General features: G+C 38.8%; 1 protein-coding gene across 1 annotated transcript; it reads left to right on the top strand.

The window, feature by feature from the left end:
* Positions 1–36,721: 36,721 nt before the first annotated feature.
* Positions 36,722–128,891, top strand: LOC100656502 (mono-ADP ribosylhydrolase 2). Its single transcript, XM_064276464.1, has 6 exons — positions 36,722–36,851; positions 64,860–64,928; positions 70,638–70,651; positions 110,802–110,865; positions 128,391–128,465; positions 128,719–128,891. Exons 1-6 carry the CDS (start codon positions 36,722–36,724, stop codon positions 128,850–128,852), a joined length of 486 nt encoding a protein of 161 aa, XP_064132534.1. The 3' UTR covers positions 128,853–128,891.
* The last annotated feature ends 15,288 nt before the right edge of the window (positions 128,892–144,179 follow it).

Below are 144,179 nucleotides of genomic sequence, written 5' to 3'. Positions count from 1 at the left end.
GGGAGCAAAGTCATGCTTGTGGAAAAGCTTTAGGTTTCTACCCACTGCCAGAAAGCAGTGGCTACCTATAAGGCATGAGACACTGTCAAGGAGAAACAGAAGGTACATTTGAAGAATGTTCCGTGGCTCCCCCAGGCCAAAGGGACAGTTGTTTCTACTTCCCCAAAAGTGCAGAGATCTTGGTACAGAGCTGTGTGAATCAGGGGCTTTCATTTGTGTGCCCCAAAACACCTTACCTACGGCTGTTATGAAATGATATTATACTTATATCAAGCTGACTATTCATAATATGCCTCAGTGTCTTACTAGCTACCCAAGAAGCACCTTACAAGTTTTTCAAAAATTAATTACTAGTACTTTTTGGGTACTTAAATATCTCAAAAAACAGACAAGGAAATTTCTTTTTAAATCTCATCTATTCCCCCAAGAATCCCCATTTAGGTGGAAAATCAAAAATTAGGAATCTAATCCTCAAATACTCACTTTCAAGAAATGCTGGTTGGAGTTGAATTTCCATCAATTCCAAACTCTCCCCTTGGTCCCAGGTACAAGTGATGCACTTCAAGGGCATGAAAGGGTTAGAGTCTTCTCCCAGTTAGACTGCAAATGAAGCTTTGCCTACCTTATGAATCCCTTTGAGTCTGGCATCTGTGCTCAGTGAGCCGTTCCAAGCATCTCATTTCTGTTTCTGCTGAACCCATTCCAAAGGGTCACCGTCCATCTCTCACCTGGTGACAGAAGTTTGGGGGAGTTGCTGGTGTAGTCAGTGGCAAAATTTTTCACCCTGGCTGTGGTAATGACCTTAGATGTGACTTACTTGCAACCACGGAAAACCTAGTCTTGTGCCCAAAAAAGTCTGTAGTCCGTAATGCTGGAGTTTGTAATACCACATCTATCAAATGCTTTTTGTTGTTTTTCTGTTCCTTTTTTTTTAATAAATGGGAAAAGAGAAATGAGTTGTCATAGCTCTGCAGTATAAGTTTAGAATCCTGACATAAGGCAATAGTTGCTGAAAGAGTGAGAGTTTGCCATGGGCCTCATTATATCTTGGACTTAAAGGCCTGGGTGAAGGGGTAATAAAATATGATACTGAAAATTTTCAAGGCACTTCTAGACACCAGGGACAAAGAGAGATTAGGAAGTGCAAGTACCTTTTTCTCAGTGACTTACATTCTGGGGGGAGATGTGCAATAATTTCAGATACAACAGGTAGGTGTGTTTGAGATTTCCTTTTTGGGGGTCCATCTAGATTAGGTGGTTGAGGAGACATTTTTTGGCAGATTCAAAGAGTGAGAAGGAGATGGCCATGTAAATATCAAAACATATTACCCATGGTTGGAGTGCCCCAAAATGCCTTACCCATGATTGTTACAGGGTGCAGAGGGAGGAAGAGAGCAGTTTTTTCAAAGGTCCTGAGGCAGGAACCAGCCTGGTAATGATTGAAGAACACAAATATATGTGAAGCAAATGAGCAAGTGGGAGAGGAATGCAGAGGGGTAGGTGGGACCTCAGTGACATGTAGGTCCTAGGCCATGGAACTGCATTTGAATCTTATGCTAAGTGCAATGGTTTTTGAGCAGGTGAACATTATCTGATTTGTTTTAAAAGATCACTCTCACTACCGCATGGAGAATGGATTGTAGTGTGTCAGGAGTAGAAGCAGAGAGTTTAGATTAGAAGCTGGAAGGTTATTACAGTAGCCCAAGCAAGAGATGCTGCTGGTTTGAATTAAGATGATGATGGCAAAGGAAGAGCCCAATAGTTGAATATGAGGCATATTTTGGGGTACAGTTGATAGGACTTACCATGGCTTGGGCTGTAAAAGTAAATGAAGAAAAGTCTCAAAAATGACATCTTGGGTTTTGGTTTAAGTTCCTGGGTAGATAATAATACCATTCCTTGAGATATGGACTACTGTAGAGAGAACAGTTTTGTAGACATCAGGTGTATTGTTCTTGCCCTATTAAGTTTCAAATGCCTAATAGAATTATTTGCATAATTTTGAAATGCCTAATGGGAGTTGAATGCAGGATAACTACTAGCGATAGTGTAATACCCAAAGGCTAAAGAAGCAATGTGGAGGGGTGACTACTGATAGACACTGTTACCTTAGATTGAGGGACACAACCATCCTAAGAATACTGCTAGCATCGGGGGAAGGGTGCAGAGGGCTTAGGAAGTAAATATTCTGGGCTCCCCATTGGCTGAATCCAACATTCTTGCCAGAGAGCAAGAGAGTCCATCAGTACAGTCCATCGAGGCCAGCCTCCCAGAGTTCAGAGGGTGTTGCAAAGGGTGGGGATTGCATCTGGAGGGCAAACAGAAGACATCTAGTCCCAAATCCAAAACAAGATGCCTCATAGGCAGTTTTAGATATAAACTTTGGACTCAGTAGAGAAACCAGGGCTAGAGATACAAATTAATGCCTAACAAAGTACCTAATACCAGAATGGATGGATTTAGGGGTACTTTTCCTAAAACTGCCTTCAGAATTTAATTTATTAGGCCCCTTAGAGAGACTTGGTGGGAGGCACTGGGAAAAACGGGAAGCATACTCGTTTAATTGGAGCCACAAGGAGGTTATTTAGAATCTGGATTACTAAAGAAGTCTGTTAAATACAAGCAGGATTTGAGGCCAAATCTTGCACCCCCAAAATGAGATGACATTCCAGCTCAGTTGGTCCTATTTGGACAAACTCTTCTGGAGGAAAAAAAAAAAAAATGGGTTGGCTTAGAGAGAAATTTTTCATTTAAAAAAATGAAGAATTTTTGTAAGATTTACATTTTTGTGTGTAATTAATGATGGCTTAAAAAACAGTTTAAGCTTAAACCTTGAGCTCTAAGTCTATGCTCATCAGAGAATTATAGGTTTCTGCCAAAATTTAGCTCAGCCGTGAAGACAGGTGAATCTGTAATTAAGCTGCACTCTGTGTGGGGTTTACTAAGGAGAAAACCTCTTTAAACTTCAACATCATTTCGGACTGTAATGGAAAATTTTTAAATAGAATATATTGAATCTTTGTACTTCCAGAGGGTTTAGAACCAAAAGGCCTCTCTCCACCCAACAAGAAGACCAAAGCGAAGAAGCCAGAATGCTCCAAGGACTCTAGTGAAGGTAAGCCCAATCCCTCCTTTCTTAAAAAAAAAAAAAAAAAATTCTGTGAGAAGAACCTTCTATTTATTTTTTAAATTATCTGATATACCCTCATGTTGAGATATTCCTAAGGGTCCGAAAATCACAGAACAATTGTTTTATCTTTCCATAATATGTTTGTTAAGGATCCTGCATGGTGCAGTGGTTTCACATTTGGCTGGTGACCAAAAGTTCGGTGGTTTGAATCCCCCAGCCAATTTTCAGGATAAAGATGTGACAGTCTGCTCCAGTAAAAATTACAGCCTCGGAACTCCTATGGGGCAGTTCTACTTCATCCTATTGGGTTGCTATGAGTGGGAATTGACTCAACAGCAGTGGGTTTGGTTTTGGAATATGTTTTTATCCCATAAAATGTGAGGAGGAAAAAGCAGGTTCAGATTTAGTTTTTTTTTATCATGGTAAAAAACAAAACAAACTTAAAAACTATTTTCTTAGTATGATGTATTTTCCATTTTTACAAAGTGAAAAATTGTGGGTAGTGCTTACAAGTGAGGTGTTCTGGAACCATGAGAGTGAAGGTCAAGATCAATGCACAATGAATGGCACCTGAGCTATTGGCTTATTGAGATAATTTGTTTTTCTCAGGAAAACATTCCAAGTCTTCCCAGAATCAAACCTCAACAATGGATGCTGGGAATGTTTCCTATCTTTAATTTTCTCTTCCATTTTTCTTCAGAAGTCAATACACCTTTGCATTTATTCATTGAATGGGCAAGTCCAAGTTGGCTAAGTATTATGAAGAAATAGTGCTATCTCTCTTTTGCAATGCTAGTATCACAGGTCATTCAAATTTTCTTGTAAAATGTAAATGAAATTGTTTTGTTTTTTCCTTCAAGTTAGCCTCTAACCTAAGTATCCATAACCTTCTAAAAGGGGAAGATATTTATTCCATCTACTTCTATACCTGGCGCCCCACTTTCCACCACTGTCTTTTTTAAACTATGGAGAATAATAATAATGGTGACAGTGTCAGTTTGGGTCCTCCAGGAAGAAGATGCCATGATGGGTGTAGAAGTCCAAGAGATTTGTTTAGGGAAATATGAAGGGTGAAGGGTAAAGGGTAGAGCAGCAAGAGTAGGTGAAAGGAGAGAAGGAAAGAAGGAGGATTGGAGGAGTAGATGGGAAGATTCTTAGTTCTCAGCACAGTCTGAGAAAGGCCAATGGGAAGGCTGAGAGCAAGGGTTGACCAGTAGAGTCATCCTGATTGGGCAGAAGTGGCTGGGCCCTACTACCCCCCGCCCCCATGCTCAGTCACTGGCTGTTAGCTGCTTAGGGAGAGTGTGGCCTCAGCATGAACACAGCATTGCTGTCAATCCTAAAAGTGTGGTTGTGGGATGCTGTCAGCTAACCACAACCATAGAGTTGGTTCTCTTTTAAAGGAAAGCTGTGAACAGCACACCTCCATGTCTATACTGCAGCCTTGAGAGTACTGGGTTTCTGGGTGATGAGTAGTGACATTGCCTTTGCCCTCCTCCTGGTTCAGAACAAATTAAAAAGGCAAAGCTGTAAGGAAGTTTGAAATCAAAGCATTAGCCTTATTACCAAGATTAGACCAGGGCAGCTAGTTACCTGTCCCCAACTTCCTAATGCTGGATTTCACTCCTGAATGTGAAGGACTTAACTCCTGTCCCCTCAGGAGCAAGAGTCTGGACAGAGGCTGTTCTAGTAAGTTTATGAGATGGAGGGCAGACCAGAACATGCCCCCTTTATAGGCAGGTGGATCTGAGAGAGACTCAGGCTGGAACTCTTCCTTCTCCCAGGCTCACTATAAGCAAGGGGATGGGGAGAAGGACATAGCAGGAGGCGTTCCTCATCCTTCTTGGGAAGGGGTGAGGGATAACCATTTTCTACTAACAGGAAAGAATAGAAGCAGCATGGCTAAAGTGCCTAGAACAGGTCTGGCATCCCGTTAGTGATGGCTATGGTTGCTGATAATTTCCATCCAGCCATCTCTGACTCATGGCAACCTTATACATAATGGAATAAAATGTTGCCCAATCCTGCACTACCCTCATGATCAATGGTATGTTTGAGCCATTGTTTCTGCTATTGTGTCAATAATCTCATTGAGGGTTTTCTTCATTTTATTTGGTCCTCTACTTTAGCAAACGTGAAGTCTTTTTCTAGCAATTTGTCTTTCCTGATTAGGACTAACATAATAAGGACGATGATATGCTATGTTCTTATTAGTAGCTGCAGAGTTGATTCTGACTTGTGGCTTCCCCATATGTTACAGGTAGAACTGCTTCATAGGGTTTTCAAGGCTGGGACCTTTCAGAAGCAAATTGCAAGCCCCGTCTTCTGAGGTGCCTTTGGGTGGATTTGAACTGCCAGCCTTTCAGCTAATAGTCAAGTGCTTAACCAGTTATGCTATCTGGTGACTTCTGACAGGATACACACTGTCCTAATTCATTGGAATGTGCTTGAAAGTTTAGCACCGTTTTGAAATAACCACACTTACAACCATGGAGAAGCCCAGCAGCACTGAGTTAAGGTCCAAAATGGTAAACTTGGTTAATATCTGATTATAGCCAGAGCTTCCATCTCCTACTGATTGGGAAATGAATTAGAGACCAAATAACCACTGCCTTTACCCTGCAGAGGCTCTTCCTTATTTAGTGGTTCCCTACAAACATCTGACCTATGTCAAAGTTGTTTTCCAGAGCCTGAGTCTGTTGTCATTTCTGAATATCACATGGTGGGTGATAAGCTGTCGCAGTTCTGAAAACCTTTAATTAACAAGGGAATTCCTCTGAGTTGCCCTTTCCAATATGGGAATGCCCTTCTTACTTCCTAAATAAGTTTCTTTCTTCAGTAACATCATTCCATAATCCTAGAATGACTCAGTAACATGACTATAAACCCAGTTGCCATTGAGTCGATTCCAACTCACAGCGAACCCCACTGTGTGTCAGAGTAGAACTGTACTCCGTAAGGTTTTCAATAACTATTATTTGGAAGTGGATCAACAGGCCTTTCTTCTGTGGTGCCTCTGGGTGGTCGGGAACCTCCAACCTTTCAGTTAGCAGCTAAGTGAGTTAACTGTATCACCCAGGGAGCCAGTTATGGCTTTAATTTCCCCAAATTATGGTCTGAGAATTTACTGTGAGTCATAAAGAGTAAGTCAAAATGTAATCACTGTAGATTTGTTACCAGGGTCATTCTGTTTGAGACATCAAGGCAAAATGTAGATATTACTCTACTGAAACATGAGAATTATACATTTCTTCCTAGAATGGCTTCAAAAACAAACAAAAATGTAAAAATTGTTGGGGAAGGATAGATCAAGGGAGTACAACCTGACATGCTAGTGGTAGAAGACTCCATGATATACCAAAACCAAACCCGTTGCCATCAAGTAGCAACCCTGTATGACAGAGCAGAACTGCTCCATGTGGTTCTCCATGATATGGTGCTTATTATTTATCACTCTTTCTATTTTGACAAAAAAATTTTATATACCTGAATTCGCGTGCTGTAATGTTGCATTTATTTCCTTTCCTCCCATTTTTTGGAGAATTAAAATCAGTCTTTCCAACTGGATATACATATAGACTATTCTCTAATGGTGCAGTGGTTAAGAGCTATGGCTGCTAACCAAAACGTCGGTGGTTCTAATCCACCAGCCACTCCTTGGAAACCCTATGGGGCAGTTCTACTCTGTCCTAGAGGGTTGCTGTGAGTTGGAATCAACTCAATGGCAATGGGTTAGGTTAGGTTAGGGTGGAGGGGTACATTTTAATACGTATCATGAGCCTTCTCTTGAGATCTTCCCCTCATTTTAGAGTTATCAATTCTTTTTTAGCTTGGTCATGTCTTGTTTCTAAAGGGCATTTTCTGATATCTTTATTTATAGATCAGTCCTCTTAACTCCTCATCTCTTGGCCTAATTTGAGGATTCCTGCCCTCAAAGTACTACTGATTACCTTGCATGCCTTATAACATACATTCTCAGAAAAGATCATACAGAGTGCAGCTAGATCACAGACTGTCCTAGATTTTATAGCATGTTGTTGTTAGGTACCACTGAGTTGGCTCCAACTCAGAGTGATCCTATGTATAACAGAACAAAACTTTGACTGACCCTGCACCATTCTCACAATAGTGGTTATATGTAAGCCTGCTGTTGAAGCCAATGTGTTAATCCATCTTTTTTGCTGACCCTCCACTTTACAGTGCGTGATGTCCTTCTCCAGGGGTTGGTCCCTCCTGATAACATTTTCAAAGTAAACAAGATGAAGTCTCACCATCCTTATTTCTAAGGAGCATTCTGGCTGTACTTCTTCCAGGACAGTTCTGTTCCTTATTCTTGCTGTCCATGGTATACTCAATATTCTTCACCAACACCATAATTCAAATATGTCAATTCTTCTTTGGTCCTTCTTTTTCATTGTCTAGCTTTCACATGCATATGAAGTGATTGAAAATACCATGGCTTGAGTCAGCCACACCTTAGTCCTCAAAGTGGTATCTTTGCTTTTTAACACTTTAAAGAGGTCTTTTGCACCAGATTTGCCCAATGCAATACATCCTTTGATTTTTTTTTAATTGTGCTTTAGACAAAAGTTTATAGAGCAAATTAGTTTCTTATTAAACAGTTAATAAACAAATTATTTTGTGACATTAGTTACCAGCCCTGCTGTATGTCAACACTCTCCCCTTCTCCGCCCCAGTTTCCCTTTTTCCATTTGTCCAGTTTTCCTGGCCCTTCCTGGCTTCACATCTTTGCTTTTGGGCTAGTGTGCACGTTAGGCTCTTATACATGATTGAACTACTAAGCATGTTCCTTGCGTGTAGACCTGTTTAATCTTTGGCTGAAAAAGTACTGAGTTAAAAGGTGTCCAGGAGCCATATTCTTGGGGCTTCCCCAGTCTCTGTCAGACCAGCAATTCTGGTCTTTTTGTGTATGTATGTGAATTTGAAGTTTTCTCTTGCTCTTTCAGGACCCTCTATTGTGATCTCTGCCAGAGCAGTCAATGGTGGTATCCGGGTACCATCTACATCCTTTGATTTTTTGACTGCTGCTTCCATGGGCTTGACTGTGAATTCAAGTAAAATGAAATCCTTGACAACTTCAATATTTTCTCTGTGTATCATGATGTTGCTTATTGGTGCAGTTGTGATTATTTTTGTTTTCTTTAGGTTGAAGTGTAATCTATACTGAAGTATATAGTCTTTGATCTTCATCAGTAAGTTCTTCAAGTTGTTTTCGCTTTTGACAAGCAAGGTTATGTCATCTGCACATCTCAGGTGTTACTGAGTCTTCCCCCAGTCCTGACGCCAAGTTTTTTTTCATATAGTCCATCTTCTTAGATTATTTGTTCATCATACATGTTGAATATGCATAGAAAACCATAATACAGTATTTAGACCCATAAGAATTTTGAAAGCATACAGTCAAACTTCCTCACTCTACAGATTTTTTTTTTAAGTACAGACTGCAAGCGATTCTTTAACTTGCCCAAGGCCATGCAATTTGTTAATGTCAAAATCTCTTTTTTTTTTTTCCTACAAACTACACAACTTCTCCAATTCTTTCTCTTTGAAAATTAGGATTAATTTTTTTGAAGGAGGAAATGTTGCCAGCATTATAGTATTGACTGAAGCATTATTACTTTGTAAGTATTTTTTAAGTAAATATTTTACTAAAGTATTATACATCAAAAATAAAAGTCAAACAGTTTATAGATATATTTATTTGCATGTATTTACACTGTGGACTTTTGGATCTAGGCTTTTGTTTTTATGATTTGGATTAAATTTTCATCTACGACAGTATAATTTCCAGTGACATACTGCAACATTATTTATTGTTGTTGTGTGCCGTCAAGATGATTCCCACTCATAGAAACCCTATAGTACAGAGTAGAACTGTCTCATAGTGTTTCCAAGGCTGTAAATATTTGTTTTTTTTATTGTTCTTTAGATGAAGGTTTACAGAGCAAGTTAGTTTCTCATTTAACAATTAATACACATATTGTCTTATGACACTGGTTGTCAACCCCAAGACATGTCAACACTCTCCCCTTCTCAACCTTGGGTTCACTGTTACCAGCTTTCCTGTCCCCTCCTGCCTTCTAGTCTTTGCCCCTGAGCTGGTATGTCCATTTAGTCTCATTTTGGTTTATGGCTGAAGAGAGTAAACCTCAGGAGTGACTTCAGTACTGAGGTAAAAGTGTGTCCAGGGGCCATACACTCAGGGTTTCTCCAGTCTCTGTCAGACCGGTAAGTCTGGTCTTTTTTTTATGGTTTAGAATTCTGTTCTATATTTTTCTCCAGCTCTGTCCAGGACCCTCTGTTGTGATCCCTGTCAGAGCAGTTGGTGGTGGTAGCTGGGCACCATTTAGTTGTACTGGACTCAGTCTGGTAGAGGCTATGGTACTTGTGGTCCATTAGCCCTTTGGACTAATCTTTCCCTTGTGTCTTTTGTTTTCTTCATTCTCACTTACTCCAGATGGGGAGAAACCAGTAGAGTATCTTAGATGACTGCTCACAAGCCTTTAAGACCTCAGATGCTACTCACCAAAGTAGGATATACAACATTTTCTTTATAAACTATATTATGCAAATTGAGCTAGGTGTCCACCAAGACCATAGACTCCAGCCATCAGCCCAGTAACTCAGTCCCTCAGGGAGTCTGAATATGTCTATGCGGCTTCCATGACCTTTCAAGGCTGTAAATCTTTATGGAAGCAGATTTCCACATCTTGCTCCTGTGGAGCAGCTGGTGGTTTCAATCCGCCACCCTTTTGGTTAGCAACTGAACACTTAACCACTGCACCACCAGGGCTCTGCAATACCATACCAATAATGAAGTACCTGATATAAGTGATATTACCTATGAATCAGAATGTCATCAACAGAATTGTTTGAAGAGAAAAATTAAAAGTCTAATAAATTCCAGTTCCATTAATTCAAATTTCCTATAATTTAGACCAGTTTTAATTTTGTTTAAAAAAAATTGAAAGGATAACATTATACAAAACTTGCTGCTGTTGTTGATAGCTGCCATCTAGTCGATTCTGACTCATGGCTACCCCACATGTTGCAGAGTATAACAGTTCCATAGGGTTTTCAAGGCTGTGGCCTCGTAGAAGCCCATCTTCTGAGGCACCTATGGGTGGGTTTGAGCTGCCAAAATTTCAGCTGGTCGTCAAGTGTTTAACCGCTTGGGGCATCAGCTACTTTCATCAGAAAACTTAGTATCCTTAAAACACACCTGCTTTTCTAGCACCGTTTCTTCCATCTTCCAGAAGTAAATTTACCCAGGAATTCCTTTAGTGAGGGACTCTCATATTTTATTTGTGTGAAAATGTTATTATTTTGTGAGTATTTTAAAAAAGCACTTTTGCTGGGTAAAAATGTGAAGACTCTATAATGATTCTATAATTGTTGAGGAGTATTCTCTCAGTCTAATTGTTTTGTTTTATCTTTCTTTTTAAGTTATATGTCTTTTCTTTCTGGCTGTTTTGGCAATCCACTCTTGTCTTTTTTCTGACACTTTGGTAAAAGAAATGGTTTCACCATGATGTGTCTAGATGTGGATTTCTTGTTATTTATCCTTCTTAGTATTTGTTGTGCTTCTTGGGTCTGGGAATGTGTATCTTTTATTAGCTCTGAAAAGCACTCACCTATTACTTCACTAAATATTACTTATCAACTTCATTTTTTCTCTCTGTCTTCCATATTCTTAGCCTATTTTACATTTTTTGTGAGTTTTTTCTCTCTCTGATGCCTTCTAGTTAATCTTTTTCAAGTCTATCATTCAATTTGATGCTTTTCTATTCAACTATATTTAACCTACTGTTTCTCTCCCCTGAATTTCTATTCTCTATTATTGTACTTTTCAATTTTTACAAGCTTTTTTTTTTTTATTATTTAGTTCTTTTTCAAATATTCCAAATAGTTGATCTATAAACCTGTAAACCCATTGCCCTCAAGTCGATTCCGACTCATAGAGACCCTACAGGACAGAGTAGAACCGCCCCATAATGTTTCCAAGCAGCAGCTGGTGGATTCGAATTGCCAATCTTTGGGAATAGCAGCTGAGCTCTTAACCACTGCAGCATATCTTTTTTTAATAATATGTACCTGAAATTTCAATATCTATAGTCCTTGTAAGTCTAATCCTGCAGTTTATTGTCTCTGCAGACTCATGCTTATGGTTTTTTCCTGTGTGTTTTATGTTTTTGATTGCCATGTTCCTTAAATTTTTATTTGCAGCAATTCTTTGAACTGGGATAAAGAGCTCGTTTATTTACATTTCTGAGATGCCTGAAGGCATTACCAATTTAGGACTATGAATATTTGACTTAGAGTTTTCTTTTTCTTTTTTGTTTGCTACTGGTCCTTAAAACTATGCTAGTACATGCATAAGGTTAAGAAATCTCTATAGAGACTGTTTTTCTTCCTTTTCTTCCCCCTCCACTCAAAGCCAAATGTGAGTCAGGCGAATTTCCCAGCATATTCTCGACCCAAACACTGGCCTATTTCTGCCTCACATGTGTGGTTCCTTTGAACCCAAGTACTAGCTGGTGGTTTTCAGTGTGTGTTCATGTGTTTACATCATCAACATCACCTGGGAACCTGTTAAAAATTCACATTCTAGGACCCCATTCCAGACCTACCAAATCAGAAACTCTGGAGATGTTGTTGTTGTTCTTAGATGCCGTCGAGTCGGTTCTGACTCATAGCGACCCTATGCACAACAGAAAGAAACACTGCCCCGTCCTGAGCCATCCTTACAATCGTTGTTATGCTTGAGCTCATTGTTGCAGCCACTGTGTCAATCCACCTCATTGAGGGTCTTCCTCTTTTCTGCTGACCCTGTACTCTGTCAAGCATGACGTCCTTCTCCAGGGACTGGTCCCTCCTGACAACATGTCCAAAGTATGTAAGAAGCAGTCTCGCCATCTTTACCTCTAAGGAACGTTCTGGCCACACTACTTCCAAGACAGATTTGTTCGTTCTTTTGGCAGTCCATGGTATATTCAATATTCTTCACCAACACCAGAATTCAAAGGCGTCAGCTCTTTTTCGGTCTTCCTTATTCATTGTCCAGCTTTCACATGCATATGATGTGATTGAAAATACCATGGCTTCGGTCATTCGCACCTTAGTCTTCAGGGTGACATCTTTGCTCTTCAACACTTTGAAGAGGTCCTTTGGAGCAGATTTACCCAATGCAATGTGTCTTTTGATTTCTTGACTGCTTCTTCCATGGCTGTTGATTGTGGATCCAAGTAAAATGAAATCCTTAACAACTTCAATCTTTTCTCCGTTTATCATGATGTTACTCATTGGTCCAGTTGTGAGGATTTTTGTTTTCTTTATGTTCAGTTGTAATCCATACTGAAGGCTGTGGTCTTTGATCTTCATTAGTAAGTGCTTCAAGTCCTCTTCACTTTCAGCAAGCGAGGTTATGTCATCTGTATAACGCAGGTTATTAAATGAGTTTTCCTCCAATCCTGATGCCCCCGTTCTTCTTCATATAGTCCAGCTTCTCGGATTATTTGTTCAGCATACAGATTAAATAGGTATGGTGAAAGAATACAACCCTGACGCACACCTTTCCTGTCTTTAAACCAATCAGTATCCCCTTGTTCTGTCTGAACAACTGCCTCTTGATCTATGTAAAGGTTCCTCATGAGCACAATTAAGTGTTCTGGAATTCCCATTCTTCACAGTGTTATCCATAGTTTGTTATGATCCACACAGTCGAATGCCTTTGCATAGTCAATAAAACACAGGTAAACATCCTTCTGGTATTCTCTGCTTTCAGCCAGGATCCATCTGACATCAGCAATGATATCCCTGGTTCCATGTCCTCTTCTGAAACCGGCCTGATTTTCTAGCAGCCCCCTGTTGATATACTGCTGCAGCCATTTTTGAATGATCTTCAGCAGAATTTTGCTTGCGTGTGATATTAATGATATTGTTCTATAATTTCCACATTCAGTTGGATCACCTTTCTTGGGAATAGGCATAAATATGGATCTCTTCCAATCAGTTGGCCAGGAAGCTGTCTTCCATATTTCTTGGCATTGATGAGTGAGCACCTCCAGTGCTGCATCTGTTTGTTGAAACATCTCAATTGATATTCCATCAGTTCCTGCAGCCTTGTTTTTCACCAATGCCTTCAGATCAGCTTGGACTTCTTCCTTCAGTACCATCAGTTCCTGATCCTATGCCACCTCTTGAAATGGTTGAATATCAACTAATTCTTTTTGGTATAATGACTCTGTATTCCTTCCATCTTCTTTTGATGCTTCCTGCGTCGTTTAATATTTTCCCCATAGAATCCTTCACTATTGCAACTCGAGGCTTGAATTTTTTCTTCAGTTCTTTCAGCTTGAGAAACGCCAAGAGTGTTCTTCCCTTTTGGTTTTCCATCTCCAGCTCTTTGCATATGTCATTATAATTCTTTACTTTGTCTTCTCCAGAGGCCCTTTGAAATCTTCTGTTCAGTTCTTTTATTCATCAGTTCTTCCTTTTGCTTTAGCTGCTCGACACTCAAGAGCAAGTTTCAGAGTCTCCTCTGACATCCATCTTGGCCTTTTCTTTCCTTCCTGTCTTTTCAGTGACCTCTTGCTTTCTTCATGGATGATGTCCCTGATGTCATTCCACAACTCGTCTGGTCTTCAGTCACTAGTGTTCAGTGCATCAAATCTATTCTTGAGATGGTCTCTAACTTCTGGTGGGATATACTCAAGGTCATATTTTGGCTCTCGTGGACTTGCTCTGACTTTCTTCAGTTTCAGCTTGAACTTGCATATGAGCAATTGATGGTCTGTTCCACAGTCGGCCCCTGGCCTTGTTCTGACTGATGATATTGAGCTTTTCCATCATCTCTTTCCACAGATGTAGTCAATTTGATTTCTGTGTGTTCCATTTGGCGAGGTCCATTTTTTATGTGTATAGTCACTGTTTATGTTGCTGAAAGAAGGTATTTGCAATGAAGAAATCATTGGTCTCGCAAAATTCTATCTCCAGTTCTTTGCACGTTTCATTAAAGTACTTTACTTTGTCTTTGAAATCTTCTGTTCAGCTCTTTTACTTCATCATTTTTTGCTTGCGCTTTAGCTACTTGGTGTTCAAAAGCAAGTTTCAGAGTCTCTTCTGTCATTAATTTTGTTCTTTTCTTTTTTTCCTGTCTTTTTAATGATCTCTTGCTTTCTTGATTTATGATGTCCTTGATGTTATTCCACAACTTGTCTGGTGTTCAGTTTTTAGTGTTCAATGAGTCAAACCTATTCTGTAGATGGTCTCTAAATTCAGGTGGGATATACTCAAGGTTGTACACTGGTTCTCATGGAGTTGTTCTAATTTTTTTTAAGTTTCTACTTGAGCTTGCGTATGTGCAATTGATGATCAGATTCTCAGTTGGTCCCTGCCCTTGTTCTGACTGTTGATATTGAGCTTTTCCATTGTCTTTCTCAACATATGTGGTTGACTCGATTCTGGTGTATTTCATAAAGTGAGGTCCATGTGTATAGTCGCTGTTTATGTTGTTGACAAAAAGTAATTGCAGTGAAGAAATCCTTGATCTTTCAAATTTCTATCATGGGATCTCCAGCTTCATTTCTATTTCCAAGATCATATTTTCCAACCACCAATCCTTCTTCTTCATTCCCAACTTGCACTTTACAATTGCCAGTAATTATCAATGCATCTTGATTGCATCTTCCATCAGTTTTAGACTGCAGAAGTTGGTAAAAGTCTTCAGTTTCTTCATCTTTGACCTTAGCGTTTGGTGCATAAATTTGAATAATAGTTGTATTAACTGGTCCTCCTTGTAGGCATATGGGTATTATTCTGTCAGTGACAGAGTTATACTTCAGGATAGATCTTGAAATGTTCTTTTCAACAATGAAAGCAACACCATTCCTCTTCAATTTGTCATTGCTGGCATTGTAGACCATGTGATTGTCTGATTCAAAATGGTGAATACGAGTACATTTCAACTGACTAATGCCTAGGATGATGCTCTGATGGTGCAGTGGTTAAGAGCTTGGCTGCTAACCAAAATGTTGGCCATTTGAATCCGCCAGCCTCTCCTTGGAAACCGTATGGGGCAGTTCTACTCTGTCCTAAAGAGTCACTATGTGACTCGATGGCAATGGGGCTTCTGTTTTTTTAATGCCTAGGATATCAATGTTTATGCCTTCCATTTCATTTTTGATGATTTCCAATTTTCCTAGATTCATACTTTGTACATTCCACATTCCTATCATTAATGGATGTTTTCAGCTGTTTCTTCTCATTTTGAGTCATTACACATCAGCAAATGAAGGTCTGAAAGTTTGACTGTTCATGTCATTCAGATTAACTCTACTTTAAGGAGGCAGTTCTTCCCTAGTCATCTTTTGAATGCGTTCCAAGCTGAGGGACTCATCTTCTGGCACTATATCTGCTACTATTCATAAGGTTTTCACTGGATAATTTTTTCAGAAGTAGACCACCAAGTCATTCTTCCTAGCCTGTCTTAGTCTTAAAGCTCTGCAAAACCCTGTCTACCATGGGTAAACCTGCTGGTATTTGAAACACCGGTGGCACAGCTTCCAGCATCACAGCTTTATGCAAGCCACAACAGTACAACAAACTGACAGAAGTGTGATGTTTGTATATATATATAATATACATGTTTTATGCTTTTTATATTTATAAAACAATAATATAAATATTTTCACTTAAAAAATAGACAGACTTTGTCATGTTCAGTTGCATGTTTAGAACAATAATTTTCTTCATACATACATCTCTAAAGCCTTCAGTGGTTTTTGGTAATGAATGGCATTTTTTCATCATACTTTCATAGAAAGCGCTAACACTTTGATATTTGCTTTACAATGGCCTTTTATAGAATATTCAACAAGCATACGTGGAACACTCATTCTACAGGGAACTGAACCCTTAAGATGGTAAATCAAGCAGCCCTATACTGCACCTTAACATATTAATGATCTCTTTTGTCAAATGAAATCATACATGTGGAAACATTTTGAAAACTAGAAAGCAATATGCATGTGTGAAAGATCTAATGTTAATATTAGAATTATTTTTTTCTTCTAAAATTAAATTTCCTGAGTACATGAACCATTGGTGGAATGCACTTTGTATTTCCTAAGAGGCAGAAATTTCTCTCTATCCCTGTTATTTTCCCTGCATATTGAAGTATCGTGTGACATGCTGTTTCGTGAGTGGCTGGACAGAAAGGACATTCTATCTTTCAGAATGCCAGGCAGCAGTTCACGCATTATATTCATAAGCATGATCTTTAATTTAATTTTTTTGACAAGTGCAGTGAAGGGTAAAATCAGGCAGTCATAATTTTGACTCTGCCATCACTCAAATGAGCTTAGTGATTGACCAGCTTAAAAAAAAAAAAAAAACAGGTTTGAGGAAAAGCAGCTTTCTCATGAAGAAAAGGTATCTTAAACTCTCAACATTAAAACACTAAGAATTTAAGCAAAATGCATATTTCCGTGGTGAAAATCAGGATACAGTAAAAACCCATGCCACCATCATACTTGAATTACTAATATACTCTTTAATATCATCTTTATATTGTGTGTGATTCAGGTCCATTCTGAGCTATCCCCTTTCTACAAATGAGTACGATGACCCAACAATCTATTTCATTTATGCCTGTGCTCCTTTAGCATTTAATTGTAAGAACACTCTTCACATTTATCCACTAAACAGAGCTATGGTTTGGAATCACAGAGTCCTGTTTCAGAGTCAGTCATGGGATTTTAAGTAGGCTTTAGAAAGTGAGTATTGATGCATCTTCCACTGTGACAAGGGCTGAGCCTACCTGGGCAGAATAGCCATAGGCCCTATTTGACCTAGAAGGATCTGAGGATTCAAGTTTATGCCTTTTGTCATTAGCTCATTCTTAACAATGTCTCTTTTCACCCTTGGAGGTGTCCCAGGTTGGGCGATAACTTATACGGTCCCCCAACTCATAGAGAAACAGGTCAGCATGAGTGTGAACGGAGCTTGCAATTGTCTGAATTCTGCTTCTTATTTGGATTTTTTTTTCTTACCTGCCACTCAGTTTCCTAATATATTAAATGAGGGAGAAAAAAAAAAAAAAAAAACCTGCCTCCTGGGACTGTAGGGAGATTTAACCAAGATGATATATGGAAACCATTCTGGCACAATAGCTGGACAGAAGAGCTATCAATAAAAGTTTATTGAATTTGAAATAAGAAGACTTCCCTCCCACCAAAATAACTTACCTACTTTGCTTACTAATGCTTAAATTGTATTTGAACACAAACAAAATAATTTTGCATATATATAAATAAGATTTAAAATGCCTTGACTAAATCTCGTTATCTCTCTAGGCTTTTTCTCTTCTTGCTCCCCTGGGTACACTCAACACACTCTCCTCCCCAACTGGATTAATTCCGGTCCCAAATAGACCTTCTCCCAGTCTATCATCTTCTCCCTCTTGGTCACAATTATCTTGTCTTTAAGTCAAGCATCCCAAGAATTTAGTCTATTTCCAATGTTTATGCAAGCTCACAGCTCGATCATTCCACGACATCCACTCACTGCCTCTAAAACTCCGTGAGTAGCTAAGTTAAGCTAGCAGGAAGAGAGAAGGGGTAGGCTGTGGTTATTGGCCATCAGTTCAGTCTTTGCCACTGAGACATTCATTGTTCAGCTCCCATGACCCGTTAAGATCTGGTGACTCTGCTACATCTATAAAATGTTGGGAACAAGGATCTTTCTTCTGAGTTTGAGTGTTTTTCAGACTACTTGGCCTTTTGTTTCCTGGATGAGTGTTTCTAAAAGAGTGCCCAAAGGAACCGTGTAGAGAAGGGGTCCTTAAAACCCTCTCAGGGTATATATAAGGTAAAAACATTTCACATGGAGCTGTGCTCAGAAATTCTCATTCACTTGGAATATAGTGTGAATCATTCCCCTTAAATTTGTGCGAAGTTGTGGTGTCACAGAGCTACCCCACAGCATCCTTCCTCCAACCACATCAGCATAACTCCCTGCCACCCAGATACAGTTTCATTCATTCCACATGTTTTCGTTGAACATCTCCCATCTGCCAATGTGCCAATCTAGGCACTGTTCTAGGAACTGGGGGTGGGGGGGGAGCTGAATCTAGAATAAAAATTCTACCCTGGTTACACTTAATTTCAACTTTGTGGAAAAAATAATTCTCCACCATTCTTATCCTCTATAAAATTTGTTTTGGTGCTTCTTGCTCTCTCCACCCTAGGAAGGCCATATTAGCCCACCCTGAGGCCAAATTCCAATTAAGCAAAAGCAAACTTTTCAGGCATAACATAACAACAAAAAGAGTAGCCCAAAGGAGGAGGATATTGATATATATGCATTTGCTTTAGCTATATTATGTGCTGTGTTAGTTATTTATTGCAACCTAACAAATTACCCCAAAACTTAACAGCTTAAAAGAATAATAAGTATCTATTATCTCAGAATATTTGTGGGTTAAGAATTCAGGAGTGGCTTATCTTGGTGGTTCCGGGTCAGGATGTTACATGAGAGTGTATAACATTCTGTGTCATAAAAGCCTAGATCATAAAAGACAGCGTGGCTTCCACCTTGCTGTCTCTTGGATCACTCACTCTGGGGAAGACACCCACCATGTCCGAAGGACACTCTAGCAGCCCTATGGAGAGGTTCATATGGCAAGAAGCTGAGGTATCATGCTTATAGCCAGCATCAACTTACAAGTTGTTTGCATAGGTCATTTTGGAATCAGATTCTCTAGCCCCAGTCAAGTCTTCAGATGACTGTAGACCTGGCTGTAACTCCCTGACAGACCACAAACTAAGTACTATGAGTAAAGACCAAACAAAGAAGAGGTGATAAGGAATGCCCATGTGTGTATGAGTGTATGTGGGTAGGGGAGGGGTTAAAATTTCAAAGTTGGTCAGTCTCGCTGATTAAGTTGATATTTGAAAGGAAACCTGAAGAACATAAAGGAGTAAACAAAGCACCTATCTGGAAGTGTTCCAGGTAGAGTAAGGAGCAAGTGTTGAAGTCCTAATGAAAGAAGAGGTCCGACTTATTCTAAGAAAGCAAGAAGGTGGATGTGACAGAAACATACCAAGTAAAGGAAAACCTAACTGGGATTGCAGCCCTCTGCCCCTACCCAGAGTCTCTGATTCTGGAGGTCAAGTATATGCCTGGGAATTTGCCCTTGGCTGGTTGCCACACTTTGAGAGTCTGCCTAGGATATTGTAGACCACTGCAAGAACTTTGGCTTTTTCTTTGAGTGAAGTGGAAGTAGAATTAGTTAAGCAGAGAAGGGACATGATCTAACTTTCTTTGAAAATGAATCATCTGTCTGGTGTGTTGAGAATAGACAATAGGATGCCAAGATTAGAAATGAGAATACAATTTATTGCAGTAACCCAGGCAAGAGATGCTGGTGGCTTGACCTGAGTAGTGGGGAAGGGAGAGAATGAGAATTGGTCTGATTCTGGACATATTTTAAAGGTAAAGCCAACAGAATTCACTGATACGTTGGATGTGGTATCTTAGAGAGAAGAGTCAAGAATGAGTCATTTTACCCTTCCACAGTTACTGAATCTAGAATGGAAGTTGTATCCTGGTTACACTTAGTTCCAACTTTGTGGGAAAAATAATTCTTCACCATTTCCATTCTCTATAAAATCTGTTTTGGTGCTTCTTGCTCACTCTACCCTAGGAAGGCCATATTAACCCACCCTGAGGCCAAATTCCAATTAAGCAAAAGCAAAATTTTCAAGCACAATATAACAAAAAAAGTAAATGTGAGAACACAAGAGTATTAACAAAGAAGACAACTGAGTGAAAAAAAGATTGTTTTAGATGATTGTGATCTATGGGTTCAATATTGTTCTCCTCTGCAAGAAAGACTTTTAGTTTTTTTGTTTTGTTTTTAACCAGAAATTTCCCATTTAAGGAATAGCTATGGAATTGCTGCCATTTATGATGGCCAAGCTAAGAGAGGGAGGGGAGGGAGGGAGGAAGAGAGAGAGAGAGGGAGGAAGAAAAGAAAGAAAGTTGCAGTCAACAGAAAGAGCCCCAAACTAGGGATCGGGACACCTGAATTCTATATTCATCTCATAGGTACATGACCAAGTTCTTCACCTAATATCCCTGAGGTTCCTTCTAGATCTGAAATTCTATAATTCTACTTTACCATCAAATTCATGATAATTGATTCTTTATAAGTTCTCCTCTTCATGCCCAGTAAATATTTCCATCCTTAATTCAAAAGCTCTAAACCACAGGCTTTAATAGCCAATTAGGCCTCTGAGAATATCTGGGGCAAACTTTTGTTTCACAGATGGGGAAACTTTCTTTTAAAATTCCTCCAAAATTGTCTAGAGGACTCATGTGAAAGGTGATACTAAGTTTTTATTAAAAAATTCAAAGGAATAAAAAGGAAAAGCTTAGCTGGGCATATACTGAAGGTCTTTTAGTAGTTTTTTTAAGGGTCTGTCTTTCAATCTTAATGCATATCTGTGAATAATTCAGACTGTATGTGTTTAGCCATTTGTCTAGTTTTTTCCCTAAAGCCAAGGATAAATTATCTATCAATCAGATACATTCTTTTTGTTTTGTTGGCAACTCAGCCCTGGGTTTATAGAGCTAAAGCAGTAAAGTGATTTAATCCTTTGATGTTGGTGTCATGCCAATATGATATTTGAGGGCTTATAATATTATATGCTAATTTTTCAACCAAGAAAGGTTTTGTTTTATTTTGTCTTTAAGGAAAATGGATTGCTATTTGAGCGATATTGGATTTTAACATTAGGATTTTGCTGTCGTATTTCAAAATTTCTGTTTTCCAGTGTGACAAAGTTGTGCTTTCCTACTATACCAAAGAGAGCTTTATAACTGTCCAACCACACTAGAATTACCTGAACGCTAGCCGCACTCCCCGGTGCCCTGCTCAAGTATGCCCACTGTCTCCTAGCTCTTGTCACTCTGGAGCCATCAGAGCCAGTCTTAGGAAACGACTTCACCTCTAGGGACCACCTTGCTTGAGGAATGATACACAGGAAACCAGGGTTCTGTATTCTTCTTAGACTAATACACGGCAGATCCATTGGAATCATGTCTCAATTCTCCATCTTGAGAATTTCCCATTGGACCGTAACAATCTTTGCTGCCAGCAGAAGGCAAGTAGATACAAGGTTTGGTAGGAAAGAGGCAGAGGGCTAGGGAGGCTGGCTCTTGAATGTGAGGTGAAAATGGGGCAGTTTCACTGAGTGCTTGGAGGGAGAATGGTTGTAAACTGTTACTCTCGTGAGGGACTTCTTATTCCCTCACCTGTGGAAAATGTTAAAAATGCAGATTCCTGGGCTTAGTCCCAGTACTCTACTGAATCAGAAGCTGCATTTTTAAGCACACTTTTTTATATAACTGCCTTTTTTTTAAACAATCTCAAATTTATAACAAATTTGCAAGTATAGGGAAAAGAATCCTCCTTTTTTTCTGAACCATATGAGAGTAAATTGGTGATCTAATGTCTTCAACCTTCAAATATTTTAGTGTACATTTTCCACAGACATGCACTTTCTTCCTACGTGAGCACAATAAAAAGATCAAAACTGGAAAACTAGCATCAATAGACTACAAAAAACCCCACTGACATTAAGTCGATTCCAACTCGTAGCGACCCTGTAGAGCAGAGTAGAACTCCCCTATAGTGTGGACTCAAACTCCCAACCTTTCAGTTAGCAGCCAATCACTGAACCACTGCACCCCTAGGGCTCCCAACATTGATACCTTGCTATCATCTAATTTTAATCGTACCAGTTTTCCCTTGAATGTCCTTTGTAGCAAAAATATCCAGTTCAAAATCACATGCTGCATTTTGTCCTGTCCCTTAAATCTCCTCCAGTCTGGAAGAGCTCCTCAGCCTAAATTTGGTCTTAATGTCCTTGGCACTTTTGAAGATTGCAGGCCACTTATACTGCAGAATGCTTTCAGGTTGGGCTTGGTGTCTCTTCATGATTGAATCCAAGTTATACACCTTTGCAGAAATTTCACAGGGACAATGTTGTGTTTTCTAATGGCAGTCTATGAGATGCCTATGATTTCCATTTGTCTCATTTCTGTTAAAGTTCACTTTATTTATTATTATGGTGTCTAAGAGGCATTTCAACTATACAACTACTTTTTTCTCCCTTTAAAATTAATGAGTATCTTGGGGAGATATTTTGAAAGAATGTAAATATCCCATTCCTCATCAAACCTTCAGTTTATTCATCTATTTACTCATTATATCATTATGGACTCATGGCTTCCCATTCTGTTTAATGGGTTATAATTCATTACTGTCAGGAACCTCCTCAAGGTGGCTCGTGTTCTTTTAATGTGTCCCCATCATCCTTTCTGTCCAGCTAGATATTCAAGCTCATCTCATACTTTCCCTCCCCAGCCATGGAGTCAGCCATTTCTCCAAAGAATTTTGGTTCCTTTAGTGGAAAATAGTATTTAGAAACCAATATTTGAGAGCTAGGTGTGTGGGGCACACTTTAAGGAACATAACCTAAAATATAATGACCAGATTATCTTGATAGATTAAATGTGGAGAACCAGTTTGCAAGATCAAGCCTTCTCAATGACTTCCTCCAATTGCCAGAGTGGTCTTCCCATAGCCACCATTATATCTGTGGCCGAGAAGATAAGGTGCCCAGCTTTGGTTAAGTCTTCTAGAGTAGAGCCCAGTACGGTTACAGATAGTGGCTAATTAGCTAGTAATCAGCATCTCAAAAAGCACAAGGTGATTATGATCCTACAGATGATCATACTATTTCAGGTTGTTCATCAACTGGCTCCTTGCTACTAGTTAGAAACAGCTGTGTTTCTCATCCAATGCCACAACACCTGCCAGGTGGCTCTCTCCATGGCTAACTATTGCTTGGGTCAGTTAACCACCCCCTCAGTTCCTCTCAGGCCTAGGAGTGGTAATAAATAGCTCCCCTTCACTGCTAGCCCTGGAAGCTTACCACCCTTTCTTGGTTCCCTTGACTCTGCCCACATCTTTTTAAATAGTCCCTTCATTAAACTCTTTACACATTTTTGAATTTTTGAGTGTATGCTCTGCTTCCTGCTGGAACCATGACTGGTTCCCTCCAGTTAGAATCCGTGTCATATCTGTGACCTAGCTTCCAACATCCCGTAGTGTCACTTCAACCTCATTCTATCTTTACTCCCTACTTTTCTCTTTCTTTGATCTCCTCCTTCTTTTATTCCTTACTCAGCAGCAACTTTATCCTTTAAACTGTGCCTTTATGATTGTTATTTGCTTTTTGTCATCTCTTACTTCATCCCGTCCTACTGCGTTTTCACTGGTGTTGCAGAGGGATTCGTATTTGGATCTTAAACCACAGCGTGTAAATTCTTTCATGCTTGATATTTCTTTTGGTTTACAAACACTCAAATCACCTTTATGGGCAGACTCTGGAACACTTTCTCCCCACAGTTTAGTGATCTTCACTAGGAAGAGGGAACTATGTACATTTCAGTTATCATGGCTATTTAACAAATTACCCTAAAACTTGTTGGTTTAAAACAATGACAACATTTATTTTACTCATGAATCTGCAAACTGGACAAGGATCAGCAAGGACATCTTGTCTCTGCTTTACTCGCCATCAGCTGGTGCAGCTCAAAATTGGGATTTCGAATCATCTGAAGGCTTGCTTACTCACACATCTCAGCTCTGCTCTGGGAAGACTCAAGCAAGGGAAGGCTAGAACAACTGGGTCTCCTTAGACATTGGTCTCGGGATTGCTGTAATCTCTCCATGTGATCTCAGCAGCAAATGGGCTTCATGGAAGCCTGACCTCTTACACGTTGACTCAGTACTTCTGAGGTGCATGGCTCAAGAGTATGAACTATTTGGAATCCATATCATCTTTTGTGGCCTGCCTTGAAAGTCACACAGTGTCACAATTTACCACATTCTATCAGTTGAGGCAGTCAACAGGGCTTCCCAGGTTTACGGGGAGAGGATACAGGCACTACCTCTGGATAAAAAAAAAAAAAATGTTGCCATCAAGTCCATTCTGATTCATAGTGACCCTGTAAGACAGAGTTAGAGTTGCCCAAAGGGTTTCCAAAGCTGTAATCTTTATGGAAACAGACTGCCACATTTTTCTCCCATGGAGTGGCTGGTGGGTTTTAACCACTGACTTTCAGTTAGCAGCAAGGCACTTTAACAAATATGCCACCAGGGCTCTGCAACCTCTTGCTGGACAGCATGAACTTCACATTGTAAGAAGACATGTGGAATGGATTATGTTTAGGCGGAGTCATCTCTGGAAAATACAATCTGTCCCAGTACCCATTATAAGTAAATAAAGAACTTATGTATTGAATCTTTGTGGAATGGGTTTCAGAAGAAAGTACTGGAGACTTCTAACAAGCAAGCAGTGACAGAAAGACATAAGTATAGAAACTATATATATATTTTTATAATCATAAGGCTTAGTAATCAAGAGTGGAGAGATTAATACAGTGAGGAAAATGGAAATTTTGGAATCCTGTTTATGTTCATTGACCTAGCAAGTCCCTCTGGTCTCTGCCAAATGAAAGATTGAATCTACATAATCTTGATGGTCTTTTCTAAAATTCAGTCTCTAAAAGGTTGAATTTCAGTTACACCATCATGTACTCACCATTTCTGTGGCCTGTTTAAAGTTATTCTCCTACAAAATTTGCTGACTCTAAATTCTATGGCTTTTGCCAAGACAGGACAGCCACACTCTGTTGTCAATGCAGCCCTACTAAATCAAATGTGAGCTTCAAGTCCTCAATAGCACCACACATCATTTCAAGAGTTATTCTTCCTTCGTGTATAAAAATTTGCATTTTGAATGCGTACCATCAAAGGAATAAGAGGAAATTGGGGATTGTACTGCAGCCAAGTCAAAAAGATATATATGGCACTGTTCTTTTTTTCTAAAAGCTGCTTTTGATGTTAGATGAGGGAATAAGAGCAATCGATTCAAAGGGTGGGGAATATGAAAGAAATGGTAAATGGACTTAAAGACACATGAGTGATTTAAGATTTTTCCTAGAACCTGACCTTGGGAGTTTCCAGGATTGTCTATGATACTGTTTGTAAAGGGGTCTTCATATGCATGATACACTCAATGTATTAGTTATCTAGTGCTGCTATAACAGAATAAATACCACACTGGGTGACTCTATGGAACAAAAATTTATTTTCTCACAGTTTAGGAGGCTAGTAGTACAAGTTCAGGGTGCTGGCTCTAAGGGAAAACTCTCTCTGTCTACTCTGGGGGAAAGTCCTTGTTTCTTTTCAGGTTCTATTCTTAGGTTTCTTAAAATCACGTGGCTTGTGTCTTCCCCTGCATTTGTGCTTGCTTGCTTACTTAATCTGCTCTTTTATATCTCAAAAAAGATTGACTTAAAACACACATTACATTAATACTGCCTCATTACCATAACAAAGAAAATCCATTCCCTTATGAGATTATAACCACAGGTATAGGAGTTAAGATTTACAACACATATTTGGGGGGGACACAATTGAATCCATAATATTCCACACTTTGTCCCCCCAAAATTCACGTTCTTCCCACATGCAAAACACATTCACCCCATCATCATTCCCAGAGTCTTAAATCAACCGCAAGTCCAAGATTATATCTCCTGAATCATCTAGATCAAATGTGGGTGAGGCTTTAGGCATATTCCATCCTGGGGCAAAACTTTTCTTCATCTGTGAACTTGTGAAATCAAAATACGAGTTATCTGTTTCCAAGGTACAATGGTGGAACAGGTGCAAAGTAGACATTTCCATTACAAATCAGAGAAATTGGGGGGAAAGAAGGAACCATGAGCAAGAAGCAAATACAAAATGGAGCAGAATAAAACTACATTGGCTCTCAAGGCTTGAAAATAATCTTCTGTTCTTTGGAACCATCTGGGCAAGTGTCCCGCCCTCCAGACTCTGAGTGTTGCCCACACCGTGTCCCGCCCTCCAGACTCTGAGTGTTGCCCACACCACACTCTCCTGATCCTGGGTGGAGGGCTCAGGGCCTTGGGTGGAGGTCCTACCTTCCAAGCCACTGAGATGGAAACCTCACGTCCTTGGGTTTGTGTGGCACTGTTCTCTCAGTCCTCGGCAATGACAGCCCTGTCCCCTCAATTATGGATGTGCACCCCATTATTCTGGCCCTTGGGTATGGTAGCCTCTCAACTTTGGGCTTCGACTCTATTCTCTTGACCCACTGGAATAGCAACCCCACCTTCAGGAATCAAGGTGGTGGCCTTGGCTCTACTCTTTGAAACCTAGGAGGTCATGGCTTCACCCTCTGAAATCGAGTCAGCCCTGTTTCCAGTGTTCCTTCCAACAGTTCTGCTGATCTCTGAGCTGCTACAGGGATGGACTTTTTATTTTTTTTCTTTTTCTTAGAGAACAACAGATGTAACCCCTTTGGCCTGTTTCCTGCCTATAGAACGCCGAGAGGCAGAGAGCTTTCCTTCCTTTCATCCAGCCTCTGTTCCCTTCAGTCTAAGCTGATGGGTTTTTCTGCTGTGATAGTTTCTTAGATGCATCAGTCACAGGCTTAGTTAACGAAAGATTGTGTAGCCAAGTCCTCGGTAAAAGTCCTAGAACATGTGTCCTGAGTTTGTACAACAGAATTTTCCAAATTTTTAAGTTCTGTTTTTATTTTGCATAGTTCATTTTTAAGTCCATCTCTTTCACTTTACATTTTGCTGTAAGTGGCAAGGAGAAACCACTTTGCCCCTTTAAGATCTTGCTTAGAACTCTCCTCAGACGAATATCCAAGTTCATCACTTGTGAGTTCTACCTTCCACCAAACAATTGAATTCAGACAACTTCCTTGCAATTTCATAAAAAGCACTGTGCTTCCTCCATTGTCCACCAAGTCCATCATTTTCTTTTAAAGCTTCACCATAACTACGTCCACAAGTTTAGTAACATTTTGTTAATGATGTCATATATATATTCTCTAAAATGATAGAGACTTTCTCTGTAGCTTTCCTCATTTCTTTGTAAGTCCTCACCATAATTGCCTTTGACATCCATAATTCTACCAGTACTTTCTTAAAGTCAATCCAGGGTCTTACTATGAAGCACATCAAAATTTCTCCAGCTTCGACCCATTACCCAATTGCAAAACTACTTCCCCTCCATTTGTGCTTGCTTGTTTGTTTGCTTAATCTGCTCTTTTATATCTAAAAAGAGATTAACTTAAAACACACCCTACACTAATACTGCCTCATTAACATAACACAATTCAACCCATAACACTCAGTAAGTACTTTCTGATGATGATCTCAACAGAGCTCAGAGTAAGCCCCGAAATGGTGAGTGCAACATATGAGGTTGCATAAAGCAGTCCATGAATATTTTAAAAATACCTGAGGAGATTTAAAAATCCTGATGGTCAGACTGCATTTCTTACAAATTAAATTAGAACCCCTGAGAGTAAGACATAGGCATCAGTAATCATTAAAACTCACTGGGTGTTTCTAGTGTGCAGCCAAGTTTGAGAATGGCACAACCCAACAAATAGTTTATAGGTCAAGACTAAGTTTCAAGACCAGAAAAGTCATTTTGGACTTGTTTAAGCAATCCCGTATCTGAAAAGTAGATAGTGCTGGGTCAGAGAATCTCAGAATTGCATCAAGACTTGGTCTCTCTCTCCATCTCTGTGCTCTGGTCCCTCTGTATGGGCTCCATTTCAGAGAGTCTCTCATTGCAGCAAGGAGGCCAAAAGCTGTCCTCTTACCAACCCTAGTGAAAAGGTATACTTCTCTCTCAATAGCTCTAACAAAAGATCTGGAATCAATTTCATTGTCTTCTGATTGGCTAGTCTTGGAAGAAGTGTTTACCCTTGTACCAGTCACTGTGGCCAGGAATATACAGTGCTCTGACCAGGCATAGATCATGTGATAATTCTCAGAGTTAGAGGAGGTCAACTATGTTCCAAACTCATGGACAAAGAGTAGGGATGGAATTTTTCCTCATGAAAACAGTAACTAACAGCTGGAAAAATGAATGGTGAACACACAATAGCAGCAAATTTCTACCACAGTCCATCGTCAGAGTCTTAGTCATCTAGTGCTGCTATAACAGAAAGAACACAAGTGGGTAGCTTTAACAAAGAGAAATTTATTCTCTCACAGTCTAAAAAAAAACCATTGCCATCCAGTCAATTACCGTTCATAGTGACCTTATGGGACAGAGTATAACTGCCCCATAGAGTTTCCAAGAAGCACCTGGTGGATTCAAACTGCTGACCTTTTGGTTAGCAGCTGTAGTAGGGGATAACAAACCAAACCCGTTGCCATCGAATTGATTCTAACTCATAACGACCCTAGAGGGCAGAGTAGAACTGCCCCATAGGGTTTCCAAGGAGCAGCTGGTGGATTTGAACTGCTGACCTCTTGGTTAGCAGCCAGCCGTATCGCTTAACCACTGTGCCACCAGGGCTCCTCTCACAGTCTAGTTGACTAGAAGTCCAAACTCAGCTGTCAGCTCCAAGGGAAGGCTTTCTTTCTCTGTCAACTCTGGAGGCAGATCCTTGTCATCAATCTTCCCCAGTTGAGAAGCTTCTCAGCACAGAGACCCTGGGTCCAAAGGATGAACTATTCTCCTGGCTCTTGTTTCTTGGTGCTCTGAGGTCCCCATCTTTTTGATAACTTCTCTCTTTTATATCTCAAAAGAGATTGACTCAAGACACAACCTAATCTTATCAATTGAGTCCTGCCTCATTAATATAACTGCCTCTAATCCCACCTCATTAACTTCATAGAGATAGGATTTACAACACATAGGAAAATCACATCAGATGACAAAATTGTGGACGATCAATCAATACTGGGAATCATGGCCTAGCCAATTTGACAGATGTGTTTTTTTTTTTTTGGTGGGGGGGCAAAATTTAATCCATAGCAATCAGCAAATACTGTTTGACAGATGAATTGTTGTGTCTTGTGTTTTCTAATATATTGAAGCAATTAAGAGGCAAGGGGACATAATGTTATGGCTAACAATATACTTTGTTATCAGTTCCCGTTTCTCCACACTTGCTCCATTATGGAAGATCAAAGGGAATTGATACTGTTTAAAAGTTTCACCTCGAAGACTGGAGGCATGGAAAGCTGCTTTAGATGAGGTGTACCCAAACCGAAGAAAAATACGAAGGATGTGGAGGAAACAGTGACAAGCGAAAGTGAAAAGAGCAAAGATACATAAAATGAAAATCAATATGGTGGGTTGGAGAAGTGATAAAACATCAGAGAGGGAAATAAAGGCAAAGAAAGGCAGGGCACCCCATGATTGTCTGTGGTGGCTGGAATTTCTCAATAGTAAACAGATTTTTGGAAAGAGATCCTGTGACTAAAAGAGGACTTGTTGGAAGAAAATAGCACTATTAGTCTAAAAGAGATAGAGCATTGGAAGGCAAAGCAGAATTGAACTTTTAGAATGTTTTTCACTTTTTAAAATGTCATTCTACATTTCCAAGTTGTCTGACAGCAGGTCAAAGTAAAGCCAAAAGCACTGTTTACAAGTGGCTTCATTTTGAATGGCAGCCTCAGGCAAAGGGGGAATTTGAGCTTCTGTTTACACTCAGAAATTCTTTGGATTATGTGGTAACCTTGCCTTTAGAAGCCTAATATTTATGTATTAGAAGCCACAGAGAATTGCTTCCCTCTCGATGTTCAACTGCCTTCCAATTTCCTTTTCTACTGTCTATGAAGTTAGGAAAAGTGGAAACCTCTTCATCTGCTTAGCTTCCTAATCACTTTACCAGCTCCATGTTTCAATGACTGGTATCTGTCAGGGTTGCTTCTGTAGGTCACAGTTTCCTCCAGATGCATTGTAAAAAATGGATCTTAGAAGTAATGTAAAGAGCCAGTTCATGGATTGGAGACTTGATTTTGAAATTCAAACATAGGTATTAGGATGCAGAAACCTGAGTTTTACTTTTCAGCTTGTCACTGATATACAGTGTTGGATTTCCAACTACTAAATTCCACAAGGGCAGGTTTCAAGCCGTCTAGCTCCATTGATCACAAACGCTATACAGTATTGGTGAAATATGATCAAAACATCACATTGTCTCTCAACTATCAAAAGTTGCCTTCAGAATAACCTTCAGAGGAGGTTACTAAAGTGTAAAGAGGATGCGTCTTGGGACAGAGAATGCAAAGCAAATAAAGTCCTGAAACAAAAGATAATGATGAGTTCACATTAAATGTTATACCCCAAAATTTAATTAAATTCTGATTAAAATATGATTCTGCATAAAATTTAATTATATGACAATGAACATTTTCGCACAATAAGTCGGGAAACTTTTCCTGGTTCAAAGTCAGTTGAAGGGGCACCAGAGAATGTGTCATAGTAGAAAGGGCACAGGCTATAGTAGCAACCGGGTCCAGGTTTGAATCTCATCTCTGCCACTTGCTGGCTTGTAGACTTTGATGAGTCCCTCTAAGCCTCAGTTTTCTCATCTGTAAAATAGGAAGAATAATCTCTACTCTTTTGGATTTGCCCAAGGATTAAGGAAACCTGGTGGTGCAGTGGTTAAAGTACTCCGCTGCTAACTGAAAGTTTGGCAGTTCAAACCCACCAGCAGCTATGAGGGAGAAAGATGTGGCAGTCTATTTCCATAAAAACTGAAGGCTTTGCAAACCTTAAAGAAACAAGCATAATGCCTGACATGTAAATATAGAGTAGGCATTCGAAATTGGTAGTTATCATCATTATTATTGTTGTTGTTGTTATTGGTTCTTCTAGGTGCTAGACATCGATTTTCCCTCTCCACAGGGAAAATTCCAGAAAACAAATGGCTTTTATAATAGGCTGGGTGTAAAGTTCAAAACTGACTCAATTCGACCATCCCATAAGCAGAATTATGTTCAGGGCAGGAGGAAGTTTTGCAGGTTTCCCAGAAAAAGTACGGTCAAATTATTTTTTTCTTCCATGTGTTATTTTTTCCCAACAGAGATTTAGAGCCTCTACTCTAATCTCTGTAGAAACATCCCTGGCCATCTATCTGTTGCTATCCCTGTAGTAAGTCTACCATTATTTCTTTAACAGGTGCCAGCCAAAAGAACCATAAGCCCTTATGAGCTAACAGTGAAGTTTCAGCTGAGGAAAGAAATAAAAACCCAGTTTCCTGAAAATTATAACATACATAAGTTTGAAATGTACTTGTTTGTTTGTGTCTTTCTTTTGTAGTTTATAGAACACTCTTTGCTCTTTATGTTGAAAAACTGTCAATTATTACCAGCTACTGGCCACTTTTTCATCTCTGAGGTAATAGATTACTACTATAAAACTTCAACTCTGGTCAAAGCAGACCGTGTGTTATATAAAAAAAATACTGAACACAAATACAGCTGTAAAGTCTCATCTGTATTTACCTCTAAAAGTGAAAGGGCTTGAAGTATTTTTGAGAAATGACTTTTTTTTTTTTTAATACCAATTACTCGGTAAATATTTGCAGAATGATCAAATGAATGAACAAATGAATAAGTAAAGGAACAAGGGGAATTTACCATGACTGCAAATCATTTATCTTATATAAAGTGTACTTCTTGTTTTCCTGGGAAAAAAAAATTAAATTAAGATAAATCATTGCTGAAAGAGTTAAAAAGTTCTTCAGGGACAAAAAGAGCAGTGAAGGTGGTAATAAAACACTGCTTCCAAAGCAGAACGTGGTAGTTACAGTTACAGGAAGCCTATTAATCCCTTTCTTTTCTAGGGTGGCCTCCTTGTGTTCAATTTAGATTGTGAAACCTTCCTTTCCCTGGTGGAGAATAGCCTCCAGAATCTCAAATCTAGTTATTTGATGACCACTAAGTCACCCGTTGCTGTCAAGTTGATTCTAACTCATACCGACACTATAAGACAGAGTAGAACCATCCCATACTATTTCCAAGGCTGTAAATCTTTATAGAAGCAGACTGCCACATCTTTCTCCTTAGGAGTGGGTGGCAGGTTCAACAGCCGACTGGTTAGCAGCCGACCACTTAACCACTGCACCACAAGGATTCTAACAGCTAAGTCAATCCCACAGCAAATTCTGTTATCCTTACTCACCAAGAACTCTGGAGGTGAGGGGGATTTAAGGATAGTATTAAATAGGGGCCATCTGTGGAACAGACCATCGATTTTTCATATGCAAGTTCAAGTTGAAGCAGAATAAAATTAGAGTAAGTCCAAGAGAGCCAAAATGTGACCTTGAGTATAAAACCTTGAGTATATCCCACTTCAGTTCAGAGACCATTTCAAGAATAGATTTGATGCATTGAACACTAAAGACCAAACACCAGACAAATTGTGGAATGACTTCAAGGACATAATACATGAAAAAAAGCAAGAGGTCATAAAAAGACAGGAAAGAAAGAAAGACCGAAATGGATGCCAGGAGACACTCTGAAACTTGCTCTTGAATGGGAAGTAGCTAAAGTGAAAGGAAGAAATGATGAAATAAAACAGTTGAACAGAAATTTCAAAGGGTAGCTCAAGAAGACAAAGTATTATAATGAAATGTACAAAGACTTAGAGATAGAAAACCAAAAGAGAAGAACACACTTGGTGTTACTCAAGCTGAAAAACTGAAGGAAAAGTTCAAGCCTCTTGTTGCAATATTGAAGGATTCCACTGGGAAAATATTGAATAAAGCAGGAAACATCAAGAGAAGAGCTACTAAACCAAAACGAATTGGTCAACATTCAGCCATTTCAGGAGGTAGCATACGATCAGAACCAATGGTACTGGCGGAGAAGGTACAAGCTGCACTGAAGAGAATGGCAAAAAACAAGTCTCCGGGAATTGATAGAATACCAACTGAGATGTTTCAACAAACGGATGCAGCACTAGAGGTACTCACTCATCTATGCCAAGAAAATTGAAGGACAGCTACCTGGCCAACTGACTGGGAGAGATCCATATTTGTGCCCATTCCGTAGAAAGGTGATCCAACAGAATGCAGAAATTACCAAACAATATCATTAATATCACACATAAGTAAAATTTTGTTAAAGGTCACTCAAAAATGATTGCAGAAGCACATTGACAAAAAAAAAAAGTTGCTGTCGAGTCAATTCTGACTCATAGCAAACTTACAGGATACAGCAGAACTGCCCCATAGGATTTTCAAGAAACACCAGGTGGATTTGAACAGCCGAACTTTTGGTTAACAGCCATAGCTCTTAACCACTATGCCACCAGGGTTTCCACATGGACAAGGAACTGCCAAAAATTCAAGCCAGATTCAGAAGAAGACATGGAATGAGGGATATCACTGCTGATGTCAGAAGGATCTTGGCTGAAAGCAGAGAGTACCAGAAAAATGTTTACCTGTGTTTTATTGACTATGCAAAGGCATTCAGCTGTGTATCATAACAAATTATGGATAATATTTTGAAGAAATGGGAAGTCCAGAACACTTAACTGTGCTCATGAGGAACCTGTAGATAGGCCAAGAGGCAATCGTTTGAACAGAACAGATACTGCATGGCTTGAAGTCAGGAAAGTTGTGCGTCAGGGCTGTATCCTTTCACAAAACTTATTCAATCTGTATGCTGAGCAAATAATCTGAGAAGCTGGACTATATGAAAAAGAATGTGGCATCAGGATTGGAGGAAGACTCATTAACAACCTGTGATATGCAGATGACAAAACCTTTCTTGCTGAAGTGAAGAGGACTAGAAGCACTTACCGATGAAGATCAAAGATCCTTTAGTATAGATCCCACCTCAACATTAAGAAAACAAAAATCCTCACAACTGGACAAATAAGCAACATCATGATAAAGGGAGGAAAGATTGAAGTTGTCAAGATTTCATTTTGTTGGATCCGAAATCAATGCCCATGGAAGCAGCAGTCAAGAAATCAAATGACGAATTGCTTTGGGCAAATCTGCTGCAAAAGACTTTTTTAAAGTATTAAGAAGCAAAGCTGTGGCGTTATCTTAAACAGTTAGAAATAGAACTACCATACAACCCAGAAATCCCACTCCTCAGAATATACCCTAGAGATACAAGAGCCTTCATACAAACAGATATATGCACACCCATGTTTATTGCAGCTCTGTTTACAATAGCAAAAAGTTGGAAGCAACCACGGTGTCCATCGACGGATGAATGGGTAAATAAATTGTGGTATATTCACACAATGGAATACTACGCATCGATAAAGAACAGTGACGAATCTCTGAAACATTTCATAACATGGAGGAACCTGGAAGGCATTATGCTGAGCGAAATTAGAAGCAAAAGGACAAATATTGTATAAGACCACTATTATAAGATCTTGAGAAATAGTACACCTGAGAAGAACACATACTTTTGTGGTTATGAGGCGGGGAGGGAGGTAGGGTGGGTGAGGGTTTTTTACTGATTAGTTAGTAGATAAGAACTGCTTTAGGTGAAGGGAAGGACAATACTCAATACATGGAAGGTCAGCTCAACTGGACTGGACCAAAAGCAAAGAAGTTTCCGGGATAAAATGAATGCTTCAAAGGTCAGCGGAGCAAGCGCGGGGGTCTGGGGAACATGGTTTGCGGGGACTTCTAAGTCAATTGGCAAAATAATTCTATTATGAAATCATTCTGCATCCCACTTTGAAATGTGGCGTCTGGGGTCTTAAATGCTAACAAGCGGCCATCTAAGATGCATCAATTGGTCTCAACCCACCTGGAGCAAAGGAAAATGAAGAACACCAAGGCCACACGACAACTAAGAGCCCAAGAGACAGAAAGGGCCACATGAACCAGAGACCAGAAGAACTAGTTGGTGCCCGGCCACAATCGATGACTGCCCTGACAGGGAGCACAGCAGAGGACCCCTGAGGGAGCAGGAAATCAGTGGGATACAGACCCCAAATTCTCATAAAAAGACCAAACTTAATGGTCTGACTGAGACTAGAGAAATCCCGGCGGCCATGCTCCCCAGACCTTCTGTTGGCACAGGACAGGAACCATCCCCGAAGACAACTCATCAGACATGAAAGGGACTGGTCAGCGGGTGGGAGAGTGACGTTGATGAAGAGTGAGCTAATTATATCAGGTGGACACTTGAGATTGTGTTGGCAACTCTTGTCTGGAGAGGGGATGGGAGGATAGAGAGAGAGGGAAGCCGGCAAAATTGTCAAGAAAGGAGAGACTGAAAGGGCTGACTCAAGAGGGGGAGAGCAAGTGGGAGTAGGGAGTAAGATGTATGTAAACTTATATGTGACAGACTGATTGGATTTGTAAACGTTCACTTGAAGCTTAATAAAAGTTATTAAAAAAAAAAAAAGAAGCAAAGCTGTCATTTTGGGGACAGAGATATGCCTATATGCCTGACCCAAGTCGTGGTATTTTCAGTCGTCTCACAAGCATGTGAAAGTTGGACAATGAATAAGGAAGACTGAAGAAGAATTGATGCCTTTGAATTATGGCGTTGGTGAAGAATATTGACTTTACGATGAACTGCCAGAAGAATGAGCAAGTTTGTCTTGAAAGAAGTACAGCCAGAATGTTCCTTAGAAACAAGGATGGCAAGGCTTCGTCTTACATACTATGGACATATTATCAGGAGGGACCTGTCCCTGGAGAAGAACATCATGCTTGGTAAATTAGAGGGTCACTGAAAAAGATGAGGACCCTCAATGAGATGAATCAACACAGTGGCTGCAACAATGGGCTCAAGCATAACAGCGGTTATGAGGATGGCACAAGGTGGGGCAGTGTTTTGTTCTGTTGTACGTAGGGTCACTATGAGTTGGAACTGACTAGATGATACCTAACAACTGCAACATTAAACAGTAATAAATGTGTTACAGTGTTTTACGAATGCTGAAAACGAGATGGGAATCAGAATATTAGTGTAATCTCAGGGTAGTCAAACTGTGTTTAAATTCTCACTTTATCAATAGGAACTTGGCTATATCATTAATTCAAAGTCTCAATGACCTTATTTGGAAAATAAGGCAAGAATAGTACTCACCTTGCAGTGTTTTGGGTGAGGATTAAATGGGATAATACATGTAAATCATTTAGCACAATGCCTAAGTCATAGCAAACACTCAGTAAATGCTAAGCCATTAGTGCCCAAACCAACCTTTGCACCTTTTGATGTCAAGTGTCACCAAGATCATTTCTAAAAATCTTCTTGCGTAAGTTTGTGTTTCCTCCTTTGTAAACATGAGATGGCTAAATCAGATCAGGAAAAATTACATTGCCTATTTACAACTCTGAGCTAAAGATGTCTGGGGATAGGAAGGAGTTGGAGTGGGGGAGACAATTGGAATGCTATATGCCGACAGTGAAGTCCCAAAAAGCACAGAACAGAGGAAAAGAGGAATAGTTGGAAGGAGACTGGTGAAGTAGAAGAAAAAGGAGGAAAGTATGGGGGAGTGGGAGGGGGAGGAGAAAGGAGAGTGCTGTGCCAACAGCTTGAATTGATAGAGGATAACTTTCTGCAGGCAATATTGGGGTTGCTTGGTAGGTAACACCTATTCTTCTGGACTTAAAACCTAAACATCAGTTTTCATGAAAGAGGGAGGATTAGATGGACTGGGTTGGCTCATCAAGTGAAACAGTCTATGTGGATAAAAGGAAGCTGCCAAAGCACAAGGGCAAAGATGCATTAAAACTGGCTCAACCCCTTCTGGGTTCTTCACACCCACAGCTGATTGAAGGTAGGATAAATCTGTACCACTTATCTGGGTTACTAGGCTGTCAATGTCCCTACCTCACCCCCACCTCCCCCACACACATCCTGTCTTGAGCATTTGAAGGGGGTGGAGCTGGCTTTTTCTCAAGAGAAGACCTCATTCATCACCACATGGGCATCTCCATAGGCAGCCTTCAAGTCTTCATGACAGGGTAATTAACTTCCCCCAGAGCAAGTGATTTCAGAAAAGAGAGGACATCCAAGATGGAAGTAATAATCTTTTTAAAACTTGTTTTCAGAAGTGACACACCATCACTTCTGCTGTATTTTACTCATTAGAAACAAGTCTCTAAGTCCAGCCCACACTCAAGGGCATGGGAATTAAGCCCGACCTCTTGAAGGGAGTAGTATCGAGGAATTTGTGGACCTATTTTTAAAACCTCATTATCCCAAGCAGCTTTCAAGTTTTCTGTTCCAAGAGTTCCCTCTTCCTGCTGTGTTTCTGCCCTTGGATTTTTTGACACCCCCTTCTATACTCAACTACTAAATCCACTTATGGACTTAAGCCATGTTAAGTCAAAAGACATTTAGAATACAGCCTGAAGTCTTGGAATGAGTGAAAACAGTTCAGAGGCAGAGATTTTGTTACCTTGTAGAAAGTGCTGTCTTTAGTGGACAGACGGGTGGCTGAAGTTTATCTTCAGAGTGGCGTCAAGCAATTCCAACTCCACATAGACGGCCATTCCTCAACTTGGAGTTCACATGTGTGGTTTCTCAAGCTGAGTCACCTCTCTTTATTTCAAATCGTGTTGCTCCAAAGCAGGGATCAGCTCACTTTTTCTGTAAAGGAGCAGATGGCAGATATTTTGGAATTTGCAGGACAAAATACGGTCTCTGTCACATTTTTTCTAAAAAACAAATCATTTAAAAATACAAAAACCATGCTTAGCTCTCAGGCTATACCAAAACTGGCCATGGACTTGATTTAGCCTACAGGCTATATGTAGTATGCCGATTCCAGGTCCAAAACAATCATAGAGAGATGCTCACTGTGTCCTTGGAAAAGAACCACACAGAGAAGCTCACTGCACACTGGCTATGCGTCTCCATACCACCAGCCACGATAATGGGGTCTCCTTTCCAGGTCTCTCAAATTTCCTAAAATGAGATCTAATTTATCTTACTTCAGGTAAAATGCTGGGAGTCCCCTTTTCAGATTGGATACATTTTACATAGGATTTCTCTCGTTCCTTCAGGGAGACAGAAACAGCTTCAAAAATTAAGTCACTAAAATGACTAATGTGGTACTGTCAGGGAAGAATTACGGACCTGCAGGGTTATGGTCTCTCAGAGAACTCATTTCACGTTCCTATCCATCATACAAATAACAATAACCTTCTCCAACAAGCAGAGTGAAGAATGTAGGGACTGCCAGTAAGTATTCCTTACTGCTTACTAAATGTCAGCACCACAAAGGCTTTGACGGCAAGGCAATGTTTAAAGAATTTGTGTCAGATTTGGCTTTTAATGGGGAAAAATAACCCAGTCTCATTCTTTGACTTTTATGTGTGTTGCTGTTTGCTCTAAGATCAGCATGCTTCGTGAACAACATTGAACACACACACACAAAAGTATCCTGTATCTTTATCAGCAATGAAAATAAAAATCCATGGACGACAATTCTTAAAAAAAAAAAAATAAGAATTTTACCAGGGCATTAGTAAAAATTCATTGCTTAGCCCATAAGTCAACAAAAGAAAATGTCTTAATATGTATGAATGATTAATGAATTCCTACCAGAGCAGGCCAAAAAAAAAAAAAACCTAAAGGAAGAAATTAAAAGCTGTTCATCATAGGTAAGGTTTCAGATAGCCCCAGATAAGTAGTGCATTCTTATTTTATTGCCATACCCAAGCATTTAGCACCACTCAAAGTGCTACACAAAAGCCATACAGACATCAGTCAACTTTTACAAGAGTGGAGGATTTTGGCTATGAATAAAGGAGACTGTTTAAAGGGGCAGTGAATCAGGTATACAGCTCTGTTTTCTTACCATAATAACTGAGCTCTTGAGTTTTTGTTTAACCCTCTTAGAGTTTCCCTGGTAGGACTCATTAAAACCTCATTTCCGTTGAGTTGATTGCGACTCATAGCGACCCTATAAGGCAGAGTAGAACTCCCCATCGGGTTTCTAAGGAGTGGCTGGTGGATTTGAACTGCTGACCTTTTGGTTAGCGGGACTCATTAGTAGCTGTAACTAAAACTGACCAAAATCATAAATTAGCTTTAATAGGACAGACTTGAAAGGTCATCTCTCATTTTGAATACATAATGCTTCTTCCTCTTCCGGTAATTATTTATTCTTATAAATGATTCGGATCATAAATTTGTTAGCCAGATGTTGAGGATATTATCCACTTGTCATTCACTGAATGGCCCAAGTGGTCTAAGGATATATTTGAGCATTTAGCCTGACATTGTTATGCAGTCAGGAAAACTTTTGATCTAACTTAGCACATTTTTGATTGACATTTGCAATTATAAGATAGGGTTCATAAGCATTAAAATACTATCATTTTGGGGTGTTCAGAATAAAACATCATACACAGCATAAGTCTTGCAAACTCAAAGCCATTTTTGACAACTTTAGAAGCTACAGATTTTCTGGGTGTCTATAAAACAGAGAAATTGGTTCCACCAAGTGCAGGATTGTCTGACCTCTGTAATGAGAACTGGAAGGGATAGTGTAATTTGTTCTTATAAGCAAACTGCCAAGAAGATGGAAAGTTCTAAAAACCTTTCTCAAGCTATTTCTGTGAGATTGTTCTCCTGTGGTTTTTCTTATTGGTAGTGCTCCATCGTTCTTCCACCATGGAAGTATTTTTGTCTATTGCTCCCTGCTGCACTCTCTGCCACTTCATGGAGTTCTAGCCTAGGTAGAAGTGGTCCTACATATTAAATGGCTAACCCTAGGGCCCATGAGGGGGAATAGGCTGATGCCCACTAAGCCAATTAATTCCCATTTTGAATGAATGCAATCAATTACAGAGATTTTTCTTTTCATCGATTGCTTTGGCTACCTGATATATATTTTTAACAAACATTTCTGTGAAGAGAAGACAGCTAGAATTCCTTTACAATTACCTCACAGAAATGCATAAGGATCCCGAAAACCCATTGCAAATTGACCAGTTTGCCAGAAAGAACAAAGCATGTGCCAGAATACCCTACAGCTAGGAATTCATGTGTCATTTTATACCTATAACATTGTACATCCTGGCAATACATAATTGTGACCTACCTATCCACCTTTTTTTTTATCCACCAAGTGAAAAGAAACAGATGTCTCTATTTGTCTTTTGATGTGGCTTCTGATATTTACACTGGCTTTTTTAAAACAGCGTCAGCCACCCTAGTTTTGAGTCTCTTGATAAATTGTATCACGTATCTATTAAGAATGTGACTATCATCTCAAGGAGATGTTCCAATGCCAGCAGGTACTGTCCCAGTAGAAAGGAAGGACCATTGGGATGTGAATATAAAACACACACACAGAGAATTTTATTTGTTCGAAGTACAGTAAGACCCCAATAAAACTCCTTTTGGAATGTGCCTAGTATAAATCTTAAAAATAAATAAATAAGTAAATCTTAGAACATTTCAATTCAAGACCAGGGGGAATTTAGCCTTCCCTGCTCAATATGGTAATTATAGAACTGGCATTTTAGGTAGAAAGACTAGATAATTAGAGTGTTACCAGGAGTCCTGGGACAGGTGACAGGTTCATTACTAAATAAATGTGATCTACACTAAATTGAAAATGACGGTTGATGACAAAGCATGCCTTGATGGGAAAGAAATCAAGAGGATATGGGACACATGTAGGAGAAGGCGGAAGTCACAGAATGCATGCAGAAATAGGATAAAAGAGGCTACCCAGTAACCCAGTGCTGTCAAGTCGATTCCAACTCATAGCAACCCTATAGGACAGAGTAGAACTGCCCCATAGAGTGTAGTGGTTAAAAGAGGCTAAAGTTCTCCTTTTGCTTAGGCTGTCCCTGAGGGCATACAGTAGGATAGATTCCTATTTGTGACAAAGCGAACAGATATTGGAAGCAACTGTCTCATACCATAAGTCAAAATATATAACCCAGACAATATCCCAAAAGGAAAAAAAAAAAAAAGCTAACCAGCAATATCAGCAAGTAGCATAACTATTTAAAATGATCGTTATATGCACATTTTACTTTTTAAAGAATTCTTATACAAGTCTTCTAGATACTATTTTAGGGAAGTATCTACTAGGCTATTTTCCTCTTCATCTATTTGACCTCCCATCCTGTGGTAAAATGAATTACTTAATATCACCCTTCTAGACACAGTCTTTGTGATTCACACACAATGATTGAGTGGGACTATGCAAATAAGGTGTAGGGAACCCTAACGAAGGGATTGGTCAGTTTTGCCATCCCACTAGGCTTAAAATGAGCCATCCCAGAGACAGGAGGAGAGGATCTCACGACCACCAAGAAAAAAGACCCAGGAGCAGAACATGTCTTTTGGGTCAGGGATCCCTGTGGTTAGAAGCTCCTGGAACCAGGAGACAGAAAGAGAAAGAGAGAGAGCTGTAACACCAAAGACGGTGAGAAGTGGCAGCAGAGGCGGGAGACCGACAAGAGACGGTGTGGTGTGCTTCCCATCCCACAGAGCGAGAAAGCTGAGTGCCTTCAGGCAGGAGGCTTGCTGACAGAGAATGGTGCCTGTGGGCACTAAGTAGAGCTAGGTTTGCTGACCCATGGAGCTAGAGCTGAGCTCCAGCACAGCAGAGGCTGGAGGGCCAGAGAGAGGTATGCAGGCACAGGTGAAAAGAGGTTGTCCTGATTAAAGAACTGTATTCGAGCATTCACGAACATGAATTGTAACCTGTTATTTCCCTAATAAACCCCATAATTATGAGCATTGTCTGTGAGTTCTGAGACTATTGCAACAAATTATTGAACCCAGGAGAGAAATAGAGTGCCATGTGAGGGATGGTTGGTTTCAGAACTGGTAAAAAGGGCTGGCCAGAGGAGGAGGTATGTCTGACCTGCACCTCATAAGAATCAGCCTTGGGCTGCTGAAGGAAATCTCATTTCTTTCTGATTGCAGATATTACCATTGAGAATAATATATTTGTGAAATTATTTGCTTAAAAATCATTGCCTTAGATCGGGTCCCCCAGAAACTCACCCCAAGACAAGGAATTCAAGGGCAATCAGGTGATTTGGGGAGTGAACCTAGGAAGCACCAGTAGGGCAGGGAGGAGGTGAGGCAAGGAAGGGAAGGAAACAAGTACAGGTGCACAAACAAGTGGATTGCCCACAGGCAGCTGGGGCGTGGTCCTTCAGGAGAACTCTGGGAAACAGTGTGGCATGTGCCTCAGAGGTGACCCTCAAGGGTCATAAAGGCTGGAGTATTAATCCACAAACTCCTGTCCACCACTGGCTGAGGGTCACTTCTGGGGCATTGAGTCCCCAGCACTTCTGACATGGCTGCTTAGGGCAAGCGCCCTTCAAGACCAGAAAAAGCTCAGGCAGAGTGCCACGGATGTTCAAAAGAAGAAGCATTTGGTGTACACAGAAACTGGAAGTGAATGCCAATGGAAAATGGGTGGGGGTTCGAAAGCTTATGCTACAATATCCAGCCACCTCACTAGACTCTCAGTTTCAAAGTGCGTTTCCTCACTATGCATCTCTAGAGTGGTGCTGTCCAGTAGATATGAGTCACAACTGCATATGAATCTGAACTTTCTAGGAAGCCATGTTAGAAAAGGTCAAAAGAAGCAGTTAAAATTAATTTTAACTATATGTTTTATTTAACCCAATGTAAAAATATGATCATCTTGGTAGGTAATCAGTATAAAAATTGCTAATGAGGTATTTTCCTTTTTTTTCTTTGTACTAAGTCTTCGAGGAAACCCTGGTGGTGTAGTGCTTGAGAGCTACGGCGCTAACCAAAAGGTCGGTGGTTCGCATCCACCAGGGGCTCCTTGGAAACCCTATGGGGCAGTTCTACTCTGTCCTATAGGGTCAATATGGGCAAAATTGACTCAAGATCATGGGTTTTAAGTCTTTGAGACTGGATATGTATTTTACACTTAGAGTACATATCAACTTCCTGGTAGCCACGTGTGACTAGTAGCTATCGCAGTTGATAGCATAGCCCTAGAGAACAGAGCTTGGTAGAAACCGGGTGCTCCATAAATATCTGCTCAGTGACAAAGGTCTCAGCTGAGGCAGTGCCCCCTCTGAGGAAATTTGCCTGATCCCTCAGGACTGGAATTAGTGTTTACCCTAAGAGCTCCCACAGTGCATTCTGCACGGTACTTCACTGGTATGTGTGTTCATCTGTTTTCCCCATAAGTTCCATGAGGGATGGGCTCCATACCTCATTTGTTGTTGTGTCTCCATCACCCAGCACAGTGTCCAGAACGGAGGAAACCTCCATAAAGTTTTGTTCAATGAAGAGTACCTTTTCAGATAAACCAATTTTATTATACTATTTAGTGAAATTCCAGTGAAACTATAAATTTACACATTTATTTTATATAAAGCCTAACTTTTTTTCTAGGAAGTATTACTGTAGCACCAAGAGATTACTCAACTACTGGTTACAGAGAATCAGAAGAAGTTGGAAAATGAAAAGTATAGTAATGAAGCCAGGAGAGAGCTGTTCATAGTTGTATGAATGAATGAAAGAATGAGTGAATGAAAATATTACACTTTCTCTTCTTACCAGTTAATTTTTGAGAGTTTAGATACGTGGTTCCCAAAGTGGAATGCCCAAACTGCAGCAGCAGCATCTCCTGGAAATTTTCTAGAGAAGCAAATTTTCTGTCCTCCACTCCAGCCATGCTGAACCAGAATCCCAGCAATCGGTTTTTCCAGGCCTTCCCAGAAATTCTGATGCGGAGTGAAGTTGGAGACCCCTAGCTCCAGACAGAGCGACCTCCAAGTCACTCCTGCAGAAAGAAAGCACGAGATCCTAGGAAAGACCACTTCCTGTAACTAAAAATCCACACGCGCAAAACATTTGCTCTATTTGCTTAACAGAGTATGGTTCTTCCACTTGCAAATTATTTTCATGTGACATAAAGGGAATAATAAGATGGTGTGTATTCCAGCACGATGTCAAACAGCATTAAATAAACATTTGGTTAAACAAAACTATTATTTGAATCCTGCAATTTTAAGCATAGATAAAATACATAGATAGAGCACTTGTTTTTATAGTTGTTGGTCAGCTTAGGAGTGGTTGTCAAATTGTATCACCTATAGGATTGTAATTTGGACAAGGGCACATTTTTGTAAAAAGTTCCTGTTGAATTATGGAAAACTCATACATTGCTTTTTAACCTAAACTTAAAAAAAATTTCCAATCAGTATCTTAATTTTTTTTAACCACTTAAAATATCATGTCTCAACACTGAGAGAACACATATTAAAGGGAGAAAATGGTAGAAACACAAAAATGAAGGGTTTTACTCCCCACAGTATTGTGGGACTGCCTACATTTCAGACATGTATGTATTAAATTGTACTCTCCAAGAGGGACACTCGAGTTCAGCACATGCATATTTTCAATCAGTGACTTCTCAGAGAACCACGTGGAAAATTGCTTGGCTCAGATAGTACTAATTTAATTCAGCTCAAACACCTAAAATATATTTAGTTCTACATATATTAAATATAATTTTATATTTGTCTCTACATAATTGTCTCTAGCTTCAGTTTAACTTTGCGTAGCCAGACACTTCTCAGTAAACCACTCCATGCCTCTTTTTGTCAACTACCAAGGAGAAAGGCTTTTGTCTTCAGAATATTCTAATTTGCCCTCTCCACCATCTTGAAACTTGCAGTCACCCAAAAACATTAATTGATGAGAAAGAGATCTAACAGCTTTTGAATTTATTCATGGGATGACTCTTCTATTTCAAGAACATCTTTATATACTTCCCATTCTTCAGCAAAAAAGCAAAAAAGTGTCTCATCTTGCCAGTTCTGTATTTAACATCTGCACAGAGCACTATGTGTGCCTGTTTTAAACAAATGTGTAGGCACACTGGTAATCTCAGTTCAGAAACACAAATGACAATACAGAAAAATGTAGGTTTTAGAAGGAAATTCAACCTTAGGGTTTAGAGTTAGTGGGAAAATGCAATTGTTTTTGTGTAAGAGAGAATGAAGAAATCCTACTGTAAAAAAAAAATCATTATGCTAATCTCATTTTGTCTACAAATTGCTCATTTGTGGTTAGACACCAGGTTATAAGCACACCTGAGAACCAGTGTAATTTACGGTCAATTCATCAGCATAGGTTAACTGATAGACTAACCACCAGCATCAGCAGAGGTTGATTTCTAACCTTACTTGCACCATGAAGTCATTGGATGACCTTGAGAAAGTTGCTTATTTCCCATTTGTCTGTTTCCTAATATTTAAAAAAAGCCACATTAATACATTTCTTATTATTGTCATTCCTTAATGGTTACTGATTGTGTGGAGGATGCCTCGCATCTCTGTGAGGTGCTGCAACTTCCCCAGGGAAGTTTGTGTCAATGAATAGTGTTTGTAAAGTACTTGGAAATCCTTGGATTAAAAACTAACTATATTAGAGTAAAAGTATTAAAAAGCCATATGGGAGAACCATATGTTATCTATTAAGAGGGTATGTGTAATATAAAAAATAGCTCGCTGGTGTATAGCCTTGAACTATTTTTATACCAAGATATGCCACAGCAAGTTCTTGGTGTGTCTGGGTCATACCTTCAATGTGGAAATGCTACAACGTTCAGTCTTTGAAGAGGTATTCATTGAGATCCTTATTGAATATTTGGCGCTCTGCTTACTGTCATACAAAATATATGGAAGTGAAGTTGCACTCTGTTTTCATGTGTTTCCTTTCCTTGAACATGTGTCACACGAAGGTCTCCCTTAAAAGTAACAAACTCAATTATTTCCTCTTCTGTCTACATGGACAGTTACGCTGTTTGGGATGTGCTTTAGAGAGATTAGGCAGAGATAATTGTCTTCCTGTCCTATAACCAAAGGCCGACCTATTGTTCCTAAACACTCTCTGAAAATGCCAAACCATTTGAGTTCATTTTGAGTGGAACAGGGACTGGCTGCTCCTTCCTTCCTTCCTCCCACCCTCCCTCCCTTCCTTTCCTTACTCTCTCCCTCCCTTCCTTTCATCCACCCATTCTTCCTTCCTTCCTTCCTTTCCTCCATCCTTCCTTCTTTCTTGCATTCCTAAAGCTGTTACGTGGAACTGAGCAAGGTAGGCACCTACCCTGGGGTGGGAAGGGAGAGTTGAGGTAATAAACATCCAGCACAGAGCTCTAGCAGGGTCAGGAGGAACTAACCTTTCCTCCCTCCTTTCCTTCTTCCCTCCTTCAACTTCTGTTTTGAATTGAAGAATACCAAAAGAAAAAAAAAGAAGACAACTGTGTGCAGTAGATTTAAATTGCTATAAAAGACCTTATTGAAAATTGGCAAAACTTGAATGTGGTCTGTGGCTTAGATGGTAGGAGTCTCATCAGTGTTAATCTCCTGAACTCAATGGTTACACTGTGGTTAAGGAGAAGAATTTTGCTATTTGTAAAATACATACACTAAAATATTCAGGAGTGGTAGGAGTAATTAGGGGTGATTATCTCCAGCATTAAAAAAAAAAAAAAAAACACAGGTTTAGAGTTGTAGCCTAACACCAACCTGGCCTAAGTGTTAGACAGACTGGATTCTCATTGTTTTTTATGTCCTATGTTAACTTATTGAATCTGCATCAGATTATAGTTTAGATTTTCAGCTATTATTTTATTAAATTTTATTTTTCTACATTTTTGCTGACCTAAAATTTCGCTCTCTTTCTCAGATAAAGAATATTAGTGATGTTTCCAGGGAGGCAGTGGTAGGATCTGGCATTGGCTGACTGGGTTGGAACCCCTCGGGCATCACTTGTTAGCTGTGGGATCTTGGGAAAATTACTTAACATTTCAGTTTCCTCATACATAAATATTGATAATAATGGTACCTACTTAATAAGGCATTATGATAATTAAATGTGATAATACACTTAGTACACTGAGTGGAACACAGCAAGTACTCATTAAGTGTAAGCTGGTATTAACTAGTATTATCTTGCTTCCAACATAGCTCTATTTAATCAAACATAGACATTGTTATACTGGTGGCAGCTTTTAAAGAGCATTCCTCTTACATAAGCTAAATATATTTTTTGAATTGGTATTTTCCGGAAAGTTTTGGAATGTTTGGAATGAGAACGTAGGTGGGTGGATAAATACTAAATTAAAGACTGCAAAAGAGGGTTAACTTATGAAAAAGATAATTTCAAGCCTTCCTGAGTTGAAAAAAAATAAGCGTACCAATTTTAAAGATCAACTACTGCCACAATAGAGCTATGTAACAAATCACTCCAAAACTCAGTGCTTAACAACAAAAATAGTTGTTCTTATGCTTACAAGTCTGCAGCTTGACTGTGGTTGAGCTGATCTAGGCTGGCTCAGCTGGAGAGTTATGTTTTAAGCTGTGAGTTGAACAGGCTTGCCTCCAGACTGTGGCTTGCATTCAAATCTTCTCCATACATCTCTCTTTTTCTTTAGGCCAGCATCTCATCTTATTATGACAAACATCAGAAGCACACAAATTCCAAGTCAAATTATGTAGCATATTTAAGTTCCTTGCTCATTATCATGTCCACTAACATTTCATTGGCCAAATCAAGTCACATGCCCAAGTCCAACCTCAATGGGGTAGAAAGAGTTCTCTATCCACAGTGTGAGAACACTGAATAGTTTCATGGAAAAGGGTGTGGATTTATAATTCTATTAAAAAGGACTAAAGAATTGTAATGAATATTTCAGTCTACCAGTAGCTGTACTTGAATTGCCTATACTCTGTCTATGTAATTCAGAACTCTTGAGGCCTTTAAACAAGTTAACCATTCAGAGTTAAGATGGCAGGTTCATTAGATGCACCATAATATCCCCCTACAACAAACACTTGAGAAACTAAGTAAAAGAGAAACAAATAATGACCTCAGACCCCCAGACACCAAATGAAGAGCTGAAAAATTGGATGGAGCATCAATTGTAAGGAGAAAAAGAACAAAACCAGTGAGAACACAGAGAACCACTGATGTCTGTGACCTGCCTGCCAGGTCCACACAGCATTGCTATTTTAGGATGTCAGAAAGCACAATCCCCAGGTAAGGAGCCCAGGAAGATAACTGCATGGAAAACACAGCTGGAGGCAGAGATACTGGGTAAACAAACTTGGAAGGAAACAAGGTAAGCAGAGCTTGTCCAGGGCGCAACCAAGCCAGAGAGGGTGATACATGGAAGTGCCATACCTTTGAAACTAGGGAAACAGGGAAGTGCCATTGGAGCAAACTAAGGAAGTCTGAATCATCAAAGCCTCAGGGCAGGGGATACATAGAACGGGGAGTGCAAATCTACAGGTTGGCAAAGGGGAGCTCCAAAGTCCCTTGCAAGTACAGAGAAGGGAGGGAACTAGAAACAAGAGATGGGATTGCCAGTCAGCACCAGTGCCCACCCATTTGGACAGAAGACATCCTTTGAGTAGTAACCTGCAGAGTAACAACAGCTAGAAGCACCCCCAAATGGCCACAATTACCCCCATTTCCCCTCCCTTTGAGAGATTCCCCCATGCAGGTCTCCACAGCTCTTCTACCTTACCACCCAACCCAGGATGCTCATATGGAACCTGGCACCCCATGCCTTGCCCAACCCCTACCTGCCCCTGCCCAGCCTGCTCATTTTTGCCCCAACCCTGGCCTTAATTGACCCCCAACTGCCCCTGCTCAGCCTACTCACATGCATGCCAGTGCTCCACCCTCTTTCTGCCCTCCCCACCTACCCCTCCCTGACCAGTTCATGTGTGCCCTGGAGGTTTGCCATCCCACCATGGCCCAGCCTTCAACAAATCCTGCCTGATCTGATCATGTGTGCCCTGATGCTCCACACGCCTGCCCAGGCCTAAACTTGATCTTCACCTGCCCAGCCTACCCTCATAGGCCTTAACACAATGCCTCTGCCCTGGCCAGACCTCTCCTAGGCCCAGCCTGCCCAGGTGCACCCCAGTGCTGCACTTTCTCACCCCAGTCCAACCTCCAACTGCCCTTGCTCAGTCCTGGGACTGTCTTACTCTCCAGGGACTGAACTAGCCAGTCACACTGAAGCTTAGGGCCACGCTGTCCCTCAAGAGCTGTGAATAGACTCTGACCACCTGACACCTGGCACCTTACACCTGGGAAGGGACCCACTCTTGCACCTCCATGCAATCCTCTAAGGGAAGTCATATGTGCCTAATGATATAGGATACCTGGATGTGTGTGCAATACCACACTCATCAGTGAGAGTAAAGCACACCTTGCCAACCAACAGCACCAAAGTCATACATAAACCAATAACACAAAACAATACAAATAAAAGGAAGCAAGCCAAAGAGGCCAAGCTCCATACAACACAATGAAAAGTCAAATAAACATATGATCTAATATATATAGATTAAAAAAAAAATTTTATAGATAAAAAATAGATATAGATATATAAAATCCTTAATGTCTCGAAGACTGCAGCCTATAACATATCGCGTGGAGAGACTGGGAAAGATGGCTCAAGCAAATGAACAAAATAAAGTGACAGAAATGGTCCATGAGGAAGAACAAATAATAGAGCTACCAGACAGAGAATTCAAAAAACTAGAATTAAGAATACTCAGAGACCAAGGAAAACACGAAAAAAAAAATTGAATAATTCAGGAAAACAATAAAAGAACAAAATGACTAAATAGAGGAATAGAATTCTTAAAAAGACAAGAGCTAGAAATTCGGAGTCTTAACATCAAGATAACAGAAATAAACACCTTGATGGAAAACCACAGAAATAGATTTAAAACAATGGAAAGAAGAATCAGTGAAATAAAGAACAAACCTTTGATATCACTCAAAATGAGGAAAAAACAGAAAAGGCAGGAAAAGCAAAGAAAGCCTACATGTTATGTGAGAGACCATCAAGAGGAATAATATATTAGGAATCACAGAAGAGGAAGAGTTAAGAAAAAAAAAAAAAGCACAGAAAGAGTCTTTGAAGAATTAATGGTAAAAAAAAAAAAGAAAAAAAACTTCCCAAATACCTTGAAAGAAGAGATTATTATCCAAGAAGCTCAATGAAGTCACACACACACAAAAAAAGCCCAGGCCCAGGTGGCTTCATCAGGGAATTTTATCAAACATTCAGAAAAGAATTGACATCAATTCTACTGAAATATAGAAGAGGAAGAAATACTCCCTAACTCATTCTATGAAGCCATATCACCCTGACACCAAAGTCAGTAAAAATACCAAAAAAAAAAAAAAAATTACAGACTAATGTCTTTCATGAATATACACTCAAAAATTCTCAGCAAAATTCTAGCAAACAGAATTCAACAGCATATAAAGAAAATCATATACCATGTTCAGGTGGGATTCATACCAGAATGCAAGGGTGATTCAACATTAAAAAATCAATAGGTATAATTCATAATATAAATGAAACAATGGAAAGGAGACACATGATCATCTCAATTGATGCAGAAAAGACATTTGATAAAATCTAACACTCTTTCCCAACTAAAACTCTCAGCAAAATAGGAATGGAAGGGAAATTCTTAAACATAAATAAGGGCATATATGCAAAACCAAGTCCCAATATTATTCTCAATGGAGAAAGGCCAAAACCCTTCTCATTGAAAATGGAAATGAGACAAGGATGCCCATTATCACCACTCTTACTCGATATTTTACTGGAAGTCTTAGCCAGAGCAATAAAGCAAGAAAGAGAAATAAAAAGTATCCAAATAGGAAAGGAAGAAGTAAAACTGTCCCTATTCTCAGATGACATAATCCAATACATAGAAAATTCCAAAGAATTCACAAAAAAAGCTTCTGCATCTAATAGAAGAATTCATCAATATTGCAGGTTACAAGTTCAACACACAAAAATTAATAGAGTTCCTTTACACTAATAGGGAGAACTCCAAAAAGGAAATAAAGAAAACAATACCATATATAATAGCTCACAAAATGATAACATACCTAGGAATCGACCTTACCAGGGATCTCAAAGACTTATACAATGAAAACCACAAAACACTAGTACTCTTGACTAAAAGAGACCTACGTAAGTGAAAGGACATTCCAGTGTTCATGAATTGGAAGAATTAATATTGTGAAAATGTCAATACTACCTAAAGCCATCTACAGATACAATACAATCCCCACCAAAATTCCCACATTCTTTACTGAAATGGAAAAACTCATCATCAACTTTATGGAAAGGAAAGAGGCCCCAACCAGCCAAAGCATTATTGTAGAAGATCAAAGTAGGAGGGCTCATACTCCTCAACCTCAAAACATAGTATACAGCCACAGTAATCAAAACAGCCTGGTACTGGCTCAGTGATAGACACATACAACAGCAGAATAGAATCAAGAACCCAGAAAAAAAAATCCATCCATCTTTGGGCAAGTGATTTTTTGATAAGAGGTTAAAGGCCATTTAGTGGGGAAGAAACAAGTCTCTTTAACAAGAGCAAAATTGGATATCCACATGCAGAAAAATGAAACAAGACTGATACCTCACACCATACACAAAAACTAACTTGAAGTGAATCGAAGACCTAAATATTAAAGCTAAAACCATAAAGTTCTTGGAAGAAAACATAGGGACAAAACTATGGGACATAATTTTAGAAAAAATTATCCTAAACAACTATTAATATACAAACAGCAGAAGTAAAATTAGATAACTGGGACTTCATAAAAATTAATACATATGCACATCAAAAGACTATCAAAAAAGTAAAAAGACAACCTACAAAATTTGAAAAAAATCTTTGGGAATGACATAAATGATAAGGGTTTAATCTCTCAAATATATTGAAAGCTTCAACAACTCAACAACAAAAAGTCAAACAACCCAATTAGGAAATGGGCAAGGGACATGACACTTCACCAAAGAGGACATTTAAGCAGCCAAGAAACACATGAAAAGATGTCCAATATCATTAATCATTAAAAAAAAAGAGAGGTGCAAATCAAAACTACAATGAGATACCACTTCATCCCTGCTGAAATGACACTGATCAAAAAAACAGAAAATAACAAATGCTGGTTAAGAATGTGAGGAGTTTGGAGCCATTATCCATTGCTCCTTAGAAGCAAGGATGGCAAGACTGTCTTACATACTTTGGACCTGTTGTCAGGATGGATCAGTCCCTGGAGAAGGACATCATGCTTGGTAAAGTACAGGGTCAGCAGAAAAGGGAAAGACCCTCAACAAGATGGATTGACACAGTGGCTGTAACAGTGGGCTCAAGTATAACAATGACTGTGAGCACGGTGCAGGACTGGGCAATGTTTTGTTCTGTAGTACATAGGGTTGCTAGGAGTCAGAATCAACTCAATCAGACCTAACAACAACAGCAACATCCATTACTGGTAGGATTGTAAAATGGTATAACTACTATGGAAAATGGTATGGAACTTCCTAAAAAAACAAGAAGTAAAATTACCCTAAAAAAAAAAGTTTTTTTTTTTAGGGTAGTTTTACTTCTTGTTTTTTTTTTTTTTTTTTTTTAATTATGATCCATTAATCCCACTTCTAGGAGTATACCTTAAAAAAAAAAAAGACATTCAGACATATGCAAACCCATGTTCATTGCAGCACTATTCACAATAGCAAAAAGATTGAAATAACCTAAGTGCCCTTTAATGGATCAGTGGATAAACATAATGTGGTACATACATACAATGAAAAACTATGCAACCATAGAGAATAATGGTGAGTTCTCAAAATACAATATGAATGAATCTGGAGGACATTATGCTGAGTAAAATAAGTCAATCGCAACAGGACAAATACTGTATGATCTCCCTATTATAGAAAAAAAAAAACAGTAGGCTTACATATTGAAACCAAGGACCCCTGGTAGTTGCCAGGGATAGTTGTGGGGAGAGGTGGATCATTCTCTAGATAGGAGACACTTGTTATTTCTAGTGATGGGAAATATAACACCAAATTTGCCTGCACTGTGCACAGCTTGACCAAGATAAATGATGTCACTAAGAAGTTCTTAAGAAAAAAGGACGTTTTTTGTAAATGCTATGTCATATACAACTGTGCAACAATAACTAAAAAATAGGAGTATGGTTGCATGTGTGTGCATGATGTATGCACACAAGCACATAGGTATGTATACGTATATATATGTAGGCATATGTAGATGTATTTATATGCAGGTGTATGTAAATGTTGCTGTTGTTGTTGTTAGGTGCCGTCAAGTTGGTTCCGACTCATAGCAACCCTATGCACAACAGAACGAAACACTGCCTGGTCCTGAGCCATCCTCACAATCATTGTTATGCTTGAGCTCATTGTTGCAGCCACTGTGTCAATCCACCTCGTTGAGGGTCTTCCTCTTTTCCGCTGACCCTGTACTCTGCCAAGCATGATGTCCTTCTCCAGGGACTGATCCCTCCTGACAACATGTCCAAAGTATGTAAGATGCAGTCTCGCCATCCTTGCTTCTAAGGAGCATTATGGTTATACTTCTTCCAAGACAGATTTGTTCGTTCTTTTGGCAGTCCATGGTATATTCAATATTCTTCACCAACACCACAATTCAAAGGCATCAACTCTTCTTCGGTCTTCCTTATTCATTGTCCAGCTTTCACATGCATATGATGTGGTTGAAAATACCATGGCTTGGGTCAGGTGCACCTTAGTTTTCAAGGTGACATCTTTGCTCTTCAACACTTTAAAGAGGTTCTTTGCAGCAGATTTACCCAATGCAATGCGTCTTTTGATTTCTTGGCTGCTGCTTCCATAGGTGTTGATTATGGATCCAAGTAAAATGAAATCCTTGACAACTTCATTCTTTTCTCCTTTTATCATGATGTTGCTCATTGGTCCAGTTGTGAGGATTTTCTTTTTCTTTATGTTGAGGTGCAATCCATACTGAAGGCTGTGGTCTTTGATCTTCATTAGTAAGTGCTTCAAGTCCTCTTCACTTTCAGCAAGCAAGGTTGTGTCATCTGCATAACGCAGGTTGTTAATGAGTCTTCCTCCAATCCTGATGTCCTGTTCTTCTTCATATAGTCCAGCTTCTCAGATTATTTGCTCAGCATACAGATTGAGTAGGTATGGTGAAAGAATACAACCCTGACACACACCTTCCCGGACTTTAAACCAATCAGTATCCCCTTGTTCTGTTTGAACAACTGCCTCTTGATCTGTGTAAAGGTTCCTGATGAGCACAATTAAGTGTTCTGGAATTCCCTTTCTTCGCAATGTTATCCATAATTTATTATGATCCACACAGTCGAATGCCTTTGCATAGTCAATAAAACACAGTTAGACATCCTTCTGGTGTCCTCTGCTTTCAACCAGGATCCATCTGACATCAGCAATGATATCCCTGGTTCCACGTCCTCTTCTGAAACCCACCTGAATTTCTGGCAGTTCCCTGTTGATATACTGCTGCAGCCATTTTTGAATGATCTTCAGCAAAATTTTGCTTGTGTGTGATATTAATAATATTGTTCTATAATTTCCACATTCCGTTGGATCACCTTTCTTGGAATAGGCATAAATATGGGTCTCTTCCAGTCAGTTGGCCCGGAAGCTGTCGTCCATATTTCTTAGCATAGACAAGTGAGCACCTCCACCGCTGCATCTGTTTATAGAAACATCTCAATTGATATCCCATCAATTCCTGGAGCTTTGTTTTTTACCAATGCCTTCAGAGCAGCTTGGACTTCTTCCTTCAGTACCATCAGCTCCTGATCATATGCCACCTCTTGAAGTGGTTGAATATCGACTAATTCTTTTTGGTATAAAGTTACTGTATGCATGCATATATATTCAGGTATTCAATAAAGCACATAGGGGGCACAAACGCAGATACTTTGAGACTTAACCAAACATCCCCCAGGATTGGTTTATGGGGTAGCTCAGTGGTTAAAATTCTTGGCTGCTGACTGAAAGTTCAGCAGTTCAAACCCACCACTCCATGGGAAAAAGATATAGCAGTCAGCTTCTGTAAAGATTTACAGTCTTCGAAATCCTTTTTTTTTTTTTTTTAGTTCTACTCTGTCTTATAGGGATGCTATGAGTTAGAATCAACTCAATGGCAGTCGGTTTGGGTTTTTTTTTTTTTTTTTTTTAAGCTTAGGACCATAGTCTTGTGGGACAATTCAGTCCATTGGCATAATATATACATAATATTGTTTGTAAAGTTTGTTATACATCCTAGCTTGGTGAGTAGCATCTGAGGTCTGAAAAGCTTTCCAGTGGCCGCCCAAGATACAACTATTGGTCTCTACACTTTCAGAGCAAAAGTGAAAGAAGGAAACCAAGACTCGGAGGAGAAACTAGCCCACAGGATGAATAGTCTACACCAACCATGGCCTCATTTACCCAAAGGCCAGAAAAGCTAGATGGTACCCAGCAGCCACTACTGACCATTTTGATCAGGAACTCAGTTGATGGATCCTGATAGAATGTAGCAAAGTGTAGAAGAGAACTTAAATCCTTAAAAAATCCAGACTTACTGGACTGATTGAGACAGCAGGACTCCCTGAGACTACTGCCCTGACTACCGCCCTGAGATATTCTTTAAACTTTGAACCAAAACTTGTCCATGAGACCGTCTTTTAGCTAAATAGCCCACTGGCTCACAAAATAAACAATATTACCCTTGAGGTCTGTGCTTCTTTTAAAAAATGTGAGACTAATGGTCAACATTTACTCAAAAGCAAAAACAAAGAAGGCAAGGGGACGGGGAAACTAGATTACTGGAAATGGAAAAATCAGAACAGAAATAATGAGAACTATGAAAAATGTAACCAATGTCACTGAACAAATTGTGTATAAATTGTTAAATGGGACCCTAATTTGCTATGCATACGTTCACTGACAACACAAAAAGTTTTGATTATATAAAAAAATAAATAGTACACCAGCAGGCAGTAGGCATCAAGTTATTTCCCCAGCAGCAGGGGTGGATTTGCTCCGATTTACTTCCCCTTTTTCTTCCCATCCACACTCATGGTTCACAAGAGGAGCTACAAATAACAAGATAGCAACTTGCGGCCATTATGTGGAGATTTTGCCCTTCTAAAACTCACTCATGGAATTAAACGTGAACCGCATTCTCATCATAGTCCAACCAAAAATGCATTCCTTCCACTTACGTGAAGTCACTTGGTAATAGAATCAATTCTGTTTCTATAAAATTTGTAGGGCTTTGAAATATCACTGCACATAGTACATGCTCAATACATATGAATTGAAAGAAGGGAGTTGGGACTAATACTGGAGAATGAAGAATGATACAACCGCTAAAATTCTCACAAGCTCTTGTGCATTTTGGCATGGGAATGTAAAGCGTTATGTGACATTCACGGGAAGGTAAGGTGTTATGTGGCAATAAGCATAAATGTTATGAAAATTTATTATCTGGAATAAATATATTATTTCAGACAATAAATTAAAAAATTATTTATTACCTGAAATAAATAAATACGAGTTGGTTCTGACTCATAGCAACCCTATGTACCATAGAACAAAACCCTGCCAGGTCTTGGGCCATGCTCACAATCGTTGTTATGCTTGAGTCCACTGTTGCAGCCACTGTGTCAATCCATCTTGTTGAGGGTCTTCCTTTATTCCGCCGACCCTGTACTTTACCAAACATGACGGCCTTCTTCAGGGACTGAATCCTCCTGACAACACGTCCAAATTATGTGAGACGCAGTCTCACCATTCTTGCTTCTAAGGAGCATTCTGGTTTTTCTTCTTCCAAGTCAGATTTGTTTATTCTTTTGGCAGTCCATGGTATATTCAATATTCTTCGCCGACACCACAGTTCAAAGGTGTCAATTCTTTTTCAGTCTTAAAGGTCTATTAACCAAGATAATTTAGCTTCTGTGTGATTTTTTTTTAAGCTAACTAAATAGTTTTGCACTTCTCCTCTATATTTCTTTACATTATTGTTAGCTCTTTAAATCCCTTCTAAAAACAACTTTACATGCCCCACTCTACTTTTTATAGTTTATGTGCTTTCTGGGAAGATAGCTAGATAGAGAAGGCTGATAAAAAGGAAGTTTGTCCTTATCAAACAGGCAACTGTATAATGTGATTTTTCTTCCCTCCCAGTGGAAACCCACTATTTCACTAAGAACTCAGCCATTTGAGACTTCTGAAATGGTATGGAAATTTATAAGCCACCAGAAATGTTCTTCTAATAGATGAAAATGAATGCTAATCTAATTGCCCAAGAATGCATATGTGGAACTTTGAAATACAAGACTTCTACACTGGTTCCCCCTGGTGGATTTGAGGATGCACTGTCTTTTGAAATTTGATGAAAGCGGTACAGTATATCTGAACCTTTACGTTTGTCTGCATTGTACCCAAATGGCCAATCCAGCACTCTTCTAGAATGCATGTACTCCGTGATAAACACACCAAGTGTTTCTTGAGTTTTCTTCCCACAGCAGAAATTTTGCAACTAGAAAACTGTGCAGCCAAGACTCAAAGTGAAAAACAAACACATGCCATTCAGATGTAGGTGTTGGGGAGCAGGACAGCATGTGTGTGGATTAGAGGTCAAAACCCAGTAACTATAGAATAGGTGAACAGCCAGACCTGTTTTTGTTATCATGAAGCTGGACTTGGGCCTGACTGTGAATTTTCTGTTTAAGCTTTTGGAAATACAGGAACCAATTCTTCACATTCCTGTTGTTTCTTTCTCCCTTCTTATCTTCTATTCATAAAAAGGCTCTCTAGCCTCACTTCGTAGGAGAAGGGGTAACCACACTAATTTGAAAGGCAGCCTGTCGCTCTGTAGACTTCAGGCCTATTGTGAAATCTGTGTTAAAAGACCTGTCTGCTGGTGGGGACAGAAAGCTGGCAGATTTATTCCACTTGGTGGGAGGGAGGGGGAAGTACTGATCTTAACTTTTGATCTATATTCCTTCACCAACTTGGCCTTGAAAAGGGAGCAAGGGCAGCTGTGGTGGCCATGTGCCTTCCCAGAGCCAAAACCAATACCTTTGCCTACATGAAGCACCAGTACAGAGAAAATGGCAGCTGAACTTGTGTGCTTGCAAGTAATATGCTGCCCCAGGTCCTTGTATTAAAAGCCAGGCCATGTCCCCCACGGCAAATGACTCAGTGCTGGGCAGAGAGGAAATTCTATACATACTCGTACATTCATTGACCACATTCTTCCCCACTTTCAGACTATCACTCAATTTGTTGTTGTTATTCCATTACAACTTTTTCTTTCATTCAGGTCAAAATCTACAAGTTCCGCCATCTAAAACTCTCTTCAATAGGCTATTTTTCAGAGCTGCTTGGTGAAATGCTTCCCCATTGCTTCTGAGATTCTTACTTTAGTCCTACTAGTAGAGTTCTCCTCTGGGGACTTTTCCCCATTCCCTTGCCTCTGGATTAAGAACCAGTAGCAGCATATGGTTGAGTAGTTTAAAGCACTCAAAACAAGCATAAGTAATTTGGGCCTGGTTGTGCTTCAGGAATTTAGACAGGGCTCAGCTGCGTGTTTCTTCTGCTCCGTGGTGCGTTGGCTGAGGTCACCTCTCAACTACATTCAGCTGGCACCTGGGCTGGTTTGGAAGGTGCAAGAAGGCTTCATTCACAGGTCTGGCGCCTCAGCACTTCCTTATATGGCCTTTCTATCTCTCAGTGTACCTCTCTCCCGTTGGTAGGCTAGCCTGAGCTTCTTTATAGCGTGGTGGCTGGCTTCCCAGATGGGGAAAGCACAAACTGCCAGTCCCTTCAGACCTTGGCTCACAAGTCTCAGAACATCACTTCCATCACATTCCGTTAGTCTAAACAAATCACGGATCCAGTCCAGGTTTAAGGAGACAAGAAATAGACTCCACCTCTTGACAGAAGGAGAGACAAATGATTTGTGGCTACATTTTACCGACATTAATATATGCTGAAAACTTCTGCTGCCCTGTTTTCTGTACTTTAACTGTATGTTTTAATTTTTTTTTCCTGTGTCCTTGGATAAATAGGCTTTAATTTTTTTCCCAAACAAAAAAGATATTTGGAGATCCTCCCAGCAATGAGTTATAAAATCATGCCTTTATTTATCTTTAAGAAGTTAATTTTTTTCTACACATAAACTGCAGATATATATTTTAAGTAAAAAAAAAAATTTAGGTAGTTTTTAGTATACAGAAACCCTGGTGACATGGTGATTAAGAGCTATGGCTGCTAACCAAAAGTTTGGCAGTTCAAATCCACCAGGTGCTCCTTGGAAACCTTATACAGAAGTTCCATTCTGTCCTATAGGGTCACTATGAGTGGAAATTGAATTGACGGCAAAGGGTTTTAGTATACAGCTTCCATCATACCCACCAAGTTATTTTTCAAGGAACTGTGTTTTATGGCACAAACTTGACAAATATAATCTGTTCAACACAAAATATTTCATACCACAGATATGTTAGACTGTCAAGTGCAAGTTAAGTAAAAATAGATCTTTTTTTTTTTTTTTTTTACAAACACATATCAGCAGGAAAATAAAGGGCATAGAAATTTAATCAGCTGGGTTTTGTTACACAGCACACGTTCCTTGAGCCAGGGGAGAAAAGCAATTGTAACTGAAATTTGTATTGAATCTTGGAAAATGTTGTGCTAGGAGAGATGTTACCGGAACTACTGAGTGAATTTTGTTTACTGTAGTTCAACATTTCATCTAGCAAATCATGTGAGAAGGGACAAGTATAAATGCACCTATTTATGTAGGTAATTTTTTCTGTTTCATGCTTCTGATTCCTCTTCATGCCTTGCTTTATGAGGAGTCATGCTACATTGGTTACAATTAATTTCAATGCTGCATATTAGCCATAAAGAGATATTTCACAAATTGACTTGATATATTTTTTCCCCCTCTGTGGTTTTCTTAAAAGATGAGACTGCTCCAGAAAAGAAGCAAAGTACAGAAGAAATGGAAGGGCGGAGCCAAGACGCAGGTGGGCTCAGATTTCTTTTGGAGATTTTCCTAGGCCTCATCCACAGAGATGAACAATGACTTTACTCACTGCTATTGTCTGAAAACGCTAATACCTTTTCACCAGGTTAACTCAAGTTGCCACAAAATTTATTGATGAATGATTGTGTTTCAAATCAGAGCACAGATTCTCATGTCTCATTCACCAATTCCATTTTTCTCCCTTGTACTAACAGCTTGCTTGGTGATGCTCTAAGTGGGCAGGGGAGAAGTCAGAGCTAGGCTGGTTTAGCTCAGGCCAAAATTAGCATATTTAGTGTGCGAATAAATGAAACAAAAAATGTTTAAAGGAAGTGAAGAAGAGGCTTTGCACCGCCATCGGTGGAGTGTTCTTAACTGTTTTGCATTACATTCGTTTTAAAGAGCTATAAAAAAAAAAAAAAAATGCTTCTGGTTATTTCTTTGCGTGTTGTTGGAGATGTTTCAGGGAGGCCTCCTACCCCATAAAGAGCTATAAATGAGACCCGAAGCTGTCCTGACGTCATCTCTGACGTGTCAATTGAGTGCAGCAGATTCTACAATGTAGATTATAAAGTAAACATTTTTAAATAAAAGAACACTTACAGCTCAAAAGAGATTCTCATCACTCTCAGTTTATCATCTTTCCCTGCCCATTGCTGTACTCGGGCATGCTAGCCTTTAAAAGAATGTCAGGCCCAACTGTGTAGTTGTAACGTGACCACAAACACAAAGACGTCCTTTTCCCTTTAGTTTCCAGGTCACTCTCCCAGTTTAATGAGGCCCATGGAGGTCATGTCTGAAACAGTGTTTTGAACCGGTTCATTCCAGTTTGAACACCTGTTGAGAATTTGCATTTCCACCCCCAGATATACTGAATCAGAATCTACATTTTAACAAGATCCCCAGGGGATCCTTATGTATAATAAATTTTGAGAACCACTGTTCCACTAGTGGTTTTCAGAATTGGTCCCTAACCAGCAGCATTAGCATCACCAGGAACTTGTTAGAAAAGCAGATTCTCAGCAGAGGTTTGAGCCAGAAGGAACCCATTTGAAGCCCTGTTTGAAATACTGGACACATCAATGAACCCAAACATAGCAAAGATTGTGAGAGTGGCGTGGGACCTGGCACTGTTCTGTTCTGTCGTACGTAGGGTCACTATGAGTCAGAACCAACTTGATGGCACCTAACAACAGCATTAAATATGTGCCAGGCACATCCTAGGCCATATGCTGAGTTCTTGGAATTCACCCAAGTAGTGTGTTAAGTTTTGCACTGAAAACTTCCTACATTAACCTTGGAACTTTTGCTGGGTAATTGGAAGCTTTTATTATTAACCTGAAAGATGGAGTCAAAGGAGGCCAATCAGAGAAAGCACTGAAGCAAAGCAGCAAAGACCTTGTGTGCTTGTTACCGGGTCAGCTGGCTCCCTTGGCTGAAATGTAGTCCTTGCAGTGACGTGAATTTCTTATGCAGCAAACTGCTGTTACTCACCCTGTCCCCTTTGCTATGCTCGATGAAAGATGAATTGTACATGAAAAGCTGTCACTGTTTTTACTGTTTGGGGCTGAAAAGTATTAGTCAACTAAGTGCTGATGACTGATGCCGTTCTTTGAATGCCGGGTTTCAACAGGTTTTATTCACTTCCTGCACTGTCCTAAACTGTCTTTATCAGCAAAGCTTTATCTACTCCTGTTTTCACACACACCCACACATACACACATACACACATATCTGTGTTTCCTTTGTTCTTCCTGTCCCTTTTAGTCAGTTAAGAACAGGAAATTTTTTTAGGATTTGGGATCATCTCACCTGTTAACAAAAAGTAGTAAGAAATAAGCATTTCCTCTGCCTCTTGAACCCAGTAGCATTGTCACTACAATATTGATACCTCTCAATGTAAAGAGAAGTCCCTGGGTAATGCAAACGGTTAAAGTGCTCCTCTGCTAATTGAAAGATTGAAGGTTCAAGTCTACACAGAGGTGCCTTGGAGTTAAGGCCTGGAAATCTACTTCCAAAAAAATTGGCCATTGAAAACTGCATGGAACATAGTTCTACTCTGACACACCTGGGGTCACTATGCATCAGAGTCAACTCAAGGATGACTGGTTTCAATGTAAAGAACAAGTTTTAAATGTCCCCCTGAGTGGCTCCTTTTGTTCTTCTATGTGAGCTTGTGGGCTGGTATGGAGTCCGGAACAGGATTTTTCTAGCATCCTGGCCCGTGTCAACGTACAATTGTCATGTTCTCTCTGCTCATTTCATAGCCTCCCTAATCTATGTGGAGAGAAATTGAAGCCTTAGTCTGGTCATTAAAGCCCTTTTGATCTGCTGCTATTCTTCCAAAATAAAAATATATTTTCATTCAATATAATTTCCAGTTTTAATTTTGATTATACAGCTCTGCAGCCTTCTTCCACATCAGGAAAAAGACGTAATCTCAAAACGGTATATAATCCAGCAATTTTGACTACTGCCATGATCTAAACAAACCAAAGTTTTAGATAGTATTTCTGAAACAGTTATTTAACAAATACTTATCAAGGGCTTACTGTGTCCCAGGCACTATTATGGGCACTAGGACTATAGCAGCAAACAACAATGGCAGTGTGCCTGCTTCCTTGGAGCTTATATTCTGGTGGGGGAATCAAAACAATAAACACATAAAAATATCAGATAGTGATATGCGCCTTGCTGAGAAATACCCAGAAGGCATTTTTCCATTGAATAGATCCACGGAAGGCTTCCCGAAGAAGTCATAGCTAAGATGAGATCGTAACGATGAGAGAGTGGAAGAACATTCTAGAAGGAGGAGGGAACAGGTAATGCAAAAGGTCAGTTTGGGTTTTGCATTTTGTAGAAAGAAGGGCAGTGTGGCTGGAGCATGGTAGGCTACAGGGAGCATGATTTGAGATGAGGCTGGAGAGCATAGGACAGATTTTGTCTGGCTGTGTAGGACAGTGGGAAGTCAATAGAAGGTTCTAAGTAATAGAGTGGCATGATCTATGTTTTAATGAGTTAACTTTGCCTGTGGGCAAAAATGGATCAAAAAGGCAAAGCAAGACCATTTAGAAGGTTACCAAAGGAAAACACCAATGGTGGTTTCTGGAAATGGAACAACATGGACGGATAGGTGTTATGTTCCGGATGTAAAGACAACAGGATTTGCTGACAGATTCAGTATGGTATATGGGTGAAAGAGGAATCCAGGATAAATCCTAGGTTACTAACTTCAGTTACTATATGGGCGATGGTTACCATTTACTGATATGTGGAAGATTGGCCACTGGGCACAGTTTTTGGGATAAGGTTAAGAGTTCAGTTTGGGCTATGGTAAATTTTAGAGGATTCTTAGACTGTCTTTTGAGTGGTCAAGAAGCTAGTTAAATATATGAGTCTGGATTTCCAGGGAGAGATGTGGGCTAGAGACACAGGTTTGAAGTCGTTGGCATATAAGTGATATTAACAAGTATAGAACTGATTGAGATCCACTGAGGACAATATTTAAAGAGAGAAGACAATGGAGCTTGGACAGAAAGAGTCCTGGGACACCACGCCATCTACATACAGAGCACTAGGAGGGAAGGAGCCACCAGACAAGAAAGTGTTCCAGAAAGAAGGGGTAACGATTCTGTCAAATGCTGCTGACAAGCCAATAGGATAAGAACAAAGAAGTGACCACTGGATTTGGCATAAGGAGATCATTGACACATTTGATAAGAGAATTTTTAGAAGAGTGTTGGAAGAGAAGTCAATTGGAGTAGGTTATGGAAAGATCATGAAGCAAGGAATTATAGAACAATAAATAGACTACTCTTTTAAGGAGATTTTCTGTGAAGGGAAGTGGAGAAATGGGAAGATGTTGTGACATCAAGGGAAGCTTTATAGTTTGTTACTTCTTTTTTAAGAGGAGATTGTCACCTAACAAAAGAAAGTAATTCATCATCTCCTATTCTCCCCCCATCAAAAACATTTTACTCTCTGTTCCAATAGACACATGACCTAAAAGTAAGTCCTACACATTACAGACAAAATATTTGCTAGAAAATATGTTATTTGTCTCTAAATGTGTGTTAGTTGTCATTTGCATGTAAGTTATCTTTAGTCCAATGACCCTGCTACTGCATGAAAATATATATTCCTTTTCCAACAGTCAGGTATTAAAGTGGTAATTTTAATAATCTTTCATGCCATAAATACACTGTTTTCATGTTAGTTAGGAAGTTAACTGTCGATTATCCTGGAGACCAAACATAGGTGGCGTCACTATAGTGCTGTTACTGAGAAGAAAGATGAATGCTGATGAGGTTAATTGGCTCTGTGAGGGGAAGAGGGACCTCCAAGTCCCTTAGTCCCCTTCCTGTGCTTGGGCGACATGACACCTCCAAATTTCTTCTGGTGCCTTCTTCCGAGTGGTCCCTTCTCCTGTGCCTCCATGCTAACAGCCTTCTGACATGCTCCCTGCAGTTTGACAGGCTGGCATCAGGGAACAGAATTGTTCTGCTAAGAAAACCAAACTTTAAAAACACACACATAAAAGCATTGTGTAGCAACTTGCAAGGATATGCTTTCTTTCCCAATCTAATCCCAAGAAAAATAATGTGAAGTTCTTTGAGAGCTGAGGAAGAAGAAAAATGGCAAAGTGTAGTGCCAATAAATAGTATTTTGTATCAAAAAATAATTTGTAGTCCATTGGGTTCTGCCTTAACTGAAGGTTTCTGTTTCATTAGTTATAAAAGAGAACAAACTACTAACCCCTTCAAAGGCCATTCAGTGTATTACAGCATGAAAATGAGGCTTATGTTGATTTTGGTGGCAATGCAAGGGTGACCTGGTGGGCAGGGAAGCCCCAGCTTAACAGTATTATCTCTAAGGCAGTGTTTCTTCTCTCTGCTTTATAGATGGTATCAGCACTGCCACTGTGCCCAGCCCTGCTTCAGAAGAAGCACTTGAAGTCTGTAAAGATGAAGGTATGAGGTTACTTACTACCTTTAAAAATCACAGACTCTTAAAAGAAAGCCATTTGGGTTTGGTTTTTATGGCAAAATAATGCAGGAAACAAATCTAACTATTTTCTTTAAGCTTTTCTATTTCAAACACAATCAAATATCTCACCCACTCTGCTTTATTCCATATCGCTCCTTTTCATAACTTACATGTACATTTACATTTGTTCCTCTGAAGAGTAACTATGAAATAAGACAGTAATCAGAGAAATCTTGTTTAGAGATGGTATTTAATTGAATCACTAGAATTAGCTGGTTCTACCATTTATGTTGCTTTTACCATTTATAGCTACTTACCAGGAATCAGTTCAGCAGAATGGTATTTGGGGACCACCTACTAGAGAGTTCCATTACCCAAGACATAACAAGAAAGAAGAAGTGTTCGAAAGGCATCTTTAGAAACATATCCTTGGCAAGAGCATCATTCCTCATTCTGTGGACAGTTACCAGGAGAAAATGTTGCTGACCCAGATGTCCCCAGAAGAAAAATATAAAAGAAACATTTTACTTTTCAGGAGAAAATTCAAAGGAAAAATATTAAGAACATTGCTTTGAGGGTTGTAGAGCTTAAAAAGACATTAAAGAAAAATAAAATAGTCCTTCCTTTTCTTTCCATCTCAATTAAGTGGCAAGTCTTCGCAAAAAGGTGTTAATATTTTAGATAGTATTTTAGCTGTCATTGGTGGCAGGCTAGATTTTTGTATTTGTATAAATGGACATCTTGTAAACCATGCAACATACTTGAAACTTTTGGAAAAATATATTGAAAGTATTCAGTTTGAAGTGATACACAAATAGGTTTATGCTTGCTATGATATTTGCTATTTCTTGAACTGGTGTTTAGATAATCAAAGTAGACTTGGAATTTTAATGCTCCATTATTTGCATCATTAATTCAACTTTACATTGCCTGGTAAATTGGTTTTTCTAAACAGTGTGTTCTGTGTAGTGGGGGTAGTTGCTTAAGAGTATGAGCTCTGGGACCAGCTAAGGTTTAAATCCTGACTCTGCCACTCACAATTTATGTCAACTTCGACAAGGAATTCAAGTAATTAACTAGGAATTAGCAAGTAATGATGAGTAGTAATGAAGCACTCTTAGTGCTTCAGATTTCTCCTCTGTAAAATGGGAATAATAATAATATTCACCTCATAGAATACAAAAATATATGTAAATTATTTAGACTGGTTATCTGGCACATGTGCAGATTGGGTTCTCCAGAAGACAGACTCTGAGTTAGAGATTAGGGAGCAGACATTTATTAATAAGGGATCTTGAAAAAACATGTGTGAAAGGAAAAGGTTAAGGAGAAAGAACTGGGTAAAGGGAGTAGTTGAGCTGCAATGCATTCTCAAATGAAGCCTCAGATGATACTACAAAGGTCTGAATATGACAGGACACTTCCCATCTGTGCCAGATGGGATAGGAGAGCCTGGTGATTAAAATCCTCCATTGATAAGCCATTTGACACCAGCTGCCCCGAGAGGGGGGTGAGGTCTTGGGAGAGACAACTCCACTGATGCAATCCTGGAAGCTGGAGATGGATGAGGACAGTCTAGTATGCAGCTAGGAGAATAAGTTCTTTATTCTTGAAGGGGGTTCTGAGTGGCCCAACACAACATCCACCCAGAGGCAGATCAACCAGAAAGCAAGGTATGCACAGACTTACAGTAAGCAAGGTCAGTATGGGCTTAATTGTGTTATCTTACTAAACTGTAGTGTACAATTTCACATGGGTTTCACTACATCTTTGGCATTTCTAACAAGATCACGTGACAGAATTTTCAAGATCAATGACTTCTTCATTTCAAATATCTTTTTTCAACAACATAAATGGTGACTATACATGTGGACCTCTCCTCATGGAAATATACTGACTACATCTGTGGAAAGAGACAACGGAAACATCCAGTACAATCAGTCAGAACAAGGCCAAGGGCCGACTGAGGAAAGGACCATCTATTGCTCATATACAAGTTCATGTAGAAGCTGAAGAAAATTAGAACAGGTCCACAAGAACCAAAGTATGACCTTGAGTATATCCCACCAAAAGATGGTCTCAATTTAGAGGCCAGCTCAAGAATAGATTTGATGCATTGTCACCAATGACTGAAGACCAGACAAGTTGTGGAATGACAACAAGGACATCACACACAAAGAAAGTAAGAGGTCATTAAAAAGACAGGGAAGAAAGAAAAGACTAAAATGGATGTCAGAAGAGAATCTGAAACTTGCTCTTGAATGTAGAGTAGCTAAAGCAAAAGGAAGAAATGATGAAGTAAAATAGCTGAACAGAAGATTTCAAAGGGCAGCTTGAGAAGACAAAGTAAAGTATTATAATGAAATGTGCAAAGACCTGGAGATAGAAAACCAAAAGGAAAGAACATGCTTGGCATTTCTTGAGCTGAAAGAACTTATGAAAAATTGAAGGCTCGAGTTACAAAATTGAAAGATTTTACAGGGAAAATACTAAATGACACAGGAAGCATAAAAAGCAGATGGAAGGAGGAGGGGCCAAGATGGCAGTGATACCTCTTACAACAAAGACCCGAAAAAAAAAGTGAAATGATTATATTTATGACAAGCTAGTAGACTTGAACATCAAAGGCAAAGTTAGAAAATGGACTGAGCAGCAGGGGGAGGGAGAAACACTTCAGAAGCAGAGAGGAGTTGCTAGACATGAATCGCTGGGAACCCTCAGGCACCATTCTCTGAAAAGACTGCAGTGGGCTGGTGGTAGCATTTTGCCTCAGTTTCCTCAGTGAGAAACAGCCAGCTCCACAGCCTATTCACACCTGTGGAACCAGAGAAAAATGGCGCTCTCAGGAAAAGATAAGTACTTGTGTATTTTGCTGTGCCCCCAGCCCCCAAGCTAGGTGCAGTGTCTGTTGATTTACCTCGGCCTGAGATAGGCCTTTGCCGAGTGCTCTGAGCCATTCTACCAGCCTTGGAGAAGGAATAAATTCACAACCAGGGAAAAAGATAATCTCCTAGCTCCACTAACCTGGGGAGCTCAGGACAGAGCTCAGGAATAAACGGTCTGTGGACTTTGAATATCTTTCCCCCCTGCATGAGAATAGGCCCTTCTTGGCAAACTGCAACTGTTTCAGCTGTGCGGTGGAGAGGTGGGTGTTTGATATTTGAAACCTTTTTACCTATTAAACAGGGTCCTCACCTACCCACATCAGGGGCCTAAGGACTGGTGGCTCCACTCAAGTCATCTAGTCACCCATGACAGGGGCACAAAGATAACTGGTGCCTCCCAGTCCTTCCAACCGAAAGTATTGGGTGCCCATGGTCCATCTGCAGAACCTACCCACCTGTGTGCTGTAGGAAACAGGGATGCTCTTTCTTCACAGACACTCGAGGGATGGTTGTCAGCACCCTGCCTTGTTCAGAGTGTGATCCCCTGCTGCAAACAGATACTGGAACCTACAACAATCACCCCTGCCCCTCTAAGACTGTAGGACAGAGCCTGTACAAGCACTTGATGACCAGCTACCTGGATACCTGAGCTGAATCCGTACAAGAAAAGTGAATGGACTCCTAGGCTGATATACCTGAAAAGAGCTCTAGCCATCTGGTGACAGGACATTAGAGCCTCAAAGTGAAAATAATCAAGCTAACTCACTCAAAAAACCTATTTGAGCAAAAGCTGGTCCTTTGAAAAAATTAACAAAATTGAGAAACCATTGGCCAAACTGACAAAACAAAAACAGGAAAGGAAGTAAATAACCCTATTAAGAAATGAGATGGGCGATATTACAAAAGACCCAACTGACATTAAAAGAATCATATTGGACTACTACAAAAAATTGTACTCTAACAAATTTGAAAACCTAGAAGAAATGGACGAATTCCTAGAAACACAATACCTAACTGAACTAACACAAACAGAGGTTAAAAAAAAAAAAAGGTAGAACAACTAAATAGACCCATAACAAAAGAACAGATTGAAAAGGTAAAAAAAAAAAAAAAAAAAAACTCCCCCCAGAAAAAGCCCTGGTCCAGATGGCTTCACTGCAGAATTCTACCGAACTTTCAAAGAAGAGTTAACACCACTACTACTAAAGGTATTTCAGAGCATAAAAAGGACAGAATACTCCCACACTCATTCTATGAAGCCAGCAAATCCCTGATACCAAAACCAGGTGAAGACACCAAAAAAAAAGAAAAGAAAATTACAGACCCATATCCCTCATGAACTTAAAGTGCAAAAATCCTCAACAAAATTCTAGTCAATAGAATTCAACAATGTGTCAAAAAAAAATTCACCAGGACCAAATGGGATTCATACCAGGTATACAGGGATGGTTAAACACTAGAAAATCAATTAATGTAATCCGCCCTATAAATAAAACAAAAGATAGGAACCACATGATTTTATCAATTGATGCAGAGAAGACATTTGACAAAGTTCAACACCGATTCATGATAAAAACTCTTAGCAAAATAGGAATAGAAGGAAAATTCCTCAACATAATAAAGGACATTTATACAAAGCCAACGACCAACGTCATCCTAAATGGAGAGAGTCTGAAAGCATTCCCCCTGAGATCAGGAACCAGACAAACATGCCTTTTATCACCACTCTTATTCAACATTGTACTGGAGGTTCTAGCAAAAGTAATTAGGCTAGACAAAGAAAGGGCATCCAGATTGGTAAGGAAGAAGTAGAAGTATCTCTGTTTGCAGATGACATGACCTTATACACAGAAAACCCTAAAGAATCCTCAAGAGAACTACTGAAACTAATAGTAGAGCTCAGCAAAGTATCGGTATACAAGATAAACATGAAAATCATTTGGATTCCTCTACACCAATAAAAAGAAGGTCGAGGAGGAAATCACCAAATCAATACCATTTACAGTAGCCCCCAAGAAGATAAAATACTTAGGAATAAATCTTAGGAGAGACGTAAAAGACCTGTACAAAGAAAACCACAAGATACTACTGCAAGAAACCATACGTGGAAAAACATACCTTGCTATATAAGTGGAAAACATACCTTGCTCATGGATAGGAAGATGTAACATTGTAAAAATATCTATTCTACCAAAAGCAACCTATAGATACAATGCCATTCTGATTCAAATAATTCCAATGACAACTTTCAGTGAGATAGAGAAACAAATCACCAACTTCATATGGAAGGGAAAGAGGCCCAGGATAAGTAAAGCATTACTGAAAAAGAAGAACAAAGTGGGAGGCCTCACTGTACCTGATTTTAGAACCTATTGTACCACCACAGTAGTCAAAACAGCCTGGTACTGGTACAACAACAGATACATAGGCCAATGGAACAGAATTGATAATGCAGACATTATCATTATCATCCACATATGAGCAGCTGATATTTGACAAAGGCCCGAAGTCAGTTAAATGGGGTAAAGACAGTCTCTTTAACAAATGGTACTGGCATAACTGGATATCCATCTGTAAAAAAAATGAAGCAAGACCCATACCTCACACCATGCGCAAAAACCAACTCAAAATGACTCAAAGAGCTAAATATAAAATCTAAAACAATAAAGATCTTAGAAGAAAAAATAAGGACAAAACTAGGAGCCCTAATACATGGCTTAAACATTATACGGAACATTACTAACAAGGCAGAAGAGAAACCAGATAACTGGGAGCTCCTAAAAATTGAACACCTATGCTCATCCGAAGACTTCACCAAAAGAGTAAAAAGATTACCTACAGGCTGGGAAAAGGTTTTTAGCTATGACATTTCCGATCAGCATCTGATCTCTAAAATTTACATGATACTGCAAAAACTCAACTGCAAAAAGACAACTCAATTAAAAAATGGGCAAAGGATGCAAACAGACATTTCACTCAAGAAGACATTCAGGTAGCTAACAGATACATGAGGAAATGCTCACAATCATTAGCCATTAGAGAAATGCAAATCAAAACTACCGAGAGATTCCATCTCACTCCAACAAGGCTGGCATTAATCCAAAAAACACAAAATAATGAATGTTGGAGAGGTTATAGAGAGACTGGAACACTTTTACACCACTAGTGCGAATGTAAAATGGTACAACCACTTTGGAAATTGATTTGGCACTTCCTTAAAAAACCAGAAGTAGAACAACCATAAAAAAAAAAAAAAAAAAAACCCTCGGAATATATCCTAGAGAAATAAGAGCCTTTACACTAACAGATATATGCACACCCATGTTCATTGAAGCACTGTTTTACAATAGCAAAAAGATGGAAGCAACCAAGGCGCCCATCAACAGATGAATAGATAAATAAATTGTGGTATATTCACACAGTGGAATACTATGCCTCGATAAAGAACAACGATGAATCTGTTAAACATTTCATAACATGGAGGAATCTGGAAGGCATTATGCTGAGTGAAATTAGTCAGTTGCAAAAGGACAAATATTGTATAAGATCACTATTATAAGAACTCAATAAAAGGTTTAAACACAGAAGAAAACATTCTTTGATGGTTATGAGGGTGAGGAGGGAGGGAGAGGGGTATTCAACTAAATAGTAGACAAGAATTATTTTAGGTGAAGGGAAGGTCAACACAAAACACAGGGGAAGTCGGCACAATTGGACTAAACCAAAAGCTAAGGAATATTCTGAATACAACCAAACAATTAGAGGGACAGAGTATTGGGGGCAGGGGTCTGGGGACCATGGTTTCAGGGGACGTCTAAGTCAATTGGCATAATAAAATCCATTAAGAAAACATTCTGCATCCCACTTTGGAGAGTGGTGTCTGGGGTCTTAAATGCTAGCAAGTGGCCATCTAAGATTCATCAATTGGTCTCAACCCACCTGGGCCAAAGGAGAACAAAGAACACCAAAGGCGCAAGGTAATTATGAGCCCAAGAGACAGAAAGGGCCACATAAAACAGAGACTACATCCGCCTGAGATCAGAAGAACTAGATGGTGCCTGGCTACAACCGATGACTGCCCTGACAGGGAACACAACAGAGAACCCCTGAGGGAGCAGGAGAGCAGTGGGATGCAGACCTCAAGTTCTCCTGAAAAGATCAGACTTAATGGTCTGACTGAGACTGGATGGACCCCTGAGGTCATTGTCCCTGGACCTTCTGTTAGCCCAGGACAGGAACCATTCCTAAAGCCAACCCTTCAGACGGGGATCGAACTGCTCTATGAGATAGAAAATGATACTGGTGAAGAGTGAGCTTCTTGGATCAAGTATACACATGAGACTATGTGGGCAGCTCCTGTCTGGAGAGGAGATGAGAGGGCAGAGGGGGTCAGAAGCTGGCTGAATGGACAAGAAAATAGAGGGTGGAGAGAATGAGTATGCTGTCTTATTAGGGGGAGAGCAACTGGGAGTATATAGCAAGGTGTATACAAATTTTTGCATGACAGACTGATTTGATTTGTAAACTTTCACTGAAAGCACAATAAAAATTAAAAAAAAAAATCAAAGATGTTAACAACAACAACAAAAAGCAGATGGAAGCAATGAACAGAGTCACTGTACCAAAAAGAATTGGTTGACATTCAAACATTTCAGGAGGTAGCTAAAGATCAAGAACTGATGGTACTGAAGGAAGAAGCCCAAGCTGAACTGAAGGCATTAATGAAAAACAAATCTCCAGGAACTGATGGAATACCATTCGAAATGTTTCAACAAACGATGCTGCATTGGAAGTGCTCACTTGTCCATGCCATTGCCATTGAGTCAATTCCGTCTCATAGCGACCCTATAGAACAGAGTAGAACTGCCCCATAGAGTTTCCAAGGAGCGGCTGGTGGATTTGAACTGCCAAACTTTTGCTTAGCAACTGAACTCTTAACCAGTGCACCACCAGGGCTCCAACGACTGGAAGAGGTTCATATGTGTACCCATTCCAAAGAAAGATAATCCAGCAGACTGCAGAAATTTATCAAACAATGTCATTAATATCACACACAAGTAAAATTTTGCTGAAGATCATTCAAAAGCTGTTGCAGCAGTACATCAAAAGAGAACTGACAGAAATTCAAGCCTAACTGAGAAGAGGATGTGGAACAAGGGATATCATTGCTGCTGTCAGACAGATCCTGGCTGAAAGCAGAGAATACCAGAAAGATATTTACCTGTGTTTTATTGACTACGCAAAAGCATTCAACTGTGTGCATCATAACAAATTACGGATAACATTATGAAGAATGGGAATTCCAGAACACTTAATTGTGCTCATGAGGAACCAATACTTAGACCAAGAGGCAGTCTTTCCAACAGAACAAGGGAATATCGCATGTTTTAAAGTCAGGAAAAGTGTGTGTCAGGGTTATATCCCTTTACCATACTTATTCAATCTGTATCCTGAGCAAATAATCTGAGAAGTTGGCTATCTGAAGAAGAATGGGGCATCAGGATTGGAGGAAGATTAATTAGCAACCTGTGTTATGCAGATAACATAACCTTGCTTGCTTAAAGTAGACAAAGTATTTATTGATGGATTACACTTCAACATAAAGAAAACAAAAATTCTCACAACTGGACCAATAAGCAACATCATGATAAGTGAAGGAAATATTGAAGTTGTCAAGGATTTCATTTTACTTGGATCCAAAATCACCGTCCATGGAAGCAGCAGTCAAGAAATCAATGTATTGCATTGGGCACACCAGCTGCAAAAGATCTCTTTAAAGTGTTGAAAACCCAAGATGTCACTTTAAGGACTAAGGTATGGCTGACCCAAGCCATGGTGTTTTCAGTGGCCTTATATCCATGCGAAAGCTGGACAATGAATAAGGAAGACTGAAGAAGAATAGATGCTTTTGAATTATAGTGTTGGCAAAGAATATTAAATATACCACAGGCTGTCATAAGAACAAACCCATCTTGGAAGAAATACAGCCAGAATGACCAGTAGAAGAGAGGTTAGCGAGACTCTGTCTTACATAATTTGGACATGTTGTCAGGATGGACCAGTCCCTGGAGAAGAGCATCATGCTTGGTAGAGTGGAAGGTTAGCAAAAAAAGAAAGACCCTCAAGGAGATGGATTGACCCAGTGGCTGCAACAACGGGCTCAAGCATAACAATGATTGTGAGGATGGCACAGCACCTGTTGTACCTAGGGTCGCCATGAGTTGGAATCAACTGGACAGCACCTAACAAAGACAACAGCAAGTTCCCAGGAAGTTATACATAAGAATCACCTGGGGAACCTTGTTAAAATGTAGATTCTGATTTAGTATATCTGGGGGTGGGAATGCAAATTCTCAGCAAGGAACTTGTTAGAAACGCAAATCCTTAGCAAAGGGTTCAAACCAGAACTGGTTCGAAGCCCTGGATTTTTTCTGTTTCTTTGTTGTTCGGTTTGGAGATATTATGCCTATACAGGTATACTTTGTGGCATTTCTTGTTGCTTTTTGGATCTCATACCATTAATTGCTCATGCTAGGATCTATTCTTGGAGTTCTTTTAGGAATCTTTTTAAATAAAACTTTTCATGGTGGTAAATCCAATGAGGGGTTCTGTCATGTATCACAAATGCAGTTCCCTCATAAGACTAAAATTGTTAATATCCATTTACCCTTTTTCTTTGGGGAAAATAATTGTTTCGAGATCTATATTAGCATGCAATCCAGAGTCAACTAAAAATAGAACATATTGAATATGATTTTTGCCTTTTCCTTCTGAAATACATGCACAGAAGAATACTGTTTTTATTGATCAGTTCAAAGCTTAGACCAAATGTCTAATGCTTATGGAAATGCCATTTTGACTGACGGATACGTAGTTTAGAATGAAAAAATAGATTACTTGCCATTGAAATCCTCCAAGATTGAAGTCAGGTTGAGGTTAAGATGCAGTCATAAATGTTGAGGATTCATTTCAAATATTCTCTATTATCAGATTCTTTAGAGAAATATCTCTTGCAGGTGACATCTGTGCTATTTACAAGCTCTGCATTACAAGATCACTTATAGAAATGCTTATCATACCCTACAGTGTTAAGAGGCAGAACATTTTTGCTGCTTGAAAGTCCTGAAGGAGTCCTTGCTCTTTTTTGCCTTTGTTTGGGGTCTTTGATCCTGACCCAGCATCTTCTTCTTGGGATTTGGAGCCCTGGTGGTGCAGTGGTTAAGAGCTATGGGTAACTGAAAGGTCAGCAGTTCGAATCCACCAGACATTCCCCAGAAACCATACAGGGCAGTTCTACTCTGTCCTGTAGATTGCTATGAGTCGCAATCAACTTGACAGCAATGAGTTTGGTTTTTGGTAATCCTGTGGAGTGGCTTTTTTTTTTTTTTTCTTTCCTGTATAATTTCACCATGAGTCGGAATCAACTCGATGGCAGTGGGTTTTTGGTTTATATAATTTTCAGGGATTTTTTTAGATTCCCATAGTTACATACAGCTTTGCTTGTTAGTTGGCTGGCTTTACGTTTGTCACAACTTTGGTTTCCACAGGAAATTCCTAAAGTTCTAGAGTGCAAGTATTGAAAACAAGCAAACAAAAAATGAGCTGGTTAATATTACTTTGTTTAGGAGATAAATATATCAAAAACTGTTCTGTGAAGATTCTTAAGATGAAATGTCATAACCTGGGGTATCTTCCACGCCAACGATTTCGTTCAAATTTTCTACACATATTTTTCACGGGGAACCAAGAACAGATGTTTGTCGCCAACCTACTCCATGTAACCACTAACAGGACAAGCTATTAGCAGGAGGAGATACAACTGATTGGCTTATGGATCAAGAGCTAGATTGCAATCTACAGGCTACAGACACCTTTTCCCAAAGACTCGGTACAGCCGTTGGTGGGCAGGAGTTGAGCTGCGAGGACGTGATGTGCGTAGGAGGAAGAATGCTGATGAATAATTCATCCATGCAAGGTATAAGCCAAGGATGCTGCAACCAGGACTGAATTGAAAGTATTGCCAAGGTAAAGCTGGCCTGGGAAAATGCCTGTGGGTTGATAGGAGTTCTGAGATTATTTGTAAAATAGGTCAAGTACTTATCTACTGAGGGATTTCTCCCTCTACAGGTAAAAATACCCTAGTTTTGATCTAATAAGGGCTTTTACTTTAAAGCCTTAAAAAGCAATCCAGAAGTACAAATGTTAAGGCTATTTAAGGTAGCAAATATACAGGCAATCAGATAAATGGGGACATAAAAACACAATGGCAAAATTCATTTTGGGAATATGAAGTGCTGTGGTTGAAACTGCTGCAAAGTTGTTAGGATGATTGTTTTTATTTAAGACACAGTTAATCTCTAAGTCAAAGAAAACACTGTTCTGGTTGTCTCAACACACAGCCAAGGGCAAAGCACCTTACTGGGGCGGGGGGCGGGGGGAGCTGTTTAAACACACCCTGATGCTCCTACCTTATTTAATCAGTAATCAGTACCTACTTTGAATTTAGGAGCACCAGTGGTGAAGTAGTTAAGTGGTGGTGAAGTGGTTAAGTGCTTGGCTGCTGACTGAAGGGTTGGCATTTCCAAGCCAGCTGCTCCACAGGAGACAACGTGGTGGTCAGCTTCCGTAAAGATTTACAGCCTTGAAAACCCTATGGGGCAGTTCTACTCTGTCCTGTAGGGTTGATATGCATCAGAATCAACTCGATGCCAATGGGTTTTGGAATCTTAATGTCCAGTAGACCAGGTCATATGCTCATTAATATTTTAAGCAAATTGATTAATACACAGGTGCACACCCAAGCTTGCATTCCTTTGGTGCACTGTGTAAATCATGTCATTCCTGTTTGGTATTTATGAAATAAGATATCATCTGGCAAAGGATTTCTTAACCTGTCAATTTGTCATACAGTGATAGATTGCTTCTTTCTTTTATTCTAGAAGCGATGTCACTAGTGTTTCAAATACCAGCAGATTTACTTTGGTAGACGGGTTTCAGCAGAGTTTCTAGGCTAAGACTAGGAAGAAAGACCTGGCAATCTACTTCCAAAAATTAGCCAATGAAAACCTTACAGGTCAAGAGCATCATCTGACTCACTTGCTTTGGACACGTCGTGAGAAGGGATCAATTGCTAGAGGAGGATATCATGTTTGGTGAAGTAGAGGGCCAATGAGGGCATGGGAGACCCTGGGTGAGATGGGTTGGCATAATGGTGGAGTCAAACGTGCTGGCAATTGTGAAGATGATACAGGACCAGCAATACTTCCAGGGATGTGGGGTAGGTGAGCATTAAATAACAGTTCATCATGGCAAGCCTGGGCGAATGGTGTTGGTTCAAAATGACTCTGAGCATTTTTTCTCTTCCTTGCCTAAGTCACTGAGGAAAGAGAAACAAAATATTGGGCCGTCCATGAAATTAGGCTTCTCTAGTGTAATTTTTCTTAAACTTTTTTCTATTCCTGGTGTCAACCATCCCACCACTTAGCGTTCTCATCTCCTTACCCACCAAAGGCGACATAAAGCTGTCCTCAGTTCAGGCTTTGCATTTGATACAGTGTCTGAATACACTTTAGTACACCTGAGTTATCACTCTTGGAATTTAGAACTCTGAAGTATGCTCTCAGGAAGTTCAATGAAGGGAAAATAAGATATATGGAGAGTCTCCTGTGCTCAATGCTTTGCATTTATATATAATGGGTTCTGCATTTCACGGAAGGGTAACCTGAGCCTCAGAGACAGAAAGATGTGCATAGGGGCTGGGGCTGGGAATAGGGAACTCCATTATTAGTGTTAACTCCCACTTAAATGAGCCTACATTATCATCAAAAAAGTAGCTTTTCATTTTTAATATAATAGTTATTTTTCTGCTTATAAGAATACCGTATTTTGTGCCAATAACATGCGCCTTCTATGTTTGTGAGCCAACCGCTCCCTTCGCCTGCAAGATTTTCATAAGCATGGTTATGCCAATTGTTTTTTTTACATGTCGCCATAAGAAAAAATTAGTACAGCTCACTTACGAAAATACCTCGCAGGAGAAGGGAATGGCTGGCAATCAAATGTAGAAGGTGCACACTGTATAAAAATATAGTATATAAAAATATAGTATATATCTATTGTAAAATATTTTAAATGCAGAAAATATTTAAAATATAAGAATACAATAATTTTCTCTTTAAGGATTAAACTCTAAAAAATATATTTTATTCTTTCTTTCTTCCAGTTAATAGTATATCATAAATATTTCCCCCATGTCTCTAAATAGTCCTCCAAGACATGATTTTTATTGGAGGCATAATATTTCATGGTGTGGTTGTCCCACAAGTTACATAACAGTGATCTAATGTTAGATTATTTAGTTTTATAGAGTTTTCTCTCCACTATAAATAATACAGAAATTCAACGCATGCATTTTAGATAAATCCTTGTGTTAGATAAATTCTATGATCAGTTCCCCAGGATAAATTCCTAAAAGTTGATTTACTAGGTAAAAGGTTAAAACATTTTTACTGCTTACATTAATTTTCTTACTTTAAAAGTAATGTGTGTTTATTCTAGGAAAAAACAGAGGAATAAAAAAATAAATGAAAATATCACCCATAATCTCAGTTCCCAGAAATCAGCATATGTAACATGCTGATATATAAGCTTCCTGCTCTTTTTCTAGGCTTCCGTATACATATATGTATACATATATGTATAAAAAAATACATACATATATATGGAGTTTTTCTTTAGGGCATTCTGAACTGCACACCAGTTTGAAAATTGTCTTTTAACTTTAACAATAGATTGTGAAATTCTTCCCATGCCTTTTGATAACCTGTTGTTGTTAGGTGCCATTCAGTCATCTCTGATTCATGGCAACACTACATGTAACAGAGTGAAACTTTGCCCTATCCTGTGCTATTCTCACAATAGTAGATCTGTTTGGGCCCATTATTGCAACCACTGTGTCAATCCACCTCTTTGAGGGTCTTCCTCTTTTTCACTGACACTCCACTTTACCAAGCTTAATATCTTTCTCCAGGGATTGGTCCCTCCTAATAACATGTCCAAAGTAAGTTAGACAAAATCTGACCATCATCACTACTAAGGAACATTCTGGCTGTACTTCCTCCAAGACTGATTTGCTCATACTTCTGGAAGCCAATGGTACACTCAATATTTGTCACCAACACCATAAATCAAATGCATCAATTCTTCTTTGGTCTCCCTTTTTCATTGTCAAACTTTCCCATGCATGTTAAGCAATTGAAAATCCCATGGCTTGGGTCAGGCATACCTTAGTCATCAAAGTGACATCTTTGCTTTTGAACACGTTAAAGAGGTCTTTTGCAGCAGATTTGCCCAATGCAATGCATCGTTTGATTTCTTGACCTGCTGCTTCCATGGACATTGATTGTTGATACAAATAAAATGAAATCCTTGACAACCTCAATATTTTGTCTGATTATCATGACGTTGCTTACTTGTCCAGTTCTGAGATTTTTGTTTTCTTTATGTTGGGGTGTAATCCATACTGAAAGCTGTGGTCTTTGATCTTCATCAGTAAGTGCTTCAAGTCCTCTTCACTTTCAGCAAGCAAGGTTGTGTCATCTGCATATCTCAGGTTGCTAATGAGTCTTCCTCCAATCCTGATGCTGAATTCTTCTTCATATAGGTCCAGTTTCTCAAATTATTTGCTTAACATACAGATTGAATAAGTATGGTGAAAGGATACAAACCTGATACACAACTTTTCTGATTTTAAACCAGGCAGTATTCCCTTGTTCTTTTCCAACGACTGTCTTTTGATGCATGTACACGTTCTGTGTGAGCACAATTAAGTGTTCTGGAATTTTCATTCTTCACAATGTTACCCATAATTTGTTATGATCCACACAGTTGAATGCCTTTGTGTAGTCAATAAAACACAGGTAAACATCTTTCTGGTATTCTCTCCTTTCAGCCAGGATCCATCTGACATCAGCAATGACATTCCTAGTTCCACGTCTTCTTCTGAACCCAGCTTAAACTTCTGGCAGTTGTCTGTCTATGTTCGGCTCCAGCCATTTTTTTAATTATCTGCAGCAAAATTTTGCTTGCATGTGATATTAATGATATTGTTCAATCATTTCCACATTCTATTGGATCACCTTTCTTTGGAATAGGCATAATCTCCTCCAGTCAGTTGGCCAGGTAACTCTCTTCCAAATTCCTTGGCAAGAAGGGGTGAATGCCTCCATCACTCTATCCATTTATTGAAACATCTCAGCTGGTATTGCAGTAATTCCTGAAGTCTTGTTTTTTTGCCAGTGCTTTCAGCGCAGCTTGGACTTCTTCCTTCAGTACCATTCGTTCTTGAGTGTATACTACCTCCTGAAACGGTTGAACGTGAACCAGTTCTTTTTGGTATAATGACTACATATTCCTCCCATCTTCTTTTGATAGTCTAACATCATTTATTTGCGTATTCCATTGAATGAATGCCCATTTTGAGTAGTTTCCATATTTTGAGTTTTAAATTCCCTACTGTCCTTAAACATCTTTTTAACCTTGTAAGTGTTCATGACCTGTTCTCTAATATAGTGTTAATAAATGGTAATACATGAAAATATTTTTATTTTTCTACAATGAATATAGTGTATTCCTTTTTCTGATTCCCTAAGTAATACATGTTCATTATAAAAAATTCAAATAATGCAGGAGAGTATAAGTAATAAAGAAACCCTGAGATAACTACCACTCACATTTTGGAGACTATTCTCTCATGTATCATTTTCTGACTATGTTCACACACATAGAATTTTATATAAATAAATCAGATAATGTGTAATATTAATGCAATTTTCCCCATTTTATTGCATGATCACTGCCCACCTTCCAATTACTCAGAGAATCAAATACACTGATTAAGATTCTAGTCTATGGTCCCAACTTCCTGGGTCCAAATTCTAGCTCTACCCTGACCTAGCTATGTGACCTTGAGCAAATTACTTAATCTCTCTTTGCCTCAGTTTCCACATGCAAAATAGAGATTATGATAGCACTTACACTATAAGATATTGAGCATTAAAACAAATCAACCCATTTAAAAACCTTCAAGGAGTGCTGGGCACACAAAACGGGGTTTATAATTTTTAGCATATGTATTATTTTAAAAAATACATACATTTCTGAAAATATATATATATTTCCAAAAAGTGTACATATTTCCTATATATATATATTTGTAAAAATATATATTTCCAGAAATATATATTTTCCAAAATTATTTATATTTTCAAAAATACATATATTTCCAAATACATGTATTTCCAAATATATATAATCTTCAAACATAAATATAGATATAGATAGATACATGCAACACACATTTATTTATTTATTTTACAAATATGGGATCACTTTTCTGAACCTTGCTTTGTTACAGACAGCAAAGCTTTGTGGAAATCCCCCCAAAGTGTAACTATTCATCCATTTTAAAGATTGCATGATATTCCATCATCTGGATGCGCCATGATTTATTCAACCATCCTCCTATGATGAGCAAGCACTTTCTTTCTATTAATGCTGCAATAGATGTTTTTTCCCATATATCCTCATAAACTGGCACTTTCACTTGTATTGGAAAGATTCCAGGAGTGTGAATTCTCCTTTGAAGAGTATGTGTTTTTAATAGATATTGCTGAATTGCTTTTCTAAGAGGCTATAACAATTCATGTTTCCATCAGATATCATTATTTTTGTTCTTTCTAATTTTTGCCAATTCAGTGGGGGTAAAGCGAAGTCTCATTATTACATTTAAAAGGTCAGCATTATTATTATCCCAAGTGTGCAGGTAACTGAAGCTCAGGTGTTTGAGTAACTGGTTCAGTTACCCAAAAGGTGAAAACAGAATTTGGAAACCAGATTTCTCCGAGCCCAAAGCCCATGCTCTTTCTATCCCACCATGCTGCCTCCCAAGTCCTGCTTTTGGAGTTTAGAGAAATTCTTTGCCCAAGGGCAGGAGGACACAGGCAGATCCAACGCAGCCAGGGGCAGCATGGGAATGGTGAAGCCCATGCAAGGTGAGCAGGGCAGTGAGACTGAGGCAGCAGAGAGGGACATTTGGAAGCAGCCTACATGGTCTACATCACAACCTTGGCCCCAACTCTGGGGATTATGACGAAATGAGTAAATCAAAATAAGTTACACTCTCCTCTAGTAACATTGCTCTGTGGATACACAGAAACTTCCAACTACAGACCCACTGGATAAAAAAGGTCCAAACCACTTTGCATGACATTCTTGCTCCTATCTGTACAGTGTGGTCCTCCACTTTACTATACCTCACACGCACCCTGCTCTGTAGCCATACACAGTTAGTTGTCACTTGCCAAGCACCACTGGACTACAGCATTTTGCCATCATGCCTGTCACTTCCATTTTTATTCTTTATTCTACGTAGTAAAATCCTAACCAGTTGTCAAAGCTCATTTCTAATATCTCTCCCTCACGTGGAACATTTCCTCCCTTTCGCCCTTCCTCAAATCACAAGTTATCAGAGCAAACATTTCAACGCCAGGGATTAGAGTGGATAATGAGGGGGAGGGTAACATTTTCACCTTTCTTGTTTTCTCCTCCTTATTATATTCTATCCCATATAGTAGTGGTCGGTCTCTTCTACTCTTTCTCAGGCGTTTATAAAATTCAAAAATGGTTATGTACCATGTATCAATACTAGTTATATACAAGAGATACCTAACCTACTTGGATGGAAATATCTCGAGGGTGGGAACCAAACCTCATTCATTTTTTCGTTCTCTGCAGAGCCCAACAGAGTGGCATGAGCAAAGTTGGTCTTTGGTATTTGTTTAATTTAATCTAAAGGGAGAACTAATGTGTATATACTGGCTGGAGTCCCTGGGTGGTTTAAACAGTTAACATGATCGTCTGCTAACCAAAAGGTTGGTGGTTTCAGTCCACCCAGTGGTGTCTTGGAAGAAAGGCTTGGTAATCTACTTTCAAAGAATCAGCCATTGAAAACTATCTGAAACACAGTTAGAGTCCACACACATGGGGTCACCATGAGTTGGAATCAACTCACCAGCAACTGTTGTTTATTATTTTTTAATATAATGTTTACTGTAACATCAATATAATATTGATGAATTAACAGATTCAGATTGGAGAATACGAGAGCCATGCATAAAATTAGAGATTTCACATAGCTTGAGAAAATATGGATAAGAAATTATCTGAAATTTTCTTCATGAGAATTAGCTAGAGAATTGGAGATAGGACCTATCATAGGAAATGAGCCTTTCACAATTCTCCTAATCTCACGGCCACTTTCCTAAAATATTTACTCATATTATCAAGGATCCTAATAGGGGTAATTACCTTTCAGAATTCTATTTCAGAAGTAAATGTTTCTGAAAATGCCAGGCTGCAGAAATAAAAAGGGAAATTCAATACAGAGTCTTCCCTGTTTGCTCACTTTCAGACTTGAATATTCTCACCCTATAGGAGAACAAAAACATGTTGCGGTTAAATACCTCGCACGAGGAGGGCGCAGTTGGCAAAACAAAACATAGAGCACGTGTTATTTGCATAAAAATACAGTAACTTCTCATAAATAGTAAATGAATATAGATTATTTCCCAAAGGCTGAGACTAGTTATTTATGCTTTTTTTAATGAGAAGGCTTTTCTGATAAGGTTTTCAAGTACTGTGTTTAAAATTGGATTAAATTAGTAAAAGTAGATAAAATCATTTAGTATAGTTTAAAACATTATTAAGGAGCGTTTAAGGAGCTCTGGTTGTGCAGTGGTTAAGCACTCAATTGTTAAATGAAAGGTCAGCTGATCAAACCTACCAGCCACTCCTCAGGAGAAAGATACGGCAGTTTGCTTCCATAAAGGTTATAGCCTTGGAAACCCAATGGAGCAGTTCTGCCTGTGCTGTAGGGTCACTTTGAGTTGAAATAGACTCCACAGCAACAGGTTACGTGGCATTTAGTCTTCCAGTTGGAGCCCTGGTGGCACAGTGGTTAAGAGCTCGGCTGCTAACCGAAATGATGGCAGTTCAAATCCATCAGCTGCTCCTTGAAAACCCGATGGGGCAGTTCTACTCAGTCCTATAGGGTCACTATGAGTCAGAAATGACTTGATGGCAATGGGTTTGGTTTTCCAATTATATGTACATGGATATCGATATAGAGAATTTTTTTTCTTAAAAAATTACTAGTAGGTATAATATATGTGTAACAATTCAGTCATGTGATTTCTTGAACATATTTCTAAAGATCTAGTGTGTGAGGCTTGGGAAACAAAATTATCACAGAATAGGCTATAGGGATTATTTGAGTGGGTTTTCAACACCTTTTGTCCAACACACTATTTTGGTCCTAAATTTATCTGAGCATCCCTGTAATCTGTTTTCAGATTTTCTGGCATAATTATTTGAGTTCTTTGGGGCAAATCATGAAGTCTTTGTGAACATCAATTTATTTTAGATTCAAATCACCATTGCTGTGTGACCTTGGTAACTTTCTTAGCTTGTGCCTCAGTTTTCTCTTCTGAAAAATGGGGATGTTAACAGTATTTATATCATGAGTTTGTGAAATATAAAAGAATCGATATATTTAAAGTACTTACAATACAGAGTAAACTTTCAACACGTATTGGCAACATTATTTTTTTAATTATTATTATTATTAAATTTATGTGCTGGCTTTAGAATCCTAACTATTCCAGGTAGGATTCTCATATTTCATTTAATCGTCACCAAATCAACAGTTATATCGAGATGCATTAAGGTTAGAGAGACTCAACAACAGGCTATACTCAAAATATCTCACAACAGATAGATCCCAGTCCCTGGCCAATCAACGGAAATATCCTCTGGTGCATTGTACTGGCGTGTCCCAGCTGAATATTAAATGTCAACTGGAGTAAACCCTACAGGCTAGCAGGAATGCTTCAGAATTCACCACCTAGCCCACATTGAATAATAGGGTTTGATAGCTGGATACCCTGGTTTGAATATCAGATATCTGTACAGATATATGTTCCTTCCATACATTCTTCTACCTGCTTTGTGTTTTATTATTTTAAAACCTAGAATAGAAGGTCTGTATATCCATATCTTAGGAAGCTTTTGTCATCTTGACCTAATAAAGAATAATCGTATATCTTCAAAACAGCATACTGTTGGGAGTGATAGTGGGCAAGACAATCAGACACAATAGGACTACAATAAACCAAAACCAAAACAAACCCATTGCCGATGAGTCGATTCCGACTGACAGCAACCCTATAGGGCAGATTAGAACTGCCCCATACAGTTTCCAAGGAGTGCCTATGGATTTGAACTGCCGACTTTTTGGTTAGCAGCCATAGCTCTTAACCACCATACCACCAGGGTTTCCAATGGGAAAGCTAATGTGTATACTTACTATCTAAAGTTCAGGAAGTTTTTTCTGCCTACAAATTAAAATCATAAGGTTCCATCACTCATATTCAAAAATGTTTGTGAAATGTTGACTAATAAAAATATACTATTTTTAAACGATAAAGATCATGGAAGAAAAAATAGGGACAACCTCAGGAGCCCTAATACAAGGCATAAACAGAATACAAAACATTACCAAAAATGACAAAGAGAAACCAGATAACTGGGAGCTCCTAAAAATCAAACACCTATGCTCATCTAAAGACTTCACCAAAAGAGTAAAAAGACCACCTACAGATTGGGAAAGAATTTTCAGCTATGACATCTCTGACCAGCGCCTAATCTCTAAAATCTATTTGATTCTGTCAAAACTCAACCACAAAAAGACAAACAACCCAATCAAGAAGTGGGCAAAGGATATGAACACACACTTCACTAAAGAAGATATTCAGGCAGCTAACAGATACATGAGAAAATGCTCTCGATCATTAGCCATTAGAGAAATGCAAATTAAAACTACGATGAGATTCCATCTCACTCCAACAAGGCTGGCATTAATCCAAAAAACACAAAATAATAAATGTTGGAGAGGCTGAGGAGAGATTGGAACTCTTATACACTGCTGGTGGGAAGGTAAAATGGTACAACCACTTTGGAAATCTATCTGCGTTATCTTAAACAGTTAGAAATAGAACTACCATACAACCCAGAAATCCCACTCCTCAGAATATACCCTAGAGAAATAAGAGCCTTCACACAAACAGTTTTGTGCACACCCATGTTTATTGCAGCTCTGTTTACAATAGCAAAAAGCTGGAAGCAACCAAGGTGTCCATCAACGGATGAATGGGTAAATAAATTGTGGTATATTCACACAATGGAATACTACGCATTGATAAAGAACAGTGACGAATCTGTGAAACATTTCATAACATGGAGAAACCTGGAAGGCATTATGCTGAGCGAAATTAGTCAGAGGCAAAAGGACAAATATTGTATAAGACAACTATTATAAGATCTTGAGAAATAGTATAAACTGAGAAGAACACATACTTTTGTGGTTATGAGGCAGGGAGGGAGGTAGGGTGGGTGAGGGTTTTTTACTGATTAGTTAGTAGATAAGAACTGCTTTAGGTGAAGGAAAAGACAACACTCAATACACAGAAGGTCAGCTCAACTGGACTGGACCAAAAGCAAAGAAGTTTCCGGGATAAACTGAATGCTTCAAAGGTCAGCGGAGCAAAGGCGGGGGTTTGGGGACCATGGTTTAAGGGGACTTCTAAGTCAATTGGCAAAATAATTCTATTATGAAATCATTCTGCATCCCACTTTGAAATGTGGCGCCTGGGGTCTTAAATGCTAACAAGCGGCCATCTAAGATGCATCAATTGGTCTCAACCCACCCGGATCAAAGGAGAATGAAGAACACCAAGGTCACACGATAACTAAGAGCCCAAGAGACAGAAAGGGCCACATGAACCAGAGACCTACATCATCCTGAGACCAGAAGAACTTGTTGGTGCCCGGCCACAACCGATGACTGCCCTGACAGGGAGCACAACAGAGAACCCCTGAGGGAGCAGGAGATCAGTGGGATGCAGACCCCAAATTCCCACAAAAAGACCATACTTAATGGTCTGACTGAGACTAGAGGAACCCCGGAGGTCACGGTCCCCAAACCTTCTGTTGGCCCAGGACAGGAACCATTTCCGAAGACAACTCATCAGACATGAAAGGGTCTGGACAGTGGGTAGGAGAGAGATGCTGATGAAGAGTGAGCTATTTGTATCAGGTGGACACTTGAGACTGTGTTGGCATCTCCTGTCTGGAGGGGGAATGGGAGGATAGAGAGTGTTGGAAGCTGGCAAAATTGTCACGAGACTGGAAGGGCTGACTCATTAGGGGGAGAGCAAGTGGGAGTACGGAGTAAGGTGTATATAAACTTATATGTGACAGTTTGACTTGATTTGTAAATTTTCACTTGACGCTCAATAAAAGTTAATAAAAAAAGATATATACTATTTTTAGATTATAATTTTTTTTCTCATCATTATATTTGCTTGTTAATTAGTATAAAAGATATTCAGGGTAACTCTTTAGAATATTCCCACAAAAGGTGGCACACCTGCCAATCTGAATAAACCTGGAACATGTGATAACTACATGCAGGCTAATTTTCTTTGAAATGTTTTAGGATAACCCAATAATTCTCAAACTTTAATGTTCATTGGACTCAAATATACATTAAAGTTTGAATTAAAAAAAAATACTGTGAATTTCCAGTTATAGCTAAAGCTATAAAGTTCCTGGAAGATAACACAGGGACAAAACTAGGGGACCTACTTTCTTAAAAAAAAAAAAAAAGATTACCAAGCACAATTACAAATACATGAGCAATAGAAGACAAATTAGATAAATGGGACATCCTAAAAATTAAATACTTATGCTCATCAAAAGAATTTATCAAAAGAGTAAAAAGAGAACCTACAGACAGGGAAAAAAATTCTGGTAACAACATATATGACAATGGCCTAATCTCTAAAATGAGTTGCTTAAGTTGAGTGTAGCAACTCAACAATGAAAAGACAAACAATCCAATCAAAAAAATGGACAAAGAATATGAATACACACTGCACCAAAGAGGACATTCAGATGGCAAACAAACACATGAAGAAATGCTCATGATGGTTAGCCATCAGAGAGATGCAAGTCAAAACTACAAGGAGATAATAAGATGCAATCTCACACCTGCAAAAACATCACTAATTAAAAAAAAAAAACCAGAAAACGGTAAATGCCGGCAAGGATGTGAGGAAACTGGAACCCTTATCCAGGGCTGGTGCAATTGAAAAATGGTACAACCATATGGAAAACAGTATGGCACTTCCTCAAAAAGCTACAGATAGAAATACCTTAGGATCCAGCAATGCCATTCCTAGGTATATACCCTAGAGATCTAATAAAAGAAGCACTGAAAGACATACGTACACCTATGTTCATTGCAGCAATAGCAAAAAGATGGAAACGGATGACGTGTTCAGCAACACATGAAGGGATAAACAAGAAGTGACACATAGATAAGATGAAATATTATACAGTCATAAAGAATAATGATGAGCCCTCAAAACCTCCTATAATGTGGATGAATCTGGAGGACATTATGCTGAGTAAAATGAGTCAATCATAAAAGAACAAATATTACAAGATCGCCCTTTTATAAGAAGACAATAAAATATATATATATACACACACACAGAGACCAAAGCTCACTGGTGGTTACCAGGGATGGGGGTCAGGGGATTGGGGAAGAGAGGGAGCAGCAGTTTCAATACAGTAGACACTTGATATTTTTGATGATGGGAAAGGTAGCATCAAATGTGGATGAAGCATACACAGCTTACCAAGGCGAATGATGTCACCAAGAAGGGCACAAGAGAAAAGGGCATTTTTGGTAAAAGATATGACAAATATAATTTTGCAACAACAATCAAAAAATGTGTGTGGTTACAGAAATATGTATATGGGCATGTATACATATGGGTATGAATATCTGAGTACATATGTATGCACAGATAGATGTATCTATAAGCATATGAACATACAAGTATATATGCGCATGCATGAATATTCATATACTTAATGAACCACATAGGGCACACGGTTACAGATACTTCTTAGATATAACCAAACACCTCACAAGATTGGTTTTACAGGTTTGAAGGCTTAGAACCATAGTCTTGTGGGACAACACAGTTAATTGGCATTATATAGTTCATAAAGTACACATTCTACATCCCAGTGTGGTGAGTAGTGTCCGGGGTCTTAAAAGTTTGTGAGTTGTCATCTAAAATACATCTATTGGTCTCTACTTATCTGGAATAAAAGAGAAGGAAGGAAACTGAAGACTCAGAGAAGAAAGTAGTCTACAGAACTAATAGTCTACATGAACCATGGTCTCATCTACCCTGAGACAAGAACTAGATGTTGCCTTGCTACCACTACCAGTTGTTCAGATCAAGGCCACGATAGATGAATTCTGATAGAATGGAGAAAAATGTGGAACAGAACTCAAATTCTTATAAAGTTCAGACTTACTGGACCGATTGAGGCTAAAGGACTCCCTAAGACTATTGCCCTGAGATATTCTTTAAATCTTAAACTGAAGTTATCCCTTGAGGTCACCTTTCAGCTAAACACAGATTGGCTCATAAAATAAAGGAAAACACCTGTGAGTAAAGAAAAAAAAAAAAGAACTCCTTTAAAAAATCACCTATATGAGACTCAATGGTCAAAAATTACTCTAAAGCAAAGATGAAAAGGTAAAGGGCAGGGAAACGAGAGTACTAGAAATGGTACAATCACAACAAAGTGAATGAGAACGATAACACATCATGGAAAATGCAACCAATATCACTGAATAATTTGTGTAGAAATTGTTAAATTTGATCCTAATTTGCAGTGTAACTTTTACCTTAAACACAGTAAAATATTATTTTTTAAAAAAGAATCTCAAGAATTAATTTTGAAGGTATGTGTTTTTGCCCCTGCAGCAGATATGGCTCCATTTAAAAGCAGAGGCCATGACAATGGTTCATGCAGACTGACAGATGACCATATGTTGGCCAAGCAAAGACACTGGGGAAAGGCAGGGTAAAAGAATTCACTTCAAATATGTAAGCAACACCAGGACTCTTATTCAGCTATTCTCATGTTTAAAATTTTCTAGCAGGCTTCACAATGCTAATAAATACTCCTTGGTAAGAGAATTCAGCAGTCAACATGTTTTGGAAACTAAAAGGTTAAACAAAATTAAGTAGTTTTTAATAGTGGAGGACTACCTGGAGCTTTCAGCAGGCTAATGTACACCAAGAAGCTCAATGAGACTGCGCAGTGTAGCATTTCCCACAGTAACTGACCACATCTGATTCTTTAAATTTTTTTTTTTTTCCCTCGCAGAGCATTTTTTTTTTTTTTTAATCTCACAAAACACAGCTTGAGAAACCATCCCACATCCCATCCAGAAGAATTAAAGAACACAATTTAAAGTTTTGGTTTCAATTAACCGTATTCAGTATTATAATACAAACTAAGTAACGGTAAAATTAATATCTAAGAAATGGAGTCCAGGTCTCTCAAACTGATGGTGGTGCAGTGTAATTGAGGAAACATTCTCCCATCTGAAGGGAGGGTGTAGCCTTTCATAGTTCTTGACAACAGATTTTTAGAGACAGAAATCTGTTGCTTTGCCTTTATTATTAATGATGTATGTTGTCATCTATCTTGTCCATCGCTGTTCCCAGGGAAATGTGTGCACACAGACGCACAGGCACACACACACACACACACACACACACACACAACAAGAGACAGAGAATGTCTCTGAAATGCTACATTCCTTAACAAGAAGAAAGGAATAATAGAGCTAATGGCAAAGACCGGAACATTTTTTAATCAAGTACAAAGACAAGGTTTCTTAACAAGCATCAGTGGCATTTAATGGAAACTTTGTCTCCCTATTTCATTTTGAAATCAGTCCTAATATTCTTCACCAGAAGTGTGAAATTAAAGTGGAGAGACAAACATGGTATTTTTTTCAGGTCGAAGGGCCTCTGACATTCAAACTTACTTGTGCATACACAAACAACAGACACACTTTAAAAAAATATATTTCATTGTGTTTTAGATGAAAGCTTGCACACCAATTTAGACTCCCATTCACCAGTTCATACACAAATTGTTCCATGACATTGGTTACAGTCCCTGCGATGTGTCAGCACCCTCCCCATTTCCACCCCACCTGGCCCCATTTCCGTCCATCCAGTTTCCCGAATCCTCCTTGCCTTCTCATCTTTGCTTTTGAGTAAATGTTGCTTTTGGGCCTGGTGTAGTTAATTGTTTAATGGAGTACATTTCTCATGGGAGTTATTTTTTTTCTTTTTTGGGCCAATCTTTATTTGGTTGAAAGGTGGTGACCTACAGGAGCACCTTTCCATATAAAGTTGGAGCTTAGTTTTTCCATTCCGTTAAAGAATGTTGTTGGAATTTGGATCAGGATGGTATTGTATCTGCAGATCGCTTTGGGTAGTATTGACATTTTCACAATGTTAAATCTTTGAATCCATGAGCATGGAATGTTTTTTTCAATTATGTAGGTCTCTTTTTGTTTCTTCCAGTAGTGTTTTCTTTGTATAAGTCTTTTATATTCCCTGGTTAGATTTATTCCTACGTATTTTATCCTTTTGCGGTAATTGTACGTGGTATTGCTTACTTGATTTCCTTTTTGGAGTTCTCTTTGTTAGTGTAGAGGAACTTAAGTGATTTTTGTATATTGATCTTGTACCCTGCCGCTTTGCTAAACCTTTTGATTAGTTCCAGTAACTTTCTTGTGGAATCTCTAGGATTCTCTATGTATAGGGTGATACCATCTGTGAATAGGGATAGTTTTACCTCTCACTTACCAATGTGGATACCCTTTATTTCTCTTTCCTGCCTTATTGCTCTGGCTAGGACTTCAAGTACAATATTGAATAAGAGTGGTGATAATGAGCACCCTTGTCTTGTTCCTGTTCTCAGGGGGAACACTTTCAATCTCTCTCCATTGAGAATAATGTTGGCTGTTGGTTTTGCATATATGCCTTTAATGATGTTGGGGAATTTATCTTCTATTTTTAGGGAATTTATCTTCCTATTCTCCTGAGAGTTTTTATCAGGAAAGGTTGTTCAATTTATTGTCTTTTCTACATCAATTGAGATAATCGTGTGATTCTTTTCCTTTGTTTTATTTATGTGGTAAACTGTGTTGATTGATTTCCTAATGTTGAACCACCTTTGCGTTCCTGGTATGAATACCACCTGATCATGTTGTATTATAATGTTTTAAGTATGCTCTTGTATTCTGTTGACTAGAATTTTGTTAAGAATTTTTGCATCTGTATTCATGAGGGATATTGGTTGGTAATTTTCTTTTTTTGTGATATCTTTGCTTCACTTTGGTATCAGGGTTATGTTGGCTTCATAGAATGAATTAGGGAGTTCTTTCCTTTTCTATGTATTACAAGAGTTTGAATAGAATTGGTGTCAACTTTTCTCTGAATGTTTGGTAAAATTTTCCAGTGAAGCCATCTGGGCTGGAGCTTTTTTTTTTTGGTGGGAGGGGGTAGATTTTTATGACATCTCCGATTTTTCCTTATCTTATGGGTCTATTTAGATTTTCTGCCTTTATTTGTCTTAGTTTAGGTAGGCAGTATGTTTTTAGAAATTTGTCCATTTCTTCTAGGTGTTCAAATTTGTTGTACAATTTTTCATAACATTCTGTTATGATCCTCTGTATCTCCATTGGTTCTGTTACACTATTGCCCATTTCATTTTTTATTTTATTTGTGTCTTCTCATTTTTTTTCCTTTGTCAGTTTGGCCAGTGGTTTCTCAATTTTATTGAACCTCTCAAAAAGCCAGCTTCTAGTTTTTTGACTTTTTCTGTTGTTTTTCTATCTTCTGTTTCATTTGTTTATGCTCTGCTCTTTATTATTTCCTTTCTTCTGGTGACTTCTTTTGCCATCCCTTTTCAAGTTGTTGGGTTTAGTTATTGATTTTGAATCTTTCTTCTTTTTCGATGTGTGCATTTATTGCTATAAATTTTCCCCTAAGCACTGATTTTGCTGTGTCCCAGAGGCTTGGGTATGTTGTGTCTTCATTCTTATTTGATTCTAAGAATTTTTTAATTTCATTTTTAATTTCTTCTATGACCCAATAGTTTTTAAGTAAGGTGTTAATTCAGTTTCCACGTATTTAATTTTTTTCCCTTGGTCTTTCTGTAATTAATTTCTAGTTTTATAGTGCTATTTTATGGTAAGAGAAGATGCTTTACATTATGTCGATGTCTTTTAATTTATTGAGGTTTGCTTTGTGGCCTACAATATGGTCTATTCTGGAGAATGACCCATGTGCATTTGGAGAAGAATGTGTACCATGCTGCTTTTGGGTGGTGTATTCTGTATGTATCTGTGATGTTGAGTTGATCGTGTTATTTAGATCTGTATTTCTATTGAGTTTCTTTCTAGTTCTTCTGTCCATCTTCAAAGGTAGTATGTTAAAGTTTCCTACTATTATTGTAGAACTATTTATCTTTTCAATTCTGTTAGTTTTATATATTTTGGAGCTGTGTCATTGGGTGCATAAATATTTATTACTGTAATGTCTTTTTGGTGAAATGACCCTTTAATCATTATATACTGCCCTTCTTTGTCTCTTATAATGAATTTTGGGTTAAGATCTATTTTATCCAGAATTATCACTGCTACTCCTGCTCTCTTTCGGTTACTGCTTGTTTTATATATATATGTGTGTATATATTCCTATTCTTTGCTTTTTAATTTATTTATATCATTGTATCAAAAGTGTTTCTCTTGTAGGTAACATATTTATGGGTCTTTTTTTTTTTTTTTAAACACATTCTGTCACTTCCTGTCTCTTGACTGGTACACTTAATCCATTTACATTCATTGTGATTAATGATAGGTATGAATTCATTGCTGTCATTTTATTATACTTTTGTGTGTGTGTGTGTGTGTGTGGTGTTAATGGCTTCTTTGCCCCTCCTATTTTCTGTCCTGAGTTCTTTTTGTCTATGGATTTTCTTTTCCTATCAATCATTGTTGCTGTTTTTGTGTTCACTGAGTCTTTTTTATTTTCTCTTTCTTTATTTTGATAAGTAAACTTATTACATTTCTTTGCATTACACTGAAGTTCACTTTTATCCTCTTAAATTTAAAACAGTCTGTTATATCTTGAAATTCCTCTCCATATGGAAGTTCTGTAACTGCACCTTTTTATTTCCCGCTTTTTGTTTTGAAGCTGACGTTGGTTACAGTTTAACAGCTCTGGTTCCCTGTAGTCATTTTTGTAGTTTTATTTTACTTTTGTGAAATCTTTATGTGTGTTGATATCTGGGTGATGCCGTCATTTGTCCTTATCTCAGGTTGTTGACTGATGTCATTGATTCTCTATCCAAAGGACTGTAATATTTCTCGTAAGGCTTGTCTGGTTTTTACAAATTCCCTTAATTTCTGCTTGTCTGGGAGTGTCTTAGTTTTGCCATCATTTTTCAAAGACAATTTTGCTGGATATACAATTCTTGGTTGGTAATTATTTTCTTTCAGGATTTTGTATATGTCATCCTGTTACCTTCTAGCCTGAATGGGTTCTGATAAGAAATCGATGCTTAGTCTTATTGGCGCCCCTTTGTAAGTATACTTTGTTTTTCATGAGCTGCTTTCAGAATTTTTTCTTTGTCTTTCATCTTGGAAAGTTTGATTTTAATGTCTTAATGAATTTTTTTTTGGGGGGGGGTCTATCCTGTATGTGGTTTGCTGGGCTTCTTAGATGGAAACCTTCTCATCTTTCATGATACTTGGGAAGTTTCTGCCAATATATCTTCAAAAATTCTCCCTCTGCTTTTTTTTTTCTTCCTCTTCCAGAATTCCTTTTAAGCATAAATTATTTCTCTTGACGGTGTAGTACATAACACTTAGGGTTTCTTCATTTTTTTCTTCAGTCTTTTTTCTAATTATTCTTCAGACAAATTAGTACTAACAGATTTGTCCTCTATTTCGCTGATTTTTTCTTCCATTGATTCAATTCTGTGTCATTCCATTGAATGAATCTATTTCTGCTATTTTATTGTAAAGCTTCTGGATTTCTAGTTGTTGTTTTTATATGGTTTCTATCTGTCTATTGGAAACCCTGGTGGTGTAGTGATTAAGTGCTAAGACTACTAACCAAAAGGTCAGCAGTTAGTATGCACCAGGCACTCCTTGGAAACTCTATGGGGCAATTCTACTCTGCCCTATAGGGTCGCTATAAGTCAGAATCAACTCAACAGCAACGGGTTTGTTTTTTTGTTTTGATTCAAAGAGATCAAGAAAAACACAGAAAAAAACTTAGAAGAATTCAGGAAAACAATACAAGAACACAATGACAAACTCAATCAACAAATTTAAAAAAACAAACCCATTGCCATTAACTTGATTCTGACTGCTAGCAACCCTGTAAGACAGAGTAGAACTGTCCCATAGGGTTTCCAAGGATCGCCTAGTAGATTCAAACTGCTGATCTTTTGGTTAAGCAGCAGAACTCAACCACTACGCCACCAGGGTTTCCTGATTTCTTTGAGAAGCCTAAATATTAGCCTTTTAAATTCCATTTCAGGTAGTTCTAGTATCAGTTCTTCCTCCGAAAGTTTTTCTGTCCCTTTATTTTTCTCACTTCTTTGAGCCATCTTACATTGTTTCTTCATATGATTTGTTATAGCCTGCTGTCTCTGAGGCATTAGGTGTTATTTTATTTATTTATAGATGCTTATGTCTTCCCTTGGGGGTACTGGGTATGTCTTCCCTTACAGAAATGAGTGTAAGTACAAATGGAGGTATGAGAGCTTCCCTGATATAAGGCAGCAATTGTTGTTTGTTTGGGGTCCCTCCACAGCTCTTGTGGAACACAGTGTGATCCCTCTGCATTTGTGCTAGTAGTCAGTGTGTCTGCTGGAGAGCAGAGCAGGTCATCTTCATAGCCAAAGGGAGGTGGTGCTACCCAGTGGACAGGGAAAGCCCTTTGTGCAGGCTCAAATTAACATCTCAGTAGGTCAAGGGTTCTTAGTGCAGACATGGGGGAATTGTACTTGCTAGTCCCTGGAGCGGGGGTTGGAAGGGTGTGGGTGGGAAATGAACCACCTGCCTGTTCTTGGGCGGTGGCACATCCACTTGTCACCAGGTGGGGGTGTGGGGGCTGCTCCCACTGGTCACTCAGAGATGTGCATGGCATGTGTTCCTGCCAATTGCCTGGTTGGTTAGGGTAAAGGGGGGTTGCCCTCACTGGGAGTGGCTGTGGGAAGAGCTTCTATCAGTCACTTGGCAGTGGGCATGGTGGGTGCTCCCACTGATCGCTACAGACAGGACGTGCCACTGGTCCATGGATGCTTGGCTCAGAGGTCACATCCCTGGTCTGTAAGCATGTGGTGCAGAGAAGGTGTTGCTGCTGGGCTGTGGTCATGAGGCTTGGCAGGCTTGCTACTGATTCACAGGCCCCTGGCACTGATTTGTGGTCCACCAGCGCAGGTGGCTGGAGGGGCACCATTAGTCTGCAGGAACATGGCACTCTGGACATGCCTTCAGTCTGTGGTCTCCCAGAGCAGGGGATAGGGTGGGGGTGGGGGGGACTCCACCATTTTGCGGGCCTCTGGCAGAGGTGGTGGGGGGCATAGTGAGTGTGGTGAATATTCTTAAATTTCACTGGGTGGGGAGTGCTCCTGTCTGACTCTGGACATGGGTGTAGGAGAGCACCTGCTTGGCAGCACCATGTCTTGGGGGCTTTGGCTGGTTAGATGTGAGAGGCGTGCTACACAGAAGCTGGCTGAGTGCAGGACCTCTAGGTGTTACTCTGTTGATTTACCATTCAGTGGGTATTTCCTGTCTAAACAGCTAGGCACCTCCATTGGTGAGTAGCCTCATCCCTTGTTCCTGGCTCCCTCCCTTCTCTCTGGTACCAGGATCACTGATGTTCTTACCTGCCTTCCTGTAAGTTCCCTTTTTTAATTTGGTTCTTGTCCTGCTCGTCTCGTTTCATTCCAGGATTGTTTACCCATTATCTCCGTCTCCTGTTGTGTTTTGTGGCATTGCCTTCCTATGCTCCTAACCTGGGAATGCTGCTTGCTTTGTCTCAACATAGCCACACTGGGCAGGTCCAGCTGACAGTGTGCCAACTACCCATAATTATCTGTGTCCACAGTTTTTATACAGTCTCTCCTTCCAGTGGGCACTTGGTCCAGTTCTTCAGCCTTCCTTCTGATGTTCAGGGTTCCAAAATTATCAATTATATATGTTTCACTTGGTTTCTGGAGTCTTTGTTGCAAGAATGACATTCTGTGGCATCTGTCTATGCTGCCATCTTGGATTATCTCCTTAGAAGAGTGCTCAACAACAAGCCCACAACTGGTCTACTTTTCATCCTACAGCTTTATTTTTTACAGAGTTTCTGCCTGAAGGATTTTAAGCAATTGGTAATGATATGACCTGGGCCTTTCTTGCTACTTGGACAGGTTTTCTCTAGATGCATGCCATGCTACAAGAGGTTTGAGAATTTTTAAGAACAGGATCCAATTTGTCTAATGTTAAAGGGGATGCGCTGAAAATGGCTCTCACATCTTCACATAATAATGTGATCTCACAGGTTCAGTCACTCACGGAGCTGTGTTTTTCCTTACCACATATGAGATGTTGCTCTCCTACAGGCTACTGATTAAAAATTCCTGCTTTAAATGAAAGATGACTTGCATGCAGAAAAGGAATAAATGCAAATGAGCTTTGGTTAACAAAGGCAGTATGCTCTAAGGTAGTGGTTCTCAAAAAGTGGTCCCCAAAGAAGCACCATCAGCATTACCTGGGAACTTGTTAGAAATGCATCGACTCAGCAGCACGTAACAATAACAATCCCAGACCTATGGACTCAGAAACTCCGAGAGCGGGGCCTGGCAGTCTGTGCTAACAAGCCCTCCAGGTGATTCTGATGAGCACAAAGTTTAAGAATCACTGTAATAAAGAAACAGTAAGTCGGGGGCAGAGTGTGGGGAAAAGACACTGAATGTTTCGCTTGAGAAAAAGAGAATGATTTTCACTCTTTAAATGAGACACACCATAGGATCTATTGATATGGCCAGACTTCCTAGTGCAATTAAAATTCACTTTCACACGCACCAGTATGAATTAATTTAAAAATATAATGCTAAGCAAAAGAAGCCAGACTCTGAAGTGTACATATTGTTTGTGACTCAATTTTTATAAAGCCCCAAAACAGGCACAACTGATAACTGTGGTTGGAAGTCAGAGTGATGATTTTTGGAGTAATGGTAGTTGCTCTGTAGGAAGAGGGGAACTTCCAGGATGTTGTTGTTGTTAGTTGCCATCAAGTTGGCACCTGACTCATGGCAACCTCAAGCACAACAGGATCAGACAGTTGTGGCCCATAGGGTTTCATTGGCTGATTTTCAGAAGGAGATCATCAGGCCTTTCTTCCTGTTCTGGACAAGCTGCTGAAATCTATTCAGCCTCATAGCAACATGCAAGCCTCCACCGACAGACAGACATTGGTGGCTGCACGTGAGATGCATTGGCCAGGAATTGAACACTGATCTCCCATGTGGGAGGTGAGAATTCTACCACTGAACCATGACGGCCCTTCTCCAGGATGCTAGACATGTTCTATTTCTTAAGCTGGTGCTGGTTCTATGGGAGTGTTCAATTTGTGTTAATTCATCACGCTGTACATGTACAAAATTTTTACTTTTCTTTGTCTATGTCTATTATCAATGATAAGAACTAAGAACGAATGCACAATTTTTTTTGGAAAATGGTTAGTAATGTACAGGTGCCCCTCCTAAATAACGAATAAAAAGTTCCCTTTAAAGTAGCCCCATTTAGTACTTCTCTGGGTTAGAGGATGAGCTTAAGCTGCCTCGTTGCTCTCTCCTGTTTTTCCCTCTTTTCTTGTTCTCAGCTGGCTTCAGACAAATCCCTTGCAATTAGTTACCGAGTTATTGCCTGAAATTGGCCTTAAATGGGATTCTCCCAAGGAGGTCAGCATTTTAAAGCGTTCCAAAAGATAGAAGTTTCAAGTCCAAGGTAATGAAATGCTTTCCCAGGAACGATGAGACAGCTGGGTGGATATTTTGGAACAGAGGGTCGTACCTGGTGTCCCTACAACTCACAACACAGCAACCATTAACCTTACCCACTGATGCAGTTTCCCTGGTCAGATGTATTGTCCTCACCGGTGCCACAGGGAGCAACAGGAGTGAGTGGGCTTAAACAGGATGTGGTGTTCCAGCCAGAAGCACGACCAACCTAAAGTATGTGCCGATTCTATTTGCCGTGGTACATGATCCGGTAAGGACTGCAAGTCATAGCCAGTTGCTGCTGAGTCAGTCCTGACTCGTGGCAACCCCACGTGTTTCAGAGTAAAACTGTTTTTCCCATGGGGGTTTCAATAGCTGTGACCTTTCAGGAGTAGACCGGCAGGACTTTGTTCTGAGGCTCCACTGGGTGAATTTGAACCACCAACCTTCGGTTAGTAGCCGATCACTTAAACTTTTTCACCACCCAGGGACTCCACAAAATAATAGATGATTAAAAATGTGTATTGAAAGATTAATTAATCATTACATTGTAGACTTTTAGAATCTTTAAAAACAATGTCATTTCTTTTCATTCTTTGTCAATATTAAAACATCAGAGGCTGTTGGTTAATAAACTACCTTTTTTTTTTGGAAATTGATCAATATGTTTCTCTGCTATAAATAGAGCTGATATTCTGCCAGTACATACTAATACCACTGCACGGATTATCAAAATACTGAAATACTTATAAGGTTGTTGGCAAACAATGACTTAACTCTGTCCTTGCGTGTACCTCTCCCACCACTCTGCCTTCCCAGGCACACTTCCCAGCAGCATGCACCAGTGCCGTGAACAAGTCTGCTCTGAATGGCCAATATCAATGCCAACTATTGAAGGATTTTATATGTATCGTCCTGGATTCCATTATTTTAGTCATGTAACACAAATACTAATTAAGGATCAGTTAAAAATTGATGTAAGAGAATTGGGATGAGAAAAAGGAATCTTGGATTTAGGAGGGATTCCATTTCTAAATCCATTTTGAAATCACACTTTGTTCTGATGGACAGAAGAGACAGCAACTTTCACAACCAACTTTCAAAAGTTAAATAGTCATCTGAACAGCCATGTTCATGATTGCAGAGGTCAGCCATTGCATTAGGAAAACCCACTATAATGACATATAGAACATATAGTTAAGCCTAGTATAAAATAGCAATTGATTAAAATAAAATCTTTCTGGAAATAGAAAATAACACTTTCAAGTTAAGGCTCAGTAAGTATACTTCCCAAGGTCCTCATAAAATAACATTTTACGACATTTTCTTTTAACACATTTTTCTCAGTTTATGAGGCAAAACATTGCCCTCGTGATACAAAGGCCTCTATAGATCCCATTTCCTGTAATAGCAGATGTCACCCAATTTTTTTTCTCCACTAGGGTCATATTTGAAAATAAAATTTATTGAACTTCTTTTATTCTGCATGACCAGGCTGTTCCCCTCTTTAACTTTCTGAAAGTTCTTTGGCTTAGCATGTTGATTTTGTTCCTTTCAACATGTTTACAAGGTTTCACGAGGGTGCTCCCCATTTGAAGTGAATAAAACGATGAATATTTTAAGGAATTCTAAAAGAATGCCAAACTTCTAAAAATAATATTTGTAAAAATCACTTTAGATACACTTAAAGTATACATAAACATTCAAATTAGGTAACGAACTAGCAGTTCCTTTAATGATTTAAGAACTTTTCTAATGGTTTTCCACTCAAGGCATGGCCAAAACTTTCATGGTCTTTTTCTTTTTCTACCCTTCTATTTTTTTATGCTACCAACTAACTCTTGATCCTTACCTGTTTTATACCATCCATACCATAAAGCACCCTACTTTTAATTTTTCTTTGTATGTTTCACCCCTAAACACTCCAAGATAGAAGAGCTGATTCGTTTATTTTATCATTGTCTATATTTATATAATAATAATTATTTTCCTGCCAGGTAAAGCTCTCATATCAGGCCATCTTAATGTCTGTTGACCTGCCTATAGGGGACCATCTGAGCCCAGTCTTGCATCATACATCGGTGGCCCAGCAATCAGGGTGATACAGTGCAGCACATGGTAACCTCTGCATGAGTTTCAGCAGCAGACTGTGGGCACGTGAGGAGGGCCCAGGGCTCCTACAGGCACTTTTCCAAAGTTTGCCTAATTAAAGGTAGCATGACCTAAAAGAGTAGCAGGCAGTAAGTCAGGAGAATGAGGTAGCATTCACATTTTTCCTGCTAAATGGTGGGAGACAGGTTAGTAACTCTCTCAGAAGTCTTAGTTTGGGTTCTCCAAAACTAAGTCAAGATATGAGTACAAATTGTTTATTTGGGAGGTGGTTCCAGGAAGCATAGGCGAGGAATAAGGAAGTGAGACACAGAAGGAAGGACAGCCAATAGAGGGTATGTTAGAGGGCAGGTTATTGCTGAGGGGAACTGGAGCTCCATCCCTTTTAGAAATGTATAGAGCACTTATACCCACTAAGGGTGAGAAAACAGGTATTTACCTTCTGAATCTTTTGGGGGCTGGGGTTGCTCAGGAGGCATTAACTCCTGGATATTTCTGACCTGTTTGAGGCAAAGGTCAAGTCAGGTCAAGGGTGTCCTCAGTCACAAAGCCTCAGAAAGCAGAGATCATCACCTAGAACCTTCTGCTACAATCTCTGGGGACATTCCGAGGGATGTGAGTGGGACACCATCTCTACAACACAGCTATCGTGAGTTGTTTCTCTTCTAGCTTTTCATCTAAGCATCTCAGAGCTAGGAATGGGCTGGGGAGGGGTAAAACAGGAGAGGAAGTGAATCCAGCCTTGGGACACCCACTACAACATCAACATAGGATTATTTGGAGTGGCCAAAAATTGGATTCAATTTGAACGTCCAGTAATAAAGGCAATGGTAAAATAGTTGTGGTAGTGAGCCTTCAAACCGGTTTATTGAGGTTTGAACTCCTGCTGAGAATTTGCATTTCTAACAAGTTTCTAGGAAGTTATACATAAGAATCATCTAGAGATCTTGTTAGGAGCCCTGATGGCACAGTGGTTAAGGCACGCAACTGCTAACTGAAAGGCCAGGGGTTCGAAACCACCAGCGTCTTCTGTAGAGATTCACAGACTTGGAAATTCTATGGGGTCATTATGAGTCCGAATCAACTTGATAGAAGTGGACTTGGTTTTGGGTTTGAGGAACTTGTTAAAATGTAGATTCTGATTCAGTATATCTGGGGTGGTTATGCAAATTCTCAGCAAGGAACTTGTTAGAAATGTAAATTCTCAGCAGAGGTTTGACCCAGCATAAACCAGTTCGAAGCCCTGTGTGGTAGATCCACATAATGAACCATTCTTCAGAAATCCATACTGTAGAATTATATTCAATCGCATTGCACAAAGTTTTTTAAAAACCTGGAAAAGTGAACACATGGGAAGATGGAGACCCATGGCGAGTCCTCCGTTCTTTTTTCAGTTGGATGAATTTGTGACTCCTTCTAGGCGTGAAAAACAAATGGGTGCTAAAGAGAAATCGTTCGGGTCTTTGAAGTTTGCATAAAGTTAGTAGCTCCCACAAAGGGTACAAACGCTTATCTTAGTCTCTAAACATGTCTCTTGATGTCATTTTGGGGGAAAAAATGCTTATGTCATGGTCCGATAGTCCTTAAAAATTAGGACATGATCTCAGCAGCACAAGGTCCTGTTCCTAGCATCTCAGCAGCACTCTCCAAATATCTGGCTGAAAACAGCCTGAGCCCAGAAGTAGAAGTTCTTGTGAGTCTGAAAGCAGATTCTGTCTACTGCCTCAACCTTGCCCTAAGATAAAAAGTCTGGGAAGCAGATTATCTGCTGCCAGGCTATGGCTCCGCTCTGAGCTAAGCCACAAGAGCTCTCATCATTTGTCCTGAGAGGCAAGGTCCTCTCAGCAGGATAGTCACAATGATTTTTCATTATCAAATCAAATTAAACCAAAGCTTAATAGAACACTTATACTCTCCCTGAATTATCAATACACTTTTAATAGACTGCCAAGCTGGTTTACATTTAGAACCTTAGCTATTTACTTTTAACATCTGTGGCATGGTCAGATTTTTAGTAAGTGAGATCAAGAGCACCTGTGATGAGAGGGTAACCAAAGGAGAGAGAGGCAACATCAGAAAGGAATCTGAAGGATAGAGGTCAAGGATACTGAGACAGCTAAGTCACTAACAACTGAAAAAAAGAGCAGATTTGCCTTTGTTTACATTGCCAAAGGGGAAAAATTAACTTGATGGAAAGGGTAATTAAGCATTTCTTTTGCCATCATGGTCCAACCTGGCTCCATATCCAGCTGTTCTGTCTTACATTGTGATGATTCTTCATTGAGTCACCAAGTTAAAGATAGCCTGGGTGGCATTGATGTCACATTGCAGTACTTCCCCCAATATTAACCCTTATTTTATACGTAGAAAGTGAAAATCTCAGAGAGAGAACTGTCCGCTGTCTGCAAAGCAGGAGGGAAGAGCAGGAACAGTTATATAGAAGTGTTGTCTGAAAAACAAGAGATAATTTGAACAAATCAGCTGATTAGTATTGTCAAGTATCTGAAAGAGATTGTCTGGCTCAACACCCTCAGCTTCTAGGTATAGAAATTGAGATTGTGTAAGAGGAATGGGTATCTCAAAACCTATGAAGCATGTAGTTGTAAATTTAGAATTGCAACCCCTAGCTAGTGTTCCTCCTCCCATAATGATTGATCCTCTTATTTGTTTGTACTTTCAATAATGACCTACAGAAGAACATCACCACTGGTGTATGAACGGGCTGTCTCACAGATGTTTACTGTTTGGAATTTGAAAAGTGTTTTCCAGTAGAAATAAAGTCCATTATACATGCTGGTCATTTTCCCAGCCATGCCTCAAAAATTGTTAGAACCTGGACTCTATAACTCTGGGACTGATCGATCACCTTTTAATGGGGGTTAATGAGAGCATAATGAAGACAAATGACCAACTGAAGCTCAGTCTGGCCTCCTGACTCTCAGAGCAATGTCCTGTCCTGTAGGCCCAGTTATGTTTCAGGTAAACATAGTTCATGTTTCTAGATCCAGTCTCACTGGGACCAAACAAGGAACATATTGCAGGATATATTTTTCCTGTATAGAATGGTCACTGCAAAGTTTCAGTGAAACCATGAACGGCTGCTGGAGATTCTCAGGTTTGTTATGGTTAAGCACACTCTTCAGACCATGGAAAAACTACTTTGTTCCAATTGCTTCCCACAGTATACCAGAGATCAAATGAGCAAGCCAGAATAAATGTTTTGCTTGTTATAATCAAATGAGTTTACAGATATGAAAGAGAATTCAGGCAATCGTGTTTTTGTGCAACTTTTGCATAAAACTAAGGAACTCATGTGTGGATGCTTACATATAACAGAGAAAAAATATTTTATGTGTAGGTATTTACGTTTCAGGCCCATCAGAACTTTTACACCAAACTGACTTCCTGCCACTGCTTTCAGTAGTTGTAAAGGTTCACTTCTCTTCCTTGATCCATTTTGTAGACCTCCTGTTTTTGAATTGTCTTCAAAGACAGTTAATCATCCAAAGTTTTATAGTTTATAGCCATCTCTAATATGGTGCAAAGTATTTTTTGACAGCTGGATTGTTCATATTCATTAAAAAATTTCTGTAAGCTTTCAGCTATTTCCTCAAGTTAAATCTAATTTAAAAATTTCAGATTTGCCGTCATTGATGAATGCATGAAATAGACATCAAGATTTGTAGGTAATTCCTCAAAAGAGTCCTTAAAATGTTTTGTCAAATGGCAGTGTCACCGGCAATAGAATATAAATTTTTATAAACCAAAAACACCCACTGCCGTTGAGTCAATTCCCCACTCATAGCGACCCTATAGAGTTTCATTTAAAACTTATTGGGATCATGGAGCTCTATGAGAATATGAGGGAAGCTATCCTTTTTTTTTTAATCTCCTCCCAGAAAAAGGAACATATGAACATAGGTACACAATTTGCATATGATTTTAAAAGATTTATGGACACTCAAAATATATCCTGAGGGCGTGGTGGTTAAGAGCTCAGCTGCTAACTTAAAGGTCAGAAGTTTGAATTCAACAGCCACTCCTTGGAAACCTTGTGGGCTAATTTTACTCTGTACTCTGTCCTGTAGGGTCACTGTGAATCAGAATCCACTTGTCTGCTATGGGTTTGATTTTTTTTTCTTTTTTTTGGTTTAAAGTTTATCCAAGGATTCCCTCAGGTTAAGAACTTTTATTCTAAGGAGACATCTTCAAAAGAGATAGCACTTATTTTGGTTTATAGCTTAAAAAAAATAGTTTAGATATGTTTATTAAAAATTCCAGTTTCGTTATTTGTCATCACAGCCTAAATCTATGCATGTACTTATTCTACATAGACATGTGAAGTTGGCTACACTAAAAGTGACCTCCTTTTTGGAATTTCTGTTTATTTTAATCTATTTTAAATATTCTTTTAAACCTTTTTCAACTTTCTAAAAGAGGGGATTTTTTTATTTATAAATGTATTTCTTTCTTATTCTTCTCCATCTTAAAAGCAAATCTATCTTTAGATTTTGACTTGAATATTTTATTTATTATTTGCATTTGAAAAATATTCCCTAATATGACATTAACCTTAAAGATTTTGAAAGTCAGGATCTACATATAAATTTAATTCCAGTTCTCCTCTATCAAAAGAACATTGGCTAAATCTCAGAATTATGTGATGACTGTTTTTTTTTAACAAAATAAAAAGATAATTTTTACAATTAAATTAAATTAGAATTCAAGATGCTGCAAGAACTTTGTGTGTACAACTACCTTTTTCATGGTATTTTATAGAACTTACATAGAAGGAATAAGCTCTTCCGATGACCACTTACAGTGGATATATTTTTCTCTTTTTCTCATTATGAACAATGATTTTACGTACCAAAAAGTGGGGCTTTCATCACCTTCTGAGCATTGTCATTTCAAAAACAGTCTCTAAGCATAATGTAATAGAACCCACATGGGATTTAAAACATTCAGGGGCAAATCCGGTCTTGGTAAAGTTTATAAGGTTGGAAATTCAAATAGCCTTCTTTTAATAGAGAAACTAGAGTGGAACCAACCTTCCATAGCCACCTAGTCATTTGCTAATCTGCCATGAGCTTGTATGTTTTAGCCTGCTTTCTTTGATGTATGTGGATGTGGAACCATTTCTGGAGAAGAGGTTCACGTATAAGACAAAAAGAACTTGTGGGCTTGGCTACCCGAGAAAGTCATTGGTGGGTCATGTTGATGGGAAATCCTGTCATCACATAAAGACGTGTGTATTTGTTTGTATACACACAACGAGCATACTCAACCATCATATTTCATCAATCCTAAAATGCATATTTTTTCTTATGTTTTATTTTGAAAATCAGGACATATCATAGAAGCGATAGTTCATTCGGCAGCATTTTTTTTTTCTTAACGCTACCTAAAATAATAATGCAAATCACCATGGGTAGTGTCTTGGATTCAATGAAATGCATTATCTAGATTAGAGCAGACAAGATCAAAAGGCAGCTGAGCAATGTTAGAGCAATTTCCCCAAGGAAATTGAAACGAAAGGGTCAATTAATTTGCTAAAGAAACATATTTTGGTGACAAAAAGGCACAATCCAATGAGTAATTTTTCAAATGCTTTCACCCATCTTATGTGAATCATCAGACCAAAATGTTTAAACTCAGAGTCAATCGATTTTTAAGAGGCATTTCTTATGTAATATTTGGTCCATGAAACATAATATTTACATAAGTTAAATGCATAATCAATTATTGTTCAGCAAAGATGAATAAATTTCAGCTATGTATTGCCATGTACTGCACATGCAGACAGGCTGTGCCTCAAATTTTCAGGCATTCATGGGACTGCTGGGAATGACATACACGCAGCTGGCATCAACCATCCTATGGGTACTTCGTTCATCTGTGATCCAGCAGGACACAGGAGATACTTACACAGCATTGGCAAAGTGAAAGCCATTATTATTATTATTTATAGAAAGCAAAGAGTAAACAACAGATTCTCAAAGGGGAATTGCTTACCTGTCCCCAAATTACCCATGCCCATTCTTATGTTGCTGGGCTGGCATGCTGTGGCTCAGGTCATATGCTATGTTCATATCACTGCTGCCTCTGGCTACCATTACGCTAGCTGGGGGCGGGGGGGAGGGCGTGCATGGCTCCACAGTCTTCTACTCTGCCAGTGGGTCTTGCTGAGCCTTGCTTTGCCAGTAGGAAGACCTCTACACAGGATCTCCTAAACTTCTGCCACTGGGCCCTTCTAGGCCTCTACTGCTGGCTCTAGCTATGCTCCCCAGGCCTGCATGGTTCCCTCTGTTGCTACCACACTGCCCAGGCCATGCTGAGTGGCTCCTGCCACACTACGGGGAGGGGGGGAGGGGGGACATGCATATTGCACTGGGTGCATTCAGGTCTCTGCCCTGCACAGGTAAGCGGTGCAACGTTTTAGCAGAAAGCAAAGTACACCTGACCCAAGCCATGGTGTTTGTAATCACATCATATGCACATGAAAGGTGGACAATGAATAAGGAAGACATAAGAAGAATTGATGCCTTTGAATTATGGTGTTGTCAAGGAATATTGAATATATCATGGACTGCCAGAAGAACAAACAAATCTGTCTTGGAAGAAGTATAGCCAGAATGCTCCTTAGGAGCGAGGATGGTGAGACTTCATCTCACTTACTTTGGACATGTTATTAGTAGGGACCAGTCCCTGAAGAAGGACATCATGCTTGGTGACGTAAAGGGTCAGTGAAAAAGAGGAAGACCTTCAAAGAGATGGATTGTTACAGTGGCTGCAACAATGGGCTCAAACACAGCAATGATAGTGAGGATGGTGCAGGACTGGACAATATTTCATTCTGTTGTGCATAGGGCCACTATGAGTTGGAAGTGACTCAATGGCACCTAACAACAATAACAACAAAACCTCCTTCACGAAGGTACCCACCTCTCTTTCCTTGGACCAGCAAGTCCATCACAGCTGTCTCTCTCTGGAAGCCAATCAGCCCAGCACCGTTGTCATTTTCTATGGACTGACCAGCTCACTCTCTCTCTGTTTTGTTTTGTTTTTCACTCTTCTGTGTCTAGGAGGCTCTTAGCACAGGGACCCTGGGAGGATCTCTATTCCAGACTCTTCTTGATGGTAGTAACTCCCCTCCACCCCCAGTCTCTCTGGGATTGGCCTAGCAGGATGGCAAAACCAACTAATTCCTTAACTGGACTGCAAGCATATTAGGCCTATTGAGTGGATTTTCAGGCTACTTTTTTTTTTTATTATTATTATTTGCATAGTAAATTGACTACTTCCTTGCAAGACTGTAATCAGGCCAATCATTCTGTGGGACTTACAAGACCAAAATGGCTAGAAAGGCCGTATAAATTAATTTATTGCACTGCAAGCCTACATGCAAAATCTTGCACAATCTTAAAAAGTTAATGTTGAGAGAAATGAGTGCTGTACATGATTCCATATCAAATGATACCATTTTCTATAAACAAGTAAAACTGAAACACTTTCAAAATTAAGATTGAGCCCAATCCAGAAAGTACCTTTTTCAATCACTGCTCATTTTCAACGTGCAAAAAATGTATTCAAAAGATTTTTTTTTATTTTTAATCCACATGGTGGCTACAAAATTAAAAAGGCATATTTTAATGGAAAGTGGTTTAAAACGATTTGACATAAGTGAGATAACACTTTGGAAAATGTGTCTATGCTCAGTTTTGCTTCCAAAGTTGGACTTTTAAACTTATAGTCAGTCTCCAAAAGAAATAAGAAGCTGTGCAGATAATTAAACATTTGCCTTGGAGGATTACTTGCAGTTAATTAAAACCACATTCTTTGGGTGTATACTTGCTTCACTGGTTATTAAATTTGAATCATGTGTGAACTACCCAGGTTTCTCACTTGTTCATCAAATGTTGCTTGTGGCAGGTTCAAGAAACAAATTTTCTCATAATATTCTAGACTATATTGTTTAAAGCTATGTTTCAGTTTTAGAAGGGAGAAAGAGAGGAAGAGAAAGAAAAAAAAAAAGATGATGGATCTGCTCCATCTGCTCTGTTACAGAGTTAGAACTCATCCGAGAGGTATGAATTGAATAGGGAAACCATTTGTAAGTAAGAGAGGCGTCAGTCTACCATCCCAGCTCTGTCCATGGTTGTGTGTATACAAGATTAAAAAAAAAAAAAAAAATAGCTGTAGACATTTTTGGGTTACCAGCCTTTTAGCTGCATGAAAACTATCTACCTGATTGTAAGATCCATGAAGGCAGAGATTTGGTACGTGTTTTGTTTTGTTTTTCTTCACCCTTTACTCCCGGTGTCTAGGACAGTGTCTGGCATGTGTCGTTGTTAGTTAACTTCGAGTCAGCTATGACACATGCAACCTCATGCACAACTGAACAAAACACCACCCACTCCTACGTGAGCCGTCTTCAAGATTCTTGGTGTGTTTGAGTTCGTCGTTGTGGTTATTGTGTCAACCCATCTCATTGAGAATTTCCTCACTTTCGATGACCCTCTGCTTTACCACACACAATGTCCTTTCCTAGCAATTAGTCTTTCCTGATGTCATGTCTGACATATAAGTTGGCCCTTAATAAATATGTGTTGAATGAATGAAAGACCTATTTTGTGTCTTTATGCTGACTCACTTACATGTTTTTTGCAATAGCTTTTGAAAGAGTCCCCAAAACATTTAAACATTTTTAAAGAGTTTCAGAACATCCAACGAGGGGCCCTTCAAGCTTTGTAAGAACCCAGGGTCTTTGGAACCCATTTTAGCATGTTATTTCCTGTTATAAAGTATATCATATAACAAAAAAGATGAGATTATGCTGATTCCATGTTTAAATGTGCTGTACAAGGGATGTGATAAATTGCACAGAACAGAAGGTTTGTATTCTTCCACTGCTATTGTTCTACTGGTAAGGTTCCTGAGGAAGACGAACTTATTTACTACTGGATTTTAAGGCCCCCTATTCAACCTTTTCAAGAACTCAAGTTTCCCATATGTGAACACTGCAGTAATAGAAGCATTAAGAACATAAAATTAGAAATTTCTTTAATCTTTATTTTGCCCTCATTTTATATCCATTTGTACAATTCTCCTAAGACTTTCACTAATGGAAAAAGCCTACCTATATGTGCTTCTTTGTTGCCAAAAAGATGTCCAAACTACATCTCTACTCTCTTTACCAACTTTGTGCAGACACTTAAATGATACTATTTTAAGAAAAGCTTATTTATTGACAAAAATATTTAAGTATTTTAGGATGCAATGCTGAGAACTGAAACCATTCCCAAAGACCACTTTTCAGACAAAGATTAGATAGGCCTATAAAAAAAACCATAACACACGTGAGGAACGTGCTTATTAGTTCAATCAAATATAGGAGACCAAATGGACAGCTTATGTCCAAAAATAGGACACGAAGGCAGGAAGGGACAGGCACTGGATGAATGGACACAAGGAATTCAGGGTAGAAAGAGGGAGAACACTATCACATTGTGGAGATTACAACCAATGTCACAAAACAATACGTGTACGAATTTTTAAATGAGAAATTAACTTGAGTTGGGAATGTATACCTAAGGCACAATTAAAAAAAAAAAAAACTGTACATAGATAATAAAAGAAATTTTTTTTTAAAAAAACAATAACTCCTACCCCACTCCCCAAACATAGATCTATCTACTATGTTAGTGCTGGAAGCTGATCTATTTCCCAGTTAAAAATGCTGACTAAAGGTTTTGTTTGTTTGTTGTGTCAGGTTCTACGAAGGAAAACAATACAAAAGAAGATGAAAGAGCAGAACATTCTATGTGTGACAAAGATCATCCTAAAGGTAGGTTGAAAGACCCTCTTATAGTTCCCCCCCTCCCCTTGCTGGGAAATATTACATTAAAAAAAAAAAAACACACACACACACACAGGTTTTAATTTTTTTTCAAGGACAAAAGTGAAATTAGGGTCATTAGAACAGAACACCAGTAGCCACTTTCTTTGGATGGAGCATTTGCTCTCCAGTTTGCCACAATCATCGCTACTCACTCTTGTTGTACCAGACTGGCTTCGTTTATTTTTATTATGTACTTGAATTCTATAGGCACTAGGTTTGCAACTACTGAAATGAAGATATGATAGCAATGAGAATAAATGCGAGACATACTATTCAGGTGATTAAATCTACATATCATTGGCATACCAAGGAGAAATAGTAGAACCAATGAAAATAACAAATAAGAAGTTTTCCTAATGCAAACCAGTTCCTCTGCCAAAAACACAAGAGTGCATGTTAAGTTTATAGGCAAAGACAGTGAAAATTTCAAATGAGAACAGAAACCTACCTTGCTCCATGGAATTTCCAAAGATCAATGATAAAGACTTCTAATGCATATAAGAAAAACAAAAAACAGGTTATAACCAAAATCAAGTTAACCTTGGCCTTCTTCTTTTGCGATTTTAAATGCTAAAAGCAAATGGAGTTACATTTCCAGATCTCTAAAGCACACAGTTGCTATATTTAGTCAAGTTATTATCCATGAATGAAGGCAAGAGCGATATTTTCTCAGGAATACAAACATTAAGAAAATATGCGACCCAGGTATCCTTTCTGAACAAACTAACAAAATACCTGTGCAAAAGCAATAAATATAGAATGGAAGGAAATTCAAGACTAAGAAAAGCACAGTTAGAAAAGACTATATGGTAAGAGGCTAATGAAATGTATGAAAATGTAAATAATTCTTTCAAATTCGGTATCAAAATGTATTACCAAAATGTTTGTCCTTTTCCTTTGAAATATAGTATATATGGTTTAAAAATAAGAAATAAACAGGAAAAAAAAAAAGACTCCTGCTTTCAGTAGTGGAAGTCTAGATAATTTAGATCGGATCTCCCACTGAAGACAACTAGACAACAAGACCCCCCTAAAAAAAATTTTTTTTATAGAGTCTGTTTAGCATCAGAGAGATAACAAGATAGTAAAGAATTGTCAGGCCAGGTTTGGGAGCAGACAGAAATCCAGAGATATAAACCCAACATTTGAAACTGTTTTTACGTACAGTGTATGCAGATTTTGCAAAAGGGATTTGGAGTCCTCTTTTTTGGGCAAAGGAGCAGGTTTGCTTACATCCTTTGAAGACAGAAATGATATCTCCCTCCAGATCAAAGAGCAAGCACGCTTACTGTCCATTATGAAAGATTCAGATTCTCCAAGTTCAAAGTTCTTGTTCTGTAATACACCCACCTTATGTGCAGGTATCACCTAGCCACTTCATGTCACCCTGTGGGAACTGGGGCTTAGGAAAGAGCTGCAAATATTTTGGCTACTGCCATTGCTGTGAGTAATGAACTGTTCTTCTTCTCTGACTTCTGTCGACATTCAGGGAATTGTGGCAGGCTAACTTATTGACTTGAGCTTTTGAAATTCTTAACAAGAAGTGGGGCGGTACTACCTATATGAGAAGAAAATCAACCAATAGAAATGACACAGATGTATAACTAATAGAAAAGGACATTTTAAAAGTTATTTTAACTGTATTTCATTTCCTTAGGCACTGAAGAAAGGATTGGCCATGTAGAGACATAAAACATATAAAGAGACTCAAACTTCTGAAATGAGAAACACAATGTCTGAGACGAAAGTTACACTTGATGGGATTAATGGCAAATTAGACACTGTAGAAAAAAAGATTAGTGAACTTGAAGATGTAGCGATAGAAATGATCCAAAATGAAACACAGAGAGAAAAAAAAGAAACTAAAGAAAATAAAAAGTGTTCCCATCAGTGAGCTGTGCAACAACTTCAAGTGGTCTAATACGTAATTGGAATGTGGGAGACAAAAATAATTGAAGAAACAATAGCTGAAATTTAAAAAAAATTGAAGAACCCACAGATCCAAGAAGTTCTATGGCTCCCAAGCACAAGGAACATAAAGAAACGCCACATAATCAACTTGCTCAACACTAGTGATAAAGGGAAAAATCCTAAAGGCAACCAGAAAAAAGACATGTGCAAAGGAGCAAAGATAAGGATGAAGCAGTTGTCTCATCAGAAAACAATGTAATAAATAAACAAAAATGAACAAGCTACTAACACCAAAAACCAGTTGCCATTTACTCATTTCTGACTCGTGGTGACTCCATTTGTTGCGGAGTAGAATTGTGCTCCACGGTGTTTTCTTGACTGTGGCCTTTCAGAAGCAGGTCACCAGGCCTTTCTTCCAGAGCACCTCTGAGTGGGTTTGAACCACCAATCTTTCAGTTAGTAGTTAAACACTTAACCATTTGTGCCACAGAACCCCCTGGAAAAAAACTATAAAACACGCAAAAACATTGATGGATCTCACAAATACGATATTAAATGAAACAAGGTACAAAAGCATGTCTATTGTAAAAATGCATTTTTATCAAGATCAAAGAGCAGGATAGATTAACCTTAATACTTGGAAAGGCATGCTTAAGTGATAAAGCAGTAAAGAAAACCTGTCGTTGTTGTTGTTAGGTGCCCTAGAGTCGGTTCTGATGCATAGCGACTCTATGTACCACAGAACAAAAAGCTGCCCCGTCCCGCATCATCCTCACAATTGTTGTTATGCTTAAGCACATTGTTGCAGCCACTGACTGTGTCAATCCATCTCGTTTGAGGGTCTTCCTTTTTTCCACTGTCTCTGTACTTTACCAAGCATGATGTCCTTCTCCAGGGAGTGACCCCTCCTGACAACATGTCTAAAGTATGTAAGACACAATCTCGCCACCCTTGCTTCTAAGGAGCATTCTGGTTGTAGTTCTTCCAAGGCAGATTTGTTTGTCCTTTTGGCAGTCCACGGTATAGTCAATATTCTTCGCCAACACCACAATTCAAAGGCATAAATTCTTCTTCAGTCTTCCTTTTTCATTGTCCAGTTTTCACATGCATGTGATGTGCCTGAAAATACCATGGCTTGGGTCAGGTGCACCTTAGCCTTCAAGGAGACTTCTTTGCTTTTCAACACTTTAAAGAGGTCCTTTGCAACAGATTTGTCCAGTAAAGAATATCTAGATAGTGATTACCACGATAGTCAGGGTATCAATTAAACTTCGGTGATTGGGGAGGAAAGACTGATTGGGAGGGACTATGAGGAGGTGCTCTGGGCAGGATGTTTCTTATAAGGATATATAGTTTTTTGCATTTGCTTTGATTATTTAATTTAGCTCTATATACTTTTTTTGTGCTTTTCTGCAATATTTCACATTTTTAAGAAAATGGTTAAAAGAGGAAGGAAGAAAGAAGAAAGGAAGGGAATGAAAGAAAAAGAAAAGAAATATCGGTGGGAGAATTTACAAAACGAAGATTATGATGGGGAAGCTGAGAGGATACAAGTAATGCTGACATCCATAAAGGCAACTCAAAAACTAAAAATTCTATTGTGTTGTGGATTCTGACCATATAAGTTCAGTTTAAGAGTGTCTTTGAAAATTTTTGTGACAAACACAAATAGAATTAAAGGAAGATATCTTAATTTCTAAATTTCCTCAAAAGGTAACACCAAACATGAGAGTATATTCAGTAAAGCAAATAATAACAAAAAATAAATAGCAATGTAATGAAAACACAATGCATAAAATAAGATGACAGAAACACAAGCAAATAGTTACGACAGTAAATGCAATTAAGTTACTTTGTTAAATATAAAACCATTGGAATTTAATTAAATTCAAATAATAGTAAAGCCTTAAAATCACAAAGATGGGTAAAGGTATACCTGGGAAACAGAAATCAAAAGAAAACATGAAAAACTAGTTTCGAATATATCCAGTTAATATTTCAGCAAAAAACCTCAAGTGAGAAAGAGTTGGTCATTTTATATCTATAAAAATTTAAATCCCTAATTAAATATAACAGTGATAGGTTTTTATGTGTCAGATGATACAGCGAGATACTGTATAAACAAAACCTATTGGAAATGCAGTAGAGAACTCACAGTGATAGTATTATCAGTCAACGACAGAACAAATAGACCAAAATGACATGGAATGTTTGAGAAATGTGATTAAAAGTGTGGTCCTGCTTTAGGAATAGACCGGCTGATCAATGAGACAGGAAAAGAGTTTGGAAATACATTCAAGTAGAGCTGGGATTTCAGTACGTATTCAGGCTGACATTACAAAGACAGATGACTCGATAAATGGCATTAGGGCAACTAGTTGACCATTTGAAAAAATAAAGCCGAATCCCACCCTCATTCTTACACCAACATAAATTCCGGTAGGAGAGAAGATGGAATATAACAATGAAACTGTCAAAGTACTATAACAACGAAACTACAAAAAGCCATTGGAACCTAATTAAATGCAAGTAATAGCAAAGCCTGAAAATCACAAAGATGCATAAAGGTATACCTGGGGAAGAGAAATCAAAAGAAAACATGAAAAACTTTCAAATATATCCAGTTAGTATTTTAGTAAAAAATTTCATGTGAGAAAGAGTTGGTCATTTTTTATCTATAAAAATTTAAAAGAAGCAAAGTTTTTTTTTGTTGTTTTTTTTTTTATAATTTAGAAATAGGGACAGCTTTTCAAATCATGAGTGAATACTTATATCCACATATACATGATTGCCTGGAACCATGTTAATAAATACACACACATTTATCTGTAATATGTATGTGTGCATATGTCAATATACGTCATAAAGGAGGGAAATGACTAAATCTGAATATAACTTTTGATATCATAAATAAAGGTTACCACAAAATTGTAAAGAAAAACTACCAAGAAAAATATTCTCAGACAAAGTGACAAAGAACTGACTTTCTTATTAAACAAGAGAAATCAATGAGAAATTAAAAAACAAACAACCAAAAGGAAAATGGTCAAAGGACTCAACATGGTAATTATACAGGAGAAGATTTATACAGGAGAAGATTTATACAGGAGAAGAAATACAAATAATAATAGTTATCATAAATATGAAAAGATGCCTTATCTCCCTCTCAGGTAAAGAAATTCAAATAAAACATGATTGTAGCGCCATCTATTTTGAATATCAGGTAAGTGTTAGAATTGAAAATACACAGGATTCGTGGGAGTAGAGTACTCCAGCATGCTCACACACCATTGGTGGGTAACTAAAGGGCACTGCCCCCTCGTCAACAATTTTAGCAGCCTCCAATTAAAGTAAAATATTTGTCAACTTTGATCCAAGAATTATTCTTTCAGGAACTTATCTTAAAGTAGCATCCCCCAAAAGTATGACGATATTTATTCACAAAAATGTTTATGATGATATTGTGTTTAATGGCAAAAAAATAAAAAACAGAAACCTCCAAAAATTTATTCATAACCTGGAATATTATACATTTAAAAAAATAAGATTTCTGAAGAAATAGTAATGGCCATGGGAAGTGCTTATAAAAATACGAAATAAAAAAGATATACATGAATATATGCGCGGACATGTGTGTATATATATGTGTGTGTGTACACCTACATATACACAAGAGAAGATGGCAATTCACAACAATAACAGTGCTATTCCTTAGTTGTAAAGTAACCCATAATTCTCAATACTTGCAAGTATTTTTTGATGTGTCTGTAAGGAAATTACATTTCTTTTGTAACTACAGGAAAAAAAAAAAGCTTAAATTAATTTACATTAACAAGGTCAGTTTTAATTGGCACTAGGAAAAGAAACAAGATTTCTAGAAGATAATCAAATTATGCTAGTCTAAGTTTACCTTAAGGAGTCCTGGTGGCACAGTGGTTAAGCACGTGGCTCCTAACCGAAAGGTTGACAGTATGAACCCAGCAGCTGCTCCAAGGGAGAAAGATGTAGCAGTCTGCTTCCATAAAGATTACTGCCTTGGAAACCCTAAGGAGCAGTTCTACTCTGTCATAGGGTCACTATAGTCAGAATCTACTAGACAGCACACAACAACGGATTTCACTTTTGCTCTGAATCCTGGGTATTTTTCAGCATGGCGAAAGTAAAAAATTGAATATCAGCAGGAATCAAGTTTAAAGCTTAATGAACGCACACAATTTCCATTATTATTTTAAGATAAGCATCGAAGAAACAAATTATTTGTTCCTTAGGAGAATAGGAGCATCTAATAATCTGCAAACAACATAGCTATGCTGTTGCTACTATGTTCAAAAACAGCTCATTCACAAGTGAGTTTAGGTTTATCCCCTAGAAAATGTTTAATTCCAGACCCATTTTTATGCAAATTATTAAAGCATTAGCTTGAGCCAAACTTAATTACCAGGACTCTAAGAAACAATCATGTGATCTATTTCTAAAGAAACGTGAATAGATTTGTGGATTATCTGCCCTAATGGTCCCCTCCCATGAGTATGGATGATTGAATTCATTGTATGAAAAAAATATATATCAACTGTGGGATCCTTTGTGTTCTTTTGTTTCCTCTGCCAGGAGGGATTAGGGCAAAGGACAGTGGGGGACTTCAGCTACACTGAATGTGGAGAGGCACACATAAAGCCTGCCCCCAAGGGGCCAAGAAAGCAAGAAGGATGTGGAATGCCTGAGCGCACTGAAGAGAAAGGCCTAGGGGCTGGGGTCCCCAGAGCCATGATTTACATGCAGTAGGCCTGGGTGCAGGCCGGAGCTCACCTACACCTCATCTTTGTATAATATGCCAAATCCTGGTTTAGCTCAAGAAAGAACAAACGTGATCATTCATGGATTTCAAAGCTCTGCAGCTCATTTCTTCCCCCATTGTTTACTAGCTTTATTTCAGAAAAAATGGAAAGAAGAAAATACATGTATTTCAATTTCAAGAACAGATTGCCAGGAAATGTAAAGCGCACAGGTAAAATAGATCTGAAGTTGAGACAAGTGAAGAGGATAAGGATGAGAAACAGTCAAAACAAAAAAGCTTTGAAACAGCCCCTGATCCTCACAGTGAACCATCAGGCCTTACTCCAAACCAAAACCAAACCCAATTCGTTGCTCTTGAGCCGATACCTTTCTGTTAGCAACTGAGTGCTTAACCAAGACTCCATCAGGGCTCCTTGAGTCCTCACTAAAGCCAAAAAAACCCAAACCAGTAGCCATCTTGTCGATTCCAACCTTACTAGTCACTGGAAATCCCTGGTGTTCATCGACAGCCTGGGGCTGCCAGGCAGCCTCACCTTATTAGCAATGCCCCAGGAGGCCCTATTGAATTCTGACCTTCGCACTCATGATTGAATGCTTCTGAAAACTTATCAAGTGGGATACTGAGACTAGCAGACAAATAGGAATACAGACTGGCTGCTTCTACTCTCTGAATACACTCCTCTTTCCCTGTGTTGTACAGACAAAGCCAGATCACAAGCAAGGAGTTAAAGGTCCCAGCAATGACCTGGGGGTAGGTGTAAAGGTCAGTTCCCCTTATCCAAAGTGATAGATAACGAGGCTTCTCAATAAACAGGAAGCCCATGGGTAGTACAAACAGTTAAGGTGCTCAGCTGCTAACTGAAAGGTTGGAGGTTTTACCCAGAGGTACTTCAGAAGAGAGACCTGGTGATCTATTTCCAAAAAATCAGCCATTGAAAACTCAGTGGGGCACAATTCTACTCTAACACACATGGGGTCACCATGAGTCAGAATTGACAAGACAGCAACTGGTCAACCGGTCAATGAAGGTACCCTGTCAAGATCATCCACCCAGTAGTTTGTTGATGGTGACTGACACTTCACCCTAAGGAGACATAGCCTTATATGATTCCTTAGAAGGAACCTTGGAGATTATCTAGCTCAGCCATCTTTTTGTTTGTTTGTTTGAATAGATGAATTTTAAGCCCAAAGAGGTTGTGACTTTGCTAACATCCAGTCTCCTTACTCCCACTTCAGAGTCCTCTGCAACAAATATAGTACATGGAGTGCTTGGTGACGTTAGGCACTTGGCTTGCTGCTAAGGGGCACAATAGAAAGTAAGATACAGTCCCTAATAACCACTTACAGACTTTGATGAATGCTACTATAGAAGACCAATTTAAAAACAAACCCATTGCCGTTGAGTCGGTTCTGGCTCATAGTGCCCGTATAGGACAGAGTAGAACTGCCCCATAGGGTCTCCAAGGTGGATTTGAACTGCTGAATTTTTGGTTAGCAGCCAACCTCTTAACCACTGTGCCACCAGGGCTCCGAGGACCAATTAGATAGACATTTCTTGAAGACTCCTTACTAGTAAATGTTGGGAAGAGAACTTAAAAAATAAAAATAAAAATTATATTCACAACATGTGTAACATGGTAAGACAGATAAATACAGATATATTACAGGGTGATGGAAACCCTGATGGCATAGTGGTTAAGTGCTACAGCTTCTAACCAAAAGGTGGCAGTTCGAATCTGCCAGGTGCTCCTTGGAGACTATGGGGCAGTTCTACTCTGTCCTATAGGGTCACTATGAGTCAGAATTGACTGGACGGCAGTGGGTTTGGGGTTTTTTTGGTTTATTACAGGGTGATAAGGAGAATAAGGAGCCCTGGCACAGTGGTTAAGAGCTCGGCCAATAACCAAAAGGCCAGCAGTTGGAATCCAGCAGCCTCTCCTTGAAAACACAACAGGGCAGTTCTACTCTGTCCTGTAGGGTCTCTGTGAGTGAGAATTGACTCCAGGGCAATGACTTTTTTTTTGTTTTTTTAAGGAGAAAAATGAATACATGAATAAGGAAAAGAACACAACAAGCAAAGAGGTGAAAATGATCAATCCTGGCTAGTGGTTCTGGGAATGTTACATTTAAAAAATAAATTGATATCTTAATTTTGAAAGATGATAAGATTTCACCAGGTAGGAAAGGGGGAAAAAGGGTATTTCTGCTATCGGAAATATATGGTGATGGGGCACAAAGGTAAGAGATAAAGCACAGAGAGTCCCTGGGGTGCAGATGCTGGCCTTACGGACTATTCACACTTGCCCTTTAATGTTATGTAACTTTGCCCTCACTTTGAAACAATTCAGCCAACCCCTACTCACAACAAATTCTTCATCACAATCACCTGCATTGCTGCACATGCACCTTATAAATCATTGAAAAGGTTTCAAGCCTTTTGTTGCCCTAAAGCAAGGCTGGAGCCCTGGTGGTGCAGTGGTTAACAGTTTGGCTGCTAACCAAAAAGGTCAGCAGTTTGAATCCACCAGCCACTCCTTGGAAACCCTATGGGGTGGGTTCTACCCTGCCCTATAGGGCTGCTGTGATGTGAAACTGACTCGACAGCAACGGGTTTGGTTTTTTAAAGTAAGGCTAAATAAGAACCATACGCACCTGTTACAACCTTACCTACAAATTCTTAAAGATACTCAGGAGTGGATCTCGTTCATAACCCAGGGACTGCCTATAATATGTTTAGGAAATGGGGATGAGTGTAGTATACAGAGATACAGTGTCTGGTAGTTGATTTGGCCAAAAGACCAAAAAGAAGGGCATTCAAAAAGAAAGAGTTGCTCACAGTTCTATTTATCATGTGTTTTCTAGAGCCCAAAAAGAATTAAAGAAAAACCAAACCTGTTGCCATTGAGTCAATTCTGACTTCATAGCAACCCTATAGGACAGAGTAGACCTGCCCCATAGGGTTTCCAAGGCTATAATCTTTACAGAAACAGAATGCCACATCTTTCTCCCACAGGAGTGACTGGTGGGTTTGAACTGCCGACCTTTTGGCTAGCAGCTGAGTGCTTTAACCACTAAGCCACAAGGTTCCTCTTACAATAAGAACAGAGGCTGAGAAAAAAGTGATGGGATTTGGCTACATTTGCACTAAAACACACACACATACAAACATACACACAAGTATCATTTAGCCAGAAACTTTTCTTCTATGATATTTCTAAGAACAATTTTTCCTATCTTTAAAATTGTTTCATTGGAATTATTATAGAATATGGAATTGTTATAAATATAAAATTTGTGTTAGCAAAATAAATATCCTGTAAATTAAAATTCCACCTATTATTGAGAGATAATCAGTGTTAATATTTGAAATATGGCTTTCGGTGTTTGTCCTTGCTAATAAAATATGTGTAAGAGAATGAGTGATAAGTGTTTAGTAACAAAAAAATAAAATTATATTCTACTGTCTACAATCTTTTTAAACCTCATAATATCTTATTTAATGGGTACCATCGAATCTGCCAGGTCCTCCTTGGAAACCGTAAGGGGCTGTTCTGCTCTGTCCTACAGGGTTGCTATTAGTCGGAATCGACTCAACGCACTGTTTTGTTTTTTTTTTGGTTTTATCACAGATAAAATGCTGCTGCCTAATATACCTATAATCCTTAGATTAGAAATACTATTGCTATTTCCTGTCCTCTGCATCTGTCATCTTTTCACGTTTCATTTTTCTCACGGACTGTTTATTATTATTGAACTTAAGAGTTTTATCTCTAAAATATGATTTTTTTTTATGTATAGTGTTTATTTTTTCATGACAACCATTGCAGATGTTAATACTGTCAATTTTTTTTTATTGTCTCAGTCAACTTCCTTTCAATCCATCAATTTGTTTTCTTTTATATATATATAATTTTATTTTTTGTTGTTGCTATCGAGAATAAAAAAAAAATTTTTTTTTTAAATATACAGCAATTCAACAGTTTCTACATGTACCGTTTCCTGACATTGATTACATTCTTTGAGTTATGAAACCATCGTCACCCTCTTTTTCTGAGTTGTTCTTCCCCTATTAACATAAACTCACTACCCTTTAAAAGAGCATAATGCTCAAGGTAGACTTTTTTCCTAGTTAGGCTAAACAATTGGTTTTAAGAAGACCTCAGGGGATATTTTTGGTTTAAAGTTTAAAGATTATCTCAGGATAATAGTTTCAGGAATTCATCCAAACTCCATGGCTCCAGAAAGTCTAGAGTCTATGAGAATTTGATATTCTCTTCTGCATTTTCTCCCTTTTGATCAGGATGCTTCTATGGAATCTCTGATCGAAATGTTCAGTAATGGTAGCCGGGCACCATCCGGTCCTTCTAGTCTCATGGCAAAGGAGGCAGTTGCTCATGGAGGCCATTCTGTATCCTCTTCCTATTCCTGATATTCCTTCTCCCTTTGTTGTTCCAGGAGAATAGAGACCAGTTGTTGTGTCTTAGATGGCTGCTTGCAAGTTTTTAAGACCCAGACACAATGCACCAAAGTAGGAGGTGGAACAGAGGCACTAAACATGTTATTAGGTCAGTTAACTGGGATGTCCCTAACCTCCAGACCAAGAAATGCATCTGTTCATTTTCTTATTCATCACTTTTTGCATCTATCTTCTTTAAGATCTACTCCCAGCCCCTGACATGTCTGTCATTAGAGGATTTCTATACCATCCTATACTATACTAAAGAACTTTGTGACTAGTAGTAGCATTGCATAGTCTAGGGAATAAAGGAGGCAAATGGAATTCTCATGCATCTCTGGTGAGAGTACAAAATGGAACAAACCCTCTAGAACACTGGTGGGCGGAATCTAGTAAAGCTAAACATATGTGTTCGTACATACATAAACGTATGTATTACTTAGAAGTATCGCTCCTGGGTTTATACCAAAGTGATATGAATACATATGTCCACCAAAAGACATATACAAGAATGTTTAACAGTATTATTCATAATAAACCAAAATGGAAAGCAATTCAATGTCCATACTGTATTCCAACAGGGAGATAGAATGAAAAAGAATGAACAACTGACGCATGAAATAATTGTAATTAATCTTGCAGACAATATGTTACTTAAAATAGGGTCATACACAAAAGAGCATACACTGTATGATTCTATTTATATGAATTTCAAAAACAGTCAAAACTCTTACCTTTTACCTGCGTGGAAGGTATCAACTAGAGGGAGCAACTCGTGCTAGAAATGTTCTTTATCTTGATGATGATTGCACAGGGCGATTGTTGTCATTGTCAGGTGCCATCTATGAGTAGATGACTCATAGTGACTATATGTACAATGGAAGGAAACACTGCCTAGTCCTGCGCCATCCTCACAATCATTGCTATTTTTGAGTCCATTGTTGCAGCCCCTGTGTCAATCCACCCTGTCAAGGGTCTTCCTGTTTTTTGCTGACCTCTACTTTACCAAGCATGATGTCCTTCTTCAGATACTGAGCCTTCCTGATAGCATGTCCAAAATACGTGAGACAAACTCTTGCCATCCTCCCTTCTAAGGAATATTTTGTCTGTACTTTTTCCAAGACAGATTTGTTCATTCTTCTGGCAGTCCATCGTATATTCAATATTCTTCGTCAACACCATAATTTAGAGGCATCGATTCTTCCTTGGTCTTCCTTATTTATTGTCCAGCTTTCACATGCATATGAGACAATTGAAAATACCATGGCTTGGGTCAGGCATGCCGTAGTCCTTAAAGTGACATCTGTGCTTTTTAACACTTTAAAGAGATCTTTTGCAGCAGATTTGCCCAATGCAACGCGTTTTTTGATTTCTTGACTGCTGCTTCTATGGGTGTTGATTGGGGATCCAAGTAAAAGACAATCCTTAACAACTTCAATCTTTTCTCCATTTATCATGATGTTGCTTATTGGTCCAGTTGTGAGGATTTTTGTATTCTTTATGTTGAGGTGTAATCCATACTGAAGGCTGTGGTCTTTGATCTTCATCACTAAGTGCTTCAAGTCCTCCTCACTTTCAGCAAGAAGGCTGTGTCATCTGCATAGCGCAGATTGTTAATGAGTCTTCCTCCAATCCTGATACCCTGTTCTTCTTCATATAGTCCAGCTTCTCAGGTTATTTTCTCAGCATACAGGTTGAATAAGTGTGGTGAAAGGATACAATCCTGACACACAACTTTCCTGATTTTCAACCACTCAGTATACCCACGTTCTCTTTGAACAACTGCCTCTTGGTCTAAGTACAGGTTCCTTGTGATCACAATTAAGTGTTCTGGAGTTTCTGTTCTTCCCAATGTTATTCATAATTTATTATCAACCACACAGTGGAACGCCTTTGCATAGTCAATAAAACACAGATAAACATCTTTCTGGTATTCTCTCCTTTTAGCCAGGATCCATCTGACATCAGCAATGATATGTCTTGATCCATGTCCTCTTCTGAATCCAGCTTGAATTTCTGGCAGTTCCCTGTCAATGTACTGCTGCAACTCCTTTTAAACGATTTTCAGCAAAATTTTGCTTGTGTGGGATATTAATGATATTATTCAATAATTTCTGCTTTCAATTGAATCACCTTTCTTTGGAATGTGTACAAATATGCATCTCTTCCAGTCAGTTGGCGTACTTGAGTGAGCACTTCCAACGCTGCATCCATTTGCTGAAACATTTCAACTGGTATTCCATCAATCCATGGAGACTTGATTTTGCCAATGCTTTCAGTGCAGCTTGTACCTCTTCCTTCAGTGCTACTGGTTCTTGATCATATGCTACTTATTGAAATGGTTAAATGTCAACCAACTCTTTTTGGTATTCATCAACTGTTGCCATCCTTGCTTCTAAGGAGAATTATGACTGTATTTCTTCTAAGGCAGATTCGTTCCTTCTTTTGGCAGTCCATGGTATTTTCATTGTTCTTCACCAACAACATAATTCAAAAGCACCAATTCTTCTTTTCTCTTCCTTATTCATTGTGCATTTTCACTTGCATATGAGGAGATCGAAAATACCATGGCTTTGGTCAGGCACACCTTTGTCCTTAAAGTGGTATCTTTGCTTTTTAACACTTTAAAGAGGTCTTTTGCAGCAGATTTGCCCAATGCAATGAGTCTTTTGATTTCATGACTGCTGCTTCCATGGGTGTTGATTGGGGGTCCAAGTAAAATGAAATCCTAGATAACTTCAATATTTTCCTTGTTTATCGTGATGTTGCTTATTGGTCCGGTTTTGAGAATTTTTGTTTTCTTTATGTTGAGATGTAATCCACACTGAAGGCTGTAGTCATTGATCTTAACTGTAAGTGCTTCAGGTCTTCACTTTGAGCAATCAAGGCTGTGTCATCGGCATAGCACTGGTTGTTAATGAGTCCACCTCCAATCCTGATGCCGCATTCTTCTTCATATAGTCCAGCTTCTTACAGATTGAATAAGTATGATGAAAAGATACAGGGGGATGTGTGTTTACATGTATAAAAAGTCATCAAGCTGTACAGTTATGATTTGTGTGTTTTACTATATCCAAGTTATATCTCAATTTAAAAAACTAAAAGACAAAATAAAGTTCTCTACAGGCAACAATAAAAAAGAGATTCATGGCCAGATCAACCTCCTTATGAATTTTGAAAACAGAATGAGTCCCATACTTATTTCTGGGACTGATGTGATGATGAGAGATAATACATGTGAAGCATATAGCAAAGCCTAACATTCTGTGTAGGGTCAATCATTTGCAAATACACTCATATCCTCTACATCAGTGCTTCTCAATCTTTAAAATATATACAAATCACCTGAGGATTTTGTTAAAATTCAGTCTCTGATTTCTGTAGCTCTTCAAAGGGGCCAGAGATTCTGCATTTAAAAAAAAAAACAAAAAAAACCCCTGATAGCTTCAATATGACTTGTCCTTGGACACTACTTTGAATAGTACAATTCTAGGCAATGGCAAGGAATGGGGGAAGGAATGGGGTTTATCAGCAGAAGAAAAGTCTTGATTAGATCTATGTTTTAAAAGATATATTGGCTAGCGATTCACAAGATAGATTACAGGATAAAAAATGATGATGTAGTGATCCAGGAGAAAAATGGAAAGAGGGAAAGGAAAACCATTTGCAGAATCATCAAGGCTTGATATTTGATTGAATTCAGGGAGTAAGAGGGAAAGTCATCAAAGCCAGCTTGAGATTTCTAGCTTCAACCTCAAGATAAATAAATGTCTCATTGTAATTATTTTATCAGATCCTTTTGATTGGAACTGAGCTCACAAGGAATTGGATGTGACACAAAATTTTTTTTCAGTCTGTGTCACACTAGCAGGTAATGAACCAAAGTGAGGTAGTATAGTGGGCAGGTAAAGAACAGTTATGTTAAAGAGGAAGCTATTATGAAGATAAACGGTTGTATAAGTCAGCTTTGATTCAGTAATAAATAACCCTGAAAGTCTTATTAATTTACAATAACAAAGGTTTGTTGTGGCTTTGCCTGGCTCTGCTTCGCTCTGCTGTAGGCTGCAGGGACACACTATTAGGAGGAAGACATGGAATGCAATGGATCTTTGTCCTGGCAGATTTTAAGAATAAATAAAGAAATGCTCAGGTTTGTCAACGCATAAACTCCTTTAGTTTATTGCAAGGTAGTCATGCAAAAGCACACAAAAAAGACTTCAAGACATTCAATTAACACAGGAGAATCAGAATTAACAAATACAATGTTAGTTTATTGGTAAGAGTCCAAACCTTAAGACTTCAGGCTTTTACCTTTAATGAGTGATCTCAGGTAGAAAAACTTGACCACCCCTCAAACTCAGAGGAGGTCCCCTGTAGCTGGGGTCCAGGGTTGGTTGTGGTGGGCAGTATCTCAGCAGCTCTCAGTCTTCAGAGAGAGCAGGAAATCAGCAAATTTTTACTGCTGTCTTCTCCAGCAAGTGAACATAAATTGAGGGTTTATATATAATTTCTTTATTTTTACTTCACAAGTTAAAGGTTAGGTACTGTCATGTATGATGAAGATTAGTATGTTTTATTGCCAATTAAGGAAATTAGTATATGACGCATTTGTGTCTCGAGATCAATTTGAATTATTAGTATGTTTTATTGCCAATTAACAGAATAGTATGATATATTTATGTTCCAAGGCCAATTTATAGAGATTTTATTTATTAGAAATTAAGGGAGTTATTATATGACATATTTATGCCCTTGTTTACTACATACTTCATATACTTCAATTATCTATTTTCAAGGTTAGAACAACTTTGTAATGACTTACAGTTATAACTTCTAATGACATAGTTAATGGCTAGAGTCATAGAAATATACATGTTTCTGAGTTCAGAAATTCTCTATTTCTAACTTCACATATAAATGACTTATACGTAGGTGCTTAAAATCATTATAAAAAGCATCATAACAGTGTAAAAAGCATTATAAAAGCATACATAGTAGTGACATACATAGATGATTTGAGAACATCACAAAAGGCATACATAACAATCATGAAGCTTCTGCTCAAATGCAGTACACATTATGCCTATCCCCGTCCCATTTTGTGAACTAAAGTCACATGAACAAACTTGGTATCAATGGGCTGAGAATACACACTCATCCCACAGGGGACACTGCAGGCCATATGGCCACAGGCAGGGAAATATAATGCTTTTATAGGGAGCTCAAATGGTTTGCTCTCAACTAGTAACGTAAAGATTGGCAGTTTGAACCCATCCCGTGGTACTGCAGAAGAAAAACCCTGGTGATCTACTTCCATTAAGATTACGGCCAAGAAAATCCTGTGGAGCGGTTCTACACTATAACATATGAGATGGCCACAAGTTGCATTTTTTTCTTTTTGGTTTAGGGAGGAGTAGAGGAAAGTTGGGACAATAATGGGATATACCACAGGGATTTACCCAGGCAAAGAGCCCAAGCTGCTCTGCATCTCCTTTGTGCCTATAAACAACCCAAGCTCTGGAGTGGTTATCTATTTATTTTTTTTTACCACAGCCTCAGCAGAAAATCTTTCATTAACAAGAGGCAAAATGGACAGATTTTAATTTCCTCTCTTAATGAGCACTTAAATATTCTAAACTCTGCAGGGGAGAAGAGGGGAAGAAGCCAACGGTGTGTGGGGGGCTGGGGCGGGGGGACCGTTACTAGATAATCAGCCTCCGAGTAATCAAGAGTTGGCTAAATTCTCTCCTGACCTTTGCTATATTTAGCAGGTGTCTTAAGAGAATGATTAAGCTGTTTGCCAACCAATGCCTGTGTACTCACATTACTCCTTTTTTTTTTTTTTCCTCTATTGATAGAACGAAAGTGCGAGTAGTGTTTCTGGAAACAGCAATTCTATACTGTACAAACTATATCTTTTTATCTAGGAATCCTCAGTACAGGAAATGTCTGAATCGTAAACAAAAATTCAATGTGAGTTAACTCTAACTCTTACAGCCTAGAAATTATGTAAATTTTCAGAACTTGTGTTCATATATGTCCAGTGCACTAATAAGCTAAATAAATAGTTACACCAATCAATTCAAAGAAGAGGTTTCTGCCTAAATTATCTAAATATTTCTCATAAAATAATTGATATGAGTTCAATGATTTGAAAATGTTATCTTCACCCTCTACTTTGGTTCAAACTTGCTCTCTGCCTCTCCATGCATAATTAAAATGTGGTTTCTGAAGATTTTGCTTTTTCAAACCAGGCATAAAGCTATGGTCATACATATCATATTTATTTTCCAATCACTCTTCTTACCAGGACAAGAGAATGATTCAACAAAGAATGAAATAAAAATTGAGACAGAGTCCCAGACTTCATATATGGAAACAGAAGGTACTGAAACCAGAATATATTGCTATCAAAGAATGAGATGAAACTTGGAACCATGACTTCTATATGTCCTTGTGTGTAAGAGGAGTGTGCGTGTGTGGTTTAGGCTACGAATACTGAAGAATGGCAATAGTGTTTGCTCTGTTTGCCTGTTCAAACTTGTAAAAAAGAGAGCTTTAACTTCCTATGCTGTAGTCCCTGTGTTTTCTAAATAATTTCAATTTACCTGAACATCATTTTCTCCCCTTCTGCTTAGAGATTTCATCAGTCCAAGAGGATGCCAGCATTGCTGAGCAACCAGAAGTGACCCCAGTAACCGCTGACCAAGGTGAAAAAGGTAGGACTGCTCTTAAAGCTTCAAGAATAGAGTTTCTTTGGATTCCTGACTAAAATTCCACCACCAGCATTATCCTCATTCAGCTGTAGTTTGTACAGGGAGAAAATGAAAATTTATTTAATCTCGACCCTATTTTTGAAAGTAGAATAAAATCTAGAAGGGGCAAAAGAAGATGCTGGTACCACGTTCTTCCTCCCCCCTTCCGAATCCTATGAAGACGTTTTTATTATTCGGTTAGGCTCAATTTAGTTTCCAAAATTATGGTATTGAGACAAGCCTATGGAAATTATGGAAAAAAATTCATAGAAATTTTGAAATGGATTTAAAACAAATAGTTTAAGCTTTTTGCATTGATTTAATTCTGTCTTCCTTAATGGTATTAATTCAAGAAGGAATTTGTATAAAATATGCACATTATATGAACTGTATAAATTGCAAACTTTGTCCTCTAATATTGAGAAAATGTAATATAAATAGTATTAAAAAAATAAGTGAGCATTATAATGATTTCTGAAGATGTAGGAGGAATGAACACAGTAAATAATTTTAAAAAAGCAAAGCATTTAGGGCACGAAGTCAATACATTGAAGTGAAGATAGAAATGTTTTTTAAAATCTTTTTTAAAAAGTATTATCAGAAAAATTTAGTATTTATTGAAGAACATGAAGAATTCAATTTCCAAATATAAAGCAATCTCTTCAAAGAAGCTCATGCAGTAATTTGTCTGTTACCCTATACCGTAAATCATGCTACTCTTAAATAAAACCGTATTTGCAAAGCAATTGCAGAGTAATAACTGGACAAGCCTTGCTTATAAAACACAGTGATCAATATTGGTTCCAACTTAAAAGATAGACATGATCTCAATTGTAAAATCAGGTCAATAGTAACTATAGCTTCCAAATTATGAACTCTTCTTAGTAGGAGCTTTGGCAAAGCTTCCTTGCTAAGCCCTGTTAGTGATTTTGCTACCTTTTCCCCCACTGCGTTCATAGCACAATATTCTTCCATGGCTCTGCCTCTAAAAACCTTTCCTCTGCTGCAAATCCTAGTTCAGGCTCAACACCATGTTCCTGGCAAGTGGAATATTCGGAGTAGTTTTTGTCTGACAGTGATAATAGAATTGATACAACTCTTACTTCACATACAGGTTGATGGTATTGATCCCTTCAGTAGTACTTCAAATGTACAATGCCAGGCTCGTTTGCTTAACTTATTTGTGATAGAAATTATTTACCTTGTGTATTATGCCTCAAGAAATGCAAATAGTAAGAGAACATCAAACTACTGTTTAACTAGGCCTATAAAGGGAAAGCTTGCATTCAGCAAATAGATAGATAGGTAGGTAGGTAGATTTATAAAGGGAAAGCTTGCATTCAGCAAATAGATAGATAGGTAGGTAGGTAGATGATAGATAGATAAATGATAGATAGAGATAGATAGGTAGGTGGGTAGGTAGGTAGGTAGATGATAGATTAGATAAATAGATAGATTAGATAGATAGATTAGATAGATGATAGATTAGATAGATAGATGATAGATAGATGGATGGATGGATGGATGGATGGATGGATGGATGGATGGATGGATGGATGGATGGATGGATGGATGGATGGATGGATGGATGGATAGATAGATAGATAGATAGATAGATAGATAGATAGATAGATAGATAGATAGATAGATAGACGGACGAGTGTTGCCCTTCTACCAATGGCTTCCCCAGCATTTAACACCCCTCTGATTCTGAAGAATTAAATATCTACTTTTTCCCTCTTCCTTGTAGGTATGCCAATTCTCATGTACAAATGGTGGGATGACCAGGTCAAATTGGCTACTTGCTTACAGCAACTTTGAGGTTGCATTTCTCAGCCAAAATTTGACTTTTCACTGTAGGAGGGCAAATGCCTGTGGACTTAAATTAACCATGTCTTCCCTTTCCCTCTTTAGCATAGATACTTAATGCCTTGAATATTTCTGGTTTTTAAAATTGAAATACCTTTAAATGCTTCATTTTTATCATCTTATTCTTGGCTTCAAAGTAAAAGTTAAAAGCTATTCTCCTGTTACACGTAGAAAAAGTAACCAAAGGACAGGGAAGCAATGTAGATTACTAGTTACAATGGGGTTCTTTTATTAGGGCCACCCACCACTGACAAGCTGTGTGACACTAGGGAAGTCATTTATTCTCCCAGGGCCTATTTCCTCATCTGTAAAACAGTGATGACAAAAGTACCTCTCACATAGGGTTGTGGTGAAAATTCAGTGAATTAACAGCTGAAGCATTTACAACAACACATTAGATATCATTCAATAGAAAGGACTCAAGAAGTATTAAGTATTTATCCTTATTCGATAATTTGATGAGAAGGTTAAGAAGAGAATCTACATATGGAGCTTCTCAATTCCATTCACTGTCTTTCCTATTTTGAATCCATAACAACTTCCCGTGTTCTACACCATTCTTCAAAAACAAATTGTTCTGCACGTTTCATTTGTGCATTGTCTTCTACACGCAGTTTTGATCCGGCTCTAAACTCTTAAGGGAGCCCTGGTGGTGCAGTGCTTAAGAGCTCAGGTGCTAACCCAAAGGTCGGCAGTTTGCATCCATCAGCCACTCCCTGGAAACCCTATAGGGCAATTCTACTCTGTCCTATATAGAGTCACTATGAGTCAGAATTGACTCAACAGCAACAGGTTTGGTTTTTCTGGGTTTTAAACTCTTAACATTGCTTCAAATTTTATTCTATAAAAATAGAACAATTAATGAAGAGTGGGTGGGAGGATTTCTCTCCGTCCATTTACTCCTTTCTCTTTGCCAAGATTCCAATCTTCTGCTTGAGAAAAGTTGATCAAAGCCTGGTTCTATTCAAAAAAAAAAAATTGCTATCAAGCTATTGGCAAAACCACGGAAGAAAAGTGGTTAAATACGTTGAAAGAAGGAGAATGTTTTTCATTGCCGTATTTATTGATTGATTGACTCATATATTTATTAAAGAGACATATTTGAAAACATTTTGAGAATATAGCTTCAGGTTTTCCTGATATTTATAGTGTTTCTTAATGGAAAGCTTGCATTAAAAATTACCTTTATCTATAAACAGAAACAAGTGGGATTCTATTATATTTGTAGAGATATTCTTTTTATCATAAGAATCTTAAAATGGTTCCTTTTTTTAAAAAATTCTACACTGGGAAAACATTTTTTTTTTTTTTGGTAGCATTTTATAAAATGAGAAAACGTAGATAACCTTCAGAACACGTCTTTCGTGGCTCCCAGGTGTATCAGCACAGATGTTGCAACATTACCTTTTGAAGTTAGCTCTACCAAAATATGGATTTGAAATAAAGAAAAATATTCAGCAGAAGTTCATGCTGATAAAATTACACAATAGCACAATGGACATGTCCCTAGGAGATCTGAAATACAAAAATTTCAACAGGCATAAAGCGAGGTTTCACATATGGCAGCTTTTCTCAGATAGTCACGTTGCCTCTTCCTAAATGAGTCTAGTTATATGCTTTCCCAGCAGGACCTGCAGCCCATATGAAATCTAGTGAAATAACATCATTTAGCTTCATAGCCAAATAGGAAAGACAATAATATAGGGCATCACCTCTAAAAGAGACCTCATTTTTAGTATAAAATACAGAACCAGCATTAAAACATTTTTCTTAAGAATTTTACTTCTACTTGAATTTAGAAATATTTGATATAAAATCTTAACCAAATCAACATCATGTCAATATAATATTATATAATCATATTTTTTATTACGAATATATATTGGTGTTTTTCTCCAAGTGTTACAGAGAATGTGGACATTTGGTCCCAATTATTTTTCTTCTATTACATAATACAGTGTGCATAGATAGGTAGTTAAGATGGATAGCTGCCATTGAGTTGACTCTGACACGTGGCACCCTTATGTACAACAGAAGGAAATGTTACACTGTCCTGCGTCATGCTCACAATCACCAACATGTTCAAGTCCACTGTTGCAGCTATAGTGCCAATCCATCTCACTGAGGGTCTCCCTCACTCTCACTGGCCCTTTACTTTACCAAACATAATATCCTCCTCAGCAATTGATCCCTTCTGATGGCATGTCCATGTTTTCTTCTGATTCAGAAGATTTTCCTTGGCTAATTTTAAGAAGTAGATTGCCAGGCCTTTCTTCTTAGTCTGTCTTAGTCTGGAAGCTCTACTGACACCTGCCTTCCATGGGTGCCCACCCTGCTGATATTTGAAATACAAATAGCATAGCTTCCAGCATCGTAGCAGCATGAAACAGTACAAATAACTGATAGATGGATAGTGGGTAGCGTGGCATAGTAATCTTGTATTTGTTTACCTAAGGTTGACAAAAATGTAGGTGGAGACATAAAGTGTATCATGATCTGTGGCTTTCTAGGAAAAAGATGGACATAGGTATGGATGCAAGCAGAGAGGAAATGCCAGCCAGCAGCAGCATGAATGGTCATGTCATGAGGTTCATGTTTTGTCCTCTGACCAGCACAACCATGTGACATAATGTAGAAACAGCCATGTCTTCTTGTCCTAGAAATTCTCTAACTTCTGTGAATCTCAGCTTCTGGGGTAATAAAATAAGGGCATGAACTTAATAATGCACTATGAAGTCCTCCAAATGTTATCAATTTGCTCAGAAGCTAATTCTGAAGAATCATATTCTTGATGAAACAAGGAGTGATGACCTGGGGGCCAGTGTGCATCAGGACACTGTGAATGTCAAAACCTTAGGGTTATTTATTTTTATTTATTGATAAAAATGCAGAGGTGCCCTAGACCGTAAAAAAAGATCAGCCAAATTAATAATGTTTTATATCAGGGCTTACTAATAATTGGACAGAGTGTTTCAACAAGAAAAATAAATGACTTTTAGCTCAGATTAGGTTTACATGTAAAATCTGCTGAGAACCTGGCTGGATTTTTATCACTGTCTTTCATAGTCTACGTGGGAAACATCCTTTCTTGCAACTCGTCTGGCCATTGTTTTATCCTCAGTGAGTACATAGTGATTTCCTTGCTTCCTCTTCTGCTCCTACCAGTCAAGTTCACTAGGGATTTATTTTGCCTACACAGGACCACTAGACAAACCTTAGTGTTTTTCATTATTGATGGGATTCTCACCTCGCTATCAGAGCCCTTTCCCCTCTACTTGGAAAGCAAAACCTGTACCAGCAATGTAGCATCACATAGAAACTGACATCCGGGCTTTCACACTCCAACCCGCTTTTAATAGTACAACCCTAAACTAAGATATTGGTAGAGGAACCTGCTTTGAAACATACAGAACTTCAACAGACATTTAAATAAAAGGTGTTTGTTTTATTAATAACCATTATGTCACAAATATTGGAGGAAATATTTACTGCATTTGAGTTTCATTTAACCACTTCGTCTGACTTATCAGATGGAGGAACTTCCAAACCTTCCTGATTGCATGGAAGGTGTATCCATTCTGATTTGGATTTCAGTTTTAAGTGTTACTTTTTTCTCTGCTTCAGAAAGAAACCCAATTTCTTTTCATTACTCTTTATACATCAGGTGCCCTTATTTCAGCCTCGGTATGTAAAGAGCAGGTGGTATAAGAAGTACTTTGAATGTTAATTATTTTTTTCATTTATTTCACCGTGAGGATTTACCTTTTAATGTGTTTTTATAATCAAGATGGAAACAATTAGGGAGCTTGCTGCTTGAATGTTTCACTACATTTATTTTATGACATCTGGGATGATTAAAAAAGAAGGAAAAGGGAAGTGAGCATTTTAACAATAGCAAGGGGTTTGGGTTGATTGTATGCGACTGCTTTATTTCATTGTGAATCTTGAAATGAAATGCTGTTGAGATGAATGAGTCATGTGTCTAAGCAATAAATATCATCCCTTTGTTAGAGCTTATATTTGTTGACATAGAAGTATTTCTGTTCATTTTTCAGAGATCTTATCATATTTTATTAGCCTTGGTTTTTAATTGAAACTAATAAAAATGATGCAGAGAATAGGAATGAAAGTGGAAAAAACAGAATATTACTTCGTAAAGACATATTTCAAAGGAGTATGTTTCTTTTTCATTGATTGTATTTAGCTTATTCCACAACTACTACACATAATTTAGCCCACCTGTCCTGCATGTTTTGTATACTTACAATCATAGTCCATAAAATAACAACCTTTGGGATTAAGAGATACACAGTTCATAATATTTTAAGATATGGACATATAATTTCAATATAAACCAAAAAAAAAAAAAAAAAACCCACTTCCATTGAGTTGATTCTGATTCATGGTGACCCCTTAGGGTTTCCAAGGCTATAATCTTTACGGAAGCAAACTGCAACATCTTTCTCCCTCAAAGTGGCTAGCCTAGTGGTTTCAAATTGCTGACCTTTCTGCTAGCAGTTGGTTGCTTTAACCACTGCACCACTAAGGCACACAATTTCAATATAAGGCAGTTGTTGTTGTTGTTAGGTACTGAAGAGTCAGTTCTGAGTCATAGCCACCCTATGTACTGCAGAATGAAACACTGCCCAGCCCTGCACAGTGCTCACAATCATTGTTATGCTTGAGCCCACTGTTGGAGCCATTGTGCCAATTCATCTCATTGAGGGTCTTCTTCTTTTTCACTGACCCTGTACTTTATGAAGCATGATGTCCTTCTCCAGGGACTGAGCCTCCTGATAACGTGGCCAAAGTATGTAAGATGCAGTCTTTCCATCCTTGCTTCTAAGGAGCATTCTGGCTGTACTTCTTCCAAGACAGATTTGTTCATTCTTTTGGCAGTCCATGATATGTTCAATATTCTTCACCACCACCACAATTCAAAGGCATCAATTCTTCTTCGTTCTTCCTTATTCATTGTCCAGCTTTCGTGTGCATATGATGCGATTGAAAATACCATGGCTTGGGTCAGATGCACCTTAGTCTTTGAGTTGACATATCTTTGCTTTTCAACATTTCAAAGAGATCTTTCACAGCAGATTTCCAAAGCAATGTGTCTCTTGATTTCTTGACTGCTGCTTCCATGGGTGTTGACTATGGATTCAAGTAAAATGAAATCCTTGACAACCTCAATCTTATCTCCATTTTCATGATGTTGCTTGTTGGTCCAGTTGTGAGGATTTTTGTTTTCTTTATGTTGAGGTGTAAGGCAGTACTTTTTGAAATTAATGTTGTCAGTATTTTACACTGTGTTGCATTACTCTTGTTTTGCCCACTAACAAAATATTGTAGGAAATCTTATGTAATCAGAAAACAAAACTTAGTAAAATCTGGTAGTTCATTGAACTAAATAGAAAAAATAATAGACAAGATAATATAGGTATTAATATAATATATGTATATACATACACACATGTGTATCATATGTCCAAACTCTTACCTCTTGAAGTAGAAATAATGAAAAGATGGAACTTAGTTACCTCTGATAGCACAGGAAGGTATCCAGAAAGTATCTCACTGTTTATCTCCAATTGTAAGGAATAAAAATCTCAGTCCAGTCACCAAATAAAATGTGAGGTTGAAGGGAATATTAATGGTCCTATTATATTCTTTGGTTTTGGTTTGGGTTTATTATATTCTACTTACCTGAAATAGACAGAATAATGACCTTCCAAAGATGCCCATGTCCGATTCTCTGGAACCTGGGAATATGTTACATTATATGGCAAAAACAATCTTGCAGATATGATCAAGTTAAGGATATGTGATAGAAAAAATCACCCTGGATTATCCACTTGGGCCCAATGTAATCACAAGGGTCCTTATAACAAGCGGGGGAGGAAATCAGGAGAGTCAGACACAGGGAAGGAGATCTGTCAACTGAAGCAGAAGACAGAGATTTGAAGATGCTGTGCTGGTGGCTATGAAGATTGGGGGAGAGGGCTATAAGCCAAGGAATGCAGGCAGCCTCTGGAAGCTGGAAAAGTCAAGGAAACAGATTCTCCACTGGAGCCTCCAGAAGGAACAGAGCTCTGGCAACACTGTGATTTTAGCCCCATATAATCTGTTTTGGGCTTCTGTCTCCAGACTGCAAGATGATAAGTTTGTGTTGTGTTAAGCTACTAAGTCTATGGTAATTTGTTACAGCAATAGGAAATGAACATGGTTTCTCCAAGTTGAAAAATCCAGGCTTGTCTTAACAGATCCCCAAAGAAAAGTGATACTCTCGTATCTATATTCTAGCTGGGGATTACCACATGAAGCTACCACCCTTCTATAATCTATACTAAATTAGGCAGCATTTTTATTATCTTGACCTGTCCCTTTTTACGTCAGTCTCACAACTGGAATTTAATTCAAGTAAATCTAATTACTGTGGCCACGGAAAGTGCTAGTAAAATGCTTGCACATCTCTAGGAGATGAGAAGAAAAGAGGAATTAAATTTATTATGGAAATAAAGGAAAGGGGAGGGAAGGAGAAATAAGGAAATAAAAGAGATAGGAAAAAGGAGGAAGAGAAGGAAGAAGTAAAAGAGTCAGTTTCTACTTCTCAGTCGGGGAGTAATAATAATTAATTAAAATAAATGTCTAACCAATACTTCTTGGAAGTGCAGGAGATATAAATTGATGTCCAACAAGTTTCCCAGCTTTGGGCACTTCCTGACTGTGCAATGCCGTAAAATGGAAGGAGGGAACTTCTTGACCTTATTTTTCTCTGTTTTCTTACGGTTTAAAGCCAAACTGATCACAAGCAGGGTTGGTATATTTCTAGCACAGTGGCTTTCAAACTTAGGTGTGCATATGAATTAAAGTGTCATTAAAACACAGATTCCTGGACCACACCCCCAGAAATTCTGATGGATTAGGTCTTGATGGGGCCTGGGACTCTGCATTTCTAGCAAGATCCCAGGTGATGATGAAAATGATGATGATGCTCTATGGAGCACATTTTGATAGCATCACTGCACTTATATTCTGCATCCAAATTTAGGACATTCCCTTTGAAAATTCTTTAGGCCTTTTCTCCTGACTTATTTTGGGGGGGGATGAAGTGTTTAAATAGAGATGAAAGAGATAAGGTAGATACATATAGAGCATACCCCTCCTGAGTCATCTTAGTGAACTTTTAACAATGATCACACACAATCACAATCATTCAGCCTTAATGTGTAGAGTATGGGCTTGAGGCTGGATCACAAACTGAAAATAAAACATAAAGATCATTGCTACCCTCAAGGAGAAGCTAAGCATCCTGTAGTGGAAACGGATTCATTCAAATAATGGTTTTCAAAATGTGGTCCTTGGCCAGCAGCATCGACATCATCTGGGAGCTTCCTAGAAACACAAATTTCTGAGCTCCACCCCAACTAGATTCCTTATGCATCAGTCCTATGTATCTGCAAGTCCCACATCCACGGATTTAGCCAACCTCATATCAAAAATATAAATAGTTCCCTCTTATCCGCGGTTTTGCTTTCCTCGGTTGCAGTTACCCACTGTCAACCGCACCCCGACTTAGGTGGAAGCCACCGCCACCTCCACCCTCCTGTGCACACCTATTCCGAGGCGGCCTGCCGGGATCTGGCTCCCCAGGATCTGGCTCCCTGCAGTCCTCAGATCTTCACCTCCTAGTCTTTGTCTTTCTGGGGCGAGTCGGTTAGGCTCCTTTCAGCTGGCGGGAGGAAGCGTGCCGCCCAGGATGGGCTGGATTCTTGACCCAAGCCATTTTACGTAAGGGACTTGAGCATCTGTGGATTTTGGTATCCTGGGGGTCCTGGAACCAATGCCCCAGGACACCAAAGAATGACTGTATTAGAATTGTTGCAGTTTGGTTTCTCAATTAGGCTATTAAAAAAAAAAAAAAAAATTTTTTTTTTAATTAAATCTTGAACCACAGGTATGTATATCTGTGTGCATGCATTTCCTCTTGTATTACGCTTATCATTTGACATCCACATCTCCTACAGACGAGACAGTAGAAAGTGAAAGAAGCAGAGTTTAGAGGCTCCTGGTCTAAGAAGAAGGGTCCTCATGATTCCATGGTGCCTTGTACTGCTTGGGCTCCAGTAACACCAGTGGAGCTGGTGCAATAGAAAGTGAGGAACAAAGGTTCTCAGACCTGAGTGTGGGTCACAAGCACTTGGAAGTTTTGTGAAAGGTTGAATTGGTGGATGCTCCCCTTGAGGTTCTGATTCAGTAGGTCTGGGGCCTAAGTATCCAGTGGGTAGGTGAGCAGGCAAGAGTTTGCATTTCTAATAAGTTCCCAGATGATGCTGATTTTGCTGGTCCAGGAACCACACTTTGAAAACACTGAGAAATCAAAGCACCTCTCTTATTATGCAAACCAGCTGACTCACATTGGGCTCTCTGAGCAGCACTGTGGACTCCCAGACCTTCAGCTGGGACACTGAGCATTGGGGTAGCTGTATTAAGGATGGAGACCTCTTCCTGATTCTCTCCTACAGCATGTCTGATCAGCCTATAAGCCTCTCTTCCCACGTGGTCCCTCCAACAATGCAGTAGGTCTGTGAGGCAATGTGGAGGATGGAAAACAGAGCCCCAGCGCCTAGGTTGAGGTGATGTAGTAGGCTAAGGACTGTTTGTTTATTGGAAAGCAAGCCTCAGGGAACTCCAAGAGTATACTCATGTGTTCATTACTGACATTAGAATTCCTTCCCTTCCTGCTTTTTCAAGCAGGACATAATAACAAAAACATTTTCCCCGTCATTTTAGTACTTCGACTTATCCTCAGACACAGAAACAAGCAGAATAATATGAAAGTATATGGTGTTGCTTCTGCAAAGACTGGAAAAAAAGGCAGGAAAGCAGAGTTTTGGGTACAGCTTCTGCTCAACTTGCAGGAGTTACCCTACTCAAAGTAAAAACAAATTGTATTTAGCAATCCTCTATCTGATTTAAGTCAGTTTGTCTTCCAAAACCTAACATTTTCTCAACTGAATTTGAGGGGATTAGTTATTTAAAAACAAAAAGGAGAAGCTGAACAAGGCCTTTAAAGCAAAGCACATAAGCTGTTTGCCATATTGAATCAACACCTGGGGCATTGATTTGAAAGCTAAACACAGGCTGTTCACCTGGATTGCCAAGTATAACAGAAGCAACTGTCTGGCTGATGGCATCAGAGAGAATGAGTTTTGCCAGGACTCCATCTGCAACCGTCTTCGAGAATAACAGATAAGCTGAAAAAATGTGCAGAGGTTGTTCCAAAACCGAATCCCAATTTAGGAGCACTGCTTTCTCTCTTTTCCATAAACTACCTGTGCATTTTAATTAAAGATGCTTTTCTAAGCCAAGTTGACCTAATTCCCCGCTTTTCTCCCTCAGAATGTATCCCTCTTTTGGTGTCAATCTTTGACTTTGCTTATTCACTAAGCACTGTTGTTTTTGCTTAGCTCTCTAGCTTGTTTGGCCTGCCTTTCCCGACATTCCAAGCACTAATGGTCTCATTGACCCAGTAATTAAAGAAATCTTGTACCTTCCACTCTGGCTAGCTACCTTCTTTCTTCTCCCCTATTGTTCTTTTAGTAACACCACCACCAGATGGCTGGAGATTTTTTTACCCTTTCGAAAGCTTTGTGTTTTCCCCATCTCATCAGGCATATCTCAGCAAAGTGTAATTAGCTTAAGGCTTTTGAGCCCTTGTGGGAGATTAGTTAAAGACCTGAGCAATCTCAATAAAGAGGTTGAAAAGCGAATCCTGGAAAGCAGTGCAGAGCCACAGGAGAGCCACTATTATTTAGAAGCAAAGATCTCTCTTCTCCTCCCCAATCCTCCTTCTTTTGGCATTTTAAATTCTCAGAATATGCATGAGGCCCCCAGGGCTTGAGGACTGTATTTGGACCATTATTGGGTAGGTGGGATATTTAAGCTCTCACTCTTAAGGGAGGTCAGTGTTTGGTTCCTTTTAATTGATTTCAATCAAGGGGCTCTTTTCAAGTAGCCTGGAATTACCCCAAAATGGCAAACAGTTTGTTTGCTGAATCTCTTAGCCTTTCCATTCAATTTTTTATCCTTTCATTGTTGGAAACTAGCTTGTAAGCTTTCTTTGTAGTTCAGAATAGTTGATATGAAGGCTAAATTAATTAACTGAAATGCAGATTTGCTCTGTGCTTTTGGATGGTGACCAGTGACCCCCTTCATTTCTGAATAACCACATGAATTGCAGCAGTTGATCCCACAGCCTGCCTTTTTTTCTCCATTCTGGGTGAAAGCAAGTTTTTGAAACCAAATTAAACTCTATTTTAATGGAAATGGAGTATGTGAATTGTAAGTATGTGAAGCACAGATTTAGCTCGTTGTTAGGATAGGGACACGGGCTGAACATGGAATTGTGTGGTGTGTACTTTCCCCATGAACCCAGTGGGAGGCTCCCAGGCTCAGGTGTTGGGCCTTAGGATAATTAAGTGCTTTCTCTTAGTATCTAGTTGTGTAAAGGGAAATTATTCTTTGTAAATCCATTGCTCTTTTTCAGATAAAATAATACAACGCTAACATTTGATTAGAATTACTTTTTTTTATCTCAAATGAATAGGTTTGTCTTTGAATAGTGATTCATAGACATGAACATGTGCGTATGATAAAGATGATATATGTGTGTGTGTGTCTATGAATATGTATATATGTGTATGCATATATACACATATATATGTTTACACATACATATATATACACATATATGTATATTTTTTATATATGTATACACACACACACAAATACACACACGCACATTTAGAGGACATTATAATCACCATTTAGGGGAAAAATCATTTTAAAACATGGGAAGTATGTTCTAAGCAACGCAATATGGATTAGGTTTGCAAAGCAGACTCCAAACATTTATGAATTAACTTATTACTATCTACAAAATGGGAGCCCTGGCAGCACAGTGGTTAAGAGTTTGACTGCTAACCAAAAGGTCTGCAGTTCAAATCCACTAGCTGCTGCTTGAAAACCCTATGAGGCAGTTCTACTCTGTCCTATAGCGTCGTTATGAGTCAGAATAGACTCAATAGCAGTGGGTTTGGATCTATAAAATATGACATAATATTTGAAGTACAAACTAGTTTACAAAAAGGTGTAAGCAGAGTGAACATTTTCTGTAGGTAGGACAATGAGAATTTGATCTTTTCTAGCTGCTTTTCATGAATCTTAATTTTGTACAGAAGAATGATAGATTAGTTACAGAAAGACTGGACTGTTATTGATTTGAATACAGTATTCCCAAAGAAACTAGACTATTCCAGCTAGAGGAACAGCTCTGAACCATAGAACTGAGCTGTACTTGTGCTGAATGTATCTCTATATGAGTTAAGATGAAGAACGAAGGAAAAGAAACGCTGGTGAGACCTTTACATTATAACAATCTGATCCCACCCAACCAAAAAACCAAACCTGTTGCCTTCAAGTCAATTCCAACTCATATCGACCCTATAGGACACAGAAGAACTGTCCCATAGGGTTTCCAAGGAGCAGCTGGTGTACTTGAACTGCCGACCTTTTGGTTAGTAGTCATAGCTCTTAAGCACTGTGCTACCAGGGCTCCATAGAGTTCTTTATACAATAGTTTCTCTGTTAGCCAGAGTGCTATGGGCAAAATAACATTGGTTCATTTCATTCTCCAAATAACTGATGATTAATCAGAAAGCATTTGGTGCTGGTTATCACTACAGTGTACCCTCCGTGTCCACAGGTTTTGTATTGAGGATTTAGCAAAACATGGATAGAAAATACTCAAAGAAAAGGAAAAAAATTCCAAAAATAAAAACTTGAATTTGCTGCATGCCGAGAACTACACTAAATCCACATGAATGAAATGATGTGTAGGCATATTCTGTGGCCTCCCGCCATTTCACAGATCCTCAGTCTCCAGCATTCCGCCTCGAGTCTTGTCATTATTCTCTAAGCAATACAGCACAGTATAACAACTCGTTACATACCATTTACATTGTATTAGATATTATAAGTAATCTAGAGATGATGTAAAGTATATGGAGGATGTGTGTAGGTTATATGCAAATACTATATCATTTTATATAAGGGACTTCAGCATCTGTGGATTTTGGTATGAGGAGGGTGTCCTGGAATCAGTCCCTCAAGGACACCGAGGGATGACTATACTTGAAAATTTTCCAAAATGATGGTATCAACTTTCCCACATGAAAATCTGGGCTCCATTTTAAAGTTGCAGGAATTAGGGGTATGAGAGTTAATGTACTTGCCCAAGCCTGAACCTGACGTTTGTCACTTTGTGGCCCAGCACTCTTTCCACCATGTCACCTTTCCCAGTAAACTGCGAAGAGGGGCAGTTGCTGATAGAGTACAACACACAAGGGGGGAATGCACCTCCTTTTAATTTAGCTCCTTTTTGAAAGAGTAAAATCTCCCAACTGTAAAATCTGAGAGTTGTAATTGATCCTGGAGGTCACCTAGTTCAGCCTCTTACCCTGATGCACAAAGGCCCACAATTTCCTGCCCAGCTGATGCAGTGGCCTCTCAGGTGATTCTGAGGGTTCAAAAATAACTCCTGATAAGTAACTGAACTTGACTTTCCTGCAGCTTCCACTTACCATATTTTTACACAAATAACACTCACCTTCTACATTTGTTTGCCAACAGTGCCCACCCACCCCCAATTTTTTTTTACGTGTTGCTGAAAAATATAGCATTCATCCTAGTTCTACCCTGCAGAGGGAACTGACCCATGTGGCAAGAGTCCCTTGAGTACTTGGAGGAAGTTTTCATAGCTACGTCCTGACACCTCTTTTTGTTAGTCATTTAATTCATCCCTTTTTTTTTTTTTAGTTACTCCAAACACCCCTTATGTTACCTGGTTTTCAAACCTTTCATCATCTTGGCTGCATACCTCTATGCAGGCTAGATTTCCAAGTTCTCTCTTAAAACATGGATATAGAATTGTATACCATGATCCTGACCTTCATTTATCAATTCAAAGAGTAGAGCTGTATTTTTAAAAGAAATTGCTTCCATCCCTGGCAACTCTGTGTATGAGCTTCACCCTGAGTGAGGTGAGGAAGTATCAGAGCAGTGAGGCCAGGACCCAACCTGGACTCTGAAGCCAGACTACCTGGGTTTGCAAGCAGACTCTTCTCCAACAAGCCAAGTGACCTTGAACAAGTTGTTTAACCTTGACTCTGTTTCCTCATCTGTAAATGAGGATAATAATAACACCTACCTCAAAGGGTTATTTATGAGGATTGCATAATTTAACAAGTGTAAATTGCTAAGAATTGTGACCGGCACATAGTAAGCTCTCAGTAAATATTAATTATTATTGTCATCATAGTTCTGAACAGAAGCTCATACTCCAAACCAAGGGAAAACTCACATTTTTGTGATGAACAGTGAGAAACCCAACAATGAGAGGCACTCTAGACTAATGC

Source organism: Loxodonta africana, chromosome 24 (assembly GCF_030014295.1).
Source record: "Loxodonta africana isolate mLoxAfr1 chromosome 24, mLoxAfr1.hap2, whole genome shotgun sequence".
Lineage (NCBI taxonomy): Eukaryota > Metazoa > Chordata > Mammalia > Proboscidea > Elephantidae > Loxodonta > Loxodonta africana.
Note: the sequence above shows the minus strand (reverse complement) of the source record. Positions and strands in the feature narration are given on the sequence as shown.

What these genes read in the sequence shown, in the direction of transcription:
- LOC100656502 (XM_064276464.1), top strand. Translation starts at nt 36,722, where the DNA reads ATGGACTGGGTTGGCTCATCAAGTGAAACAGTCTATGTGGATAAAAGG. An exon ending in ACACCCACAGCTGATTGAAG is followed by an intron (nt 36,852 to 64,859) that starts GTAGGATAAATC and finishes TCTGCTTTATAG; the next exon opens with ATGGTATCAGCACTGCCACT. An exon ending in TTCATATATGGAAACAGAAG is followed by an intron (nt 128,466 to 128,718) that starts GTACTGAAACCA and finishes CCTTCTGCTTAG; the next exon opens with AGATTTCATCAGTCCAAGAG.